General features: G+C 40.7%; 1 protein-coding gene across 1 annotated transcript; it reads right to left on the reverse strand.

Moving 5' to 3' along the window:
• Window positions 1-7,470: 7,470 nt before the first annotated feature.
• On the reverse strand, window positions 7,471-71,605 carry NOX3 (NADPH oxidase 3). The gene is made up of 13 exons (XM_073337730.1): window positions 71,561-71,605; window positions 70,862-70,957; window positions 70,549-70,659; window positions 69,662-69,746; window positions 54,686-54,831; window positions 47,610-47,791; window positions 45,815-45,944; window positions 40,874-40,966; window positions 35,173-35,426; window positions 32,226-32,388; window positions 23,517-23,663; window positions 18,207-18,331; window positions 7,471-7,597 (listed from the first exon to the last, which is right to left on the reverse strand). Exons 1-13 carry the CDS (start codon window positions 71,603-71,605, stop codon window positions 7,471-7,473), a joined length of 1,704 nt encoding a protein of 567 aa, XP_073193831.1.
• Window positions 71,606-144,179: the final 72,574 nt, after the last annotated feature.

Consider the following 144,179-nt stretch of genomic DNA (forward strand, 5'->3'; position numbering starts at 1 on the left):
CAGGACAAAAATCCGTGCTCAGGTGTTTGGATAATATTGCTTATTAAAGACTTTTTTAAAAGCCCTGTTCTTTCTTTTCCCATCTCAGTTGTTCATTTTTAACCCACTTCGTAATATTCTAAATCTATTAGTCTCTCATCTTATTAAACTCATAATCTCACTTAGAATTCAGCCCATTTTAACTATTAAATAGAGCTTGTTTGATGTCAATAAAAGTTCTGTGTATTTCTCTCAGTTACTTTACTGAAGAAATGTATTGTATGTTACAGCATCTACTTGGCATGTAGGCATTTTCTCATATATGTACATCTGTTGATTAGGAATCCAAAATATTTGCCATTAAAAACATCTTAGCCTCTGGGCTAAGAATAGATTAGGTGAATGGTAATATAGTTTCCAAAAACGGCTAAAATTGGTGAGATGTTTAAGGGGCAGATTCAGGCTGACTCTGCCTAGGTGCTCAGGCAGAGGAGGAGCGTCACAGACCCACCCTTACACCTCTGGAGAGCAGAGTCAGAAATAGAACCCAGATGTAGAGCTGAGCCAATGATGGATTTTTTGTTTTTTTTGGCAATTTAGAAAAGCAAAAATAATCATTTTGGGTCAAACAAAATGATTTGATTTGCCTAAATAGAAATGTTTTGTTTCAGTTTTGATCATTTTTTTAAATGGTTTTGAAATAAAATTAAAGGAAGGTTTGAAATGTAACATCATATCAAACCACAAGGGCAAAATGTTTCATTTAAAAAAATGTCAAAATTAAGCATTTCATTTTTTTTCTGATTTTGTTTTTTTTCTAATAGAAACAATTAGGCAAAATCCACATAATTTATGAAATATTTCAATGTCACTGAATTTTCATTTTTCACCCCCCCAAAAGTTTTATCTGAAAAACATTGCCCTGATTTACCCAGGAATCCTAACTCCCAGTGTCCTATTCTAACCACAGCAAAAGAGTCTCTTGTTTGTGCATCACTTTCTGTGAGCTACCTAGGGCAGTGATCTAGCATAGCACTTAGGCAGATGCTTAACTTTAAGCATGTGACTAGTCCCATTGAAGTCAAGAGGCCATACTGACCATTGAAGTCAAGGGGACTACTCAGATGCTTAAGTGCTTTGCTGGATCGGGGCCTAGAGCAGTAACTTTGAATTCTGTATGTTTTTGTGTCCTTCCCCAAAGAAACATCTCACTGCTTGTGGGCTGCATTATTAATTGTTACATGTAGGTATAGCAATAAGACAACCAGCATGTACCAAAGCACTAAAATATTCATTATAGACAAATTTGACCATTCCAGTCATTTAACCTGAATTCAACTTTTCTCTTATTAAAAAAGGTTAGTTAGTAGTAAAAAAGTTGTTTGATATTTGTAAAATATCATTTGTGCTCATGTTGATTAACGGTACCAAATTTTACTGTCCTCACTTGGACAAAACTCCAATTAAGTTCATTGACTAAGCTCTTATGCACTGATCCTGCATAATGCAGAGCGCCTTCAATTCCTTTGGACTTCCTGGACATTCCATTAGCTCAGCACCTCTCAGAATTAGACCATTTGTTCATAAACTGGTTTGGGTTCCTTGCGTGAAAAGTTATTCATAAGTAGAATGTGTTAAACTGTTATAATGTATTTACGGTAATATATATAGATGCCCTATTTTTATGTGATTACACTCCGCCAGCCACACCATGGATATGTCATCTTTTGTAATGATTATCATACCTACCATAAAAAATAGTAATAGTACAGTCCTTTAGAAGAAATGGCATACTGGATTGTGTAAACTTTCAAAGGCCAATCCAGACGGATCTAGTTATTTTGCACATAGTTTATGTTCAAAAGACTCCATGTGTTGACCAATAATATCACAGTGTATATTTTGCTTTGTTTCATCCTTTGCTAGTATGTTCAGAGTTGTCAAACAGTGCATCTTAACTATCATCCTCTTGTCTGCTGAGTAAGAAATCTTTAAAAAAGGATCTTAAAGGGCTAGCAGTGCATTCGTATACATTCTACATAGCCTTCTGAATTCTTCACTGCTACGTGAACTCAGAAAATTGTATGGCTAGTTTATTCAAATTAATGTGCAATGGTGGTTGTTCAGTGTAGACATTTTTACATAAATGTAACATAGTCTTATAGTAATGTATAATTAATGAGTGTTCCCTGTTGCAGGACTGATCAGGTGTCAATGACCTTTTTAATCTGAAATTTCTCTTTTTTTATCTTAACCAGTTTTTAAGATGCATGAGTAAGTATTGTGCTCATGCTAATGGGCATTGGCTTCAGTCAGACACAGTGCAGGCAGGGGTTTTGTGCAACTTCTCATACATGTTCAAGCCAAATGTACTTCAATTCTGATCCACAATTCTTTTGGGTTCCCCTTGAACTGGGAATGCCCACCATGCAACTCACATGGTGGTTTTGTGAGATGCTCAAAAAGGAACTAGTATGAGACCATTAAACTCATATTTGACTTGTCAACAAAGCCAGAATGTGTAAAAAAGTTTTTTTTTAAATAAGAATAAATATTTGTGAACAGATATTCACGTCAAAAACTAAATGGCTTTTTGGGATGTGTTGTAACTGCCATCACATACACCAATGATGGCTAAAAGATGTTTATTTATGTGATGACAGGGGAAAATGTACTGGATGTTGTATTTCCTTGATTCTTTTCTGTGCCACAGTCTACAAGGGTATTAGGCCAACATTTTCAAACTTAGGTGCCTAAGTTGAAGGTACTCAACCACCTCTGAAAATCAGATCACTTAAAGTATCTAAATATGGTTCTAGCTGTATAACTTTAGGCATCCAAGTTTTCTGATTTTGGCCTTTAATATTAAAGAATAAAATTCTAGAAAAGCAGTCATGAAGGACTAAAGATGGTCCTCTGATCTAATAAAAGTATAATTTGGATCAGAGTTCAGATCCCAACCGTGAGCCCTATCTCTACAGCAACCCCCTATGACTATAAGGATATGTCTAAACTTTGAGCTAGAGATGTGTGTTCCAGCCTGGGGAGACATATCTGTGTTAGATCTTGCCAGAATTCCTTCCCCACTCTGAACTCGGGTACAGATGTGGGGACCCACATGAAAGACCTCCTAAGCTTATTCTTACCAGCTTAGGTTAAAAACTTCCCCAAGGTACAAACTTTGCCTTGTCCTTGAATAGTATGCTGCCACCACCAAGCATGTTAAACAAAGAACAGGGAAAGAGACCACTTGGAGACGTCTTCCCCCCAAATCTCTCCCCTCTCCCCAAGCCCTACACACCCCCTTTCCTGGGGAGGCTTGAAAATAATATCCTAACCAATTTGTTACAAAATCATCAAAGACCCAAACCCCTGGATCTTGGAACAATGGAAAAATCAGTCAGGTTCTTAAAAGAAGGATTTTATTTAAAAAAAAAAAAGGAAGGTAAAAATCATCTCTGTAAAATAAGGATGGAAAATACTTTACAGGGTATTCAGATTCAAAACACAGAAGATCCCCCTCTGGGCAAAACCTTAAAGTTACAGAAAACAGGAATAAACCTCCCTCTTAACACAGGGAAAATTCACATAAAACAAAAGAAACTAATCCGCCTTGCCTGGCTTACCTATACTGGTTGCAATATTGGAGACTTGGATAAAATGGATTTCTGTCTGGCCTCTCTCAGTCCCAAGAGAGATCAACCACGTAAACAAAGAGCACAAACACAACCCTTCTCCCCCCTCACAAGATTTGAAAGTATCTTGTCTCCTTACTGGTCCTTTGGGTCAGGTGCCAGCCAGGTTAGCTGGCTTCTTAACCCTTTACAGGTAACAGGATGTTGCCTCTGGCCAGGAGGGATTTTATAGCACTGTATACAGAAAGGTGTATTTCCCTTCCCTTTATAACAGCTCTGCTCAAGCTAAAAAAGTAAGAGTATAGTTGCAGTTGCGTGAGCAGCGAGATGGGCTAGCCGTCAGAATATGTACCTATGTGAGATGCTAGGCACATACTCATGGTGGCTGGCACATACTCATGGTGGCTGGCCCCTCCCGCCACTCATGCTGTCAGAGCTACACTCTATTTTTAGCATGCTCTATTTTTAGTCATGCCTCCTTGCCCTTGGACCTGCTCCCAGTGGAAGGAGCATTCAAAAGGGAGAAGCTCAGCTCAGCCTGGGCTGACTGTGGACAAGAGTGGTTGTGTGTAAAAGCCTCCTTCCAGGAAGACGCTGGGACTCCAAGCTGTTGGGGCCTACCTGAGCCGCAGGAAGTCAGTTGATTACAGGAACCAAAGGGGATGACTTGCTGTTACCAGTGGAGGAGCTGCCAGAGACAGAGCAGAAGGAGCACAAGAGGGAACCCATGTGTAACTCTGGAGGGACGGGGATGAGGGTAGGAAGCGACCCAGGGAACGTGCTTGGGGGTATTTGGACTTGAACCCTGTGTCAGGACATCTGGTTTTGAAGGGCGCTGGCTCAGAACCTGGTGGAATAGAGTGGGCCTGGGTTCCTCTACCCTCACCACTCTTGCCACTGGGTGATATTGCCGTTAGGTGAAGCGGCCTCTTGGAGATACTGCCACTAGGCAAAGCGGCACCTGGAATCCCCACTGTTGGGCATTATATCCCAGAGCATCATTACTGGACAGCGCTGTTGTCTTGGTACCCCTAATCAGCACCCCCTCAACAGTATCAGATAGCATATTTATAAACCTTTTGAAGAGTTTGTCTTCACTAGGAAAACAATTGTATTTTCAAAACATGTCAACTAACCTGTGTTAGTTATCATGTATTAAAACCATAGCGTAGACAAGGCAATTTGCATTTTAACTTGTGTCAAAATACAGCTCTGGTTGGTTCTTACCAGTTAACTCATGTTAAAATACAAATTTCCTGCCTCTATTAGGGTTTTAATGTAAGTTAATTAACATGTTAGTTCACATATTTCGAAAACACCATTTTCCCTAATGTGGACACAGCCTTACTCATGGCGAACATTTCTCAGCCCCCCTGTTTTGACTCTGAAGATTCAGAACTGCAGAATTTCTAGAGCAGAGAAATGATAAGGGTCACCATAAGTGACAAATAGCAGTATCCAGCTGTTGTTCTTCCATTTGCCTCAATGGGCCTAAACTCATCTAATTTTCAAAACAAAGCAGGTTTAGATCTAATAAGTACTTGGCTGGGTGACAGTCTGAGAATGCTATGCTTTCTAGGCGTGTTGCTTTTTTGTGACAACATGCTGTAACCTCTTCAGATCTCATGAGCAAAGCAAGTTTGTGTATGGCCTGTATCTGGGTGAGATGCTTCCAAAGGGAGAATAAAAGTCGGTGGACTGCACACATCTGCTATGCACAAGAGTGCAGCTGCTAGTCCATCTCCTACAACACTGCTTTTGGCAGTTATGGTTTCACTTCTCTTCTCATCACTTTGTTTTTCATATTCACATTCAAGTAATTTCCCCTAACAAAACTCCAATGCACGGTTGAGAATAGCAACACAAATGTCAGGTAACAGTCATTTAAAACTATCCCCTTTCCAGGAGAGCTCTCTTTGTATAAACTTGGATAAATTCTCCTGCTAATCTGGACTATCCAAACCTTTTGAAAGTCCCATTCTTTTTTGTAGTTTACAATATTTGGTTTTGCCCAAATACAGCACTTTATCATACCAGAATGAAAGATGGAGGGGATCCCTTATAATTATACAGTATATATAATCTGATGGAATGCAGTAAATTTGGCAGACCCTGTTTCATCTTTTCATGTAAAACAGGGCAATTTTCACTAGACAGTTTCCATTGCACTTTTGGGGAAAAAATCCCAGAGCATGTAAAATCGTATGTTCTAAATTATACTTGTTGGCGAATACAAGTGTACAATTTAAATTCTTACAGTAAATCTGTTGGTAATGTTAATTTTATTGTAAAGTCCAAATAATTAATCTGTAGGTATGGGCATGTGATTAGTTGGTTGATTGTCACATTAGTACAGTATGAGATGAGGCTGTGCTGTTTTAACTATATTTTATTTACTAATATTTTTCTCTACAGTCGTGAACACTTCCCAGTGAAGAAGCTGAATGGACAAATTCATGAAGACATCTTTCATTTTCCCTGACAGCAGATGTTTTCATACATAAACACAATAATAGAATAATTACATGTACATTCACATTATCATAGCTGCTGTGTGCTCAGTGCTACTCAAAAACAAGGCACTAAGCCAAATCTTCCTTGTTTCCATTTTGATTTAAATTATATTAATAATAAAGGGATTTTCATTCAACCTAAATGCAGTTTCATTCAAGTCTAACAAACCTCCCCACTTATTGTTATTCTTTTCTTTTTATTCTAGGTCACTCAGCCCAGATATAAGTGAAATTCTCCTCTGGTGGTGATAACAGTGATGCTACTCAATGAACTACTGTATAACAAGGGCTCTAAATGCATCTCCTGTAGCATACCACAGTGATTTGCAAAAGTGGGAATAAATCTAAGCAGTGAAGAGATGCCGTGTTGAGCCAGAAGCTAAATGTTACATCTTGTTGCATGAGGTAAGGGAGAACAGATCCTGTTTTTCTGGCAGCACAATATCGTTGTGCTTGATACCTCAGATTCAGCCCCATTAAAACAATCATTCAGAATCTAAGGGAGATTGCCACCTCTTTCTTTCATGCAATGGCAGCTGGTATTGGTGCTTACACATATTCCTCATTCCCTTCAAGATTTTCAACACACAAAAAAGAAGCTTAATTTATATTTAAAAAATAAGTGTCAGCTTACCCTGAGGCTCATCACTGGCACCCGGGGGAAAAAGAAAAAAAAAAAAAGATAAATGCTTCTAGGTGAACTGGCAGAGATGCTAATTCTCCACTCACTTTACCGCTACACTATATGCACCACATTAATCATTTCACAGACATTTCAGAAAACTTGCACAATTTTCAAATAAAGATGCATCGTCTTCAACTCAATAATAATGGAACTATATCTTGTAGTGCCAGCTTAGTTCATACAAACTGCATCCCCAAACAGATTTATAAAATATTCCTATAGACCTCTGGGATGTAATTTTTATCCTTATGTGGTTGTTTGTCTATATAGTTTTGTCTTCTCCAGTGAATATTTTCCATGTGTTTGTACATACATAATATTGCCATTTGTCTTATTCAACTGCTAACACACTTGGGATGTTTTCTGCTTCACAGTTTTATTGTATGGATGGGTAAATGCATTATATGATCCTTATGAACTGTGTTTTACACCTCAGTACAGATCTAATATATTTTTGCTTTTGTTTTTTTAATATAGAGCAGAGCTGCATCTTCCACTAACTTATGTAAATTCTGTGGGGGTTTCATGTTTTTAGTTTTAAATTATAAAGACACTTGAGCCCAGATCCTCAACTATATTTAGACCCCTAACTTCCACTGATTTCATTGAAAAAGGATACAGTACAATGACATCAATTATAACATTTCAAAAATACGGTTTAAAAACTTTCCTTGTTATAGTGAAACTGAACACCCCTTGGATCAGCTGATGAGTACAAGTTGCACCTCTTTTGAAGGATCTTGGCAAGAGCTTTGGGTCCACAGAAGAATACACCGATGCTCTTGCTGCAGCAACAAAAAGATAACAGAACAAAACAAATAAACCACATATTTTGACAATCCTCAGTTTTGTTTAAATCTTTTAAAATGGCCTTTTGACAAATGCATTTTAAAAGTTTTGCCCGTGTTCATTTCACAAAGTATTATTTTATAACCATCTTTATTTTAAATTCTTCTTTAGTGTTTATTACATTTTATTACAGTGTTCAACTGGATTGCTATAACTGGGATTGCAAAAAACATTTTTTATGATAACTCTGTTTTCACACTATCATAGTTTTACAAAAAAATACCTACTCCATGGGCTAAAATTTTCCATTCTTTGTCTCTAAGTGGAAGTAATTTTAAAAAATGCAAAAAATCCCTACAGTTATTTTTGAGTTCTATGAAGATGAAAAAAAATACATATTTCTGCCCACAGACATAATTTAAAAGTGGCTGAATTTTGAAACTTGACATGTAAGAGGTCCTCATAGAAGAATAAGTCCATGCCCAAGTTTGCAAATATCTAGGCAATGATGTTACAAACAATAGAAAAATAGCTATTTTCTGCAGTCAAATATATCGTTTGAGGGTTTGCTTTTAAAAAGACACTGTGCACATATCCATTAAATATATAAAGTACACACTCATTAGCTGTGCACCTACTGGAGAAAATTTTCAGAATTTGTGCCATTAGAGCAGGAAGCTAAATCTGCAGCAATGAGGTGCAACTGATGTTTGCTCCCAATAAGCTTTGACAAAGGAAAGTGCAAAGGAGGTTCAAGTGAATTCTAACTACAAAAACAGTGTTGCAGAAGTGTTAATACCAAGAATATGTGCCCACCACTGAATTTCCAAAGCACACCTGTGCTTAAGTGGGAACTGGAGCTCCAAAATGTTTGCACCAGCAATTGTACCTATAAGAGCTTGGAATTGCTAAGAATCTGATTTGCTGCTGCGGTCCCAATCTCTAGCTGGACAGTTCTAGCTGTGTACTCTCCAGCAGGTGTGAATGGTGGATTCATGGTATAGTACAGCAGTTCTCAAACTGTGGGTCGGGACCTCAAAGTGGGTCGCAATCCCATTCGCCAGGGCTGACTTAGACTTGCTGGGGCCCAGGGCCAAAGCCTAAGCCCCACCACCCAAGGCTGAAGCCGGAGAGTTTCAGCCCTGCATGTTGCAACTCAGGTTACAGGCCCCCTGCCTAAGGCTGAAGCCCTTGAGCTTCAGCTTTGCCCCCCACCCCGTGCCTGAGTTAGTGATGCTCAGGCAGGCTCAGGCTTCGGTTCCCCGTCCTGGGGTCATGCAGTAGTTTTTATTGTCAGAAGAGGGTCATGGTACAATGAAGTTTGAGAACCCCTAGTGTAGTAGATACACCAAAGAGACGCTGTGCATTGCAGAGAAAGGACTTATACAAGGGATGTAGACCCTAGTCAGGAACAGCCCCAGTCATTTTGCTGCCCAGGGCAGAAAAATTTTTTGGCACCCAACGTCCCCTAACAGGTAAAGAAAACCTAAAACACAGTTGGCCAATCAGTTGGGAAGGGGGAGCCTAGCAGTCCAGTGTCCCCTGGAAGTTGTTATAGCGTCCCTGGAAGCTGGTGCCCAGGGCGATGGCCCTGTTTGCCTGCCCCTAGAATCCACCCTGAGTCTGGTTACGTCATGAAATCCAGCTGCCCCTTTACCCACACACAGCAAAACCATGCCAATTCCTCTGCATCCTGAACCATCTGCACGTGCAGAGGGCATGGAGGAGGGACAGTTTTTGCCCAATACAGTTCCAGTAAAATGTTTCTCTCATACACTTTTTCCTTTAAAGTGTTCACATTTGATCTTAAACGTATAAACTGAGGCTCACAAGCAAATTCATAGATTCATAGGGACCATTGTAATCATCTAGTCTGACCTCCTATATAGCACAAGCCATAGAACTTCCCCACAATAATTCCTTTTGAACTACAGCATATCTTTTACAAAGAGATCCAACCTTGATTTTAAAATTGCCAGCGATGGAGAATCCACCATGACAGCTTGGTAAATTGCTCCAATAGTTATTTACATTCACTTTTTAAAATGTACACCTTATTTCCAGTGTGAATTTGTCTAGCTCCAACTTCCAGCCACTGGATCATGTTATACTTTATCTGCTAGACTGAAGAGTCCATTATCAAATATTTGTTCCCCTGGTAGATACTTACAGACTATGATCAAGTCACCCCTTAACCTTCTCTTTGTTAAGCTAAATAGATTGAGCTCTGTGAATCTATCACCATAATGTACGTTTCCAAATCTTTAATCATTCCCATTTTCTCTGAACCTTCTCCAATTTATCAACATCCTCTGGAACTGCGGACACCAGAACTGGACAAAGTATACCAGCAGTGGTCATACTAGTGCCAAATGCGAAGTTAAAATATTTTTATTTATTCCTATCCAAGATTCCTCTCTTTATGCATGCAAGGATCACATTAGCCTTTTTGGCCACAGCGTTGCAATGGGAGCTCATGTTCAGCTGACCATCCACCATGACCCCGAAATATTTTTCGGAGTCACTACTTCCCAGGACAGAGTCCCCCATCATGTAAGTGTGGTCTACATTCATTTTTCCTACCTGTATATATTTACAGTTATTATTATTACATATTATTAGTTTGCTCCCAGCTTACCAACAAGCGATATTGCTCAGTATCCATGACCTGTCCTCAATTATTTACCATTCCCCCAATTTTATCATCCTCTGCATACTTATCAGGAATGATTTTATGTTTTCTTCCAGAACATTGATAAAAACGTTAAATAGCACAGGGACAAGAAATGATCCCTGCAAGACCCCACTAGAAACTCCTGCTTGATGATGATTCCCCATTTACAATTACATTTTGAGACCTATCAGTTAGCAAGCTTTCAATCCATTTAATGTGTGCCATTTTAATTTTAGATCATTCTAGTTTTTTAATCCAAATGTTGTGTGATAGCAAGTCAAATGCCTTATAGAAGTCTGTTACATCAACACTATTAACTTTCAAAGTAGCAGCCGTGTTAGTCTGTATTCGCAAAAAGAAAAGAAGTACTTGTGGCACCTTAGAGACTAACAAATTTATTTGAGCATAAGCTTTCGTGAGCTACGGCTCACTTCATCAGATGCATTCAGTGGAAAATACAGTGGGCAGATTTATATACATAGAGAACATGAAACAATGGGTGTTACCATACACACTGTAACGAGAGTGATCACTTAAGGTGAGATATTACCAGCAGGAGAGCGGGGGTGGGGGTGGGGAGGGAAATAAACCTTTTGTAATGATAATCAAGGTGGGCCATTTCCAGCAGTTGACAAGAACATCTGAGGAATGGTGGGAGGTGGAATAAACATGGGGAAACTTCTGCCGACATGCACGGTCTGAAATTGTGGGAAAGCAGCATCACTTGCCCCATAACCTCAGCCGTGCAGAACACAATGCCATCCACAGCCTCAGAAACAACTGACACCATAATCAAAAAGGCTGACAAAGGAGGTGCTGTCATCATCATGAATAGGTTGGAATATGAACAAGAGGCTGCTAGGCAGCTCTCCAATACCACTTTCTACAAGCCATTACCCTATGATCCCACTGAGGGTTACCAAAAGAAACTACAGCATTTGCTCAAGAAACTCCCTGAAAAAGCACAAGAACAAATCCGCACAGTCACACCCCTGGAACCCCGACCTGGGGTATTCTATTCTAAACCTGGAAATCCTGGACACCCCATCATCTCAGGCATTGGCACCCTGACAGCAGGATTGTCTGGCTATGTAGACTCCCTCCTCAGGCCCTACGCTACCAGCACTCCCAGCTATCTTCGAGACACCACTGGCTTCCTGAGGAAACTACAAGCCATCGGTGATCTTCCTGATAACACCATCCTGGCCACTGTGGACGTAGAAGCCCTCTACACCAACATTCCACACAAAGATGGACTACAAGCCATCAGGAACAGTATCCCCGATAATGTCATGGCAAACCTGGTGGCTGAACTTTGTGACTTTGTCCTCACACATAACTATTTCACATTTGGGGACAATGTATACCTTCAAATCAGCGGCACTACTATGGGTACCCGCATGGCCCCACAGTATGCCAACATTTTTATGGCTGACTTAGAACAACGCTTCCTCACCTCTCGTCTCCTAATGCCCCTACTCTACTTGCGCTACACTGATGACATCTTCATCATCTGGACCCATGGAAAAGAAGCCCTTGAGGAATTCCACCATGATTTCAACAATTTCTGTCCCACCATCAACCTCAGCCTGGACCAGTCCACAGAAGAGATCCACTTCCTGGACACTACGGTGCTAATAAGCGATGGTCACATAAACACCACCCTATACCGGAAACCTACTGACCGCTATTTCTACCTACATGCCTCCAGCTTTCATCCAGACCACACCACACGATCCATTGTCTACAGCCAAGCTGTACGATACAACCACATTTGCTCCAACCCCTCAGACAGAGACAAACACCTACAAGATCTCTATCAAGCATTCTTACAACTACAATACCCACCTGCTGAAGTGAAGAAACAGATTGACAGAGCCAGAAGAGTACCCAGAAGTCACCTACTACAGGACAGGCCCAACAAAGAAAATAACAGACCGCCACTAGCCATCACCTTCAGCCCCCAAGTAAAACCTCTCCAATGCATCATCAAGGATCTACAACCTATCCTGAAGGACAACCCATCAATGTCACAGATCTTGGGAGACAGGCCAGTCCTTGCTTACAGACAGCCCCCCAACCTGAAGCAAATACTCACCAGCAACCACACACCACACAACAGAACCAATAACCCAGGAACCTATCCTTGCAATAAAGCCCGTTGCCAACTGTGTCCACATAGCTATTCAGGGGACACCATCATAGGGCCTAATCATATCAGCCACACTATCAGAGGCTCATTCACCTACACATCCACCAATGTGATATATGCCATCATGTGTCAGCAATGCCCCTCCGCCATGTACATTGGCCAAACTGGACAGTCTCTACGTAAAAGAATAAATGGTCACAAATCAGATGTCAAGAATTATAACATTCAAAAACCAGTTATGATCTGTTTGGTCACTCGATTACAGACCTAAAAGTTGCAATTCTTCAACAAAAAAAACTTCAACATCAGACTCCAGCGAGAGACTGCTGAATTGGAATTAATTTGCAGACTGGATAGAATTAACTTAGGCTTGAATAGAGACTGGGAGTGGATGGTCATTACACAAAGTAAAACTATTTCCCCATGTTTATTCCACTCCCCACCGTTCCTCAGATGTTCTTGTCAACTGCTGGAAATGGCTCACCTTGATTATAACTACAAAAGGTTTCTCCTCCCACCCCCGCTCTCCTGCTGGTAATATCTCACCTTAAGTGAAAAGAAAAGGAGTACTTGTGGCACCTTAGAGACTAACCAATTTATTTGAGCATGAGCTTTCGTGAGCTACAGCTCACTTCATCGGATGCATACCGTGGAAACTGCAGCAGATATTATATACACACAGAGATCATGAAACAATACCTCCTCCCACCCCACGGTATGCATCCGATGAAGTGAGCTGTAGCTCACGAAAGCTCATGCTCAAATAAATTGGTTAGTCTCTAAGGTGCCACAAGTACTCCTTTTCTTTTTGCGAATACAGACTAACACGGCTGTTACTCTGAAACCTGTCATTATGCAAGGCACTGCATTTAGCCGTATGGAGTGGAAATCTATCAACTGCATGAAAAAACTTGTACAGATACAGACAGACATCATCTTCCTTTCCAAATGCAAACAGATGGACATCGTACCAAAAGGACTGAAGGTAAAAAATCCATTACAATCTACATACCACACAGACTATACTGACAGCTTGTGCCACACGCTCTCAAAGAAACTGCGGAATCACCTGATCAACACCCTCTACAGCAAACAGGGAAAGATTAAAAATGAGCTCTCAAAAATGGATACTCTCATAAAAAACCAACCTTCCACACAAACTTCCTTGTGGCTGGATTTTACTAAAACTAGACAAGCCATTTACAACGCACACTTTGCTTCTCTACAAAAGAAAAAGGACACTAAACTTTCTAAACTACTACATGCTACAAGGGGCCACAGCAATGGTTCCCTCAACCCACCTAGCAATATTGTTAACCTATCCAACTATACTCTCAGCCCAGCAGCTGCAGCTGTCCTATCTCGGGGTCTCTCCTTCTGCCCCTCCACCCCCACGAACATGATACAGTTCTGTGGTGACCTAGAATCCTATTTTCGACGTCTCCGACTCAAGGAATATTTCCAAAATACCTCTGAACAACATACTAATCCACAGAGGCCTCCCTACCAACACTACAAAAAGAAGGATTCTAGGTGGACTCCTCCTGAAGGTCAAAACAGCAGACTGGACTTCTACATAGAGTGCTTCCGCCGACGTGCACGGGCTGAAATTGTGGAAAAGCAGCATCACTTGCCCCATAACCTCAGCCATGCGGAACGCAATGCCATCCACAGCCTCAGAAACAACTCTGACATCATAATCAAAAAGGCTGACAAAGGAGGTGCTGTTGTCATCATGAATAGGTCAGAGTATAAACAAGAGGCTGCTCGGCAGCTCTCCAATACCACTTTCTACAAGCCATTACCCTATGATCCCAATGAGAGTTACCAAAAGCAACTGCAGCATTTGCTCAAGAAACTCCCTGAAAAAGCACAAGATCAAATCCGCACAGACACACCCCTGGAACCCCGACCTGGGATATTCTATCTATTACCCAAGATCCATAAACCTAGAAATCCTGGGTGCCCCATCATCTCAGGCATTGGCACCCTGACAGCAGGATTGTCTGGCTATGTAGACTCCCTCCTCAGGCCCTACGCTACCAGCACTCCCAGCTACCTTTGAGACACCACTGACTTCCTGAGGAACTTCAATCCATCGGTGATCTTCCTGATAACACCATCCTGGCCACTATGGATGTAGAAGCCCTCTACACCAACATTCCACACAAAGATGGACTACAAGCCGTCAAGAACACTATCCCCGATAATGTCACGGCTAACCTGGTGGCTGAACTTTGTGACTTTGTCCTTACCCATAACTATTTTACATTTGGGGACAATGTATACCTTCAGATCAGCGGCACTGCTATGGGTACCCGCATGGCCCCACAGTATGCCAACATTTTTATGGCTGATTTAGAACAACGCTTCCTCAGCTCTCGTCCCCTAAAGCCCCTACTCTACTTGCGCTATATTGATGACATCTTCATCATCTGGACCCATGGAAAAGAAGCCCTTGAGGAATTCCACCACGATTTCAACAACTTCCATCCCACCATCAACCTCAGCCTGGTCCAGTCCACACAAGAGATCCATTTCCTGGACACTACAGTGCTAATAAACAATGGTCACATAAACACCACCCTATACCGGAAACCTACTGACCGCTATTCCTACCTACATGCCTCCAGCTTTCACCCTGACCACACGATCCATCGTCTACAGCCAAGCTCTGCGATACAACCGCATTTGCTCCAACCCCTCAGACAGAGACAAACACCTACAAGATCTCTATCAAGCATTCTTACAACTACAATACCCACCTGCGGAAGTGAAGAAACAGATTGATAGAGCCAGAAGAGTTCCCAGAAGTTACCTACTACAGGCCTAACAAAGAAAATAACAGAACGCCACTAGCCGTCACCTTCAGCCCCCAACTAAAACCCCTCCAACGCATTATTAAGGATCTACAACCTATCCTGAAGGATGACCCAACACTCTCACAAATCTTGGGAGACAGGCCAGTCCTTGCCTACAGACAGCCCCCCAACCTGAAGCAAATACTCACCAACAACCACATACCACACAACAGAACCACTCACCCAGGAACTTATCCTTGCAACAAAGCCCGTTGCCAACTGTGCCCACATATCTATTCAGGGAACACCATCACAGGGCCTAATAACATCAGCCACACTATCAGAGGCTCGTTCACCTGCACATCCACCAATGTGATATATGCCATCATGTGCCAGCAATGCCCCTCTGCCATTTACATTGGTCAAACTGGACAGTCTCTACGTAAAAGAATAAATGGACACAAATCAGATGTCAAGAATTATAACATTCATAAACCAGTCGGAGAACACTTCAATCTCTCTGGTCACGCAATCACAGACATGAAGGTCGCTATCTTAAAACAAAAAAACTTCAAATCCAGACTCCAGCGAGAAACTGCTGAATTGGAATTCATTTGCAAATTGGACACTATTAATTTAGGCTTAAATAGAGACTGGTAGTGGCTAAGTCATTATGGAAGGTAGCCTATTTCCCCTTGTTTTTTCCTACCTCCCCCCAGACGTTCTGGTTAAACTTGGATTTAAACTTGGAGAGTGGTCAGTTTGGATGAGCTATTGCCAGCAGGAGAGTGAGTTTGTGTGTGTGTGTGTGTGTGTGTCCCGGGGGGGGGGAAGGGGGAGGGGTGAGAGAGCCTGGATTTGTGCTGGACATGGCCCACCTTGATTACCATGCACATTGTAGGGAGAGTGGTCACTTTGGATGAGCTATTACCAGCAGGAGAGTGAGTTTGTGTGTGTATGGGGGTGGGGGGGTGAGAAAACCTGGATTTGTGCTGGAAATGGCCCACCTTGATTATCATGCACATTGTAGGGAGAGTGGTCACTTTGGATGAGCTATTACCAGCAGGAGAGTGAGTTTGTGTGTGTGGTTTTTGGAGGGGGGTGAGGGGGTGAGAGAACCTGGATTTGTGCAGGAAATGGCCCCTCTTTATTATCATGCACATTGTGAAGAGAGTTGTCACTTTGGATGGGTTATTACCAGCAGGAGAGTGAGTTTGTGTGTAGGGGGGTGGAGGGTGAGAAAACCTGGATTTGTGCTGGAAATGGCCCAACTTGATGATCACTTTAGATAAGCTATTACCAGCAGGACAGTGGGGTGGGAGGAGGTATTGTTTCATGATCTCGGTGTGTATATAATATCTGCTGCAGTTTCCACGGTATGCATCCGATGAAGTGAGCTGTAGCTCACGAAAGCTCATGCTCAAATAAATTGGTTAGTCTCTAAGGTGCCACAAGTACTCCTTTTCTTTTTGCAAATACAGACTAACACGGCTGTTACTCTGAAACCTGTCACCTGAAGTGATCACTCTTGTTACAGTGTGTATGGTAACACCCATTGTTTCATGTTCTCTATGTATATAAATCTGCCCACTGTATTTTCCACTGAATGCATCTGATGAAGTGAGCTGTAGCTCACGAAAGCTTATGCTCAAATAAATTTGTTAGTCTCTAAGGTGCCACAAGTACTCCTTTTCTTTTTACTATTAACTTTGTCAACCAAACTTGCAATCTCATAAAAATATATATCAGGTTAGTTTGACCAAAAACCCATGTTTATTGGCATTAATTATATTACCCTCCTTTAATTCTTTATTAATTGTGTCCTGTATCAGCTACTTCATTATCTTGACTTGGATCAATGTCAGACTGACATACCTATTATGACCCAAATTCATGTTCCCAAAAGTTCAGTGCTGGATTCTTAAGGAAGCATCACAACATTCAGGACTTCTCACCATCACCTTCTACTCTGTGCATGAAAAGCAGCACAGAAAATGTCGTTCTTGAAGATTTTTCACTTCATAACTATATTTTGAAAATTGTCAAATAATAAAGCTTAGACTGCAAGTTGAATTTTACTGCAAGTCTAAATTTAAAAGATATGATTTTGTAGCAGCAATATTTCACAAATAATAAAAAGGAAAAATTATATTTTCAGCCCTTTGCCCATTTTTTAATCTTCCTTCTTATTTCCTGATTTGTATTCATTTTTACCTCTGTCAACTGGTTTCTCTATTACTGTTATTTTTTCAATTTTATGGTATTCTTGAAGCTTACTCTTTTCTCTCTTCCCCTTCCAGCATTTTAGTTTTTCATTTGTTAAAAAAATGTTTTTCCTTTTCCTTTCTCAACCCTTTCTCCTGAATGCAGGCCTTTAGCTTGCATTAACAGGTAAATATTTGGAAAGGGAAAAGAATCACAAAGATTCCTGAATTTTCTGGTGATGAGCACAAAAATATTTCAAATTCTTTCTTCAAAGGCTTCCAGGAACAAAGAAGCTTTTCTCAGACCACTAGCAAATCCACCAGGTTCAAATGAACTGTCTTTGCCAGCAGAGATGAACTAATGACAGAACAGAACAGTCTTACAACGGTAGCCAAATATGTTGAGAGAACAAACATATCCTTGACATCATAAGAAAAAAAATCACAATTTATCTCTTTAATAACCATCTTCAAGGGAAATTAATGTTACTTTGTCCTTTGTGCAGAACAGTAATTGGATTGTGTGTTTCAATTATATCTGGCAAAGGCCAGGGTATTGAAATACTTCTACATATTAGATTTTCTTATCCAAAAATTAGATTTTATTGGCATTCTACTTCTGAGATTTCTTCATTAAAAGCTTCATTAAACATAAATCTTCTTTCCACATAGCAAAAAGCTAAATTTTAAAAGGATCATTTTAAAAGATTTGCCCTCCCACTGTTTATGCTGAGAAAGAGTTACATAATAAGGCTAGAAGCTAACCTGTCTTACCTAGGATGATTTTCTGCTATTTGCCTGAACTCAGTGTCCCAGTTCGGCCTTCCATAGAAGGTCTTCTGTCTCAGACCAGTAATTACATCCATCTTTTCATCATCATGTAGAGCTATATGAGTAGCCTAAAGCAAAATTTACAGCAAGACAATAATTTTAGAATCGACAATGTATATGCTGAGTAAGAAGTAAAGTGATAATTCAGTCTCTGAATAAAAGGTGGAAATATACATTACTCAGGGGAAAAAAAACAACAAAACTTATAATCATCATCAGAGGCCAGCACTCTGGCCCCTAAAAAAAAAAAAGGTGGGCAGGGGAGGACAACATTTTCAAAAGTGCCTAAGTGGCTTAGAAGCCTAAATTCCATTTTCAAAAGTGACTTAGGTACATGGGCACCTAAGTCCTATTGACTTTCAATGAGACATGTTCCTAAGGCTCTGATTCTGAAAGGTATTTAGGTGCCTTTGAGGATCTGGGCCTAAGTCACTTTTGCAAACAGGACTTCGATTCCTAAGTTACTTAGCAGCTTTTGAACATTTCCCGGTAGTTAAGCAGGTGATAACCATTTTAATGTTGAAAAGAAATGATTTGGGAAAGGAAAAACATAAGTAGCCAAGTAATGGTGATTTTTAAATAAATAATAGAAATTATATGCAATATAGGAATTCTATGTGTATCCAGGATGTGTGTGCTTTGAATTTTCAGTTGATCACAGAGGAGCCGTCAAAGAGGGTATGCACAAGTGGTGCACAACATTCTACCACCACTTTCATTTTTGTATTTGCAGAGAAAAGAACCTGCTTAAAATATTCTGAAAAATATTCCACCTCACACTTTCATATGGCATATACATACCATCATTAGCGGTGGCCAATGCTTTACCAATAGCATACTTTATGATATCAGACAAGCAGCAATAACTTTCCTTTGTGAAGATGAAAAAGGAAATTTACTTGCAAGTAATTCTGCTTGCCATTTTCCATCCCCTTATTCCCCCAATATTCTCCTTTCAGAAAACATTATTGAATCACCTGTAAGCAAGGAGGCAAAGAACCAGAGTTGATATTGAGGATTATCCACACCCACTTTAACCTAAGTTGAGAAACTTCCAGAACAAAGGAAATAGACATATTTCTAAATTTGATATATAATAACTCATCTGTCCAATGCTCGGTGTACGCAGACTTAAGCTCCCCAAGGCAGGGACCATCTCTTCTTGTATGCTTGGAAAGTACTTAGCACATTGTAGGCACTATAGCAAACCAGTACATAAATACAAATAAATAATAAATCAATTAACAGGACCATGTTAATTGATATTGCCATACCAGCAGAAGAAACAAAAAAGAAACGAGAAGAGAAATGGAAAAGTATGAAGAACTCTGCCACGAAGTGGATTGATGATGGAAAACAGAACAAAGACGATTACAAGAGCACTTGGAGCAATCCCTCAGGGTATGAATGAGCAGCTCAGGAATATGGTAGATGTGCAAAACATCACGATTAATGATCTCCAGAAGCCAGTGCTCTTAGGCTTTGTGAGGCTATTAAGGAAAGTCAAAAGAGAACCAGTACATTTGAGCACCGAAAATGCAGAAGTTGTGTGGACAGTTTAACAAAACTTTTGACTACCCAAACCTACAGAGTCAGTTTGTGGTCAGGATTTATTGGTGACTCATGGGAATACATTTTTGATGGTAGCTTTCCCCTCTTTATGCTTAAAGATCTTGAATCTTGAAGGCTATATGGTAAAAAAAAAAATCCCTGTAATGTCATACTGAGGGATAATAATAATTATACTGTAATATAATTAATACTATTATAATTAATACATATTATTTGATCCAACATAGCAATGCGTATGTTCCTTTTTCTCCTAAATAATATACATGATTCCTATATGTAGACAGAAATAAGGCCTTGGGTTTTTTTTTCAAGTTACATGCACAGAAATACAGTTATGTGTATAATTTGCATGAAGATTTACTCTCTCTATAGGTTCTTATATAGCACCCATTACTGCATAGGTATTTAAAAATCAAACATACAATCTCTCTCCATTTTCCTCCCTCTGTAGGTAGGAGTAACATGTTTGTTTGTATTATAGGCTATCATTATTATCCTTGTCCAGAATTATTGAAGAAAAGCTAAGTCAAGAAATTTGTTTGGAATTTAGTTCCGAATGTGGTGTAATCTGAGGTCATTATCTTTTGCAGGAGTGGATTCCATAGTCTGGATCCATCCCTTATGAAAGTTCCCTCTCTTGTGCTCATGAGTGTCCCCTATTGCTTGACAGCTTCAGTCTTCGGGTGAGGCATAGCAGTCACAGGAGGTCATGGTGGCAAAGGGAGATGTGGTCTTCCTGCTAGCTTGGGCCAATCTCATGGAGGGCTTTGAATATCATGGCAAAGGACTTGAACTGGAGTCTGTTCAGTGGAGAGACAATGCAGGGACTGGATGATTTGCTCATGGCCAGCTGTGCTGCTCAGCAGATGGTGGCTGCATTCTGTACCAAGTGGACCTTTTTCAATATTTGTGAATTCAGTCCCAAGTATAATGAATTACAGTAATGAAGCCTAGATGTCTCAAATGCATTGCCAGAACTGGTTTTAATATCTTGAGACACAGTTTGCTGATCAGCCACAGATGGAAGAGGGCTTGTTTGCCACCATATCTCTATTTGGCCATCTGGTGGCAGTGAAGAATCTATAAGGACATCAAGACTGAACAAATTTAACAATCTGAAGCCATATGCCCTCAGAGGGGGAAGAAGTAAATTCTCCAAAGGGATTCTTGCTTTCTAATAACAGCACCTTCATTTTGCCTGGGTTTAGCTTCCGTCAACTGCTCTTCATCCAAATGTTGTTCTCGGCCAACTGCTGGGGGATAGCCTGGAGAGAATGCTGGTTTTGTTCTGTGTAAAGGAAATCTAAAGCTTGGTGTCATCTGAGTATTGCTGGTATTTAGGCTAAAGTTGTCACACAGTCTCCACTAGTGGTTTCCCAAAGATATCAAGTAAGATAGGGGAGAGGCTTAAGGCCTGTGGGATTCCACATGTGAGAGCTCTGGAGGTCGAGGAACTGTTACCAACTACAACCCTCTGTGTTTGGTCCGAGAAGAAGAAAGCCATTTCGCTGTACTTCTTTTCACCCCTGCAACCTTTTGGAGGTGGGATAACAGTATCACTGCTCAGTGGTGCTCAGTTGTATCACATGCCACAGAAAGGTCCAACATGAGGAGTACAGATATCCACCTCTGTCTATGAGCTGGAGGTCACTCACGAGAGCAAAAATTGTTTGTTTCTGTACCATGTTCTGGCATGAAGATTCAGGGTACTGGCAGCTTGCAGGTGATGGTGACCATGTGTTTTGTTAGCTTCTTGATTAGCTTGTTAGAAAATAGATGGTAGATAATAGATAGTCTGTGAGTTTGCTAACATTGAGGAATGGCTTGTTTAATATTGGTCAGACTGTTGCATGCTTCAGCATGGGTAGTAGATTTTTCTCTCCAAAAGAAGTTTTCACAGTCTTTGTTAGATAAATGGTATAAGAGCTTATCAATCTTTTGGGGCTCATGACCCATTTTTAAATGTTTGTGGCCTGTTGCAACGCAGTAAATAGTCTGGGGATAGAGGCCCTGGGATGGTTTCGGTCAGGTCCTGTCCTCTGGGGGAGTTTCAGGGTTCCCAGATTTCTACTGCATTATTGGCCCAAAGTGACTTAAAAACTAGCTCCAAAGTAGCCCAATCTGTTGTTTGAAACATTGTTTCAAACAAAGTAGGAGGGTGTAATTTGGGGGGGGGGGTGTTTGCTGGAGGGAGTACCTGTGGCCTCACACTCAAGGTTCGGGGGGGAAGTGTCACTCTCTCTGGCTCCCTGTCATGCTGGTAGCGTGGCTGGCGCAGGCCTGGGACTCAGCGCCAGCCCGTCAGTCAATGCCTCCCTGCAGGCCTTTCCCCCTCCCCAGGGTGGGGAGCTGGAGCCTGGTCCTGTCACTCTCCTGTCCAGGCTCCGAGGCCCTGAGGTGAGGAGGTAGCCCAGTTGAGAAGTACTTGCTGGCTCCGCTTACCTGGTAGGCTGGCCAGTTACCACAGAGTGGTGGCTCCTGCAGCTCCTGTGCTGTGGGGCTGGCTGGACTTGACTCTCAGCTCTGGGCACTGCAACCTGTGGGGTTGCAGCGCTGCCCAGGTTTGGCCCTGCCCTGCTGACTGGACCACATGACCCTTTGAAACATTCTAGCAACCCAGTTTTGGGTCCTGACCCACGGGTTGAGAAACTAATAAAAGAGTCTGTTTGGACTTTGTGTGTGTGAACAACTGTACACATACATTTTGAAAATCAATCCCAGAATGTTGAAAGCATCTCAAGTCATTACCTTTTTAAACAATCCCTGAGGGAAAGTGGAAAGGAACTAAGATGCGAGAAGATCAAGGCTACAAGACCAAGAATGATTTGTGGTATATTTTCTCTTTTTTAATTCTATACGAGTCCTTTTATTACATGGAAAAAAAATAAAAAACAGGAGGAGAGATTTTCCTTTCCTGCATCTAATGTGACTTGACTGACCAATTAATAAAGCAGAGAGAAAGGAAAGACCTGTTTGGGGCCAAATAAAAAGGGAAGAAGCTGAATGAGCCTCCTTACTCTAAGTGGTATGCAGATCTCAAAGTGGGATCTATCAATGAAATTTAAAGTTGGCAAATTTAAAACTGGAAGGCTGGGAAGGCTGGGAATCACCTGGGCTCAGAGCTGCTCCTTAACCCCTTCAGTTCCAGTATGGGGTTTATACAGCCCATCACAATGGATAACAAAAATATATTTTTTACATACAATAGTAAGGATTTAAACGCAACCAATAACCATGGAAGGCATTCCACAAACCATCATGCCAACATCTAACTTAGGGTTCAGAAGAAATTTTCCATGCTGGCAAGTTTTCTTCCACCTTACTCTACAGCAGATGGTACTCACGACCTCCAGAGATAGGATATTTGACTAGATGGACCACGGGTTTGATCCAATAAAGCAATTCCCAAGTTCCTATTTTCCTAAAGCTAAATTGGAAGTGGGATCTCTATTTACAGTTCTTTGTCTCCTTGCTTCCTGTTAATGGATTTAAAATGGTGTGGGTGTGGAAAAATATCACAAAAGATTTAAAAATGAAATTTTAGGAGAAAAGAAACCTGTTTATCAAATACTTCAAAAATTTATAATAATTACATTAATTCATCCATTTCCTTGTTCCTGTTTCATATGCTGCTATACTGGAAAAGTAAAGTACATTAACTCAAACCCATTTCATTAATACCTGACTTTCATCCCAGCCAGTAAGAAATATATGGTAACTTAGAAAATGGGTTTTCCCTTTCTCAGCCATTTGTGTTTCCAGCAAGAACAGGAGATCAGCAAACCACTCAAAGGCAGATGCATCTCGGCAAGTCCAATAGAAATAAACCTGTCAGGTAAAAGTAACAAGATTCAACAAGCCACAAGCTTTCAACAAGCTTTCTATAAAGCTCTTAAATTATTTATGTTGAGATAAGTGGTTAATCTTATAGCATGCTACTGTACTCCAGTGGAAATTTAAACACAATCCCATCTACATTTGACATTGTGTTTCTTTGTATGGTTTTAAACACCTTTTTCTTCTTAAAAAATGTGAGTGAATGTTAGTGAATTAAAATATTAATGCAGACAGGCAACATGCAAGACATCTAACTCTGTCAATGCATCTCAACACTGGCTTACAAAACCTAACTCTGCATTTTTCTTGAATAGAGACTGAAAAGCCTATGAAATTCTGCAGTGATTTCAAGATGTGATCAAACAGGGATTAAGATGAGACCACCACACTCAATTTCATTCATCCACTAAGAAAGGTATTCTATTTTGTTGAGATTTATACTATGCCCATCACTGTGGTATTGAACTCTGGTTCCAAAGATGAAAAACCTGTGAACTAGCCCACTCTGTCCTTTTAGTCTTAAGGTTGCCGATGCTGTGTTGAGTGCAGCATTAAACATCTATGCTCCTAAACAAAACTCTTAATTAAATTAATTATGGTTCTCCATTTATTATAGGTGGGGCTGGTAATGCCACCTACTATTAAGGTTGCCAGACATTCCAATTATAAGATTTTGTTTTCAGTTGCTTAGAACATTGCCAAACTTTAACCATTTGGGCTGAAATTTTCTTTGCTGTGTGTCTGCCCCAGGATGATTTTGGCGGGGGGCAAATTTCACCCAAAGCGATACAACTGTTTCCAAAACTGAGGCTAAGAGGAAAATATGTTGTTTTGCCCATGTTAAAAAAATTCTTGAGACCTATTCTTTGCAATGCTCTAGTGCCCTCAAGTTATAGAGAAGAGAATTGGAATTTGGTAAGGGGCGGGGGGAGGCTTTGTGTCAGGGAGGTGCCTTTTGTCGTCCTGTGACAATCCACTTAAATTTGTCCAAGTTATAAGCCTTTGAAAAAAAATCACAGTTTACAAATGTTCAATAGAACATTACTATAGCTTAACAGCTAAAAACCCTAAAGATTCCTTCCGCACGTGCATGCTCAAGTCTCTGACCTCTCCTACTGCTGAATGGACTGCGCATGCCCCATCCCTACAGAGTGACTGTGCATGTTCTAGCCCCTTACAGCAGCTACACATGACCAGGCTATGCATAGGCCACCCCCACAAGGCAACTGAGCATGCTCCAGACTCTGGAGCAATGATGGGCAACCTGTGACACCTCAGGCCGCACACAGCCCGTCAGGGTAATCCGCTGGTGGGCTGTGAGACAGTTTGTTTACATTGATCATCCGCAGGCACGGCCGCCCTCAGCTCCCATTGGCCAGGAATGGCAGACTGTGGCCACCGGGAGCTGCGAGCAGCCATGTCGGTGGATGGGCAATTTAAACAAACTGTCTCGCAGCCCACCAGCGAATTATCCTTATGGGCCACAGGTTGCCCACCACTGCTCCAGACCCTCACAGCTCTTCTGCGTGACAGGACTACACATGCGCTATTCTCACATATTCCATCCCCTCACAGTTTCTACATGTGAGTGGACTTTGCATGCACCATTCCCACAGAGCAACTGAGCATGTACCAGCCAAGGGCTACAGGGTTGAATCTGGAATTTCCCGGTAATTCCTGGAAGAATCCAATGCACCGCTACAGACTAGGGACCGAATGGCTAGGCAGCAGTTCTGCGGAAAAGGACCTAGGGGTGACAGTGGATGAGAAGCTGGATATGAGTCAGCGGTGTGCCCTTGTTGCCAAGAAGGCCAATGGCATTTTGGGATGTATAAGTAGGGGCATAGCGAGCAGATCGAGGGACGTGATCGTTCCCCTCTATTCGACATTGGTGAGGCCTCATCTGGAGTACTGTGTCCAGTTTTGGGCCCCACACTACAAGAAGGATGTGGATAAATTGGAGAGAGTCCAGTGAAGGGCAACAAAAATGATTAGGGGTCTGGAACACATGACTTATGAGGAGAGGCTGAGGGAGCTGGGATTGTTTAGTCTGCAGAAGAGAAGAATGAGGGGGGATTTGATAGCTGCTTTCAACTACCTGAAAGGGGGTTCCAAAGAGGATGGCTCTAGACTGTTCTCAATGGTAGCAGATGACAGAACGAGGAGTAATGGTCTCAAGTTGCAGTGGGGGAGGTTTAGATTGGATATTAGGAAAAACTTTTTCACTATGAGGGTGGTGAAACACGGGAATGTGTTACCTAGGGAGGTGGTAGAATCTCCTTCCTTAGAGGTTTTTAAGGTCAGGCTTGACAAAGCCCTGGCTGGGATGATTTAACTGGGAATTGGTCCTGCTTCGAGCAGGGGGTTGGACTAGATGACCTTCTGGGGTCCCTTCCAACCCTGATATTCTATGATTCTATGATTCTATGAATTGCTGCTCCAGGTTGGGCTAAGGCCAGGCACTAGAGCTGAGTGCTCTCACTTACCCTCTTGATAGCACCCAGGCAGCATGGAAGAGGAAGCTGTCTGATTCAAATGCAGAAGAAACAAAAGCCAGACCAGTAGGAGGGGAAATAGTTGATTGGGACACAAAGTGTGGTGAGACGAGAACTAGCTGGGCAAAGAGAGTGAGACTGGGCAGCAGGGAAGGGGAGACTGGGCCTGGGAGCTGGAGGGGAAGATGGGGTTGTCTGGGGAAGGAGACTGGGATTGGGAGCAAGTGAGGGAAATGTATGGGGCGGGGGGAACAGGTTGCAAACCAGCTGACTGGGGGGAGAATAGGGAAAATTGGATGAGGAGCTAAGAGGAAGTGGGATTCAGAGCCAGTGAGGGTGGGGGAACCGGAGATTGGCTGCCTTGCAACCTTAATATTTTTTTAATGTATTATTTGTATAATCCCCCAAAGTGTACTGGACAATTTACTAACCCATAAGAAGCCAGTTCCCTCTCTCTCAAAGAGTATACAATCTAAGAAGAAAAGAATGGGACAAGGGATGTTAGAAGGGATACAAAGCTATAAACAAAGTCAGAAAAGTGATCTTTGGCTCTTGTTTTGTTGTGTCCATGATTTTTATACTGTTTTGGTCTTTTTAAAAATCCTCTCTCTCCTTCTCCTCACCATGCCCCAGTGCCTTGACCTTTAAATATCAAAAGGAAGTCTGACAGGTCTGCCTAATGTGTTTTTGTCTCAAACACAGCACATTTTGAAAACATGTTAATTCCACCTTCAAATTCAGCAAAACAAACTCTTAATTCTAGTCTTGTAGCCCCACAGTTTGTCCACTTAACTGGGCTACTTCTTAAGTATTACTACTAACTAAGCTTTTCATATCCTTGAATAAATCACATTCTATATGTAATAAATTTGTGCTTTGGTGATTGCGATAATTTGGCATTTACAGCCCATGTGTGTAGAATGAATAGGGGTAAAGTTTTGTTTGAGACATGCTTATGGACGGTGAGGTTTTGAAGCTTTGTGTAGAGGACAAATGAGATAGACACAGTGGTCTTTTTAGTACATATATATGCAAGGTAGATGAAATAGACTGAGCTGTGTAGATTCTAGTGAAATGGTAGATGGTGGAAAGGGAATATGTTGTTTTGTATTATAAGGGATTACAACACAAGATATTGGTGTGTTTCACTCTGAAGTGTTGGGTGAATTAGAGGAGGGTCTACGGTTAATGTGAGGGGTTTCTTAGATCTGTACTGTAGGTGAGTGCTCAGGGTCTCTGTCTGAAATGCAGACAAGTTCTGGTGGTGGGAAATAGTGAGCTTTCTGGTGAATAAGTAAAGGATTAGTGTTTATATAGGGTCTGGATTAGGGTTGTTTGCAGAACCTTAACTCTAAATATCTGAGGCCTGGTTTTTTTATTATTACACTGTTTTTACATGAAAATAATCCCATTGCTTTCCATGGAGTTGCTATTGACTTACTGTCATAAATATAAAGGGAAGGGCAAACCCCTTTAAAATCCCTCCTGGCCAGAGGAAAAATCCTCTCACATGTAAAGGGTTAAGAAGCTAGGATAACCTTGCTGGCACCTGACCAAAATGACCAATGAGGAGACAAGATACTTTCAAAAGCTGGGGGGAGGGAAAAACAAAGAGTCTGTCTGTGTGATGCTTTTGCTGGGGACAGAACAGGAATGGAGTCTTAGAATTTAGTAAGTAATCTAGCTAGATATGCGTTAGATTATGATTTCTTTAAATGGCTGAGAAATTAAGCTGTGCTGAATAGAATGGATATTCCTGTCTGTGTGTCTTTTTGTAACTTAAGGTTTTGCCTAGAGGGATTCTCTATGTTTTGAATCTAATTACCCTGTAAGGTATTTACCATCCTGATTTTACAGGGGGGATTCTTTTTTACTTTTTTACTTCTATTAAAATCCTTCTTTTCAGAAACTGAATGCTTTTTCATTGTTCTTAAGATCCAAGGGTTTGGATCTGTCATCACCTATGCAAATTGGTGAGGATTTTTACCAAATCTTCCCCAGGAAGTGGGGTGCAAGGGTTGGGAGGATTTTGGGGGGAAAGACGTTTCCAGACAATGCTTTCCTAATAATAAATAAACCCAGATAAACGTTTGGTGGTGGCATTGGAAGTCCAAGGGCAAAGGGTAAAATAGTTTGTACTTTGGGGAAGTACTTACTGGTAAAAGTAAGCTTAGGAGGTTTTCATGCAGGTCCCCACATCTGTACCCTAGAGTTCAGAGTGGGGAAGGAACCTTGACACTTACATTGGTGTAAATATGAGGAAAATCAGGCCCATAGGCAGTAAAATGTTTCCTTTTGGTAACTAACAACAGTGTTGTTGTAAGTTAACTGCCACGTACAATATTTACAGGCTCATACCTCCCTTGACAAAGGTTTTGTCTGGGAATTTTGAAGTCAGCAGTTGCTACAAGCAGCTGGTACCTCTGAAAATCAGGCCACTGAAAAACATCACTATGTATTTTATCATGGCTATTGGTGACTTTCTCTGAGGAACTGTCCCCACAACCTCTATTTTACCAGCTAATTACTCACACCTTTTCAACAATTCATCTTACAATGTACGACTAGTGCAAATGGGTGGGGAAAGGAGGGGAGGGGACAATTTTCCAAACCCAGTATACTAAGCCAAATTCATCCCCACTAAAGCTGTGCCCATTGCATTTCTTAAAATTGTCATTTGTTATAAATGAGAAATATTTGTAATTAATTAACAGAATTTTTCCTCACAAAGAACATTTTTGCCACAAATAGAGTCCTGAAAAGGAAGGAGAGAGAAGCTGGTGAGGAAAGTTGGCTTATGGAAAAATGAAACTATGAAACACACAGACTCCTAGAAAAATAAAGGTAATAATGGTAAATATTATTTATAAAGAGCCTCCCTTTCTTTCCATCGAGATGCTCTGGGCACTCCACAGCATATTACAAATATGATTAAAATACAATAAAAACACAATAAAATTCACCTCATTAACACTGTAGAATAAAACCGTCCAGGAATGGTGTATTTCTATAAGTAAGCAAATATTCTGAATTTTGTATTTTATTGTAGGGCTCACAGTATTAACTGTCTGTGCTGTTATTTAGGCTCCTCAAACAAACAACAACCCTCATTAGATTTATGTTTCACTAATCCCCACCCACCCCACCTATTATATTCATCATCTTGATGGCTTGCACAAGTAAACTGCCTTAAATTTTCCAAGTGCTCTTTCTGCAAATTGAGTTAGATTCAGTATGACTATTAATCAGATCTGTAAGGCAGGATTTTGAGTAGTCTCTTATTTCAATAATGCACTTATACTCCATGCCCTCTTCATCCTCACATATTTATCATTCGTTTTCCTCCACCCTACACTTGGTATAGTAAGCAAGAGCAGAGAGTTCTGCTCTTTCACATAAGGTGCATGCATATACTTCATAAAGCTGCTTTCAGCACAGTGCAGATCATTAATAACTACTCCTTGATGAACATTCACTCCCCCTCCTCGCATCTGAGAGCACCGGGGAAGGGAATGGAGCAACAGATTCAGCTTGAACTCAGAAGACATAGCAAGAATGACTCAGGGGGAACAAGGGAAAAATATTCATCATCTGCTCTTACTGCTGCTCTTAAATGTGTAGTGTGTGGGCTACTCCACAGCTGCTTCTGGGTGGCTGTGGAGGTCCCACAACCTGAGTAACCACACCCCCTTTGGGGTACAGGGCATAGTCCAGCACACTGAAGTTATCTCTAGCCTCCTCCCTCAAAGGTGAGGGTCCTGCATGGGTGCACTAACAAGACTATCAAGAATTTAGCACTCAGCTTTATAGGCATAAAGGCTGTTTTCCAAAAGCAGCTTTAAACACAAAGTTACATTTGACAACATGAACTCTGCAGCCTTTTAGTATTTCCAAATTACTGTATTTTGCTGGAAAGTTTGTGGGATGGGGTGAATCTTAAAAAGAGAACAAGAGGATACAGCTGTTTGCCAGTGTTAGAATCTGAGTTAACCAGTACAGTTTCATAAATTCCAACTGCAAAATTTCAAAACTGAGGCTAGCTGGTGTGAGGAAGAAACCAGCCTGTGCATAACTAAACTGAGTGATAACACTCCAGTCAGGAGTACTGGAATGTCCATCCTAACCATCAAAAAAGCAATATGAAAACTACACTCTAAGGCTATTTAATTGTGAAAAATGAATTAGATAAATGTGTACTGCTTCTGATTTGCTGTGTTTTTTTAAATTATACAGCTGCTGACATTATGCAAGCTATGAGTATTTATATCTCAACTATATGTGGGCAACACTAGGAAATATTAATTTAATAACTGTAATGACAACTGTACTCCAATCAAAATGAAATTGTTTTTTAAAAAAGAAAATCCGCTTATTTATTTCCTTAATCAACATTTCTATGGTACTCATCACTATAGAAGGTGAGCACCACATACTTGGAAACAGATTAAATTATGTGTAATTATATCACAAGTGGAAGCTTTTAGACAATGGAAAAAAAACCAATTACTCTGAGATTAAGTCAATCTCACTTAAATGACTGATAAAAAAATTCTAATACTACTTTGGACTTCCATAGCACCTTCCATCGAGATCTCAAGATATCTTTCCAAAATTAATGATTTTAGCCTCACAACACCTATGAGAAATAAGTATCATTATTCCTATTACACTAATGAAGAAACTGTGAAACAGAAAAGTTACATGTAAAGTAGAAATAATAGTATTCCTGTTTCTCACAGAGGTCCTGTGGGACTTAATGCATTATAGCAAAAAGGCATGGCAAGGTGTAAAATAGCGGGTCACTGGGGCACACCTTAAGTACATTCAGCCTTGTGCCTTTATCCATCCCAGAAGGCAACCAATTCTTCTAGTGCATGCTCTGAAAAGTGACTTACTGCTATTAAAGTATGGGGTATTGTTAATTCATTTTCTCTCTCTCTCTCTCTCTCTCTCTCTCTCACTCACACACACACACACACACACACACTTACTTTCCCTAGTCTATTTGGACCCCTTCTCGCCTCCTGCATTCCCAGAAACCAAGCTGCTCTTTCAGCAGCAATGTGTCATCAAACCACCAGTTTTAACTCACTTTATTTTATAAAGATCAAGGCCTAGGACCTGCATTCAGGTCCCTGTGAGTGGACCCTTACACTGGTCTGCCCACAGACACAGTTGCAGGCTCTGGCCCTAAATCTGAAACCCTGAACAGCTCCCAGTTGAGTTTTTACATTAGAAAGTGAGTCAAAATGTCTGGAAGGGCCACAAGCTTGCCATTGTGGATGGGGAAGGGACAGTTTATACCTGCCACTTTCTTCTTAGTTTTCAGAGTAGCAGCCGTGTTAGTTTTTATTCGCAAAAAGAAAAGGAGTACTTGTGGCACCTTAGAGACTAACCAGTTTATTTGTTAGTGTTTCACTCTCTCGCTCTCTCCATTTCTGCCCCAGCTGTCTCTTCTTCACCCTATCCTCACAAGGCACTGCCATATTATTAAATATTATTATTACAAATGATAGTTCGGAGAATTAAGAATATGTTAACTTCAGTGATGCTGTCCAGGACCTGCAGCCTCAGGCACACTTTTATCAATTACATTATTAGAAATAATTCATGTTCGGAACCAGTGTATCTACTGGAGAGTTTAAAGAGCAGGGGTCGAGTACGCCCTGGGAGCTGAGTAAGTCAGCGCCTAAGCTTCTCCCTCACTTCTTTTTTTGTTATAGGTTACCTGGGTATCAAGGTGAATTGTAAGGAGATGCCACTGCACTAGTGGTTGAGGGCAGAAGTAACAAAAATGTTCAGTTAGGTCTTTAATATAGAGTGGGCTAGCAGCTAAAAAATACTTTATCTCAGAAAAGTTCTGAAAACTCATTGGGTCCACTGGATAACAGACAAATGAGAGAGTTCCTCCATCTCAACAGAAACTAAAGCAATTTCTACCCTCAACTTGAAGGAGCTGGTTATCTAACCTTGACAAGTATTAGTTTATTAAAATAATCCCAGAGGATGTGAGGGCAGTGTACTTTTTAAAGGAATTATAAACAAATTTCCACCCTACCTTCTCCAACGTCAGTTCTGTATTAGGATTACAGCACTTAAACCATATGGATTTTAGAATCGAAGCGAACGGAGTGACTCCTATTCCTGCTGCAATGCATACACTGACTCGATAGTGAAAAACATCTGTAGTTGCAGCTCCAAATGGTCCATCCACAGCCAGTCTGGAGTAACAAAGTATCATTTGTTAAAAGTCAGCAACATATCAATGGGACTTAAAATCCGAGAGATACTGGGCTACATTTTCAAAAATAGTGCTTCTGTTGCATATATTCAAAAATCACGTCTAAACTCTCACACAAATTGCCATCACACAAGGATTTAATTTTCAGTGGGTGGCATTTCATAGCAAAGCAACTATTTTGTGTGAAATGAGGGCACAAGAGCATCCATGTGAGTTAGGGGCCTGGCTATCTATTTAAGCATGCAGTTACAATTTTCAGGGTTTCAGAAATGCGAGCATCCTGTTTTCAGAGCTTTATTTTCCATATTGTACAAATCAAAGGACAGAGGAGCAGATTTATTAATCTTTTTGAAAAGTTTTCAGGATGTAGTCATATAATGAAAGAGAGAGAAAGATCATATGTAAGCAAAGAATTAGTTTCTGAAATCTTTCAGAGGAACAAGTATTTCAGAAATAAAATATACTTAATAAAACTATAAACTATACTTAGAATCAGAATTAAGAGAAATTTGTTCAGGTCTGAATTCTTCTATAATCAACAGTTCTCAATCAGCATCAGTCAATTTGGATAGGAATGATATAAATTAATTAGAGCTGAAAAAGAACTATTAAATCATCTAATCCATTCTTCTCGCAGCATGGGATGTAACCCTACAGTATATTTTTGACTGCTTTGTCCAGCCTAGTTTTAAATTACCCAAGTGATGGTGCTTCCATCACTTCCTCTGGAAGATTGTTTCACAATCTAACATCTTACTTTCAGGAAACGTAGGTTTCCCTTGTTCCTGATTTTCTGTTTACTTGCAGATGTCATTGTGTGACTCACAGTAAAATGAAGTTTAAATAGTATAAATGCACATGCAGATGTTGTAGGAAGAGTTAAGTACACTACTAAGAAAGGAAGACGTAATCATTGTGCAACAGTCCACAAAACACACTTACATTAATTATTTGAAAATCTATTATTTTGAATGTTGTGTTGCTGGCTTGTTTAAGGGTGTTGCCGCAACATGTCCCATTTTCAATTACTCTATTTCCCATTTTCAAGTTATTTGGTTTGCTTTTATTCAAGTATTTCCAATTGTTTGCGTGTGTAATTGCATGTGAAATAGCAACTAAACACATACTAAAAGATAATCTTTGACAATTTAGCCACAAACCTAAATATGTGGTTATATAACAGCTATTTTTCTCTCTACATCGGTCTTGATTTGTGCATGTTGTGCCCGATCCTGCATTTCTTGAGCACTCAAAACTCCCACTGAAGTCAGTGGGAATTTAGGGCATAAAAACATACATGATGAGGTTTGTCATCAGGTGTCTAGATAGCATGTGGTGGGTACACTACAATTATATAAGATGTATCATTCTCTGCATAAAGCATTTATGGAATATTTAGAAGTAATTTTCCGTATAGTGCAGTAATGATTTAGCAGCATGATTTCATTAATATCAGTAGATGTTGATGGCTAAATCCCTGTGCACTGTTTGAAAATTCATCCTTTACTATTAATATTTGAAACAGGCGATTTTTGTTTTGAAAATGAAGTTAAACAAAGGTTACTTACAAAGAACACGAAGTCTCTGAACATATTACTTTCTGCAGATCCTGTAGGAGTTGCATACCATGCCTAACAAGCCACAGAACCTTTTATAATAGTAAATGATTAGGGGACATACAAGCAGCTGCCATGAACCTAAACATTCAGCACCATACTTATAAGTCTCACTCACTTCTAAGAATCCTCAGTACCTCTTTGCCTTACTTAACTCTATACAAAGATACATTTGGGAATGGTTGGGAATGTTGGAGGAAGAAGCATGTTGGTTGCGACATTGGTTGGGAATGTTGGAGGAAGAAGCATGTAGGTGTTCACAGATCAGTAGAGGGAAGAAGCTGCAGGCAACAGATAGTTCCTTAGATCCAATGAAAGTGGGATCAGGACAGCTGGGAGAAGTAGGAATCTTTTGGAGGTAAGGAATGGAGGTAGAAAGAGGGATCCAGGTTGTGGAAGAGAGTTGTAGGACAGTGGTTCTCAACCTTTCCAGATGACTGTACCCCTTTCAGGACTCTGATTTGTCTTGTGTACCCCAAGTTTCACCTCACCTAAAAACTACTAGCTTACAAAATCAGACATAAAAATACAAAAAAGTGTCACAACATACTATAACTGAAAAGATTGCTTACATTCTCATTTTTACCATATAATTATAAAATAAATCAATTGGACTATAAATATTGTAGTTACATTTCAGCATATGGTATATAAAGCAGAATACACAAGTCATTGTCTGTATGAAATTTTAGTTTGTTCTGACGTCACTAGTGCTTTTTATGTAGCCTGTTGTAAAACTAGGCAAATATCTATGAGTTGATGTACCCCCTGGAAGATTTCTGTGTACCCCGGGTTGAGAACCACAGTTGTAGGGGAGCGCAACACAGGGATAGGGAGCAAGATACTATGATGATAGGTGCCATTATAAGAACCTAAATACATAACTTAATAGATAGGAAGCTAGCATATATAAATGGCTACTGTCATTTTAATCTGATTCATAAATATACAGGTACAGCTAAATGGCCATATTTATGTATAAGCTGATTCTGAATCAGGGATTTGTGACAGACCTTCTTGATAACTAAGAGCTCTATGTTCATTTTTCATATTCATTGTTCTTTAGCATAATGACATACTGAGATGATTCCAAGTTTATCATCTAGTACTGTACAAAAGGCAACACACACAAAAGTTAGTATTTAAACCTTGGTAGCGTCCAGGGCTCCTTAAAGACTTTTTCCTCTGCTCCATATGCCTTGAACAGGGCTCGTGTCCAATCCCCAACTACCCTTATGTGCACACTGAAGAATTCCTCCTCGGGAGCCGAGGTAAGCGTGAAAGGATGCCACTCCAGTTGTGATACAGAAGGGCACTGTAGAAATATATACTGGCCAGGCTCCATTTTAAAGCCACATTTCTTCATATGGAGCTCAAGGACTCCAGAGGAATGAGTCACCACCTAAACCAAAGTAAACCACAATAAAAGATCGATTTGTCCTGTTCTGCTGTGTTAATTTTGAATACATGTTCATTTATAGTAAGTTACAGAGCTTCCTCTAGTTCACTTCTACTTGCCTTCAATTAAAAGGAATTAGAAAGTGGGATACACATTAGTTTTTAAGTTGGCAGTGGACAATGTACTATACAGTATATCATAGTGCTACTGTTACTCAACATCAAATTAAGAATTTCCATTGCATTTATTATATGGTATTTTGCATTATGGGTTTGAGAAGTCAAGTGAAGCCTGTGTAAGAAACCATATTTTAGGCAACCTTTAGCTTGAGAGTCAGAGAGAACACAGAACCGTATCCCCAGACATATTGGGCCCAATGTTCCTTTCACAGCAATTTGACTCCAGTGTAACTCAGTTGACATGTATGATGTTATTCCTGATTTACACCAAGGTAAGTAAGAAGAACCAAGCCCATTGGCCTTTTCTACACTACGGGGTTAGGTCAAAGTTAGCCGCGTTAGGTCGATTTTAAAATGAATGCGTCCACACAACCAACCCTGTTCCGTCGACTTAAAGGGCTCTTAAAATTGACTTCTGTACTCCTCCCTGATGAGGGCAGTAGTGCCAAAATTGACCTTGCTGAGTTGAATTTGGGGTAGTGCGGACAGAAATCAACGGTATTGGCCCCCGGGAGCTATCGCAGAGTGCTCCAGTGTGTCTGCTCTGGACAGCACTTTGAACTCCGATGCACTAGCCAGGTACACAGAAAAAGCCCCGGGAACTTTTGAATTTCATTTCCTGTTTGGTCAGCCTGGCGAACTCAGCAGCACATGTGACCATGCGATCCCCCCAGAATCGCAAACGAGCTCCAGCATCGACTGAAAGGGAGACACTGGATCTGATTGCTGTATGGGGAGAAGCATCTGTGCAGGCAGAATTCCGATCAAAAAGAAGAAATGCAAATATATTTGCCAAAATCTCACAGAGCATGGTGGAGAGAGGCTGCAGCAGGGACACACAGCAGTGCTGCTTGAAAGTTAAGGAGCTGAGGGAAGCCTACCAAAAGACAAAGGACGCAAATGGTCGCTCTGGGTCAGAGCCTCATACATGCCGCTTCTATGATCAGCTGCATGCCATTCTAGGAAGGGACCCTACCACTACCCCACCACTGTACATGGACACCTGCAAGGGGGAAGTCTCATGCAACAGGGAGGAGGATTTTGTGGATGAGGAAGAGGAGGAGGAGAAGAATGCGCAGCAGGCAAGCAGTGAATCCGTTCTCCCCAGCAGCCAGGACCTTTTCATCACCCTGGAGCCAATACGATCCGAAGGCGGGATCCCCGACCCTGAAGCTGGAGAAGACACCTCTGGTGAGTGCATATTTGTAACTACAATATAGGATTTAAAAGCAATAGTGTTTAATGTTTGATTTGCCCTGAAGAATTGGAATGCATTCACAGCTGGTACAGCTACTGGAAAAGTTTGTCCACATGTCTGGGGATGGAGCGGGGATCCTCCAGGGACATCTCCATAAAGCTCTTATGGAGGTACTCAAAGTATTCTGGAATCATTGCAGCACAAAGCATGGCAGCCAATGGTCCTGGGTTTTGGTCGCATTCAAGCAATATTCGGTCTATATCTTTCTGTGTTAGCCTCAAGAGAGTAATATCATTCAAGGTCATCTGGTTGAAATAGGGGAATTTTTGTAAGGGAACAGTAAAAGGACCTCGTTCATGCTGGGTTGTTTGCTCTTGGCTAAAAGGGATCATCCCGGAGAATAGCCACGCGGTGGGGTGGGGGAGGTGTGTGCTGCACATCCACCTGAAAACCGCAGCCCTTCCTTTTAAATGTGAAACCCAACCCATTGCTTGCTATGGGAAAGGAGGGCGCTGCAGTTTGAAACCATTCCCACATGTTATGCGTAAGAAACCAACCCTGCATACCCTTTGCCTTACCATGGCTGCATGGAAACCGAATTCCGTTGCCCATGCATGTGTGATGTGTCACCATACCAGCAGGCACTCAATATAAAAGGCAAAATGCAACCTTGTACCTAAAGCACATGTGCTGTCTGCTGTGAATTGCTTGATTCACTGTGAAAGAGTCTCCCTTTTGTTCTCAGAAATGTATCATCTTAAATTTTACTCTCCCTTTTTATCTCCCCCCAGGTGCAAATGTTTCTAGGCTCCCCCTATCATCTCTGTCCCTGAGGTTATCACAGATCAGAAGGCACAAAAAAACAAAAACAAAACAAAAAACATAGGAAAGCATTAATTGAGCACAAAGGGCAGAGGCAGGAGGCAATGTGAAGGCTAATGGGGGAGCAAACTGACATGATGAAGCATCTGGTGCAGCTGCAGGAAAGCCAACAAGAGCGCAGACCCTCGCTGTATCCATTGTACAACCGCCTGACCTCCTCCCCAAGTTCCATATCCTCCTCACCCAGATGCCCAAGAATGCGGGAGGGCGGGGGGAGGCTCTGGGCACTCAGCCATTCCACTCCAGAGGATGGTCAAAGCAACAGAAGGCTGTCATTCAAACAGTTTGATTTGTAGCGTGGCTACAATAAGCAATGTGGCCTTGTCCTTCCCTCCTCCCCCACCCCACCCCACACGGGCTACCTTGTCAGTTATCTTCCTTTTTAAAAAAATTAATAAAGAATGCATGGTTTCAAAACAGTAGTTACTTTATTTCAAAGGGGGGAGGGTGGTTGGCTTACAGAGAATTAAAATCAACAAAGGGGACGGGTTTGCATCAAGGAGAACTCACAACTGTCACACTGAAGTGTGGCCGATCATGAAACAGGTTTTCAAAGCCTGTCTGATGCGCAGCATGCCTTGCTGTGCTCTTCTAATTGCCCTGGCATCTGGCTGCTCAAAATCGGACACACAGCGATTTGCCTCAACCTCACACCCCACCATAAATGTGTTCCTCTTACTCTCACAGATATTATGGAGCACACGGCAAGCGGCAATAACAATGGGAATGTTGGTTGCGCTGAGGTCTGACCTAGTCAGCAAATAGCACCAGCGAGCTTTTAAACATCCAAAGGCACATTCTACCACCATTCTGCACTTGCTCAGCCTATAGTTGAACTGCTCCTTGCTACTGTCCAGACTGCCTGTGTACGGCTTCATGAGCCATGGGAGCAACGGGTAGGCTAGGTCCCCAAGGATAACTATTGGCATTTCAACATCCCCAATGGTAATTTTCTGGTCTGGGAAGTAAGTCCCTTCTTGCAGCTGCTCGAACAGCCTGGAGTTCGTAAAGATGCAAGCTTCATGCACCTTTCCCAGCCATCTCACACTGATGTCGGTGAAATGTCCCTTGTGATCCACCAGTGCTTTCAGCACCATTGAGAAGTACCGCTTGCAGTTTACGTACTGGTTGGCAAGGTGCATTCTGTCTATTGCCCCACCACAGTTAGGGAAACCCATTGCAGCAAAGCCATCCACTATGACCTGCACATTTTCCAGAGTCACTACCCTTGATAACAGAACGTCAATGACTGCATTGGCTATTTGGATCACAATCGCCCCCACAGTAGATTTGCCCACTCCAAATTGATTCCCGACTGACCAGTAGCAGTCAGGCATAGCAAGCTTCCACAGTGCTATCGCCACTCAATTCTCAACTGTCAGGGCAGCCCTTATCTTGGTATTCCTGCACTTCAGGGTGCAGGAAAGCAGCTCACAGAGTTCCAGGAAAGTGGCCTTATGCATGTGAAAGTTTTGCAGCCACTATGAATCATCCCATACCTGCAACACTAAGTTGTCCCACCAGTCTGTGCTTGTTTGCCGGGCCCAGAATCGGCATTCCACTGTATCAACCAGCCCCACTGCCACCATGATGTCCCAATTGCCACAGCCCATGCTTTCAGGAATGTCTGTGTCCATTTCCTCATCAAAATCGTCCTCATGCTGGCGTCTCTTAGCCCGGTTCTGCATATACTCCAGGAGTTTACAATGCTCACAACAGCAGCGGTGAGCTAAATGGGCTCCATGCTTGCCATGGTATGGTGTCTGCAGGAGAGCAGAGTCGAAGTGGTGGTTGACGTCGGATGCCACGAGAAATAGATATTTATACAGAAAGACGAGAGGACCTGTGAGGTGGATTCATGGCACCAGGAGAACAGAGTTGCAGCAGAAGTGGTGGATGATGACAACATGGAGAAATTTTCTATTGAGACTGAGCTCATTTACAAGAGCAGGAGAGCAGAGTTACAGTGCAAGCGGTGGATGCTGATGGTTAGCAATCGTACTGCACCATCTACTGACAGCAGCACCCAAGACACAACAGCAGCTGTGACGGTGAGCTGAGCTGAGTGGGCTCCATGCTTGACATGGTATGGTGACTGCCGTTGCTTTCATGGAGGGAAGGGCGACTGACGACATGAACCCAAAACCACCCGCAACAATGTTTTTGCCACATCAGGCATTGGGAGATTAACCCAGAATTGCAATGGGTGGCAGAGACTGCGGGAACTGCGGGATAGCTACCCACAGTGCACCGCTTTGTTAGTTGATGCTAGCCACGGTAGTGAGGACGTACTCCGCCGACTTAATGCGCTTAATGTGGACATACGCAATCGACTGTATAAAATAGATTTCTAAAAATTGACTTCTATAAAATCGACCTAATTTCGTAGTGTAGACATACCCACTGAATACAATTCTAATTCACTTTCACTAAAAGCTCATCTCAGTTAAGCAACTGAGTTTTTAAATATCATGAATGGTTGTGTAACAGAAATTTCAGTCCACTGAAATTCTCATTTTAGTGACTTTACCATCAAGGCTTCATCTGCCACAATTACCCTTTTAGACAATGAGCTTGAGTCTGATCTCACTTAAGCTGGTTTCCCAGCTGTGTAACTCAGTTGCTTTCAGTGGAATTATTCCTGCTTTACTTACTAATGTAAGTGAGTTAAGCAGGCCTTGAACTTAAAGGCAGATCCTCAGCTGACATAAGTTGTCAAAACTCAACTGAGTTCAATGGAGCTATGACTATTTTTACCAATGAAGGATATGCCCCATAATCCCCTTCAGATCTCCAGGCTCCAAGGGTAGAATCCTGGATCCCCATTAAAGTTAGTATGAGTTTTGCTGCTGACTTCAATAAAGATCAGGATTTCACTCTATGGGCCTAAAGAGGGAGAGACATCACCTGATCACAGGTTGCCTCATCAGTCTGGTACATTGTGGATCAAGTTTGCTTACATGTAGAACTTATGGACTCACTATTGGAGCGGGAGCAAAAGCTAAAACCAAATTAAAAAGCAATACTTTGCAAAACTACATGGTAATACTGGAAGAGCTCACGAAGCCAGCAGTGAAGATGAGGTTACAGAGTGGTCATCAACAAAACTAGCAAATAAAACAACTTCTGTTGATAAAACCATTTCATTTGTACGTTGGTTTTTATTCAGACATTTAGACTATATTACATACCTTTGTAATGACAACTTTCTGCTGAAATCTCCAGAACCTAACCATTCTTTCACAGATGTATACTACCACAGGACCTAAAACCCATTTCCAAGCCTGTAGAAAGTTGCACAGAAAAAGACAACAAAACTTAAATCAGCAGTTAGCATAAAATGACATGATTTGGACCTTTCTTCTGTGGCTTTTGGTTGACCTAGGAAGAGAGCATATTTCTTGTACTGTCTACTAAGGGACAAATTCTTGCATTTGCCTGAAACAAATATAATGAATTCTTTAATGGGTACACTACAAAAGCTGTGTTAATGTACATCTGTATTCTGGCCAAGATCCTCCCTTTAAAAGCTTTTCCTACTAACAGACAAAAGGATTAACTACTTAGGAGTTGTATGTATATGTCATTGCTAGGTCATGGAGTATAAATGCATATATTTATGGAGAAAAATCCAGAGTCTAACTCCCTTGCTTTTGTCACAGAGACTCTGAGACATTTCAGAGTAGTCAGAATAGGGGTAACCAGCTTCTCCCCAGTGCTCTCATTGTTGGCTTTCCAGTATGCAAATAGGCTTTCCAGCACTATCCAGAATTAGATCCAAAATGTTCACTTATGCTTTAAGTATATATTCTCACATAATCAGTTAGTCTGTTCTGTATCAATAATTGGACTAAGCTGATTTATGGAACTAAACTGATCATACTGTAGGTATACATGATCATTGTACTTTGCTGATCATATATACTGATCAATATAATAATCAAAGATACATAGCTGATCATGTATTATTAGTTGATAATTGTACTCAGTTGGAGTATAATAGCTTTAGATAATTAGATATAATTGAATCTGCAAGATTACAAAAATGCAGACATTTGTCTGTACAGAGGACACCATCATATTTCCAGTTTCATAGATGGAAGAATGCACAAACAGATCATTTAAGCTAACCAAAGACCTGAAAAACATGTGCCTTTTCAAGCCACCTAAATCAATATTTGTTTGCTGAAACATTGACTTTGGTGTACAAGCTGGAATGATGCTAGGTTATAAAGCATCTTATGAGAAGGACATCATTCATATTATGTAATTTCTTTAGATGGTGCTAAGGGGATGGAGTTGCAATTTGCCTAGGATAAGTCTTGAAAATTAAATTAAAAATACCCATTTAAATAATGGTGAGAGGCTGACAAAAGTAAGAAGATTCTGAGTTAAAGCAGAAACTCAGCTCATTCATTGCCCTAAAGACTAGAAATGTCTTTGCACAGTCAGCAGTTTGATGTGTCCCTAAGTTAGCGTAGATCAAGTTACAACAATGATTAAACCGTTTTTCTCCTTTGTTTGTACTACTTGTAAATAAAAACATGTAACAGGAATTGTCCTTTGTAAGAGCTCAGCCAAAGCTTTGAAATGAGCCACTTTGATCATTAGCAAACAGCTTTTAAACTCTTTCGTTTGAACATGTCTTCTGGATGGTTAAGAATAACAGAGCATCCTCCAGGACTGGGTGGACTGGTAGGTGACAGATGTCCTTCCCTGGTAATCAGAAAATTTACATTCTTTCCCAGGTGGTGATTTCTCCTCATAATTAGAATGAAGTGAGATGGTGCTGGACTGACTCAAGATAGGGATTGATGATATAAAGTCTGACACAAGTTAATGGGAATTGTGTCACTGACTTCAGTAGGAGCCAGATCAAGCCCATATGGGTTGACAGATACAATACAAAGTATTACAGAAATGTCATCATGGCTTTTACCCTCTGGGTGGTTTTTTGAATGGAATTCAGAATTAGCTACCAGATATTATATCATTGCGTATTACACATCCAGAAAAGTAACATTCTTACAGATACCATATGGTATTATCACAATCCATTTAATATAATGTGACTTTAAGTTTATGGCTTTGGGTATGCAGGAAAGTCTGGCAAAGGAGATCTAACAGAGAAAAGGATAAGTTCACTAGTTAGCTTTATGATAGTTAATATTAGACCATGTTGTTGGAAGCAAGCTTCTGTCTGTATTCACAGAGCATAACAGTATATTGATTTTTATGGAAACACTGTAGCTGAAATTTTTAGAGAGGCATTCATTTCCTCATTAATTGTGGCTAACAATAGTTTAAGAAAAATCTATGGCAGCCATTAAAAGCATTACAAGATACTGAATGTTATTTTTTCCTCTATTTAAAAATTTTTGAATGGAGGTACAGAATCCTTTGGAAATCTTAGACATATTCTGCAGATCCCCAGGTGGACTTCAGGTTGAAAACCACTGCTTTAGATAGTAAGTTCTTAGGGGATGGAGTCTCTTTATTAGGACTGTCAAGTGACTAAAAAGATTAAACACAATTAATCGTGTGATTAAGAAAATCAATCATGCGATTAATTGCGCTGTTAAACAATAATAGAACAACATTTATTTAAATATTTTTGGATGTTTTCTACATTTTCAAATATATTGGTTTCAAGTACAACACAGAATACAAAGTGTACAATGCTCACTTTATATTTATTGTTGATTATAAATATTTGCACTGTAAAAACAAAAGAAATAGTATTTTTCAATTTACCTCATACAAGTACTGTAGTGCGATCTCTCTCATGAAAGCTGAACTTACAAATGTAAAATTATGTAAAAAGAAAAAACCAAAAACCAAACTGCATTCAAAAATAAAATAATGTAAAACTTTAGAGCCCACAAGTCTACTCAGTCCTACTTCTTTTTCAGCCAATCACTCAGACAAACAAGTTTGTTTACATTTTCAGGAGATAATGCTGCCTGCTTCTTATTTACAATGTCACTTGAAAGTGAGAACAGGCACTCTCATGGCACTGTTGTAGCCAGCTGTCAAATATAAAGGGAAGGGTAAATACCTTTAAATCCCTCCTGGCCAGAAGAAAAACCTTCTCACCTGTAAAGGGTTAAGAAGCTAAGACAACCTCGCTGGCACCTGACCAAAATGACCAATGAGGAGACAAGATACTTTCAAAGCTGGAGGGAGCAGAAACAAAGGGTTCTCTCTGTTTGTGTGTGGTGGTGGTTTTTTTTGTTTTTTTGTTTTTTTTTTTGCCAGGACCAGAGCAAAAATGCAGGTCAGAACTCCTGTAAAAAGTCAGTAAGCAATCTAGTTAGAGATGCGTTAGATTCTGTTTTGTTTAAATGGCTGATAAAATAAGTTGTGCTGAATGGAATGTATATTCCTGTTTGTGTCTTTTTGTAACTTAAGGTTTAGCCTAGAGGGATTCTCTATGTTTTGAATCTGATTACCCTGTAAGGTATTTACCATCCTGATTTTACAAAGGTGATTCTTTTACTTTTTCTTTAATTAAAATTCTTCTTTTAAGAACCTGATTGCTTTTTCATTGTTCTTAAGATCCAAGGGTTTGGGTCTGTGTTCACCTGTGCAAATTGGTGAGGATTTTTATCAAGCCTTCCCCAGGATAGGGGGTGTAGGGCTTGGGGGGGAAAGACGTTTCCAAGTGGGCTCTTTCCCTGCTATATTTGTTAGACACTTGGTGGTGGCAGCAATAAAGTCCAGGGACAAAAGGTAAAATAGTTTGTACTTTGGGGAAGTTTTAACCTAAGCTGGTAAAAATAGCTTCTTAACCCTTTACAGGTGAAAGGGTTTTTCCTCTGGCCAGGAGGGATTTAAAGGTGTTTACCCTTCCCTTTATATTTATGACACCAGCATTGCAAGATATTTAAGTGCTAGATGTACTAAAGATTCATATGTCTCTTCATGCTTCAACCATCATTCCAGAGGACAGGCTTGCATGCTGATGACGGGTTCTGTTCGATAGTGATCCAAAGCAGTGCGCACCGACGCATGTTCATTTTCATCGTCTGAATAAGATGCCACCAACAGAAGGTTGATTTTCTTTTTGGGTGGTTCAGGTTCTATAGTTTCCACATCAGAGTGTTTCTCTTAAGACTTCTGAAAGCATGCTCCACACCTCATCCCCCTCAGGTTTTGGACGGCACTTCAGATTCTTAAACCTTGGGTTGAGTGCTGTAGCTAGCCTTAGAAATCTCACATTGGTACCTTCTGTGTGTTTTGTCAAATCTGTAGTGAAAGTGTTCTTAAAATGAACAACATGTGCTGGGTCATCAAGACTGCTATAACATGAAATATATGGCAGGATGCGGGTAAAAGAGAGCAGGACACATACAATTCTCTCCGAAGGAGTTGAGTCACAAATTTAATTAATGCATTATTTTTTTAATGAGCATCAGCAGCATGGAAGCATGTCCTTGGAATGGTGGCCGAACATGAAGGGGCATGCAAATGTTTAGCATATCTGGCACGTAAATACTTGCAATATCTGCTACAAAAGTGCCATGCGAATGACTGTTCTCGCTTTTAGGTGACATTGTAAATAAGAAGTGGTCAGCATTCTCTCCTGTAAATATAAACAAGCTTGTTTGTCTTAGCGATTGGCTGAACAAGAAGTAGGATTTTTTTAAATCACAAATGGTTTTTTGAGTTAATTGCGTGAGTTAGTGGCGATTACACAACAGAGTACGGCTGTCTGTGTACACATCAAACATGTTGTTTATATTGAATAAACAAACAACAAAAATGCTGTAAATAATGGATTTATACACAGAAGGCTTGATTCTGAAATCCACAGTCTACACTGGGAGTTTGCCTGGTTAAAAAGGACTATACCAAAAACAGTTATTACGGAATAATGATACCTAGCATTTTTCATCTGTAGATATCAATGTGCTTTACAAAGGAGGTAAGGATCATTATCCTCATATTTTAGAGGGGGAGACCATGGCACAGAAAAGTGCACTTGCTTGTCTGAGGTCACCCTACAGGCCAGCAGCAGACTCAGGAATAGAACTCCAGCATCCTGAGTCCAGGTCACGGCTCTAGCCAATGCTATTCTGCTGCCTCAAGAAAGGGCATAAATATAAAGATGACATGAGCATCATTCTTACCACAGGTTCACTGCCAGAAAATAGTGGCAAAGGACATTGAGTGGCTTTCTCCCATTCTGAGTAGTGATCTTTACAATAAGTGACATTGTGCAGCAACAGACTCTGCGGCGTCTGACGTCGGACGAGCTGACTTAACACATAAAAAAAAAGATACACACAGCTGATATGGTCTCTTTTGTTGTTTTGCTATACTAGTATGTTAACGAATACTGTACTGAATGCAGAAATGGAAATATCTGAAAATATGGCAGCTGGTTTGTTGTCTTAATGTTGTTCTTTCAGGTTGTTTCAACCATACTTCTTCCACAAGGTTTTTAGGTTTTTCATTGTCAACCCACCAAATGCAGTGTGTATGCTATGCTATAAGTATGTAGCAACACCACTGCAGTTTGGAGAGTCAGTACGTGTAACATGGATCTCTCTCTCGTCTGTGGATTGAGTCAGAAGGTAAGCTCCTTGGACCAGAGACCTTATCCTCCTCTATATGTGAACAGCTGGCGTTGCTCAGAAAAATAAAATAGTCACTCTTTTCTTTGCAGCTTTAAGAAACGTATTTAAAGAGCACCAAATAATTGTGAAGAGCCTTAATGAGATGCATGTTTTTAACATATTTACATTCTAACTTCTTTACACTAGAGAATTTACAATGAAGTGAATTTCCTTGAACATACCTTCCTCAACTATTGAGTTTAAAAATGTACTACGGCTGGTGCTGGTTGTGGGTGAAGAAGAGGGGATAATGGAGCTAGGTCAAATTGTTGCTCTTCTTTTTCCCTTTCAGATTTATTTGGGGTCAGATCTTGGCCATCCTGTGCACTAGCGCAAGGGATTGGAGGGGATAAAAGGTACTTCCTGTACAAAGGGGGCTCCTGTATAGAGCCACTGCATCTCTCCCTCTCTTGGGTGAACAGGAAGAAGCAAGAGCGGGTGGGGAGTAGACAGAGCCTTGACTCTTGCCTCCCCTTACTCCCAAGTGTGTCCAGTTGAGTAACTAGGCTGCAGACGAGGAAGTGTACCTGTGACATTTGTTGCAGTTCACTCATGCCCAGGAGCAACAAGAAGAGTAGGAGGAAGACTGAACTCCCTGAGTCAGCCCCCTCCCAAATTTCCCCTATCTACGAGCTAGATCACAAACTGATGATTCAGTACTTTATTATTTTCTCAGGGGTCCTTTTTTGGATCACAGTGTGGCATTCTTAAGAATGCTGAAGAGCAGTTTACACTACGCGTATTTGAATAGGAGTGGAGTGAAGTCAGTGGGACTACTTGTGGAGTAATGTATTAACCCATTGCCTGTCATGCTAATCAATATTGTCTCATTGTTTTCTTGGGCTCCCCCACCAGTTTGTCTGTATCCATCTGTTGTTTCTTGTTTTGTAAGCTCTTTGGGGCAAGGACAGTCATTTCATAAAGAGTTTGTACAGCACCTAACATGATGGGGTCCTGGTCCATGACTAGCACTCCTAGGTGCCATGTTAATACAAATAAATAAAATGAAATAATAATATTAATAGTAATAATTAGTTTGAGTAATGGTATCACACTTTGTCCATGACGGATTAAGGGATCAGAAATAAGGAGGCTTCTAGACCAGTAGGGTGCTTAGGTGCCAAAGTCCTGTTTTTAAGCACCCGTGTGATCCACAAAACAGCTGCTTGGCTGCTGCATAAATCATATCAAATACCCCACTCACACTGACTATCATAGGTTTGAATCTTGTGTGATCCTAAAGTGTTGATATCATCATCATCATATATATATACACATATATATATATACACACACACACACTCACCCCATACCATGGATAACCAGACCGACAAAGAAAACCATGAACAGGTGATGGGTATACCAGAACACCTCATAGAATGATCTTCTGATGATCTCTGTGGATGAAGTTATGATCAGAATGAAAGCCACAGTGATTATGACACCAGTTACTCCAGCTATGGTAGTTAGTATCTGTGTTGTTGGGTTCTAAAATAAGAATAAATTATTATGTATAGAGACTAAATCAAAGATGCAGCTTCAGTATAAGAATGAATTTAAGCAACAAACCAGACAAGGCAAAAAGCTTAGAAGCTGCATGAAAAAAAGGTTATCTGTTCTGTTATCCATTTAGATTTATTCCGAACGTGAATGTAAATATTAACTGGAATTTGTCTGTTTCAGCAATTGATAGTAAGAAATTACATAATCCTGCTAGTACTTGCATCTATTTTTGTTGTACAAGAGTGCCTCAGGAGAGAGAGAGAGAGAGAGAATAAATTATTAGAGTTAAGAGTAGGTAAAAAAAGAGGTAATAACCGGTACAGCATTGAAAAAAATCATTTTGAGAGAGATAAATGTGGGGTGCTCAATGGCTGACAGACTGTAAGAAGCATGGATCTGCTTTGTTCTTATTTCACTTTAACTTACATAATTTCAGGCAGCAATAGATGCCCCTGACAGCCTTGAGTTCTGTTGCCAGTGCTGTCTCCATCAGGCATTCATTCTGACTGCAGGCTTCCGGAATTCCAAAAGAGCTGCAGACTACACTTGAAGATTTACCCTTTCAGGGCTCTAAGCTGTTCTCCTCCAGGATGGATGATGCTATCCACACACTGAAAGACTCGTGCAACACTTTGCTCACTGGGAGTCTACACTTCTGCTACTAAAATGAAGCAAATTTTTAAATCACAACCCTACCTGAGACCATTGTTCCATCAGAGGCCCCAGTACATAGAAGATTAAAGACCTTTTTGATGTTACCTGCCATCTTCCATGACAATGGGCCCTTCTCACCAGACATTTTCTACCTCAAAACAGTCATTTTGACTCTTTGATTGAGGACAGCACACCAATTATATCTCCTCCTTTCAGGATCACAACGATTGTATTGTACATGGCAGAAGATCATGTTCGACAAGTTGGTACTCAACCCACTGGATATGTAATCCAGTTCATCTCCCTCCCTTTCCCCAACCCACTCTCCCCATCCCTTTTCAGAGTCTTCTCATGAGAGCTATGGGTTGCACAATAGAGGATCCTGGAAGAATTTATTCCTGCTCCCTTCTAGTTCCAAAGAAGTCTGGTGGCCTCTGCCCCATCCTAGATCTAAGAAAGCTGAACAAATTCATCAAGAAAATCAAGTTCAGGATGGTCACCCTTGCTTATATTATCCCTTCCTTGAAGACTGGAATGCTGCCCTCAATTTACAAATGCATATGTCCATGTGGCGATACGTCCTTCCCACAGGAAGTACATTCAATTTCTGATAGCCATCAATGACTGCCTGTACACAGTGCTTCCTTTTGGCCTTCCGAGCATTTTCACCAAGTTCATGGTGGTGATAGAAGCCCACATTCATCATCTGGACATTCACATATTTCTTTACATGGATGATTGGTTGGATCAAGCAGCATCAAGGGATCATGTCCAAAACAGCGTCCTAGTCATCAGGCACGCGTTCTTCCATCTAGGTCTGAAAATAAGTTTGAACAAATCACAGCTACAACCAACTCAGCACATAAAACTTTTATAGGAGCAGACCTCAACACCATAACAAACATGGCTATCTTCCACAGGAAGTCTTCCAATCTATAGCCTTCTTTTCAGAAATCCTCAAGTTCAATCCAACAATGACAGCGCGAGTCTCAGCCACATGCCTCATTTACGTGATTAACTCTTCATGCCAGACTTCACCTCTGTTGACTGTAGTCTTGGCTTCATTTGTATATTGATCTTCCAGGCATCTGCTGGACATGCAGATTTGTGTTTCCGTGCAAGTGCTTCAGTCTCTGGATTGGTGAATGGATCAGCAGAACGTATGCAAGTGAGTTCCATTTCTGTCCCCAGAACTGATTATGTCTCTGGTTACAGATGCATCTGTCAAAGGCTAGGGGGCCCATTTTAGTCAACTTCAGGCTCAAGCTCACCTCAGGAAATTTTCCTCCATATAAACATGCTGGAGCTCAGGGCCGTACATTGGGCCGACAAAATATTTATGCTCATATTGAGAATTGGGTGATTCAAGTTCTCACTGACAATACGACTGCTATGTTTTACATGAACAAGCTGGGAGGGGCAAGGTCATCTCAGTTGTGTCAGGAGGCTATCCTCCTGCGGAATCTATGTATTCAACACAAAGTTTCTTTGAAGGCCTTCCATTTTCCAGGAATGAGAAACACTCTTCTTTCAGTAAGGTCTTCATACACTTAACATGAGTGGTTGATCAGGATGGATGTTATCTTTCAGGTTTTCCACCATTGGGGGTACCCACTAATAGAATTATTCACAACAAACCTCAACAACAAATGCATGAGATTTTGCCCAAAGGTGGATCGCAACCCCAGTTACATCATAGATGCTTTTCTTCTTCCCTGATTCAGTCATCTTCTATATGCATTCGCTTCTGATCATTTCATTCAGAGGGTCCTAAGGAAGCTAAAACAAGACAGAGCATCACCAATCCTCATTGCACTGGTGCGGCTAAGACAGTATTGGTTCATGGATCTATATCAGCTTTCCATCAGGTCACCGATAATTCTACCTCTGGGTCAGGGATCTTCTGTCGCAAAACTAGGGCAAGTCTCTACATGTGAACCTCAAATCTCTCCATCTTATGGCATGGATGATCTCTGGTTAAATATTCAAGAGAAAATGTGCTCCTGAGAGGTTTGGGTGATCTTAGTGAACAGACTCCACTAAAGTCACATACGCAGCAAAGAGTAAGAGATTTTCGATTTGGACATGTTCCCATCATTTCTTTCCCCAATCACACAGAAGTCACATATATTGGATTATCTTTTGCATCTCAAATCATCTGGCCTTTCAAATACTTCTATGAGAGTTCACCTGGCTTCTATTCCTACACTACATCTGCCAATAGACAATTTTCCCATTTTTTTTCCTCATAAAGTCATAGACTTTAAGGTCAGTAGGGGTCATCATGATCATCTAGTCTAACCTTCTGCACATTTCAGGCCACAGAATCCCACCCATCCACTCCCATAATAGATCCCTAACCTCTTGTTGGGTTACTGAAGTCCTCAGATCATAATTTAAAGACTTTCACTTGTTTCTCAGTTTTTGAAGGGCCTGGTCAAGATTTACTCTCTTGTGTCTGATCTTATAACCATTTGGTATTTGAATCTAGTGCTTTCCAAACTGATAGGACCTCCCTCCAATCTGTGGATATGACTTCATTATCTTTGTGTATGAAGATTGAGTTTTTGGTGGCAATTATTTCCATCAGTAGGGTTTCAGAGCTTCAACCTCTTTTAGCTTACCCTTCTTTTACTGTCTTTTATAAAGGACAAGGTATCCCTTCTGGGCCACATCCTAAATTTATACCCAAGGTACTATCATCTTTCTACCTATGTCAAACAATTAATCTTATGGTGTTTTTTCTCCAAACCCCGTGTATCTAAGTTGAGGAGGCTCTCCATAACTTGGAGTGTTCATTAAGCCATGGCTTTTTACTTGGGCTGCACTAGATCCTTCAGGACTGCATCCCAGCTCTTTGCAAGCTGTGCAGTGTCATCTCAGTGACTCTCACACTGGGTCTCTGACTATATCAAGCTCTGTTACAATCTTACTAAAGTCTCTCCTCCATTAATAATAACTGCTCCCTCTGCCAAGGCTCACTCCATTGCCTCAGAATGTGATGGGGTGTACCACCACCACACTGGGGCTAGACCAATCACTGTGGGCCCAAAGGCCCTCGCCCCTCATGCCTGCTATGCATGCTCCAGGTGGAGAAGACAGATAAAAGGAGGCAGCCCAGCTCAGTTGGGGCTGGCAGAAGGGGAGGAAGGACATGTACTGCAGGCTCCTGCAGAGTAGGGTGACCAGACAGCAAGTATGAAAAATCAGGATGGAAGGGGATAATAGGAGCCTATGTAAGAAAGACCCAAAAATCAGGACTGTCCCTATAAAATCAGGACATCTGGTCACCCTACTGCAGAGGAACCAGTGACGCTCCAGGCTGTTGGGACTGTGGACCCAGACTAAGCAGCGAACGACCAGTCAACCATGGAGTCTGACTGGGACACTGAGCTGCTGCCAGCCAAGGAGATACCGGAGATGGGCCTTATGTATTAGAAGCCAATGCTTAACAGGGAATTTTCTGGCTTCCTAGAGCCTGGGTCAAAACCCGCTGGAGTAGGGTGGGCCTGGGTTCCTCTGCTGTCCATCCCCTGTACTGCCACTAGGCGTGGCCACCAAGGGCCCTAGCTAGAGACTGAGTGTTTGCTCTGCCCCATCCCAGGCTACAGACTGTTTGCTTGGTCTGCCCTGCCCACAGAGTCAGCGCTCCCAACTACTATTGTTTGCCCTAGCCAGGAGGCTCAGGAGGCTAGAGACTGAGCGTTTGCTTCCCCCCCCTCCAGGGACTATGGACTTCTTAGTTACTTGGCCCTGCCAGGGGCCCAGAGTCCCCCCCATCACAATTGTTTGACCCAACAGAGAATCCCAATGATCGTGTGACCAACCCCACACTGGGCCAATAGGAGTGGCCCTGCTCAATACACCAGGCCGCCTTGTGACACAGTAGTCCTGAGTAATGTTCCTATAGGTCATATATGCAAGGCAGTAATGTGGTCTCTGCATACTTTATTTATTATGCTATCATTCAGACCTCTCGATGATGCCAGCTTTGGCAAGTTGGTGTTACAATCCCGCTTCAGATGATCCGAAGTCTCTCTCCCCACAAAGGAACTGCTGTGGAGTCACATATAGTGGAATGTATATATGCACAATCTCTCAAAGTTAAAAAAAAAAAAGGTTATTTACCTTGCAGTAATTGTTGTTCTTTGAGATGCGTTGTGCATATATATTTCACAACCCTCCCACCTTCCCTTTACTTTGGAATTTATTACAGCCGTGTGAAGGAATGGAGAGAGAAGTGGCAAAGATGCCCATTTTATGCCCTTGCCTGAAAGCACGAAGAGGGCAGGGGTGCATATGCTACCTAGTGGTACTGCTGGCATATCCGACTTGAGTGCACTGGCGTGCATGCACACCCACCTTCAGTGGAATGTGTATGTTCTTTGAGATGTGTTGTGAACAACAGATACTGCAAGATAAGTAACCATTTTTATACACTGTAATTGAAGGCCTAACTTGGCCTGCAGACCCTAGATTACTGTGGATGATGCACACGAACGCACAGCTTGACTTCCAGATCCCAAATTGACTTTGTAGGGTTAGAAGTTAGGAAAAAAACCCAAACATTTTACTTGCAAAGTGGACTTATTTAATATGGAAGTTCCATAGTGCCATTTTTAGAGTTGAACTACTCTCAGATGTTCACACTTGACTGCACAGAGTACATTTTCAAACTGGTGCCTGTGATGAATATGTTCAGATCCTATTGCCTGTTAACGGGATTGATCTAGGTGACATTTTTACCATTTACACTACATTGGCTAGTTTGAATGTTGAGATAAAACAATGAAAAATGTCAAAGATGCTTCATACACTGCTACTGCAGAGGCATAACTAAGCTGAAAAGAATACTTGAATTACTGCTTTCAGAACTTTCTTCTGTAAAGGTGGAAGAAATCCTTTGTTAGAATTTATTCAGAAAGGCAGACTTATTCAGAATGTAGAGACAGATGCAAGTGGGCAATAAAAGAAATGTAAAACTAATCATCAAAAGGTTAAAATATAGGCTACTTTGTGGACTGGCATTTAGTTACCATGTAATTGCCAGGCAAGTATATTATTATTAGAGAGGTTTGGAAAGGACATTAGGAAATTTACTTCCATGTGTTTGGAAGAGTAGGCTTACCTCAGAAAAATGGGAGTAAACCACCAAAGGGTGTTGGACCCTCTCTAAAACCTACAAACTCTTCCTCTTCAATCAGTAGTGAACACATCACATGTGCATCTGGTGACTGTGGATAGAGTGTCCCAGCAAGGGCTCTAAACTCTAGAATTTGCTTTCCCCGTGGGTCTGAGAGACCTACCCAATTTGCCAACTTTCAGGTCAAGGCCATGTATGTTCGGGGCTTTGATGCTAGTGGAGTAGTTTGCTTGATGTGTATGAGATTTGATTTTTTTTTAAGCAGATGAAATAGTCACTTTGTAAGTTGAAAAATTATTAATACAATGATATCATAACTTTACGCTTGCAAAACAATGCAAAGACACAGATTTATGCTTGCCCTTCCACCTTCTATCCAGATGCCTATTTTCCCATTACTGGCTCTCTACTTAGCACCTATAATTCTCATTATAGTTGAAGTATGAGACATTATACACAAGCAAAAAATACCACCACTGTGAACTATGGTCTAATGCAACAGCTATAAAAATAAAATCAACTAACTGCAGCCTGTACTCATTGAGGAAAAAAAAATCTACTCTTGTTTACACTGGGTGTAAAATCAAGAGTAAGTCCACCAGAGTCAATGAAGTTACTCCCGATGAACACCAATTTACAAAAAGTAGAATCTAGCCCCAACTTCAGGACATCTTGCAAAACCACGGTGAGAACCTATCACCCGCTGTGAAAGAAGTTTCATTATGTACTATTATTGGTTTTTTAAATTTAAGATATTGTTCTCTTTTTCTAGTCTGAGGTTGTCAGTCATATTTCATATATCAATAGCTTACAGGTTTAATAAATTTTCAACTAATCATAACACTCAGCCACACCCCACTTATCTCCTTCCTAAACTAATTAACATAGCAAACATTTCTCTGAGCTGGAAAATCTGAATATTGCATTTTTTAAGCTATTGTTTTCAGATGAAATTCAGGTTAATCTTTGACAGCATCTCCTAGCTCTGCTTAAAAAGGTATTGAAATAAAGTTTTATCAACAAAAGAACCTGCAGAGGACAATTTTTCAGATGAGGAAAGCAAGCACCTTGTGACAACTTACCACTTCATAGTTTCTAATTGGGTTCAAGTAGCTTTCATTTGGTGTTTTGCCAATGCCAGAAAGTTTATTCCGTAACCCCCCTGCTTCCTTCGATTGACTTATATGATATCGCTCTATGTTGAGCAGATGTGCAACAATGTGGATGACTGTTTGAAAGAGATAATTATGCAAACTGAAGTTAAAGTTGTACATTTACCCATGCCAGCATCAATATTATTAACTATGACATGAAACATTTAAAAAGTCTGTGTGGATTAAGATCTTTACACAGTAAACAACAACAAAAATAGACTTTTGTCAATGTGTAATGGCAACTGGTTATATTCAATGTATAAAATGGAATAGCAGCTTCAACATAATCTTCCCAATGATGCCATTTCTTGTGTTCCCAAATCTACTGCCCTTTAGCTTTTGGTGCCATGGAAAGGTGTGCTCAGACGTTCTTGTTAAACCCTGGATTTGTGCTGGAAATGGCCCACCTTGATTATCATACACATTGTAAGGAGAGTGGTCACTTTAGGTAAGCTATTACCAGCCGGAGAGTGGGTTTGTGTGTGTGGTGTGGTGGGGTGTGTGTGTGTGAGAAAACCTGGATTTGTGCTGGAAATGGCCCAACTTGATTATCATACACATTGTAAGGAGAGTGATCACTTTAGATAAGCTATTACCAGCAGGAGAGTGGGGTGGGAGGAGGTATTTTTTCATGCTTTGTGTGTATATAAAAAGAGATTCTACACTTTCCACAGTATGTATCCGATGAAGTGAGCTGTAGCTCACAAAAGCTTATGCTCAAATAAATTGGTTAGTCTCTAAGGTGCCACAAGTACTCCTTTTCTTTTTGAGAATACAGACTAACACGGCTGTTACTCTGAAACTCTTCAAAATAGGAATGATACACCATAAAATTGATTGGTTTCACTCAAAATTAGGCACCTTCTCTTGTTAAAAAGTTTATGGAGCCTTTCACCTCAACGGCACTTATGCAAATTTTAATGTCAATAGTGACACAATTGGTGCAACCTAATGGGTGGCCATGATAACAGGTTGTCAGAGGTCTTAATTCCTGTTGGACAAAAACTACCACATCACAAAACTACAACTAACGTAATGGGCAATCTCAAAGGGGAACCTCAGGATTGAATAGTCATAACCTTTTCCTGCCAATACGTGAGTCCTTCAGTGTCAGGTTCACTTAGGGCAGAGTGGGGAAAGCATACATTGCAGCTCCCACTGTTGTACCTCTTCTGTGAGAAAGCGAAGATCAAATTTCCACTGTAGTTTATCTAAGACATTTTGCTCTAATCATTGTAAAAATGTTATTTGGTAGCAGCAGCACATTATTCTTTTCTTCTACCATAATCAGAGTTCTATTCCCAATGCAAACACATCCTACTAGACTCATGTTTTGGGGGCCTTACAAAGAAATCTACTTAGACCTGGAATTTTCTTCCTTCTGATGGGTGACAATCACTCCAACTTGTACCTGACAGATACAACACAAGTCTTCTAGCGTGAGCCAGACTGTGCTGTCCTGAAAGTTATTTTGTGCAAGATGTTAACATATGAAATATAATCCTATACAGAAAAAAATATTAAAATTCAAACAAATGCATTCAGAATGTTGGTTTCTCTGGGTCTCCTATGATGTTAAGTACTGGCCTGAGTTTTATTAGACTTGTGCTTCTGATAGTTTCTTGTGGGCCACTAAAAGAAAAAATAATTCAATCTAAAAGTGAATTATAGCAGGCGAGCAAGAGTAATGCAAACATCTAATTCAATTTCAGTGTAGTTCCTTTAATGTACAATAGTTGTAGCAAACTAAAAAGTCTGGCACCAGATACCTTGTCATTAGCTAAAACATTTTATATCTCTATAGTGCATTTTGTGGAGTTTCCTTAGATCTACAGTGTGTGGAATTTGCTTAGTACTTTCAAAAGCCACTGTACAAATTCCTGAAACATATGAGCATTTTTCATTGCTCTCAATTTATTCATTATGGGTAAAGAGCTTAGAATGCTTCATCTATAATTTGTTTTTACCAGTACTTTCCCCACTGCTCATAAGTAAACATATACGATGGGTGAAATTCTGCATTCCTTACTCAAGCAAAATTTCCTATGACATCAGTGGGAGTTTTTCCTGAGCAAGGGCTGCAGGATTTAGCCCTTTTTATTAGTAAAATCTGGAACCTTAGAAATGGTATGCATGTGTAGTAATTTGTATGCTAGCTTTTACATTTTTCATTTAGTCCACCGAGTTCAAATTACATGCTTTTATTGGGGAGACAGAAAGGGAAGAGGGGCTGTCATAGAGAGCAGTGTCCACAGTACATCTTAAAAATAATTTTAAAAAAGAACAAAGAAATGTAATTTAATTACATTCTTGTAAGTCTGGTCAATTTAGTTAGTCTTATTCAGCCAATTCTGCTGTCAGTGAAGCATGCACACCTCTCATTGAATTAAATAGAAATTGCACATGCTTATCTGAGGGCATGTGCTTATCTCTCTTTTTCTGCATGCCTGCCTAGGATAATAATCATTTTGAAGTTAGTTGCTACTAATTAACCATCTTGGTATTCCCACTATTATAAAAATCAAAGGGTCAAAATCTTGTCCTTTTTAACCTCGCTAAGTGAGTGGTCTTGCATAAAAGTCTGAATGCTTCAGCAAACTGACCCTAAGTTTCGTAGCAGCATCACCTACTCTGCTTTCTGTTGTCACAGATTGGTTCCTTTTGAACTACAAGAAAAATCAAAATCATACCATTTAACATATTAAATTATGAATCTGTGTAATACAACAATGTATAAGCATACCGAGCCCAGCACATGATCTGATATTTTAATATTAAATTCCATACATTCTTAATTTGGTACTTTTTAATTTGTTTTATTAACTTCATTCCCAATTTAAAGTTTTGCTGGATAATAAAGGTGAGGGCTGGTGAGAGCTTTGCATGATATTGTCCTCAGAAAAACTTGGAATATAGAATCTTGTCTTCCCGGATTTTTCCTAGAGGACTAAATTAGGACTGGAGATGGAGCTATTTTAGCCACGATTGAGGGGAGGAGAAAGTGTTATTTTTGAATTTTTAAGAAAAAGATTCTCACAAGTCAGTCATGCATTTGAAAATAAATAGGGGACACACATACAAACAAAAAACTAAATTATTAACAACTGGTTGAAAATTAGGGCTTGTAGAAAGTTTTCCATCATTTTTTCCCCCCAAATGGAAAATTGGGTTTTCAACTAGACACACATTTTTATGGCAAGGGTCTGCTTTCCCTGAAAATTTTTGACATTTTGTTGGAAAACCAAATAACCAAAACCCAAAAATGTGTTGGAAAACTGATTTTTTTTTTTTGGTTTTTGGCTGAAATATTAGTTTTTGGCAAAAGCCCAAAATATTCTGCTTTTTTACCATATATTACAAAACTCATGACCCGTCATCTTTGGCCTCCCCTCATTTTCTGAACAAAATCAATTAAAAATTCTCTCAGTTGCACAAGTTTCTGTCTCTTGAGATATTATAATCCCAGTAGTTATGTAGCAATGCATCTATATAGATCTTTAGAAATTTTGGGGTAGGTTTTTAATATTAAACCCTTCCAGACTACCTTTATCTCACAATGAATAAAAGATTTTTCTCTTTTTCTTTTGCAGGTTATCTTTAAAGCCAGCACTAATATTATGACACTAGTTCCAAATTTTTTTTTTTTTAAAGTGGGGAAACTGTAGATTTGTAAATATATAAATTTACTTTCTTTTGAGGAAGAAACTTAATGTGAGAGACATCTGAAACATTATTTGCTCCTCTTTTATAAAGATCTTTAGGTTCAAGATATTTTTTGGATTGAAATATTCCATTTGAATTAGAACATCTTGAATGATCTGTGTGGATCAAGTTGAGAGAGCATGAACCTGTGATTTTATTCTACAGGTTTACAGGGAAGATTTATTAGAGGGTGAGTAACTCCTAGGCAGCTCTTATAGACAGTATGCAGAAAGCCACATTAAGCAGAATTCCCTTTACTGAATTTTCAGTGATGCCCTTTGATTATAGATAACATTGTTTCCTCTCTTTCTTTCAACTTACCTACTTCCACCAGGCTCTAATTACACCGGGCCAATTGAAGCCTACAGTTGAATTTGTATGAGATCTGATAAAAAATTAAAGATTGGTATGGAAACATAGCTACAAACTTTTCCCAAGGCCACAAAAACCTCTACCAAGCTAGTCTACCGTATGAGAAGAGAGAGAATATTAATATTGCTCTAATTATCTTTAGCTTGCTACTAAGTGAAAGTGTTAAAATAACTAAAAAGTAGAGACAAATACTTGTGGTTTTATTATTAAACAAAAAGTGATTTACAACTTCATATTGTGCAAATATCAAGCTCAGTGATTTCATCTGCAAATTAGTTTAGCTTCCTACTGCCATATTTGAAACCATAAGAGAAAATTTACTTGTTAGAACTGTGACGGGTTCAGTCACAGAGACCCCTTGGGACTGTCACCTGATGTGCTGAAACTACCTCTGAGCCCATTTTCTCTGATGGCTTGGGACTCCAGAACCCTGCCTTGTTGAGACAGACATGCTAACCAGCTGCAACACAGACTCAGGGACTGAACCCCGCAAAGCTGCAGACTTAACTGAAAACAGCTCAGCAAGTACTCCTGCCTCCAGTACCCAGACACTCTGCTCCCAATGGGATCCAAACCCCAAATAAATCTGTTTTACTCTGTATAAAGCGGATACAGAGTAAACTCATAAATTGTCGGCCTTGTATAAACACTGACCGAGATATGCACAGCTGTTTGCCCCCCCAGGTATTAAATCACTTACTCTGGGTTAATTAACAAACAAAAGTGGTATTATGTATAAAAAGTAGGATTTAAGTGGTTTCAAGTAATAACAGACAGAACAAAGTAAGTGACCAAGCTAAATAAAACAAAAACACACAAGTCTAAGCCTAATACATTAAGAAACTGAATACAGGTTAATCTCACCCTCAGAGATGCTCCAATAAAGCTTCTTTCACAGACTAGAATCCCTCCTAGTTTGGGCCCAATCCTTTCCCCTTGTACAGTCCTTGTTAGTTCCAGCTCAGATGGTAACTAGGGGTTTTCTCATGACTGTAGCCCCCTTGTTCTGTTCCACCCTCTTTTATAGCTTTGGCACAAGGTGGGAATCTTTTGTCTCTCTGGATCCCCATCCCTCCTTCTAAATGGAAAAGCACCAGGTTTAAGATGGATTCCAGTAACAGGTGACATGATCACATGTCACTGTAAGACCTCTTTCTCCATTCTTTCAGGGCTGGCGTACATGTACCCAGGAAGGTTGATGAGTAAACAGAAAAAGAAAGGGAGTACTTGTGGCTTAGAGACTTAGAGACTAACAAATTTATTTGAGCATAAGCTTTTGTGAGCTACAGCTCACTTCATCGGATGCATTCAGTTGAAAATACAGTGGGGAGATTTATATACATAGAGAACATGAAACAATGGGTGTTACCATACACACTGTAACGAGAGTGATCACTTAAGGTGAGATATTACCAGCAGGAGAGCTGGGGGGGAAAAACCTTCTGTAATGATAATCAAGGTGGGCCATTTTCAGTAGTTGAGAATAACGTCTGAGGAACAGTGGGGGATGGGGGGGGGAAATAAACATGGGGAAATCTTCTAGGTGTTTGTCTCTGTTTGAGGGGTTTAAAGAAACTCCCTGAAAAAGCACAAGAACAAATCCACAGATACACCCCTGGAACCCCGACCTGGGGTATTCTATTTACTACCCAAGATCCATAAACCTGGAAATCCTGGATGCCCCATCATCTCAGGTATTGGCACCCTGACAGCAGGATTGTCTGGCTATGTAGACTCCCTCCTCAGGCCCTACGCTACCAGCACTCCCAGCTATCTTCGAGACACCATTGACTTCCTGAGGAAACTGCAATCCATCGGTGATCTTCCTGAAAACACCATCCTGGCCACTATGGATGTAGAAGCCCTCTACACCAACATTCCACACAAAGATGGACTACAAGCCATCAGGAACAGTATCCCTGATAATGTCACAGCAAACCTGGTGGCTGAACTTTGTGACTTTGTCCTCAACCATAACTATTTCACATTTGGGGACAATGTATACCTTCAAATCAGTGGCACTGCTATGGGTACCCGCATGGCCCCACAGTATGCCAACATTTTTATGGCTGACTTAGAACAATGCTTCCTCCGCTCTCGTCCCCTAATGCCCCTACTCTACTTGCGCTACATTAATGACATCTTCATCATCTGGACCCATGGAAAAGAAGCCTTGAGGAATTCCACCATGATTTCAACAATTTCCATCCCACCATCAACCTCAGCCTGGACCAGTCCACAGAAGAGATCCACTTCCTGGACACTACGGTGCTAATAAGCGATGGTCACAAACACCACCCGATACCAGAAACCTACTGACCGCTATTCCTATCTACATGCCTCCAGCTTTCATCCAGCCCACACCACACGATCCATTGTCTACAGCCAAGCTCTACGATACAGCCGCATTTGCTCCAACCCCTCAGACAGAGGCAAACACGTACAAGATCTCTATCAAGCATTCTTACAACTACAATACCCACTTGCTGAAGTGAAGAAACAGATTGACAGAGCCAGAAGAGTACCCAGAAGTCACCTACTACAGAACAGGCCCAACAAAGAAAACAGAACGCCACTAGCCATCACCTTCAGCCCCCCCAACGCATCATCAAGTATCTGCAACCTATCCTGAAGGACAACCCATCACTCTCACAGATCTTGGGAGACAGGCCAGTCCTTGTTTACAGACAGCCCCCTAACCTGAAGCAAATACTCACCAGCAACCACACACCACACAAGAGAACCACTAACCCAGGAACCTATCCTTGCAACAAAGCCCATTACCAACTGTGTCCACATATCTATTCAGGGGACACCATCATAGGGCCTAATCACATCAGCCACGCTATCAGAGGCTCGTTCACCTGCAAATCCGTCAATGTGATATATGCCATCATGTGCCAGCAATGCCCCTCTGCCATGTACTTTGGTCAAACTGGACAGTCTCTACGTAAAAGAATAAATGGACACAAATCAGACATCAAGAATTATAACATTCAAAAACCAGTCGGAGAACACTTCAATCTCTTTGGTCACTTGATTACAGACCTAAAAGTTGCAATTCTTCAACAAAAAAAACTTCAAAAACAGATTCCAAGGAGAGACTGCTGAATTGGAATTAATTTGTAAACTGGATACAATTTACTTAGGTCTGAATATAGACTGGGAGTGGATGGGTCATTACACAAAGTAAAACTATTTCCCCATGTTTATCCCCCCCCTTCCACCCGCTACTGTTCCTCAGATGTTCTTGTCAACTGCTGGAAATGGCCCACCTTGATTATCACTACCAAAGGTTTTTCCCCCCAGCTCTCCTGCTGGTAATAGCTCACCTTAAGTGATCACTCTCATTACAGTTTTCAGAGTAGCAGCTGTGTTTTTCTTTTTGCAAATACAGACTAAGAGTACTTGTAACACCTTAGAGACTAACCAATTTATTTGAGCATAAGCTTTTGTGAGCGACACCCATTGTGTCATGTTCTCTATGTATATAAATCTCCCCACTGTATTTTCCACTGAATGCATCCTATGAAGTGAGCTGTAGCTCACGAAAGCTTATGCTCAAATAAATGTTAGTCTCTAAGGTGCCACAAGTACTCCTTTTCTTTTTGCAAATACAGACTAAGGGGGCTGCTACTCTGAAACCTGAGTAAACAGAGCCATTCACAACCAATTGTCCTAGTTAATGGAAGCCATCAAGATTCCAAGCCACCATTAATGGCCCATACTTTGCATAGTTACAATAGGACTTCAGAGTAATACTTCATATTTCTAGCTTCAGATACAAGAATGATACATTCATAAAAATAGGATGAACACACAGATTATAAGCTTTGTAATATCTTACAAGAGACCTTTTGTATGAAGCATATTCCAATCATATTCACACTTATAAACATATTTCCATAAAATATACGGAGTGCAACGTCACAAGAACAACTAGAAAATTTCTAACAGTTGTGTGGCACTTGATTGTTTATGCAGGTACTACCTATAATGCTTTTTAGCATACAAAAAAATTGACAATAGTGCCTGAAATATTTCACATTTTTCTCTGTACATCATCTTAACATTGCTAAATATTATAACAAGGAACTGAATATACTTATGGGTAGCAGCTTATAGTGCAAGCAGATAAATGTGATTTTCCACACAATGTACAGAGGTAGACTAAACGTTTAGTATCGGGAGTTTTCTGTAGCATTTAATTTTGTATTTTAAACAACTGAGTTTCTGGCCCTTCTTAACACAAAGGATATCATCATCAACTCAGTATTTCCCCAAACAAAATGTTTTTCTCACTTGTTTTTAAAAGGAAACTTGAGTTCATAAATTGTAATGTTTCACTAGTCAAATGTCCTTTTGTTTTGAGGTTCTTTTTTTCAATTTCATCATCAATTTCTCCCTATAGACAGTCAGGATTAAGTACTGGCGTTCTGGCACTTGACATCAGCTGCTGTGTAAATCTCTGGAATTACTGAAGTTATAAAGTAATCACTTTTCTGAGAAGCTTGCATTTCCAAAAATGTCCAGTTTAACACACTAGCAAACATTTTTACACTAATATAAAAAATAAAAATAAAACAGGCTTATTTGACTGTGCAGTTTTACTCCCATTTTGGAGTATGACAGAAATTATACACCAACTAGAAGTTGGCTGATTTACAGTCCTGCGTTGATATGTTAATTAAAAGAAAAAAAAAGTGTTGCATTCTCTAGCAATGTGTTCTATGCTGAAAATGAACTCTGATAAGTGAATGGACATGACAGATAAGCAAATCATCCTAATATACTGGAAGATACATATTCCACCTCCTCCCCCTTCCTGTCTAACTACTTTAACATTACATCCAAAAGGTAAAATTCAGCTCTTGGATCTTAATGGAGGATCCTGATTCCATATTCTGCTCTCTCTCCATGGAAAGGTTAATGTCAGATACATGCATGGGAAAGCAGAGCCCTCATATAGGGAGAGCAGAATATTAGAGTCAAGCTCAATTATGACATTGTGAGAGCAGAATTCTGACAGTAAAATTTGCTGTGGCTGTAGCAACCCTAATTAACCCCTTTGTTTCTCTTGCTTTAAGCCCCTCCCCCCCAAGATTTAAAAAATAAATATTTAAAAAAAACAAAAACAAAAAACAACCCATGTGAAACCCTGACCCCATTGAAGTGAATAGGAATTTTGTCATTGACTTCAATGTGTGTGCGGTTTTATATTCAGGTAATCCACTAGTTTTAATGATAATTCATTGCTAGTAACTTAACAACAGTCTTTATTTGATGCATAGTTAACATACACACAGAACATCTTAACTCGGGTCAGTCCATCAGTCTAACCTAAAACCAATGGTCTTCTCTGGCTGTCATCTCCCACACCCTGAAGATTCTATTCATTATCTTAAGTATAAATATCAATTGAGTTTATCCTGGCCACTATGGATGTAGAAGCCCTCTACACCAACATTCCACACAAAGATGGACTACAAGCCATCAGGAACAGTATCCCTGATAATGTCACAGCAAACCTGGTGGCTGAACTTTGTGACTTTGTCCTCAACCATAACTATTTCACATTTGGGGACAATGTATACCTTCAAATCAGTGGCACTGCTATGGGTACCCGCATGGCCCCACAGTATGCCAACATTTTTATGGCTGACTTAGAACAATGCTTCCTCCGCTCTCGTCCCCTAATGCCCCTACTCTACTTGCGCTACATTAATGACATCTTCATCATCTGGACCCATGGAAAAGAAGCCTTGAGGAATTCCACCATGATTTCAACAATTTCCATCCCACCATCAACCTCAGCCTGGACCAGTCCACAGAAGAGATCCACTTCCTGGACACTACGGTGCTAATAAGCGATGGTCACAAACACCACCCGATACCAGAAACCTACTGACCGCTATTCCTATCTACATGCCTCCAGCTTTCATCCAGCCCACACCACACGATCCATTGTCTACAGCCAAGCTCTACGATACAGCCGCATTTGCTCCAACCCCTCAGACAGAGGCAAACACGTACAAGATCTCTATCAAGCATTCTTACAACTACAATACCCACTTGCTGAAGTGAAGAAACAGATTGACAGAGCCAGAAGAGTACCCAGAAGTCACCTACTACAGAACAGGCCCAACAAAGAAAACAGAACGCCACTAGCCATCACCTTCAGCCCCCCCAACGCATCATCAAGTATCTGCAACCTATCCTGAAGGACAACCCATCACTCTCACAGATCTTGGGAGACAGGCCAGTCCTTGTTTACAGACAGCCCCCTAACCTGAAGCAAATACTCACCAGCAACCACACACCACACAAGAGAACCACTAACCCAGGAACCTATCCTTGCAACAAAGCCCATTACCAACTGTGTCCACATATCTATTCAGGGGACACCATCATAGGGCCTAATCACATCAGCCACGCTATCAGAGGCTCGTTCACCTGCAAATCCGTCAATGTGATATATGCCATCATGTGCCAGCAATGCCCCTCTGCCATGTACTTTGGTCAAACTGGACAGTCTCTACGTAAAAGAATAAATGGACACAAATCAGACATCAAGAATTATAACATTCAAAAACCAGTCGGAGAACACTTCAATCTCTTTGGTCACTTGATTACAGACCTAAAAGTTGCAATTCTTCAACAAAAAAAACTTCAAAAACAGATTCCAAGGAGAGACTGCTGAATTGGAATTAATTTGTAAACTGGATACAATTTACTTAGGTCTGAATATAGACTGGGAGTGGATGGGTCATTACACAAAGTAAAACTATTTCCCCATGTTTATCCCCCCCCTTCCACCCGCTACTGTTCCTCAGATGTTCTTGTCAACTGCTGGAAATGGCCCACCTTGATTATCACTACCAAAGGTTTTTCCCCCCAGCTCTCCTGCTGGTAATAGCTCACCTTAAGTGATCACTCTCATTACAGTTTTCAGAGTAGCAGCTGTGTTTTTCTTTTTGCAAATACAGACTAAGAGTACTTGTAACACCTTAGAGACTAACCAATTTATTTGAGCATAAGCTTTTGTGAGCGACACCCATTGTGTCATGTTCTCTATGTATATAAATCTCCCCACTGTATTTTCCACTGAATGCATCCTATGAAGTGAGCTGTAGCTCACGAAAGCTTATGCTCAAATAAATGTTAGTCTCTAAGGTGCCACAAGTACTCCTTTTCTTTTTGCAAATACAGACTAAGGGGGCTGCTACTCTGAAACCTGAGTAAACAGAGCCATTCACAACCAATTGTCCTAGTTAATGGAAGCCATCAAGATTCCAAGCCACCATTAATGGCCCATACTTTGCATAGTTACAATAGGACTTCAGAGTAATACTTCATATTTCTAGCTTCAGATACAAGAATGATACATTCATAAAAATAGGATGAACACACAGATTATAAGCTTTGTAATATCTTACAAGAGACCTTTTGTATGAAGCATATTCCAATCATATTCACACTTATAAACATATTTCCATAAAATATACGGAGTGCAACAACTAGAAAATTTCTAACAGTTGTGTGGCACTTGATTGTTTATGCAGGTACTACCTATAATGCTTTTTAGCATACAAAAAAATTGACAATAGTGCCTGAAATATTTCACATTTTTCTCTGTACATCATCTTAACATTGCTAAATATTATAACAAGGAACTGAATATACTTATGGGTAGCAGCTTATAGTGCAAGCAGATAAATGTGATTTTCCACACAATGTACAGAGGTAGACTAAACGTTTAGTATCGGGAGTTTTCTGTAGCATTTAATTTTGTATTTTAAACAACTGAGTTTCTGGCCCTTCTTAACACAAAGGATATCATCATCAACTCAGTATTTCCCCAAACAAAATGTTTTTCTCACTTGTTTTTAAAAGGAAACTTGAGTTCATAAATTGTAATGTTTCACTAGTCAAATGTCCTTTTGTTTTGAGGTTCTTTTTTTCAATTTCATCATCAATTTCTCCCTATAGACAGTCAGGATTAAGTACTGGCGTTCTGGCACTTGACATCAGCTGCTGTGTAAATCTCTGGAATTACTGAAGTTATAAAGTAATCACTTTTCTGAGAAGCTTGCATTTCCAAAAATGTCCAGTTTAACACACTAGCAAACATTTTTACACTAATATAAAAAATAAAAATAAAACAGGCTTATTTGACTGTGCAGTTTTACTCCCATTTTGGAGTATGACAGAAATTATACACCAACTAGAAGTTGGCTGATTTACAGTCCTGCGTTGATATGTTAATTAAAAGAAAAAAAAAGTGTTGCATTCTCTAGCAATGTGTTCTATGCTGAAAATGAACTCTGATAAGTGAATGGACATGACAGATAAGCAAATCATCCTAATATACTGGAAGATACATATTCCACCTCCTCCCCCTTCCTGTCTAACTACTTTAACATTACATCCAAAAGGTAAAATTCAGCTCTTGGATCTTAATGGAGGATCCTGATTCCATATTCTGCTCTCTCTCCATGGAAAGGTTAATGTCAGATACATGCATGGGAAAGCAGAGCCCTCATATAGGGAGAGCAGAATATTAGAGTCAAGCTCAATTATGACATTGTGAGAGCAGAATTCTGACAGTAAAATTTGCTGTGGCTGTAGCAACCCTAATTAACCCCTTCGTTTCTCTTGCTTTAAGCCCCTCCCCCCCAAGATTTAAAAAATAAATATTTAAAAAAAACAAAAACAAAAAACAACCCATGTGAAACCCTGACCCCATTGAAGTGAATAGGAATTTTGTCATTGACTTCAATGTGTGTGCGGTTTTATATTCAGGTAATCCACTAGTTTTAATGATAATTCATTGCTAGTAACTTAACAACAGTCTTTATTTGATGCATAGTTAACATACACACAGAACATCTTAACTCGGGTCAGTCCATCAGTCTAACCTAAAACCAATGGTCTTCTCTGGCTGTCATCTCCCACACCCTGAAGATTCTATTCATTATCTTAAGTATAAATATCAATTGAGTTTATATCTAAAGAACTATGGAGCACCCTTTGCAGGCCAGTGATCCACCACAGCTCTGGCCCCCATGTCCCTCACAGACCCCAGTACCCCTTTCTCTGGGATTCTGCCCCCTGGCAGTACCCCCACACTCTGCCTTTGGGTCTCCCCTTCCTGGGGAACCCCCAACCCACTATTCCCACCTTGCCTCAGTCTGGGCTACTGCCAGTCATCACCAAGCCCCCACTCCCTTGGGCAGACTGCAGTGTAAAGGCCTCTCATCATAGGCAAGGGGGTTTGGACCTGTTGCCTTCCTCTGCCTCTCAGTACTTCTCTGGACCTTGGACTAAGCCCTACAGCCTGGGGAGTTACCAGCCTAGAGCACCCCCACTCAGCCTACTCCATCCCCAGCACTGCACCACCCTCAGTACCCTGTCAGGCAGGCCCTGTTCTCTCCCAGCCTAGAGAGAGACTCCTTAGTCCACTGGCTCACAGCCTTTTTATACAGGCCAGCTGGGCCCTGATTGGGGCGTAGCCCAGCTATGGCTGCTTCCCCAATCAGCCATCCCCAGCCACAGTCCTCTACAGGGCTGCTTTTAACCCCTTCTATTTTAGGAGCAAGGTAGCTACCCTGCTACAGAGTGACTACAGAAAAACAGACTTTGTTAAGTTTCTGAGCATGTCCAGTCTGAGGTAGGTGTTTCTAGAAACCTGAGCAGAGTACTCACGCAATATAATGAAAATACTATGCCACCTCTCCAAATATCCTTTTGTACCACTGACAGGCCCCGGTTGCCAGGATTGAACCTGGGGCCCCGGGAGCTTAGTGCATGAGCCTCTACTGCATGAGCTAAATGCCTTACACCTGTAAGGTAAGGCTATAGAGTGGACTCATTAAGCTCTCTCTCTCTCTCAGTGGTTTCAGTGCCACTAGAGGGGACAGAACATCACACCCAGGAGGTGTGTGGGTTACACTTTCTCTCAAGGATTTGGTAAATGGTACTGAAATCAGGTCTTTACACTAGGCAGTAAGTTTCTAAAGCTTGATGGAGCTAATAGAAGGGTAACCTTTAGGCACTATTGCAGCTGAAATGTTATTAACTCTACCACAGCAAAAACTAGAATTTTGTGCAGACTATTGACCAGCAGGAAAGACTCCTGTCATATTTAAAGTTTGACTCACTAAATGGTCATACTAGAACAGTGAGTGTATCAGTGTTTTTTATACAGACACAGCAGCAAAATGAGGACAAACACATGCATGGAATTAAGCTGCAAGTTTTATTAGACTTTAACACAGCAGAGGACCGCTACTCTCTAATCACTTTTACTCCCCTATACTAGGCATTTAACTGGCTCTAGTGCAGGGGCTACAGAGCTCCTTACCATATAACCCATAACTCAGGATAGGCTGTCCTCAGCCTACCCCCCGCAGGCCTCGGCTCTCTCTGAGTTCTACCACTCTTCCTGCCCTCAAGAGGATTCCATGAGCCCAAGGCCCATCACCAAAATCCCAGGTCTTTTACCTCTAGGACCAATTCATTTTATTCTCTTAACTGCACTGGAAACCAGTTCTGAAGGATGCTCCATATGACCCCTGTGCCAGGTTAAATCCTGGGAGCTGGGGAATGCTAGGCAATCAATACTCTCTTCTCCTCAGCTGGCCAATGGGTGCCAGAAACTGCTAGCAGGAGGAGCTACCCAGTGTCCCGTAGTGGGTGTCTGACCCCATCAAGTTCCCCCCACCTGTTGAGGCAGGTGGGTGGCATACAGAGGTTATAATATTAGGTAGAATCACTATATCATTATTAAGCGACAATTGAAAGACAAACCAGGTAAAATAGAAAACTTACTTGCATTTACAGCTATTCCATAGGCAACTATCTTATGAAATGTGAGGTTTTTGTCAAGTTGTCTCCTCAGTGCTCCTCTACAACACTTGGCAAAAAAGCAAAACTCATTTTACAAGTTACATAGTTCACTCAATTTACTATTTCTAACTCACACATAGGGAAAGGGGGATCGTGAGTTCAACAGCTATTTTTAATTTTTTTAAAAATCAAGCAATTGCATGCTACATATTGACATGATTTATTCAAGTATTTCTCACAGGGATTCAGTACACTTGAGGGTTTAATGGCAGAAATTCAGTGGAAACCAATTACTGAATAAGGTCTTGATTGTGTAAGTTCTTATGTAGTGCACAAAGAGATGGCACATTTTTACAGTATTGCCAACTCCTGTGATTTTATTGCAAGTCTATAAATGTTTGGTTTTTTTCTTAAAGCCTTGCCTCCTGGAATCATGTCAGTATGTGAGAATCTCAACTTTCATTAGAAACATGAGGATCCACCTATGTGTTCCTCACTTTCACCTTCATCTTGCCACTAGACAGGAGTAACATGATGGATATACAGCAATGTTCTCCATTAATGCAAGTTGAATTCCCCTATACTCCTTGTCTACACCATCACATTTTACTTTGAGCTTATATGCACAACACTTCGCATCACCAGGATTATGCAGAACCTAGCCCTAAATAGTGTTGCCTCTAAAGCTACAAATGATTAGTCTCCTTTTAATTATGGGCATATAATAACAGTGTAAACAATAATAACTCAGAACTAAATGCACAGATTTTTCTAACAATTACATTCCTTTGCAATTTTTTATTTGGACAACATTGATGAGCTATAGAAATAAGAGAAAATAATACATGGATTTCAAAAACTGTACTTACAATGCTTGTTCCCCTTATGAATGAAATAAGATTTCTACAGACTGGTAGCAGGATTAACATGCAGTTAAAATTAAGGCATGTCGCAGAAGCTCTCGCCCAAGCCAGTGTTGACTGTACACATAATGGTATAAAAAATTATATTACAAATTTGGGGGGAGGTTAAAGAAGAAAGGAAACATATTAAAAAGCAAGTCTCTCATATGGAAAAATTACTCGGTATCAGCAAAAGTAGTGCAGTAGAGACGGATAATAAAATACGTATGTTGCAACATTCTCCTTTGAGAAGATGCTTAGCAGACTAACTCATACTTACACCCAGCATAACCCGTGTATAAAGGTAAGCATCATCTTCTTCATACCAGTGGTATGTGTCAATAAACAGATATAAATTCAATCCCAGCCACACCAGCTACAATAAAAAGTGGGGGTTGGGGGAGACAACTGATTAATGCCACCTTGGATATTTTACTGCATATTAAATCATTTGTGGTATTCTTTCAAAAGGACCTGGGAAATATTTCAATACCAGTTGGAAACACAGTTCTAGAAGATCACAGAAGTTAGAAATGGAAAATACCTATCAGACTGAGGCTATCTTTTGTCAAATGCAGGATATAGTCCCCCAGTAGAGGACATATCATTACATAGTAAATGTCAGATAGTACATTTGATTTAGCATGGAAGTAAGTGTATGTGTTTGCAAAAGGCAATAACAATGAAAACTAAAGACTTTCAGAAGTGAAAAGAGTTGGGAAGGTTGAGGGAACTCCCGCACGCAAAAAAATCAGAAAATAATTCAGAGCACAATTTCCAATACAATTATAAACCACTGTTCCCTTAATCTGAGAAGTAAAATGCTTAAAAAAATACAGTAAGACATTAAATTATTTTAAAGGCTATTTATAAAAGTTGAATATTTTATACAGGTTTTACATTTCACTTGTTCATTTACTGTAAGCAAACCATAAAAAACCTCTTAAACAAGTTTTTTTAATATTAAAGAGATACTTACTAATAACAAGACTGACAGACTTTCACTGAAAACCCAGCATCTCATCTTGATTGCCACTCTTTTATGTTAACAGCAATTCACTCTTGCCTCATAACATAACCTGAGTTCTCTGTACATTCCTCAAGCTTTTCTGCTAACTACTTTTTGTCTTTAGATCTTAATAAGCACCTACCCGAGCTGCAGCTCTCTCTAGGAATTTTCTAAGTAAGGACTTCCTGCTATGAGCAGATCACCAAACTGACATACCTTATGACCTGTGTAAATACAAAGCTGATCTGTGTCCAGTGATTCCTCTTTCAAAAGTTATTTTACAGAAAATGAGAGCTGGTTTCATTAAATTATCCTCATTTACCATTCTGGGTTGGCTTTCACCACAGGTTCAGCAGAAATTAACATAATTCTTCATGATGCAAGTTCTTAAAATACCAAACAGGATGGAGTATTCATTATGTATATATCTTAAACGCACAAAATTATTTTAAAAGAAGTTGATGATTGCAAAGTCAAGCACTCAAAAGTTAGGAAATGCCAGAATGAAAGTTGCCTATACAACCTTAATACAGACCCTTTGTGAGTATGTATTATGATACAGACCTTAATAACATGATCAGATACTATTTTTTCACACAAGACCCCTGCTTTATTCAGAGCACAGAATGGACAGTGTTCATTTAGTGAGACGCTATTCAATATTTTGTTTTATCCTCAGTGTGCAATATATGGTCCCATGCCCTATTCAGCCTCTGCTCTGAATACAAAATTAATTTCCTTATTGGTTTTTCTATGATGCTCATCAATATAGGATCTGACTGCTTCACAAACAAATTTATTTTCACAACACCCCTGTGAGATGAGGAGGAGCTGAGGCACAAAGAGATTAAAGTCAAAAGCATCCACTAATTTTCAGTGCCCAATCTGAGATACCTAAGGCTTGACCTGCAGTGTACTCAGTATTATATAGCATTTATACGTTCAAATTACAGCTCCCAATGATTTCAGTTGCAACTCTGAATGCTCAGCACTTCTGCAAACCAGACTCCAGTTTCTCAAGTCAGGCACCCAGAAAATTAGAATCATGTAATTAGTGGACACTTGTGTAAAGTTTGCTTTAAGTGATTTGCCCAACATCACACAGGGACTCTGGGCTAGATCCATAAAGGAGACTTAGGGCTTGTCTACACAGGGACACAAAAGATATTTTAATCTGAATTAACTAAAGGTGTGAATTTAAAGTGGATTAGTTAAACTGCATTAAACCTCTGTGTAGACACTCTCATTCAGAATGAAAGTGGTCTTAATTTGGTTTAACCTTTAGACTCAGTCTTGCAATGCCTAGCATTTAGATGCCCTGCCACCTACTGGAACACACACCCCTGAGCTAGGTGTGCAGGCTCCCTATGCAATGCAATGGGGAGAGTCACGGATCCACCAAATCCAACATGCTGAGTCACCTAAACTAGACAACAGAAGAAAATTCCAAGGAGAGGAGTTCATCCGAAGACCTGCCCCTCAAAGGCAATTAAACACATAAATCCAGGTTCAAGGGAGGTGCCTCCGTCAGCTCAGAATTCATAGCCGTGAATCCTCTCCTGGAATTAAATATCCATTTGGAACCAGGGGATTGTATGCTGGGTCTTCCCACGTTCCTTGTCAGTCCTGCAGTACAGTCATTTTCATACTCTCTCTGGCACAATGCATTATTTATACACTGTGGAACAGCTTCAACAGGAGAGACTGAAAGAGAATATGCTACAGTATTGTGGTTAAGGTACTCATCTGGGATGCAGAGAGCTCCTCCACAAGACCACATGCCTCTGCTTCATCACACTCCTGAACCAATACAGTTTTGTATATATATCCCTTCTCCCTTCTCCACAAACCCCGCCCCCAACAGATCATAGGAAGGGCTTGTGGCTTCTTTCTGGATTCTGGAGAGTGCGGTTTTTTGGCTACCCCTTTGACTCCTCAGCACATTTTTTTTCTGTGAAGGTTCTTCTGTCTATCCCCCTATTGTAGTCTGCAGTCATGACCATAATGGCCTCCAGTGCCTCAGCCTCTGTGTAATAGCCGAGGTCTCCTTCTTTCAATGGGCTACAGCAGTTATCCTCTCAAAACCGACCAGGTAAGCCTCTTGGTCATCTTCCAATCCAATCTTTGCAAAGGAAGGAATGGCGTTCACTGACGCTCTGGGCAGCCCACACAGATTAATAAGTCTCTGAAGCAGCTGTTCCAGGATCTGTGGCTGCTCTTGTTTTTTGTTGCTGTTTCTTCATAAATTGTAGAATGAGTTACTGCTCTTTCTGCTGTTCCATCATCCATTTTGTGACCACTTCCATATTTTCCTTTTATACCTCTTTTATGGTGGGGTGGGCAGGGTATACGGAGGAGGCAAAAAAAATCCCATGACTCCTACTGACACATTTGAATAAGTAACTCAGGCTATGTCTACGCTTAAAAAACAGTACAGCAGCACAGCTGTGCCACTGTAACACTTCAATGTAGACACTCACTACAGCGAGGGGAGATGTTCTCCCATCACTGAAGATAATATACCTTCCTGAAAGGCAATGGCCAGGTTGAAGGAAGAATTCTTCTGTCATCCTAGCATTGTCTACACCAGAGGTTAGGTCATCATAGCTACATGTCTCAGGGGTGCGAATTTTTCTCACCCCTTGAGAGATGCAGCTGTGCTGATGTACGTTTCCAGCGTAGGCCAGCCCTTACTCAGCCTCCTCCAAACACAGTCCATACACCCTGTATAGTCAAAGCTTACCCCTAGGATTTGGTTTATTTACAAAGAAATGCATGATTATCATATTTCCAGCCAAAGTCTTCTCCCCTGGTGTGGTTGTTCCCAGGAGTTCCTCCTGAGGAATGGTCAGCCTAGAACCTTATCTTCAAAGGGTTACTCCAAGTTGGAGTTAACAAGCCACCAGCAAAAATGAGTCAGCAGGATTCAGTATCTCTGAGCAGAATCAAGACCTAATCACAGGGTGGGTTCACAGGAGACTACTACCAGCCTGTTACAGGGTCCCTTTTAGGAATATTTATTTGAATATTATAACATTTAGCCAGTACCATAATTATAGTCAATGGAAAGAACCACTTTTCTGATTTTCTTTCACTAAGCATGAATAATCAATTAAGTTCATTTGCACTTGTCTAAGGAGAAATCCTCTCTTCTGCCCCTAGTCTGAATAATTCAACTGGTGGCCAGAGACCTGCATAGGGAAAGGGGGTACAATCCTCTCATGTAGGCTGTGGAATGGCAGTATAGCACCCAGTTCAGGAATGACTTAATCATATTTGTTATTAATCATGTTTATCACAGTAGTGCCTAAGGGACAACCAAGAATGGAGCCTTATTGTACTGGGCACTACAGAAGCACAGAGATGGTCCCTGCCCCACAGAGCTTACAATCTAAACAGACAAGACAAACAAAGGGTGGGGGAAGGAGTAGAATACACAAGCAGGTCCTAGAGAGAGTGCATGTGTGTGTCAGGCGGGGTTTCTCACTTATACAGTTTTGAGATCAGGGGTTGCTGGGAGGAAGGGGGGAGGATTCACATATTGACAGATTCCTTAGCCCCGTTCCCACCCTTGTCCACATAGGCCTTCTTACTCCCAACCTCTCCCTGCAAGAAGCTGTGTAGCCTCTGAAAATCCACCCCACTACCGCTCCCTGCTTGCCTTCCACAGCAGAATCGTTTCCAAAAGAGTTCTTCACATTCATGCCTTAAAGGCAAAATTTGCCCCTGACAAAATAGATATGTTTGTTAAAAATGAAATGTTGGAGGCAGTTTGTCCAAATGTGAGTAATTCATTTTAGTATTTCCAAAACATGAGAAGCAATGGATGACAATGGTGATGTTTAAAGAGCATCTGTCATGCTCAACAACTACTTTTTAAGTACTTAATATCAGTTTATGTTATGCTGTTTACATTATTGTTGATACTCAATACAACCATTATAATGAAACTGTTATGATGTGGGTTGTGAATGTTTATTATATATACTTGCAATTTAACTATATCTATTTTCAGGTTTATTGTTAATACATGGAAGGATAAAAAAATACTATGATTATTCACTAACAAGCCTCTATAACCTAACAGACATTGATTGACCGGTTCCATTATGCTGTTCAACAGACACTATACCTACAGTTAATTGTTCACTTCAGAAACCTTTTTAAGGTCAATAATTCACCGTCCTTATTGCTTCTGGACTATCACAATCACTAACAAGATAGTGGCTACAGCACTGTTTTTCAATGAAGCAAAAGGAAGAGGATACGAGGGAGAGGGGAAGAAAAAAGGTGCTGAGGGTAAAGAGAAATATTGGGAAGGTCAGATGCCAATTTTGACTGCTTTAAGAAAACCCAGCACCTGGATTAGCTGTACTTCAAAGCAGAATGCTGTGCTGAGATGTTCTGCTTTGAAGTTCAGCTGATCCAGACAGCAATTTTCTAAAATGAGTCAAAACTGGCATCTGAAACAGAATTTCTTTTAAAGTACAGCAGATTCATATGATGGTTTGGGCTCCAAAATTTGTCTGGATCTGCAGCTGCACTTCAAAGCAGCACATCTCAGTGCAGCATTCTGCTTTGAAGTACATCTGATCCAGATGCCAGGTTTCTTAAAGGAGCCCATACCATCATGTGACTCAACTGCACTCTAAATTTTTTCTTGTTTAATAGCAATGATTTTTCATATATACTCGCAATGATTTGTGATACTATATTGTATCTATCATAAACAATGATCAGGTTAGGTAAACTAAATATGACAACTGCTTATTATAATCGTATGTAATGGTCTCAAACCTCTAACATAGATCCACCCAGACAGGAATCAGGAGTGAACTCTGATTGACAGATGCTTTACTGACCCTGGAGCTAGCTGTTGCTTCATTTTGTGGGTGCTTTGCCATAATCTTGGGATGCAACTTCTCCCACCAGCACATAGAATGTGGAGAGAAGGAGAGTTTTCCTTTGGCAATCCAGTGCAAAAATCACCGATGGGACAACTGTGTTCGCATACTAAAGCAAAGCCACAGTGTGGTCCTTTCAAAGGAGCAGTCCTGCAGTGAGTGGGGACTGTGGGAGCACAGAACTGTCCCACACAAATGCCTAAAAAAGTGAATTAGTGTTGGTTTATGCAAATATTGCCATAGAACTCTAACATAACTGCCCACCTCCAAATAAAATGTTAGCTACCTGTAACACAAACCCTCAAATTTATTAGTAATCCTTTTAATATCTCTAATAAAAATGGGGTTATTTTTCTTTGCTGTTTAGATTCTGAGCTTTTAGGGTGCATTTGGGTTGTATTTTCTGCCTTTCTCAGCAACCATAAGGGCTAGAAATTTACTTAAAAAAAAAAAAAAAGAAAGCTGAGATTTTCAGGTAATTACCTGATTCCAGGAGCTGGAGCTTCAAGAAAAATGTAATAATTGAGAGACTCATGATAGAGTCATGAGATTTGGCAATACTACAATACTTACTGCAGGAACAGCTGCTTTTCTCCCTACCCCATATGTTGCCAGCTGCCTGGGGTAGAGTGAGAACACAAGAACTTCATTATTATTGATTTTTTGTTTGAAGGAGCAGGAACTTGTCATTTGAAAGCAAATGCTATGGCCATGATCTCCAGCCCTTGTTGATAATGCACAGATAGGGGTGAGGTGCTTCTATCACAAGACAGAAGAAAAAGGATGATTAGGATACCTGACTTTCTGTTCTGAGAATGTCACTTTGAAAAACTGAGCAAGATTGGTTAATAACAATAAAGCCTGATCAGGTTCTTATGCTACCTGAATGGTCCCATGCTCTCTCCCCTCTCAGCCCACCTTTTTAAAAACAAATTAATGAAATGTAAAACATTTAGAAATAATAATTCAAGCCACATTTTCATTGGGCCTCCAAAAATATGCCAACAGAAATCACACCATTTTGCACAAGTGAATAAGGCAGTGAGGTGCCCAGTGACCTGTTTTTCTTTGCTTCAGAGCAAATGAGAACTTGAGAATGCAGTTGAAAGGGATTTGCATCTGCAAAAAGCCAAGTAATTGCATGCCCAATTATTGATTTGTGTGTGCAAAATGCTGTTTTTCAGATCAATCATTTTCTATTTTTTTAAACTATCTGAAAAATGTACAGACAGGTATAATTGCAAATAATATGGGTGCATTTTCAGGAGGCCTGCTGAAAATTTAACAGGAAAGAGAAAGTTACAGATGCAAGGGGAATTACCTCCATTTGTGAGGTGTGAAATAAAGAGGAACAGGGATGGGTGGAAAGCAAGTGATGATAAGGTGTCCATGGTGTCATTCTTAGTGTCCCATAGCAGGTCGAGGGGAGCAAGAAGCCATTTTGCACCTTCACAGCAAGGAGAGTTTGGGAGAGAGGGAAAGAAGAATGGAGCAAAGGGGAGTAGATAGGGGTAATGGCAATGAGCAAGGGGGAAGAAAAGGGTAGGAAAAGAGAGGGAAAGGACAGAAAAGAAGGGCAAAGTAAGAAGTCAAAGGGGAAAGAGAGAGGAGAGGAGACAGCTGGTGAGAGGGTGGTGTGAGGAATGGGGAAGGGGTGTCGTTCAGTAGTTTCCTGGGTTGGGAGAGGCAGAGGCATTTGGGTTCCCCATGGCTCAGGCTGGGGCTACAGGGGAGTGGGAAGCTGAAGCCCCTATAGCTCCTGAGGCGGGGTAGGGTGGGGTCTCCAAGCTAATGTGTGGGAGGCTGTGGCGATGGCAGCCACTGAGGAGCAGGTTCAGGGAGGAGGGAGGAAGATATTCTTGAAAGTGAGAAGAGTATAAATAGGAGACAGTGACATCATCACTTCAGTTACCTCTCCCCCACCTCCACACAAGGAGGCAAGATTGTTGGGAAGACAAAGAAACTCCATTGAGGCTATGGGAGGGGCTAGTCCTAACTAGAAGGCATTCCAGTTGGCATGAACTGCTGTGAAGTTTTGGGTGAGAGAAATCCTTTTGCTTTTAGAATTATTAGCATTTTTAGAATTATTAGCATGGTAAAATTAAGGAATTAGCTTACAATTTTATATTTTATTTCCTTTTGTAACCAGCTCTGATCTTGCCAATCAGTACCACTTAATCACTTGAAATCTATTTTAATAAATCTGTTTCGTGTTTAATCTAAATCAATGTGTTTTTGGCTGAAGTGTCTGCGGAATCTACTCAGGTTAACAAGGGCTGGTGCATGATCAATTTCTTTGTCAATTTTCTAGGTAACTGAACAGTACAAGACGGTACACTTCTGGAGTGCAAGGCTGGAACCAGGGATATGTGGGTGTCGCCCTATATGTAATTCAAAAGTGGCTGGGAATAGCACTCTAGTATACGTCTGGGGGTAACTTGCATGTTAGAGGCTGGGGTGAGTGGCAGAGTGGCAACTCACACAGCAAAGCAGGGCATGGTGTGCACCAGACTGGATATTTAAGGAGGCACAACGATAAACAGCCCAATTATGCCCTGGGGGATGTCACCACATGACCATATCATCCCTCAAAACAATTTTGGTTAAGGTATTAACAGAGATCAGGGCTTCTTCATTCTTTTTTTTGGGACCAATGACAATAGTCATTTTTCCAGCAACAAAAGAAAACAACCAGAATAAATGGTGAAAAATAAAAATGTTTTAAAATATCCTGATGTTATTAATGTAAGAACATATTATCATCTTTATAGTGGGTGTGGGTGCACTGAATGGTGGAAAGAAAGAGGATGCAGAGATCCTCTTCTCCTACCAAGTGAATCTGACAATGGATAGCCATAATTTGATTTCATTGAACTAACAAGATATAGGAGGGGGAGGGGCTGCTATCTCTGGTCTGACTAGCAAAGATGGGGACCGATCAACTACTAAAGGTCAGTCTCAAAGTTCAATTCAGATTTTATGTACAGCATTACAGGTACGAAAGATCCTGAGCCAAATTCTGTTCTGTTTTACTCAGATTTGCACCAATGGAACAGATTGCAAAAATTGTCATTTTATTCATTTTTACATAAAATTTTATTGATGTTTTGCTCATAGGAGTGCAAAGTAATAGCATAAGAAAGATCATAATAGTGTAAGGGATGAAAAAAATTGCAGTCTCATGAGGTGTAGTTTAATTTTTTTGCCAACCATAATACAAACATCATTTACAAAATGAAGTCATTGTTCAATCACAACATTAGAAAGATCCTTGCCCTCTATTTATTTTACTAAAATAAAGTGGATTAAGCAGTATGAATATTTCTTAGCTAGATTATACTAATACTTATTTTTTTAATAATGTATTTTTTACACAGATGTTACTGGATTAAGAAGATCTCATTTCTGGCACTTATTCAAATTTTTGTGATCCCATTTGCAGTCATTTTTGAGTATGAAATGAAATTTCATTTTTGAATATGAAATGTTGTCAAGCGCTGACTGAAATACTTTTAGTGGAATATTCGATAGTATATTTTTTGTTGATATAATTTTAAATTTTTTCACTGGATACATCAGAGATCATGATAAGGTACAAGCTAAAATTACTTAAGTGAATTCACCTCTCTGTGAACTGTATGGCATTTAAAGTATGGATTAAAAGGGTTTAATTAAATGCATTTTGTTTTGTATATAGGTTTTTATATTTAAATATAATTATATTTAATGCTGTTTTCCCAAATTTTCTTTAAAAATATATAGTAGTGAGTTTAAACAGCATCATAGCAGAAATTCCTCATTTCCATAGCTGTAAAATTATCAGAGTTGATATAATTGTATGTTGTCTGGATTGTTTTCCGATATTGAATTATTTCCCATCATTTACTCTTTATACTTCCTACCAAATTCATTCTAAGATTATTATTAAATCTTAGTTCATGTTAAATTAAAGATGAATATGTTTTGGTCAGTACCGAAGTCTGAAGGAGCCATATCATTATGCACTTTGTAATATCAGCTACCGAGCATACACGTGCAAGCACAGTAGCAAAATTTACAACATATTGCACATGGCTGTTCATGACTGCACATAAAAATGTGGGTTACGCTCTAGAAGTTCACACAGTGGAAAGCTCTTTATGCCATACTCAAATTGGAAATTGTGTTTGAAAATGATTGCAGGCCATCTTTTTTAACACTGCAGTATGGTAATATATAAAAGTATAAGGTGCAAGTATTCTAGACCAGTGTTTCCCAAACTTGGGACGCTGCTTGTTCAGGGAAAGTCCCTGGAGGGCCGGGCCAGTTTGTTTACCTGCCTTGTCCTCAGGTTCGGCCAATCGCAGCTCCCACTGGCCGCGGTTTGCTGCTCCAGGCCAATGGGGGCTGAGGGAAGCAGTGCGGGCCGAGGGATGTACCTACCGCCACATCCCACAGCCCCCATTGGCCTGGAGCGACAAACCGCGACCAGTGGGAGGCGCGATCGGCCAAACCTGTGGACATGGCAGGTAAACAAACCGGCCCGGCCCACCAGGGGCTTTCCCTGCAGAAGCGGCATCCCAAGTTTGGGAAACACTGTTCTAGACTCATTTCTCTCCTGTAAAAATGTTGTTTTTTGTTTCTATTACTTTAGATTTAAATCAGCCAATGGTATGGTCTATAAAGTAGCTCTAATGATCAGGACATACAAGCAAATGAACAACAGATACAGGGGTAGATTTAAGTGGCAAGCTGCAACTTTATTAATTTATCACTGGGGAAAAGCAATATACATCTACCATCCACTTTCACAACTTGGCATTTCATTGGGTATCATTCAGGGTCCATATAACAAATAACTCAGGGTAGACCCTCCTTGGCCAACCCTTAGGACTCAGCTCACTTCTGAATTTCCTCTTCCTAGCTATGCATGGAGGTTGGGGGTACAGACTACCAAGGTGGGAGATCTGTTCAGGAAGACTTCAGTTCTCCCCTTCTCCTACAGGTGCAAAGTCCCCAGCAAATCCTGAATTTCATTTACCTCTGGGAGTTGGCCACAAGTTGCAATAAGCTAAACAGCCTCTCCATTCCTAATATTAAACTTTCAAGTCCTATTGGTTTCAACCCAACTCTGCTTCCATGAAACTTGTCAGGAAGCTGAAAAACCTACCAGTCCTCAGCCAGTTTGGCCCAAGAGGAAAAATTCTTTCTTGATCCCATTGAAAGCCATACCTTTTGGCCTACCAAGAGGGCAGGCCCTGCCTGCCATTGATTGTCTGCATATTGTTTGTAATTCTTCTTGGTGGCTTCCAGGTGAATTTTTAGGTCATCTTGGGTTTTATGTATCTGTTGTATCCAATCCAGGGCTGCTGGGATATGGGAAGTTGCAGGATGTTCCAGGCAGAACTCTAATAGAATCCATAGTTTTAAAAAAAAGGGCTTTGCCTCATAAAAATGTGTTCTGCATTATTGTACGTGAACTCTACCTTAGGTAGCAGCAAGGACCAGTCATTCAGGTGGAAGTTTATGTAGCATTGAAGATACTGCTCCAGAATCTGGTTGGTTCTCTTTTCTTGACCATTTGTTTGAGAGTAGTAGGGAGAAGAGAGGCAGGACTGAATGCCCAAAATCCAAAGAGTTCCTTGCCAGAAGCAGGAGATAAATTGTGCACCACAGTCAGAGATGATGTGCTCTGGGAGGCCATGGAGGTAGATGACTTGGTCTACCCAGAGCTGAGAGGTTTCCTGGGAGAAGAGTAGGCCAGTGCACGGGATGAAGTGTGCCATCTTTGTGAGGGCCCACTACTGTCAGAATGCTCATGAACCCATTGTACTCAGGTAGTTCTACTACAAAATCTAAGGTGGTGACTGTTCAGGGGCAAGTGGAATCTCAAGGGGTTGCAGGATTCTGAGGGGTCTATTGTGCAGCACCTTGGAGTGGGCACATACATTTCAAGAGGCCACATAGGCTTGCACTGTGGCTCACATGTGAAACCACCAGAAGACATGAAAGTCTAGGTGCTGAGTTTTAAAGCAGGCGAAATGTCCTTCCAGGGTGGAGTCATGACATATTGTAGGGTTGTAGTCCTCAGAGGCCCAGGAAGAACTTGTATATATGTAGGGAGTGAGGGATCCCATGGGCCAAGGCTGAGTGCATGAGGGTATGTAGATCTCAGGGAGGGGCCGTGTCCCGAAACTTATGAGGCATAAGGATGCAGGAGGTTTTAGGGTTCACGTCCTTCAGGTTACATAATATTCATGCATTGGCCTTGCTATTTTTGGTTCCTGAACAATAGGAAAATCAAAGCACAAAGAGAATAAGGCCCACTGAAGATGTTGTTGAGTGAGGGCCTTGGTCCTACACAGATATTCAAGGGTCTTATGATCAGTGTACACCTGATAGGGCACAGGCCCATTTTAGATCGTGGTGCCACTCTCTGAAGGCCGCCTTAATTGCCTGTAGTTCCTTCTCCAAAATTTCATACTTTTGCTCCACGGGTCTGAATAAAAGGTGCATAGATATAGAAATGGTGAAGACTGTGTCTTTGGGATAGCACTGCCACAATCACCAATTTGGAAGCATCTGTTTTGATTATGAAGACTTGTGTAGTGTTGGGGTGGACCAATATGGAAGCAGTGGTCAGTGCAAGTTAAAATTACTCAGAGGCCTTTTGGGCTTCAGAAGACCAGAGGAATCTGGTGTTTTTACAGAGCTGGGTAGTAAGAGGGGTGATCCACTCTGAGAACTTCGGGATGAACTGGCTCGCAAACCCCAGGAAATGTTGTAGTTTGCAAACATTCCTTCATGCTTTCCACTTGAGGACTGCCTTTATCTTGCATGGGTCCATTTCGATACTAATGGGAAATAGGATGAACCTTAGGAATTCTACGGAGGACTAGTCAAAAGCATATTTTACTAGCTTAGCATAAAGGCAAGGTTGGCATAGCCTCTTCAGGGTGGAACAGACATGCATAGTGGTGTTGTTCAGTATTGTCTGAAAAAATAATGGTATTCTACTATGTATTGTCCAGAATGTGCCAGAGTACATCATTAATAAAATGTTGGAATGTCACGGGTGCATTTGTCAACCAAAGAGCATTAAGAGATATTCCGTGTGATCATAATATATTCAAAAGTTCCATTTGTCCCCAACGCTAACACATACTAGATTGTGTGACCCCAGGAGGTCTAGCTTCGTGTATACCCAGGTGATGTTCACACAGTCCATTAGCTTGGAGATTAGTGGTAACAGGTATCAGTTTCTTATGGCAACCTGATTTAGGGCCCAATAGACCTCACATAGTTGTGGGGTTCCATCCTTAACCAAGAGCACTGTCACCCCAGCAGGCGAAGTGTCCTCATGAATAAAGCCCTTGGCTAGGTTCTGCTGAAGGTAGGTATGCAGCGCAGCTAGTTTGGGTTCAGACATGGCGTATATATGCCTGAAAGGAATGTTTGCTCCAAGTTGTAGTTCAATTGGGCAACTGTAGTCCCTGTGTGGGGGCAAGGTGTCTGGTTTTTGCATGGGTCCATGCAAAAGACATCTTTGTAGTCACTGTATTTGGATAGAAGTTGAGGATCAGAATCAGCAGGTGGCTCTGTCAGGCTAGCTACCTGCCACACAGCTGCTGGGGAACTACTGCATGCTACCTATTTCCTAGGGTCAAGAATTGCTGCTGTGATAATTCTGAGTAAAATTTGACTTTTAGTTCACTCCCGCTGATAAGAGGATTGTAGAGAGCCAGCCATGAAATACCCAGGATCAGAAGGAAGTGTGGGAATGGATAGCACTGAACTGTGAGGTCTCTCAATGCTCTTGGATAGTAATCTCAGAGGAACGGTTTCTGTGGCCACTGGCCCTGAGAATAAGAGAGGCCCATAAATTGTCTCTACTAGATCCAGAATGGGCTTGGGCTACAGGGGAATCTGTAGTGCCTGGGCTGCTTCTGCATCAATAAAGTTGTCTGCTGTGACTGAGTCAGTGAAGGCCTGCTGTAGAGGGAGTTGCTGCGGATGTCCAGGATTTGTAACTCAGCTGGTACTTGTATGTGTAGTGCTGGTCAGTGGGAGCCAGCACTCGTTCCCAATAGGATCTCAATTTGGGTTTCAGGGGGACACTGTCAAGATACCCAGGCTAGCCTCCTTCACCAAACCTGGGCTGGCTTGTTTACCACATTCCTTTGGACTGGGTTACTTGTGCTGTAACTGGAAATAGTGTGGTCAGGATTGCCACAGTAGCAATACAAGTTAAGGCATCACTGGTGCTTTCTCTCTTAATGGGTGAGTTGCTGAAGCATCAGGACTATCTGCATTGACTAAGCTGGTGGGGCAGAATTCAATAGCATGGGACGTGGTTGCAACACCCCTTTTCTTTCTTCTCATCACTCATGTAGATGATTTTTGTCAATATGGATAACAAGATCTATGAAGGCGTCTAGACCTGTTGGGGTCTTGACTTGGGCCAGTTCATTCTTAACCTCATCCTGCAAGTCCCATTGAAACTGAAATATCTGGGCCACATCACTACATTCCACATCACTACATTCCATGTCCAATATGAGAAGCAGAAGTGAGCTACATAAGAAGCAGGCATGCCACACCCTTGTTGGAGTTTCCTTAGGGCAGCTGCAGCAGAGCAAGCACAGTTGGGATCATCAAACATGGTTGATTTTGCCCTCTGAAAGGCATCCCAGTTGGACAGAACTGGACTGTTGGCTTTCAACAAGAGTGATGCCCAGTCCAATGTCTCCCCGTCAGGAGGCTGACTATGAGGCCTACCTTGGTCTGGTTGGACGCACATGTCTGCAGTTGAAGCAAGAACAAGAAGCGGCATTGATTCATAGAGCCTTGGCTCCATCAAAGTTCTTGCGGAGAGGGATAGCAGGTCCCAGCTCGGGTGACAATGAAGTTGAAAGGGTCTGGAGTACAGCATTGTCTGCATAGAGTTGATGGCTTCCTGGAAGATATGCTTCAGTCAAACACAAATTATGTTTTAACCAAACATAAGTCACTGTGGGATATACACTGTGATATACAGGAAGTCAGACAGACTAGATGATCTAGTGGTCTCCTTTGAGCTTAAAGTCTACAAATTGAAGTCCTTTTATCTCAGGTATTGGGATAACAGGCTAATGGGATTCTCACAGCTTGTAAGCGTGCTATCAATGTGTTTCAGGCAGCTGGTCTGCAATGTTTCATAACTTTTCCATATATTCAATAGAACAGTTGAATAATCTTTACATACCACATACATATTGAAGAGGGGCAGGATTGCACATTGCAAGATGTTACATAGGAGAGCTCTTTTTTACCTTTCATTCAGTAGTCTTTGCAACCCAAAAGAAAACCATCAGAAGGTTAAAGTAGATTGGGAGGGTGATTATAACTGCATCTCCCTGCTGGGCTGCTCCAAGGACATCTCAACAACATGCTGTGTTTTAGTGTGGGTTAGCACACTGACTATCTAGCCCTCAATAGGTTTCTCAAAATTATGTTTCATACCCTTTTTTAACCTTTACTTTATTTATTCTTTTTGCAGAGTAAAAATACCCCATTAGGAGTTTTCTGACAACATGATGACATTCTTTTCGAGATAATTTAAAGTAATCTGTAAACTAATCTTTCCCTTGTAACTTCTTGTGTAGATTATGGAGACTAAAGCTTTATGAAAGGAGTGTTTTTAAATAAATCCTAATTAATTTCTCATCCAGATAGACCGACTAAATTTAGATAGGCAGATTTCTAATATTTCACAGACATTGAAAATTGCATCTTTGGGGGGTTAATATAGTAATGTAGGTTGCTTGGTAACTAGGGCATGAGATTATATTTTTTTCCCAAGTTTTGCTGAGGTGAAAGTTACATGGTTTATGTGCTCGAGATTCCTAATGCCTATTTTTGTGGAGGCCATTAACTAAGAAATTACATGAAACCCTGACCTAAACATATTGACCCACATTAATTCACATAGAGCAATGCCTAGTATTCCACTAATTATCTGAATGCGGCAGTAGGCAAAGTAATATGCTGTAAATTACAAACTAGTAATTTGAATAGTAAACTTCTATAATATCGCTAAAAGGACACTTCTGTCATAAGCCCCTTCTTATAAGGCATTTATAACTTTTGAAGATTAGTTACCATTTGGGCGGAAATTTGTCATTCTACTACTCATTCCAGTTCATTTTTAAATAAACTTGCTAAAAATCCTTTTAGTTCTTTTTTTCATGTATTCAACTGGTGACTTTATCCTTATAGTCAAAGCCTTGTGTATTTTGCATTTCTCAGGGGGTGACTACAGAATTCACCCCCGCCACAGAATTGTGCTCCAGAATCACAGCTTTCATTTTTATAAAATTATTTATAGCCCTTATTGTTTTGAAGACAACCTTGAAAACATGAATCATGAATTTGAAGACAGGTGAAAATTGCTGAGGGGGGGTGAACAGCCCCATGCATCCTAATGGACTGTTAACATAAACCTAATGATGACTATCTGTGGCAAATTGAAAACTGAAAGAGCATGGACAGCATACAATAAATGTAATAGCAAATAATGCAGGTCAAACTGTACTGAACGTACCGTTTAATGTTACATTTAATTTGATAAAAACTCCATTTTAAAAATGTATTTTAAACACACACAGAATTTCTGCAGAATACTTGGGACCCTATTTTACTACAAATAAAAAGGCTTAAATTCAGCTCCAGGGTATGTGGGTATATCTCCCCTGGAAATCCCTGGACTAAATTCAGCAACAAATAACTTTGCAAAAGTAATGACATTTTCAGTGGTTTTTTCCCTATGCTTGTTTTCATTTAAAAAATATTTGTATGAAATTAAAGGAGTACTTGTGGCACCTTAGAGACTAACCAATTTATTTGAGCATAAGCTTTCGTGAGCTACAGCTCACTTCATCGGATGCATACTGTGGAAACTGCAGAAGACATTATATATACACAGAGACCATGAAACAATACCTTCTCCCACCCCACTCTCCTGCTGGTAATAGCTTATCTAAAGTGATCATCAAGTTGGGCCATTTCCAGCACAAATCCAGGTTTTCTCTCCCCCCACCCCCCTCCAGAAACCACACACAAACTCACTCTCCTGCAGGAAATGTGCTCGAAATGGCCCACCTTGATTATCATACACATTTTAAAGAGAGTGGTCACTTTGGATGGGCTATTACCAGCAGGAGAGTGAGTTTGTGGGGGGGGGGGGGGGGGCGGAGGGTGAGAAAACCTGGATTTGTGCTGGAAATGGCCCAACTTGATGATCACTTTAGATAAGCTATTACCAGCAGGAGAGTGGGGTGGGAGAAGGTATTGTTTCATGGTCTCTGTGTATATATAATGTCTTCTGCAGTTTCCACAGTATGCATCCGATGAAGTGAGCTGTAGCTCACGAAAGCTCATGCTCAAATAAATTGGTTAGTCTCTAAGGTGCCACAAGTACTCCTTTAATTTCATACAAATATTTTTTAAATGAAAACAAGCATAGGGAAAAAACCACTGAAAATGTCATTACTTTTGCAAAATAGTTTTTTACTGAAACATTTTTCAAAGGTTTCCATGCAGTAAACAAGCTGTTAATTCTGCCCCTCTAATTTGATTGCTACCAGTGCAGTTTAATCCTTTGCTTCTAAATTCCCTAATTCAAACTCTTTCCTACTTCTGAAGCTACTTTCAGGAGACAGTTCTGTAGAACTGCCCTGATTGAACATTTCATTCAGTAGTCTCCTCTTACTAAAGTCTACCCAGTATAAAAATCCAAAAAACTTGTCAAATTTCACAGCTATTCCATCTGATTTGACCAAGTGATGACAGTTTGTGCTAAGACCTTTTTATCTTCTAGCAAGTAACTCAAGAATTATAAATCTAGAGGGTACATAAATGAAGCTATAGTCTATGAATATTTATTCATCTTTACAATTAGCCTGTGATAGTGAAAGAAATCCATTAAGATTATATACTTTCAGATCCCTGTCAAGGTGGCCTCTAATCCTTAGTGCACTCATATCTTTATTTGTTCTTACTAGTGGCTACCACAATGTGAAGATCTTAACTAGCCAAAGGGTTCTACTCCCTTCTCCCAATCCTCTTATGGAAAGCTTTCCTCCCTCTCTTAACAATGTACTTCACATTCAAGTTCCCAAGAGTGTTTTCAGGACATTTACTCCCAATTTGTGGTCATCTTGAAGGAATGAGAAGCCACCAAGCCAGACAGAAATACAGGCTAAAGGTATTATCCCTCCTGAAAGGATCTAAATGAATCATGTGAAGTGGTTTTTATAAAACACTAAAGGCTTTGTTTACAAGCTTCTTGTTATCCGTTACTGGCTATAAAATACTTGGTTTAAAATGCTATTAGATTAAAAATACAAGTCTCGTTTATAAGACTTCATATATTTTGGATGAAATAATGACATTGAAGTACATATTGAAAACTGTAGCCGGGAAGACGTATATATTTAAAAGATCACAACAGAACTTATTTGATAACTCTTTGATGTTTTCACTGCAAAAATCCGATTTAGAGGTGCAGTCGTACTAATAAATAATAATAAATATTAAATACATTAAATCATTCTCTATATGTAGGCTTGGCAGAAAGCATTTTAAAAATTATTTTGACAGATAATATTGATATTTATTTTTAAGCTTTTTTATTTTTATCTGTTGAAATTTTTACAGTTGCAGGAAATTAAGGGGGGCATGAGACAATGTGGGGGGGAAGACAATAATTATTTAATAACAGTCAATATTTATATTCATCCCAGGGCATAGGACCTGCAAAAAATCCATTAATTGGTGCTAAAAGCCTTTTCTGGGGCCTTTGCCTTCAGGTGAATTTCATCCTTAGGGTGTAACACACAAGATTCTGTGGAGATATAGGAAAGACTCATATAATGTCCTGTGGACATTCTTTAGAGATGTAAATATATAATTAGATATTTATTTAAATCCACCACTTTTTCACTGGGGAATTTAAAAAACTACAGAAATAATATTTTGTTCTCATGAATGTATCTATATGATGCTATGATTCTGGTGAAGACATTACACACATAAGAGCATCAATTTTACTATCCATTATAATCATGGGAAAACATCTTAGCAAAATGGAAATGGTGAAATATGAGAAGAAATGTATTTGTTAAGCCTCTTAAATTGTTGCATTGCAAACATTTTCAAGAAAAAGTGCAACTATACTACAGTATAATAATTAAAAAGTCTTTGACAGTGTCTCTTTAATCTGATTAGAAAATAATTGAATTACTTCCTATTTCACAGAATAAATCTGCTGGACACAGGTATGCCTTTGCTTTATTTCGGACTGTGTGCCACATGATGTGTCTTGGCTATGGCCAATGTTCCAAAAGGTAAAATATCCTTAGATTAAACTATGTTTTGCTATGGAGAATGGAAATGGGGAGGAGAGGGAGGGAGCAAAGACTAGGGATTATAATAAAATCAAATTACTGAACTTCCTCTCCTAGCTGTCAAACACTTCCTTCAATGACTAAAGCCCCAACCTGAGACCATCCATTCCTAAATTGCCAAATCCTCTTCCACTAACAAGAGTCCTAGTCTCCCACCTCATTACAGTGGTCCAAAATGATGTTACCAGCCCTCATTCCCTTACCTTGAAACAAAAGCCCTGAATCCCCTCCCCAATGTAAACTGTCAAATCCTTCAGCTCCTCATTTCAGCACCCAAAACTTCTTCTGTAAGAACAAGAACCTTTACCGTCAACCGATCTCAGTTCCCAAACAAGCTAGCTTTTTCTTTCCTCTTCCTCTAGTAACAAAGTATTCCCCTTACTAGAACAAAACATTTCAAACAAGCACATTTCTAGAAAACATCAGAAACATATGTTTGGACACACCCATCAGCTGCCTCTGCTCTGTATAGTTCAAGTCAATTGAAATCAAAGTAATGATCATACACATTTTTGCCATGCAGTTCACATGCATCAATCAATGTAATATTAAACATTTAGTTCTACCCTAATCAATTTGCAGATAGTCAAATAATTACTTATGTGTATATTAAAATTACTATATAAAAATTAATGCACAGTATGAAAATATCTCAAAAGTAAATCTAACATTTGCAGTAAATGTCCATATGGCAATAAATGCAGATTGGATATGATAATCAGGTGGATGGTTTCTTTAACAATACTTTTTTAAAAAATTAGAAACTATTTGCTTTAAAAGACAAAACTTTTTAAAAAGTATTGAAAATAGATGAGCACAATTTATCAGATTCTTAGGCTTTTCACATTACGCCCCTTGCTAATCATAACCTCATTATGCATAAGACACTATTTTCCTACTTTCTTTCTTTGCGTTTACTATCGTGCAGGTTGTTAAACCAGTTTCTGACCTCAGACAAATGCATGTTCAACTCCTATTGATTTCAAAATTCATATGTATACATTTTGTTAAAGAACAGAAGGTAAAGGAAGTTTACTCATTACAAACCATGTACACAACAAGGTTGCGTGTTCAGTGGCTGAAGTGAAAGTTCTTACTAGAAACCTTAGTTGAAGATTACTGATCCAAAACATCAGTACTTGGAAGCTTATTTGGAAAAGTAGACGTGTCATCATTTGTGACTGAAGATCTTAAGCAGAAATAATCTAAATAATCTACTAAATTAGAATATTTTTTCCTTTGTAAATCACATAATTGTAGAAGTTAGAAAGAGAAATAACCTATTAGATCAACCGGTTTATCTTCTAGCCAATACAGGATTGTTCCTTACAGTACATTTTCTATTGTTTTGTCCCGTTGAAAAAGAGAAATTTTGTTCACTATCTTTAAATGTGGTTGAGTGATCTTGAAGCATCATAGTATGGCTGTGAGAGGCAGCCAGACTAAGCATTTCCTGCTTTAGTGGAAAAGTTCTAAAAAGTTACAGATTTTGTATGCTCCAAATCAGAAATATGTTATGCTGCCTTTCTCAGATATTTGGTAGTCTCATTAAATAAATGGGTGACAATAGCAGTCTCTTCAGAATCTCTACGCTTGGATTCTTAATATCTCAAACTGCATGAAACATTTGTTCTGATGCAGTTTGCAAGACAGGATCTGTTGCTTTCTCTGTATGAGGAAGCAATCATTTCTTTCTTTCTTCTCCTTGGTTTCTTCCTGCAATATTTTCTTTTATTTAAAGACTAAGGGACTAGGGCCATATCCTTAGGAGAGGCCATCGGTGCTCAGAGCAACCTGGGGCTATGTGCAAAGATGTGCTGTAGGACTCCTTTGCACAGACCAATACTTGAGCCAAAGGATTTGGCATGAAGTAAGACTTAAAGCAGCCTCACAGTGCTGCAAGTTGTGCCAGCTTCAGTGGCCCGCAGGGACTGCTCTGGTGAATGTAGGGTGACCAGATAGCAAGTGTGAAAATTTATTTTGGAAAGAGGGGATATGGTTGCCTATATAAGACAAAACTCCTAATATAGGGACCACCCCAATATTATCGGGATGTCTGGTCACCCTAGGTGACTGAGGATCCCAAAAGTGACAGGGCACTTCAGCCACATCTCCTATGGTAGGCATTGTGACAGAGACCATAATTCAACAAAGCATTTAAGCATGTGCTTAACTCTGAGCATATGACTAGTCCATTGAAACCACCTCATATACTTAAAGTTAAAGACATGGTTAAGTTCTAGGGCTGCCTGGAAAACAAGATTAAAATTGCACATCTTTCTGATTCCTGACATTTTACTACACATCTGATTTAACTTACATTTGCTTTACACTTATTTTGAATTAATACATTTGAAATAATAAAAACTAGTGATCTTTGAGTCAACAGAAAAGGTAAAAGATTTCTTTTGTATTTTCCCTGTTAAAAAAATCACTTGGAAGTGCTAACAATTATCACTAATTTTAACAACTATTACTGAGAAAGTATACCCTAAATAATTGCATTGGAAAATTTGTAATTTCTTTCCACTGAATAATTACTTTGCTAGCCTCTTTCAGCAATCAACATGTAAAATGTTTTAAGCTCTTTTTATAGTTATTGATTCCTAATTTCTTAATTTTTCTCCATTATTTCCATTTAGGAGTTTCTGATATTTGGTTATTTAGTATGCACATTGTGGCTGGGGCAGCTCTCTATGTTTTGATGCTAGCCAGAGTCACAGGACTAGTTGCTATCTCTAAAAGAAACTCTCTTATGTATAGAGTGAAGGTATAGTAATGTATCTAAAATTTATACATTATATTTATTGTTTTTGTATTTGTTTTATAGTAAAGAATTAACATGTCATTACACGTTTGTGTAAGACCCATTAGATGTGATAGTAAAGTAATTCAGTCCATCTCTGCAACCAATAATGAATTACAGTAATCTGCTCTATTATATAACAAGCTCCCCATTACAATGCCATTAAAAGCTGTTTGCAACTCCTTAAATTTATATGTTATGTCTATCCTTATAAGCCACCAGTTCTCCCTTTTCCAAGTCATCTACTAAGGAAACATCTGGGATTTGAATGACATCACATTAGGATCTCTATAGTATGTTGAAAGCCTGAGTGTCCTGTTTGGCAAATACAGGGGATGGTGCATGTAGGGTGGGATGTGTGGACAGGAGTTAGAGCTGGCTGTCCTTTTCTGAGTCCTGCAGAAGCCCTCACTACAGTAGGTTAACCACAAGCACTGGTCTCCAGAGGTTAGAAGGGGCAAAGTTGGGTGAGGGACTGCTTTCTCAGTAGTTTTCTTCCATCTCATCCCTTCAGGGATGAAGTAGTAGTATTAGCTTACACTTGTGGTCTTTTCTATGCATTGAGTAGCCCTTCCCCGCAAGAGGCAGTAGCAGATGAAGAGTCATGCAGGCATGCAGGCTGAGACAAGAACTAGGGAAAAGTATGGCCTAGTTTTGGCATGGATGGCTTTTGCCTACACATATCTTTAGTTATCCTAGAGCTTAGGGAGGCATATCCACTGCATTGTGCATATATGGGTGCAAACCTTTCCCACCTTAACGGAATGGTGATAAGGTATCTCCATGAGTCAAAGCGCGTATAATGCAGAACATTATCCTAAAGTTTATCTCTGGCAGTAAATTGAAACTTATGGAGTAGCCTCTTGACTGCAGGACTCAGCTACACCTCTTCTCCTCTCTCATTTGAATAGATCCAGGAAGTTTAGTTTCTAATAGAAAAGTATAAAAAATTTTAATAGAAAAATACAAAATTATTGTCTACTAAAACAATCTTGAAATATACCTAAGATATTAAAGAATCAGATATTAAGATTCTAGTTTCTAGGCATCAGTTAAATGGAGACAAAGGGTCACAGTATTTAAATATTTAGCAAGGGATCAAAGTGCAACCAGCAAAGCTACCAAATAAGGAAGATTTAAACAAATATTGTCCAAGAATAAATTCAGTATTAAGATAGAAACATTCTAACACCCAGGTCCCCAGTTAAAAGTTGACATAACTACTTAATACTTCCTGCTTTTCTTACCTGTTTAGATTGTAAGCTCTTTGGGACACAGACTGTCTCTTACTGTGAGTCTATACAGTACCTATCACAACACACCCATATCAGTTTGGGGTCTGTAGGCACTCTTGTAATACACACAATAGTAGTAATCACATTAAAGCAAAGAGATTTTGAAATGTTAATTTAGTTCTCAAAGTGTCATTTTACACACTCATAGTTGCAACATTCCCTTCAAGTTTTTACACCTTGTTTTATAGTTTAACTATTCACTCATATCTAGTATTCATAAGGGTCCAATATAGGTCCAGATTTGTTGGTTTGGCCTACCGTCATTCAGTATAGAATGGGGAGTGGGGCCACATGTGGCTTTACACTACCTTTTGCAGTTCCAGGATCCTGAGGCCAACCAGGGAACAGATTGCTCCCTGGTATAAATTAGAATAATCCAAGGTTGCTCTAATTTATCTCTGCTGCCCATGGCCCCAAAGACAATTCCAGCAGCTGATAATAGCTGGACTGGAGAGATGCCTAGTCACATGTTCTTTCTCCCAGGAACACCTCCTGCAGTAGAGGCTGGGAAGGGGGAGGCATAAAGTCATTATGTTGGCTCTCTGCCACCCATGGATCCCTGTTATGTAAGGGAAATCAACAGGTCAAGATGGCTTTTGAACTGCTTTGTGTCACTGGGGTAGGGCAAAACAGCTAGAACAAGTGCCAGAGTCTGACCCATAGTACTGACTCTTTGGCCCATAAATTAGACACTTAAAAATGGAAGGGGATTAAAACCATCTTTGTATCTGCCCATCTCTGTATCTGCACTCTTTTGCCACATCTGAGACCCTTCTTTATATAATTAATTATAGTAATCCAATCTGGAGATCACAAATACTTGGATACCTGTGTTAAAGTCCAAATCCAAGAGAATTTATTGCAATTGTTGAGATAAGAAAGGTGGCAGATGGCACGCTTGGCCACCCAAACAACCTTAAAATCCAGGAGCAATTTAAGTATCCAACAGGATTCCTAAATTGAGAACCTTTTCAACAAAAAGCACTGGCAAACAACTCAGAAGCACCATCCCCACCATTCTCTTTAGAGCCTCTTCCCAAACAACCAGCCTCATCTCAGATTTAACCAGTGGTGAGCTGGAGCTGGTTCGCACTGGTTCGCGCGAACCGCTTGTTAAATTTTGAAGCAGTTTTAGAACCGGTTGTTAACCTGCTTCCCTGCAGGGGGCGCTGAGGCTTTGATGGGCTCCGGCTGGGAAGTGATGTAATTCCTCCTCTGGCCACCGGAGGCGCTGCGCTGCAGAAGCCATGTGGGCTGCTGCCTGGCCCTGGGCACGAGCGCTGTTGCTGCTGCTGCTCCCCCGACCCCTGGCCCTGGGGCTCCCGCTACTGCCTGGTGGGTCCCCGGCTGCTCTGCTGGGCCTGGGCTGCGTCCTGCTGCTCGGGCTTCTCCGAGCCGCTCTCCCTGTGAGTTCCCACCACCCTGCCCGCAGCCAGCCCCTGCCTCCAGCCAACCCTGCACCCTCCTGTCTCCAGCCAGCGCCGCACCCCCTGCCCTGCCCACAGTCAGCCCCGCACCCCCTTGCCTCCAGCCAACCCCGCACCCTCCTGTCTCCAGCCAGCTCCGCACCCCCTGCCCTGCCCGCAGCCAGCCCTGCACCCCCTGCCTCCAGCTAGCCCTGTCCCATGCCCCTGTCTGCAGCTGGCCCCATGTCCACTGGTGCCCTGCAGTTCCCAGGGCAGTAACCCTGCACACCTGCTTCAATGAGGGGGGCAGGGAGCAGCTGAGACCCACACATGTGCACACCCTAGGGTGACCAGACAGCAAGTGTGAAAAATCAGGACGGGGTGGGGGTTAATAGGAGCATTTTTTAGAAAAAGACCCCAAAATCGGGACTGTCCCTATAAAATCGGGACATCTGGTCACCCTAGCACACTCCCAGGGAGTGGCGGGGACCCACACATGTGAAACGGAGCTCTAGTTCAGGACCATCTTTTTAAAAAAGAACTTTAGGCAGGGTTAACATACATCCGTATTTTCCCGGACAGGTCAGGCTTTTGGCTCTTAAATCGCCATCCGGGAGGAATTTTTAAATTTTAAAAATTCCTCCCGGGAAAATATGGACGTATGGTAACCCTGTTGGTACAAAAAATATATACTGGGCACATCCCTTAAATCAGAACTTTTTATAGGGAACCGGTTGTTAAGATTTTGGGAGCTCATCACTGGATTTAACTCTGTTGAGTGTTATCCAGCTCACTCTCATTTGTGTTCTAGTAGAGACATGCTGAGTAAATAAAATAAAATGTCTAATACATAATCTGTTGTTTTCCAGTAGTACCAAGACAGATAGTTTGTGCCCTGTGATATTCTTTCTAAACTACATTTTCTATTCATTTGAATTCTGAGTTTACACAGTATTTAATGACAGGTTTCAGAGTAACAGCCGTGTTAGTCTGTATTCGCAAAAAGAAAAGGAGTACTTGTGGCACCTTAGAGACTAACCAATTTATTTGAGCATGAGCTTTCGTGAGCTACAGCTCACTTCATCGGATGCATACCATGGAAACTGCAGCAGATATTATATACACACCGAGATCATGAAACAATACCTCCTCCCACCCCACTGTCCTGCTGGTAATAGCTTATCTAAAGTGATCATCAAGTTGGGCCATTTCCAGCACAAATCCAGGTTTTCTCACCCTCCACCCCCCTACACACAAACTCACTCTCCTGCTGGTAATAGCCCATCCAAAGTGACAACTCTCTTCACAATGTGCATGATAATCAAGGTGGGCCATTTCCTGCACAAATCCAGGTTCTCTCACCCCCTCACCCACCTCCAAAAACCACACACACAAACTCACTCTCCTGCTGGTAATAGCTCATCCAAAGTGACCACTCTCCCTACACTGTGCATGATAATCAAGGTGGGCCATTTCCAGCACAAATCCAGGTTTTCTCACCCCCCCCCCACCCCCATACACACACAAACTCACTCTCCTGCTGGTAATAGCTCATCCAAAGTGACCACTCTCCCTACAATGTGCATGGTAATCAAGGTGGGCCATGTCCAGCACAAATCCAGGCTCTCTCACCCCCCCTTCCCCCGCCCGGGACACACACACACACAAACTCACTCTCCTGCTGGCAATAGCTTATCCAAACTGACCACTCTCCAAGTTTAAATCCAAGTTTAACCAGAACGTCTTGGGGGGAGGTAGGAAAAAACAAGGGGAAATAGGCCACCTTGCATAATGACTTAGCCACTCCCAGTCTCTATTTAAGCCTAAATTAATAGTGTCCAATTTGCAAATGAATTCCAATTCAGCAGTTTCTCACTGGAGTCTGGATTTGAAGTTTTTTTGTTTTAAGATAGCGACCTTCATGTCTGTGATTACGTGACCAGAGAGATTGAAGTGTTCTCCGACTGGTTTATGAATGTTATAATTCTTGACATCTGATTTGTGTCCATTTATTCTTTTACGTAGAGACTGTCCAGTTTGACCAATGTAAATGGCAGAGGGGCATTGCTGGCACATGATGGCATATATCACATTGGTGGATGTGCAGGTGAACGAGCCTCTGATAGTGTGGCTGATGTTATTAGGCCCTGTGATGGTGTTCCCTGAATAGATATGTGGGCACAGTTGGCAACGGGCTTTGTTGCAAGGATAAGTTCCTGGGTTAGTGGTTCTGTTGTGTGGTATGTGGTTGTTGGTGAGTATTTGCTTCAGGTTGCGGGGCTGTCTGTAGGCAAGGACTGGCCTGTCTCCCAAGATTTGTGAGAGTGTTGGGTCATCCTTCAGGATAGGTTGTAGATCCTTAATAATGCGTTGGAGGGGTTTTAGTTGGGGGCTGAAGGTGACGGCTAGTGGCATTCTGTTATTTTCTTTGTTAGGCCTGTCCTGTAGTAGGTAACTTCTGGGAACTCTTCTGGCTCTATCAATCTGTTTCTTCACTTCCGCAGGTGGGTACTGTAGTTGTAAGAAAGCTTGACAGAGATCTTGTAAGTGTTTGTCTCTGTCTGAGGGGTTGGAGCAAATGCGGTTGTATCGCAGAGCTTGGCTGTAGATGATGGATCGTGTGGTGTGGTCAGGGTGAAAGCTGGAGGCATGTAGGTAGGAATAGCGGTCAGTAGGTTTCCGGTATAGGGTGGTGTTTATGTGACCATTGTTTATTAGCACTGTAGTGTCCAGGAAGTGGATCTCTTGTGTGGACTGGACCAGGCTGAGGTTGATGGTGGGATGGAAGTTGTTGAAATCATAGTGGAATTCCTCAAGGGCTTCTTTTCCATGGGTCCAGATGATGAAGATGTCATCAATATAGCGCAAGTAGAGTAGGGGCTTTAGGGGACGAGAGCTGAGGAAGCGTTGTTCTAAGTCAGCCATAAAAATGTTGGCATACTGTGGGGCCATGCGGGTACCCATAGCAGTGCTGCTGATCTGAAGGTATACATTGTCCCCAAATTTAAAATAGTTATGGGTAAGGACAAAGTCACAAAGTTCAGCCACCAGGTTAGCTGTGACATTATCGGGGATAGTGTTCTTGACGGCTTGTAGTCCATCTTTGTGTGGAATGTTGGTGTAGAGGGCTTCTACATCCATAGTGGCCAGGATGGTGTTATCAGGAAGATCACCGATGGATTGAAGTTTCCTCAGGAAGTCAGTGGTGTCTCGAAGGTAGCTGGGAGTGCTGGTAGCGTAGGGCCTGAGGAGGGAGTCTACATAGCCAGACAATCCTGCTGTCAGGGTGCCAATGCCTGAGATGATGGGTCGCCCAGGATTTCCAGGTTTATGGATCTTGGGTAATAGATAGAATATCCCAGGTCTGGGTTCCAGGGGTGTGTCTGTGCGGATTTGATCTTGTGCTTTTTCAGGAAGTTTCTTGAGCAAATGCTGTAGTTGCTTTTGGTAACTCTCATTGGGATCATAGGGTAATGGCTTGTAGAAAGTGGTGTTGGAGAGCTGCCGAGCAGCCTCTTGTTCATATTCCGACCTATTCATGATGACAACAGCACCTCCTTTGTCAGCCTTTTTGATTATGATGTCAGAGTTGTTTCTGAGGCTGTGGATGGCATTGCGTTCCGCATGGCTGAGGTTATGGGGCAAGTGATGCTGCTTTTCTACAATTTCAGCCCGTGCACATCGGCGGAAGCACTCTATGTAGAAGTCCAGTCTGCTGTTTCGACCTTCAGAAGGAGTCCACCTAGAATCCTTCTTTTTGTAGTGTTGGTAGGGAGACCTCTGTGGATTAGTATGTTGTTCAGAGGTATTTTGGAAATATTCCTTGAGTCGGAGACGTCGAAAATAGGATTCTAGGTCACCACAGAACTGTATCATGTTCGTGGGGGTGGAGGGGCAGAAGGAGAGGCCCCGAGATAGGACAGCTGCTTCTGCTGGGCTGAGAGTATAGTTGGATAGGTTAACAATATTGCTAGGTGGGTTGAGGGAACCATTGCTGTGGCCCCTTGTAGCATGTAGTAGTTTAGAAAGTTTAGTGTCCTTTTTCTTTTGTAGAGAAGCAAAGTGTGCGTTGTAAATGGCTTGTCTAGTTTTAGTAATTTAACAGTATTTAATAAGTCATACGATAATCAGAGGCTTAAACTTCACCAAGCAAATTAATTACAAAGCACCTCACTAAAATTATATTAAAAATCTGATATTAAACTCAGAGTCAAGATATTTAGAATTAAACCTGCTTAATACAGATTACTGGGCCCACTCCATTGTGCATAGCTGCTGCAACTCATAGAATCTTGTATTAGACTGCCTAAAAACGGTTGGCAAATCACAAACATGCTCACAGGTGACTTCCTAGTTTGCCTCCATGCTGGGTTTTTGTTTTTTGCATTCAAAAGGTATAAAAAGAAATCTGTTTATTTATGTGGTTGTAAAACAACTAATATGATTGTCCACTTTTGAAACAGTCCATTTTTCAGATGGGTTGAATCCTACACTACAGCTACGAAGTGTGTGTGAGAGAGAAATTATAACCCTGCTCCTCGGCAGCTGGAAGACTCCAGTCATCTATGTCCGTGGCTTCCTGGAATCAGGAAGGCAACAGGAGTTTCTTTGTGAAACTTAATTCTAATTGGCACAGATTTCTGTCCTCATGAGGTGGGAGCTAGGCAGAGGATAAGCAGGAATATAATTGTAACTATTACTATATAAACTAAAAGCTAGAAACATGAGACAAAGGCTGGAGGGGTGTATTACAGAGGTTGGTAAGTCACTCCCTAATTGATTTTCAATTTCGGCTGATGGAAACCCTATGTGATTCATTGAAATTGTATCTAAAACAATCCTTAAGTATCTTTTTTATACGTTGGCTGAAGCAAACCTCATTTTTTTCTGAGGACAAGACAACCACCTATTACTGTGTTTAAATGCTGTTGTGCAAGTTTCCTTTCTTTTGGTCTATTGACTGGGCCATCCTAATGTCTATTTGCAAAGCATAAGCTAGGTTTTGTATGAAAAGAACAGTAACTGCAGATGGCACTTCAGACCTGTATCACCGCCAGTTGTCATTTGTGGCCACGTTAGCAAAAGGTGACAATTTCTGACTTAGGCAGTGTAAGAATCTAATGTACAAAGTGTAATCCAGTTTCTTTACTATTAGTCTAATTATCATTAACTTTGTTTATTAATTATTATACAAAATATTTAACGTTACACATAAAAGGACTTACTGATTTTGAACTGGCATTGAAAAACGCTCTACACAGCTTACAATGTCTCACCTTGTTGTACATAGTATAGTTGAAGCTGGGTCAGTCCCAGAATATTAAAGAAACAAGTTGGGTGAGGTAATATCTTTTATTGGACCAACTTCTGTTGGCGAGAGAGACAAGCTTTCAAGCCACACAGAGCTTTCCCAAACTACGAGCACTGTGTCGCTTGAAAGCTTGTCTCTCTCAACAATTGGTGCAATAAAAAATACCTCACCTGTATCATTGCCCTTTTTCAACCTGAATGGGTAGTCAAAGTTCAGGGCCCTGGGGATGTTCCAGCTGGAAGCAGAAATGGATGAAGTCTGTTGTTTTCTTAGATGTGATCTTGCTTGTTTGCAAGGAATGTACACAGTACAGTATCTCTGAACACAAAAGGAACCACAAACAAAAAATCCCCGGTTTCTTAGTTTATAGCGTCTAAGTTTCTTTCGCCAACATCAGACCCCAAAGCTCTTTCTCTAGCTTCTTCCAGTGTCACCCTGTGCTTACAGGCTCCTGCTCAGATTTCTTGCCTCTCCCTTGCTCTCATTTTCTGTGTGATCTCTTTTCCTCACACACCCATACCCAAAATAATAGTCAGTCACAAACTCCTGGGTCGGTTCACACTCATCTTTGTATATGCTTACAGTTATGTTAACTGAAAGGTGAGTTCATACCTGTCTATCTCAATGACGTTTTAACTCAACCCGTAACAAGGTTTCACCTAGCTCAGAACACACCCCCCCCCCACACACACATCTGAGCTTTATTCATCATCCTAATGAGGCCTAAAATGGTGACACCTAATAACCCATCCCAAGCAGAAAGAAAAGAAATAATTTAACAAATTATAAATGATGCAAGCTTAATTAGTTACATATACAGTGTATTTTTATGACTAAAGAAATCAATTTATGTAATGCTTAAAAATATTAAATTATAAACTATTAAACTAATACAGGTTTCAGAGTGGTAGCTGTGTTAGTCTATATCAGCAAAAAAAATTGAGGAGTACTTGTGGCACCTTCGAGACTAACAAATTTATTTGGGCATAAGCTTTCGTGGGCTAAAACCCACTTCATTGGATGCATGCTGTCATAAATATAAAGGGAAGGGTAAACCCCTTTAAAATCTCTCCTGGCCAGAGGAAAACTCCTCTCACCTGTAAAGGGTTAAGAAGCTAAAGGTAACCTCGCTGGCATCTGACGAAAATGACCAATGAGGAGACAAGATACTTTCAAAAGCTGGGAGGAGGGAGAGAAACAAAGGGTCTCTGTCTGTCTATATGCTGCTTTTGCCGGGGATAGACCAGGAATGGAGTCTTAGAACTTTTAGTAAGTAATCTAGCTAGGTATGTGTTAGATTATGATTTCTTTAAATGGCTGAGAAAAGAATTGTGCTGAATAGAATAACTATTTCTGTCTGTGTATCTTTTTTGTAACTTAAGGTTTTGCCTAGAGGGATTCTCTATGTTTTGAATCTAATTACCCTGTAAGGTATCTACCATCCTGATTTTACAGAGGGGATTTCTTTACTTCTATTTACTCCTATTTCTATTAAAAGTCTTCTTGTAAGAAAACTGAATGCTTTTTCATTGTTCTCAGATCCAAGGGTTTGGGTCTGTGGTCACCTATGCAACTTGGTGAGGCTTTTTACCAAACCTCGTCCAGGAAGTGGGGTGCAAGGCTTTGGGAAGTATTTTGGGGGGAAAGACGTTTCCAAACAGCTCTTCCCCAGTAACCAGTATTTGTTTGGTGGTGGTAGCGGCCAATCAAGGACAAAGGGTGGAATATTTTGTACCTTGGGGAAGTTTTTGACCTAAGCTGGTAAAGATAAGCTTAGGAGGTTTTCATGCAGGTCCCCACATCTGTACCCTAGCGTTCAGAGTGGGGGAGGAACCTTGATACATGCAGTAGAAAATACAGTAGGAAGATACATCTACACAGAAAACATGAAACAATGGGTGGTGCCATACCAACTGTAAAGAGACCAATCAATTAAGGTGGGCTATTATCAGCAGGAGAAAAAAACTTTTGTAGTGATAATCAGGATGGCCCATTTCCAACAGTTGACAAGAAAGTGTGAGTAACAGTAGGGGAAAAAATTAGCATGGGGAAATAGTTTTACTTTGTATAATGACCCACCCACTCCCAGTCTTTATTCAAGCCTAATTTAATGGTGTCCAGTTTGCAAATTAATTCCAAATCTGCAGTTTCTCATTGGAGTCTGTTTTTGAAGTTTTTTTGTTGGAGAATTGCAACTTTTAGGTCTGAAATTGAGTGACCAGGGAGGTTGAAGTGGACACTGGGCTTGATGGACCTTTGGTCTGACCCAGTATGTCCGTTCTTATGTTTTTATGTTCTTATGTAAAAAAGTGCACAAAAGCATCACAGATATGCCCAAAGTGCTCAAATCAAATGCCTCAATTATTTAGCTTAACCATACCAGACCTGGCAGATAGGTGGAGTAATAGAGGGTAAAGGATACTCAGTAAGCCTTGCTGGATTCCTGAAAAGAATTTGAGCAATGGTAGAAGTGCAGTTTTCTGCAGAGAGCTCCTTCACCTAATGCTGCCATGGAGAAAGTGACTGGAACATTCAGAGGACAATGTTGATACCCATCACAGGGTGGTATATAATAATATTAGGGGGCCCAAGGATGTAGGCAGAAGGTAGAATACTGCAGAAGGAAAACAGAATAATTAAATTATTCAGCAATAAAAGAATCAGATGTAGTAATGTATATATAGATACACACAAAAACTATGTTAAAAGAATATTAAGGCTACGAAGTCAAGCACTCAAGAGCTAACGGTCTTTTAACATGGGTTTTTGTGTATATAAAAAGTACGTATATGGTGTGTGTTTGCATTTGTTATATATCTATGGAGCCACCTAAGGATGGAGACCACTCACGGAACCAGGTTATCATGCTTTCATTTCCGTGTAGTTTATTTCTTTTAAAACATACTTCATCTGTGAGGTTTATAAACTAGACCTTTCACCTCTAAGAAATATAGAAGAAAAAGAATCTAATGCATAAAATATACAAGAAGTGCTAAATACAACTGAATCACTTGTTTTTTGTTGCATCCCATACTTCATCTATATTGCTTATTTAGTTTGTTAAGTTATTTAGGGGGGCCCTTGCCTCTGTATTTGTCTGTAAAATGTATTTGGTGCTATATAAATAATATATGCATGCCATAGACATATAAAAACACTGACTATTAGATGCTGACAATTTGCATATACTCATATAGATCTTCATCTATTAGCTTGGAGGTGCTTTTGGGCAAGTACCAGCCATCAAATGCAGTGATAATTCTGCTGGGCATTACTTTTTCTGACACTAAGTTCTCTATTAGAAATAGTTGGGGGCTTCAAAACAACTTAGTTTTGCATGGCAGTTTGATCTTCACTCCCAGGTTGGGTAGGAAATATCTCTATATAAAATATATTGGTGGTGTTTGGTTAGTGGGAACTGGTTTCCCGTTACTGCCCTTCCTCTCGTTGATAGACTCAACTCAGAACCTGCCCATCACCATATAAAATCACAAGAATGGTCATACTGGGTCAGACCAATGGTCCATCTAGCTCAGTATTCTGCCTTCCAACAGTAGCCAGTGCCAGATAATTCAGAGGGAATGAACAGAATAAGGTAATTATTGAATGATCCATTCCCTGATGTCCAGTCCCAGCTTCTGGCAGTCATAGTCTTAGGAACACCCAGAGCATAGGGTTGTGTCCCTGACCATTTTGGATAATAGCCACTGATGTGCTGTTGAACTTGTCTAATACTTTTTTGAACCCAGTTATATTTTTGGCCTTCACAACATCCCCTGGCAAAAAGTTCCACGGGTTGACTGTGAGTTGTGTGACAAAGTACTTACTTATGTTTGTTTTAAACCTGCTGCCTTTTTATTTTATTTTATTAGGTGATCCCTGGTTCTTGTGTTATGTGAAGCAATAAATAACACTTCCTTATTCACTTTCTCTACACCAGTCATGATTTTATAGGCCTCTATCATATCCCCGACGAGTCATCTCTTTTTGAAAAGTCCCGATCTTATTAATCTCTCCTCGTATGGAAGCTGTTCCATACCCCTAATCATTTTGTTGCCCTTCTCTGTACTTTTTCCAATTCTAATATATCTTTTTGAGTGGGTGACCACAACTGTATGAAGTATTCAAGGTGTGGGCATAACATGAATTTATATAGTGGCATTATGATATTTTCTGTCTTATTATCTATCCCTTTCCTGATGGTTCCTAACATTCCTTTTTTGACTGCCGCTGCATATTGAATGGGTGTTTTCAGAGAACTATACATGATGATTCCAAGATCTCCTTCTTGAGTGGTTAGAGCTAATTTAGACCCCTATAGTTGGAATTATATTTACCATTGTACGTTACTTTGAATTTATCAACATTGAATTTCATCTGCCATTTTCTTTCCCAGTCACCCAGTTTTGTGAAATCTCTTTATATCTCTTCATAGTCAGCTTTGAACTTAACTATCTGAAGTACTTTTGTATCATCTGCAAACTTTGCAATCTCACTGTTTACCCCTTTTTCCAGATCATTTATGAATATGTTGAACAGAACTGGTCCCAGTAGAGATCATTGAAGGACCCTCTATTTAACTCTTTCTGAGTTAAAACTGGCCATTTATTCCTACACTTTGTTTCCTACCTTTTAAACAGTTACTGATCCATGAGAGGACCTTTCCTCTTATCCCACAACTGCTTAATTTGCATAAGAGTCTTGGTGAGGAACCTTGTCAAAGGCTTTTTGAAAGTCCAAGTACACTATATCCACTGGATCACACTTGTCCATGTTTGTTGAAACCTTCAAAGAATTCTAACAGAATTCTAGTAGTACCAGATACCACTGCCAGTATAATGATGCCCTTCCTGCTGCATGACATGACAAACACTACCTGCATATGCAGCCTTTACAGCAATTTTTTCCCAGCACAGGTTTTCACCAGGTTGCTCCAATGAGTCTGCCTCTTTATCTCTCCCAACATGAGCAGTAATGGGCAACTAGCAACCTAGCACTTTCTACCTGCCCATTGAGTGAAGTCAACAAATGTGGAGAGCCAGTGAAAGGTAACGAAACTTTATGCACAACTGATCTAATGTCTCATTCTTGAATAAAATTCCTAGTGCAAGCAATTAGATCTAAATGCAAAGATTCCACATAAAATATGCACAAAACCCATTGAAGGGCTTTAAAATTTCTCTGTTCAATAACATTTGTGACATAATGAGATTTAGCTTATGCTTACGAGCTTCTGAGACAAATATTTCAACATCCCACCTGGTACAGCCTCCCCTTAATGGTCATAAGCAGTTTGAAAAAGCCATGGAAAGGCCATTAAAACATCAGTGGATGCACAATTTTCATATTAAATTTGTCTGTACCAGTACCTTTAATACTTTTGTACAGTATATAGATAAGACAGGATGGTTCAGGGTCATGAGTTATGTTGAGTGATCTAGGACAGTAGTTTTCAAATATTTTTGTGCAGTTTTAAACAAGGCCATCTAACTTAAAATGGAAAAAAGATCACAAAGTTTCTGTTTTTAGTTCAGTGCTATTGTAAATCAAATGAATTATGGAAAATTAAAATTGTAACACTGCCATCCCCGTAATTTAATCACTGGTTAATTTAATTTTTGTTTTATTTAATCAAAACCACTGGAATCAGCTCATTTGTATTGTAAATCACACAACTTCTGTCCTTTATTTCATATACTGTTGATCACTTATGGCAGGTGTGATTAGATAATTAAATCACTGGCCATATGAAATTGCCATTTAATCAATAGGCAAGGTCAACATTTCAAAATATGATACAAAAAGATGCAGGACATTAAAAACTGACTAAAATTGTAATGTTTTAGACATTGTTATTGACTATATGGTCATTAACACTGTAATAAACTGTCTAGTGCTTTTGTGTTCTGTTGCTATTTATTGGTTGTATGATCAAACTTGCTGCAGTATTTATTGATTATGTCTAGCAGTGATTTAATGGAATTGGACCTTTAGGTCAGTTACTAGGTGGTGGTCTGATTGTTTTTGAGTCAAAAGCCTGTGGTGCATATATGCAGTTACCTGATAACTGTGGAGCTATATTTATAGAAGATGATAATGTAGAGTTGCTCCCTAATAAGGGACAGTATTATGAACGTAAGAATTTGGAGATGTGCCCTGATGGCGGGGGTTGAGTACACCGCATGGCTGTGTGCAGCAGTTCAACAGAGATACACCCTGGTTCGTTTTATGGAAGTTTTATTCCTTTCTCATTCACTGGCTTGTTATTTAATGAACACCAAGGTAGTTACATGGTGTCAGAAGTGAGAAAAAACGAGAAGGAAACTGCAGCCATTTTGAAGTTAACTCCTGTGTTTGCAATTGAAAATGGAGACAAAGGGAGGCACCTGAGAAGCATGTGGAGCACCAGGCATCGAGGCTTTTGCATGTATTTGGTGAGCACAATAGTAGCTTGACTAGCTTAAGAAGGGAGAACAGAGCCAAAAATGGACATGTTGCAACCTCCATCCAGTCTGCAATTGTCAGGCACTGTTGCAAAGAACTGGAAAAATTCAGACAGAAGTTTGATTTGTATTTAGCAGCCATCATGGCAGAGGAGAAAAATAATAACATGAAATCATAAAACTTTTTGCATGTTGTTGGAAGAGGAATCATTGGATATTTATAACAAGTTTAAGTTTGAAGAAGATGAAAGCGTGAAGTTAAGTAAAATATTGAATACATTTGAGGAACATTGCCAAAAAGGACTGAGACCTTTGAGAAACACAAAACTTTACATACATGCAAAAAACTGATGGCACCCTAGAGCAAAATGTCGCAGAATTAAGGAAACTCAGTAGAACCTGTGACTTTGGTGAGCAGACGTCTCTAGTCAGAGATAGAATCTTTTGTACCATTAAAGACAATGTGTTAAGAGAGAGTCTGCTTCGTGAAGGAAACTTAACTTTAGAAAAAGCTCTCCAAATATGCAGGGCAGCAGAAACTGTAAAAGCACAAGCCAAAGAGCTGAATTTTCCAGAAGGGGTAATCCATAAACAAGGTAAAAAAGAATATAGCCAGAATAGGTCAAATCAAAGAGTGAAAAACACTGCAAAAAGAGGAAGACTGGGTACAGACGGTCATGTGGAAGGTGTGGATCACAGCATGGTCCTGAACAGTGTGTTGCCTTTGAGAAACTCTGTCATAAATGTGGGGAAAATAATCATTTTGCAAAATGCTGCAGAACCCAAATGCAGAAATGTCAAGTGAATTCAATTAAAGACAATCTGGTTGAGGCGCTTTTCATAGATACACTAGGTGCTACCAAGCCTGATGAGAGGAACTGGATACTGCATAGGACAGTGAATGGAACAATTATGCCATTGAAATTAGACACAGGAGCTCAGATAAACAACCAGTTCCCTCCACTTATCCATCCATGTAAAAAGGTGCCATTTGCACTCTGTGATAAACTCAAGGCCGAGCTTGCAAGGATGGAAGCAATGCAAGTAATATAAAAAATTGAGGAGCCAACAGAACGGGTGAACTCCCTAGTCATTGTGGAGAAAAATAATGGCAAGCTATGCATATGTTTAGCTCCCAGAGACCTCTACAAGGCTATAAAAAGAGAACATTTCAAACTATCAACCACAGAAGAGATTATGGCTCAATTTCCAAATGTTCAGTATTTCAGCCAATTAGATGCTTCCTCAGGTTTTTGGCAGCTAAAATTAACTGAAGAAATCTCAAAGCTATGCACATTTAACACCCCATTTGGAAGATACAGATTCTTACGATTACCCTTTGGCAAAGTTCAGCACCAGAAGAGTACCACAAAACTATACATATGATCTTTGAACATATTCATAGTGTTGACACCTCAATGGATGATATCATTATCAGGTTCAATGAAAGAGGAGCATAATCGTGGACTTCAGGAAGTCCTGGATGCAACTAGAGCTGCAAAACTCAAAATAAATAGGGAGAAATGGGTTACAGAATTGACTTTTGTTGGAGACATTATTTCCAACAAAGGTGTAAAACCCGATAAGAGGAAGTTTTCAGCTATTGAAGTGATGCCACATCCCTAGTAAAAGAAAGATGTCCAATGTTTCCTGGGAATGGTTAATTATCTTGGAAAATCCATTAGTAATCTAAATACCAAAGCAGCAGCTTTGAAAAAACTCCTAGAGAATAAAAATGAATGGTATTGGGGTGCAGAACAGGAGGAATCATGGGAAGGTTTAAAACAACTGATACAAAAACCAGTGTTAAAATTCTATGCATCAGGAAGGCCTATTAAAATCTCAGCAGATACTTCACAGTCTGAGTTAGGTGCAGTGATTTTCAGAAGCATGAGGATTGTTGGCAACCAGTAGCATACAAATCACTGACTGAGGCATAAACCAGATATGTACAGATTGAAAAGGTGCTTTTAGAAATATTGTTTGCCTATGAAAGTTTCAGTCAGTATATTTATGGACAGACAGTGGAAGTTGAAATGGACCACAAGTCCCTGATAGTGTTATTTAGGAAACAACTAAATGACTGTACCTTAAGGATTCAAAGAATGATGATAAAGCTGGAAAAGTATGATTTGGTTGTAACCTGCATGCCCGGTAAATTCATGTTCACTGCAGATGCACTTTCCAGAGCAGTGGCTCCCACGAAACCAGAGAAGACTTTAGAGACAGAGATGTAAGCCTATAGAGATCTGATTCTAAAGTCAATTCCCATAGCTAACAGGAAACTACAACAAATAACAGAGGAAACTGAGAAAGATGAATCATTGGGAATCCTTAAAGAAGTGATAATTAAAGAGCAGCCTGAAGAATAAGCAGTTGCTGTCCAAGTATAAGAGACTATTGGGACCACAGACATGAACTTACTGTGATAGATGGGGTGATTTTCTGGGCAGTAAGGCTGTAATTCCAATAAGCCCCCAAAAAGAAATGCTACAGAAGATCCATGAGGATCATTTAGGAATTGAGAAGAGCAAACAATGACCACAAGAGGTGCGGATCAATCACAACATCACTAATTACCCCCAATCAGATGGACTTGTGGAAAGGTCTAAACAGACCGTAAAGAACCTTATGAAAAAGACTTTTGATGGGAGTGGTTGTGTGTGATTTGTATAAAGTGTCACTGATTTACTGAAGTATACCCCTGGAGAATGACTTTTCTCCAGCTCAGCAGTTAATGGGAAGAAGGATCAGATCTAATTTACCAATTACTGATAACTTGCTGAAATCTCATAACAATGAAACCGTACAGAAGATGAAAGAAAATCAGAAGTGGAAGCAGAAATATTATTTTGACAAAATGGCCTGTGATCACCCATCTCTTAATCCAGGTGATAGAGTGTGCCTCTGATGCTTGGGACCAAAGGGGTATCATTAAAAAACAGCTGTATCCAAGGTTTTATGTAGTTGAGACAGGAGGACACATTTTGACATAAATCGATAGGATTTACGAGTAATCCCAAAAAGTTCCAACACATTCACAGTAGATGTGGACTCCAGCATTTCCCACCTGACTGATTCTTTATCAATGCAAAGGAGACACTGTCAAGGAACAAGAGAACTACTGAGCCTCTAATGAAAGGCTGATACCAAGAAGATCAGATCGGGAGATTAAACATCCTGAAAGACTCATTGAGACTTGCTATCCTGCCTGGAGAAGGGGTATTTGAGGAAAGTGAGTGGTAAAGACTCACTTGCAAGTGATGTGCTGGTATTTTCTCCTCTCAAGGTAGTTGACACAGTTGGTTTATGGAAATGTACTACATGGGATGAGAATTTAATGCGTGTGTTATTAGATAGTTGTTAGCTGTATATAGATATAGATAATGAGTTAATTTTTTTCTTTAAGAGGGAAGATGTAGAGATATGTTTGTAAAAGATTATAATTTAGAGATGTTCCCTCATAAGGGACAGTATTATGAACATAGGAATTTAGAAATGTGCCTTGGAGGCAGGAATTGGGAACACTGCATGGCTGTGTCAACTGTTCATCAGGGATGCTCTCCAGTTTGTTTTATTAAAGTTTTATTCCTCTCTCATTCACTAGTTTGTTATTTAATAAACCCCAAGATTATAACAATAACTGTGGTTTCAGTTTTATTCAGCCACAGAAAATCACACTGTGAATGAAATGCAAGCTGTCTTTTTGTTCTTTTTTTATTGATTGTTCTGAATTGTCATTCATTTTTGTTATTTGTTGCTACATGGATTACAACTAGTGGGAATTCTCTAGAATATGCTCAGCTCTTCTGTAACATCACAAGACTTGTCACCCTGGAGATAGCACACCATCTTGACATGGTGTTTTTTTGAAGTCACAGATGTCTCAGGCCAGGGTCTTGTCTCTGGAGCTAACAATCAGCATTACTTGCCTTTCTTTTGGGTTGTCTTTCTCAGCTAGCCCTTTCATGACTGATCATCTTAATGTCATCTTACACTGTCCAGTCAGATCCTCCATCTTGTCAAATGTTGAAAATCATAGAAGTATCTTGTTTAATTACATTCTGTTCTTTTTATTAGTTCCAGTCTTTCTTGACGGTGCAGTCTTTCATCTCCCAAATATATCCATATTTAAGAACATAAATATTGTGTGTTTGTGTATATGTCCTGATGCTGCTTCCTGATCTTCTATGCTCTGAGATGGCTTCCCTAATTTCTCTCAGGCATTCATTTCAACTGTTTTTATAGCTCTCTCACCATCTCCTCCATAATGGAAAGCAATTTGTACTTCGTAGGCTAGAACTTCAACAGCAGCACAAAAAGTATTTAGATCTGCCTTAAAGTAGTACCCAAGGATTCACTTGTTGTATGGGAATCCCTGATCCCTCTCCTATAAACATAAAGGGTGATCTCAGAAGATGTATGTTATATGTAAGAAGTATGTTGAGTGTAGGGCCAGCATGCTGTGCATTCCAGTGATCCTATGCAGCAGCTGGCAATCCCCAGAATTGTGGGGAGTGTAGTGGGGCAATTGCCCCACTCCTGGAGAAAAGGGTTAAAAGCAGCCCGGGAGAGGGCTGCTGCTGGGGAAAAGCTGATTGGCCAAGCAGCCTCAGCTGTGGCCACACCCCAATTAGGGCCCAGCTGGCCCTTATAAGAGTGCAGTGGGCCAGGAGCAAGCCTGGCTGCTGGGGAGCGTACCAAGACTGGAGTAGGGCTGGGGGAAAGCCAGAAGAGCTGGGAAGCTCTGTCCTGGAAACCCCCCAGGCTGCAGGCCTTGTTAAAAGCCAAGAAGGGTATGGGGTTGCAGAGGGCGGCACAGGGGTAGGCAAAGGCAGCAGGATCAAACTCCCTTGCTGGTGATGAGTGGCACTGCAGTCTGCCCCAGGGAATGGGGGCTAGTTGATGACTGGCAGTGGTCATAGACTGAGGTGAGGTGGGGATAGAGGGTGGGGGTTCCCTGGGGAGGGGAGACCCAGATCTATGGGGGTTCCCTGGGGAGGGGAGACCCAGATCTATGGGGGTACTGTGAGGGGGCAGCACCCCATCCTGAAAGGGGCACCAGGGTTCAGGAGGGACTTGAGGCCCAGCAGCAAGCAGGACACCAGCCTGCAGAGGACACTCTGGAGGCTGGAAATGCTAATTCCCTGGATGACCAGCAGGAGGTGCTGCAGGGGTGAGTCCCGCTCTGTGACAGGGAGATAGAAAGCTGAGAATCCAGCCCCATATATTTAATCCTTCTCTTCATTTATAAACAGGAAAATTGTACACATTCCACATGGACTAGTTCAGATCTTTTAGTAGCTATCTATGTTCCATTTGTTGCTTTTCACTTTAGGGATGTCTTTTCACCTATAGGAAACGAAATGTGAACTGTGGTGAAATGTGAACTGTTACCTAAGAATATCAGTATTTGCTATCTTTGAGCTCAAAAACAATTACAGGGTAATGTTCAGTTTCCCTTCCAAAATCATCATTCTGTAAATATTGTTAAATAGAAATATTTAACCACTGACTTCCAACTTAGAGCTGGTTTGGCATTTTTCAACAAAGTTTGTTTGTTTTTTGGGGTTTTTTTTTGCTACAAAATGCAATTGCTGAAATAGGAACTTTTCACAGAAACATACCACTTTTAATTAAATTTCATGAGAAAAGGGTTCTCAGGCCCAGGATGGAATTTTGAAAGAGAGACTGACCCCTATCCTTTCCAGAAAAGCCAATATCCTGCTGGTTAGGCCGCTTGCTGAAGATACGGGAGGCCCAGATTCGAGTCCTGGCTTTGCCTGAGTCAGACAAGGTGAATTGCTTTATCACCAGTTTATTGGCTATTCTCAGGTAAGCCTCTCAATCTTTCCTATTGGAGCTGTTCCACTTTGTATAACTAATTATCTATATCTTGCAACAGAAACTTGACCTTGTCTTCCACATCCCACCGAGTGCCCTAATCACTGGGAAACAGAGTCAGTCTTTCTCTCTGGCCCAGCAAATGTTCATACAAAGCGGAACAGCTCCTACAGGGGGGAGAGGTGGGCAGTGTGAGACTGACACTATAGCAGTGGTGGGCAACCTGCGGCTTGTGGGCCGCATGTGGCCCATCAGGGTAATCCGCTGGTGGGCCACCAGTTTGTTTACATTTGCACAGCTGCCTGTAGCTCCCAGTGGCCGTGGTTCACCGTTCCCAGCCAATGGGAGCTGTGTGAAGTGGCAGCCAGCATGTCCCTGAGGACCGCTCTGCTTCCCACAACTCCCATTGTCTGGGAACGGCGAACCATGGCCACTGGGAGCTGAGGGAAGCAGTGCAAATGTAAAGAAACTGTCCGGTGGCTCAGCAGCGGATTACCCTGACGGCTCACTTGCGACCTGCAGGTTGCCCACCACTGCTTTATAGCATGGTGGTTAGGGCACTCATTTGGGATGTTGGAGACCCAGATTCAACTGCCTGATCTACCTGGGTGCCCTGAACACTGAGCTATAGCTATCCTAAGATGGGGTGTCTCTGGTTTTCACTGATTTTTTTCCTTGGGTTTGCCATGATGTGAAATAGGAAAATTTTTGAAATCTCAAATTTTCATGGGATGGGAAAACCATTCCTTGCCAGCTCCACTCTAATTCATATCACATTTCTTTTGTTTTCACTTTGAACCAAATCCAGGTCACATTGAAGCCAAGGGTAAAATAACCTTTGACTTAAATGGGACCAGGATTTGGCCCTTTGTTGCTGTTTCTCCTGAAACTGGTTTCTTGTGGCTTTTTGGAACAGTGTTTCTAGAATACATGGCCAGCCAAAAAGGGAGCAAATCTTTAGTTCCTTGTTAAAACACCTTTTAGTACTCAGAGTTATTATTAAAATCACTTAGTTAAAAGTCAGAAAATGTTTTAGTTGTAATTTACTTTGTTTTGATTTGTTTTGTCAATGTAACTGTAAAATTGTTTTATAAACAATCTCATGAACTCTGCACTCTTTTCAACTAATCAAAAATATAGTGAGAAAAACTAACATTGTATAAGGATTATAGTAAGTAAATTAGAATGAATTTTAGTAGGAGAAGCTAAAAAGAGGCAACTTGTCAAACCCAACCGGCAAACCTCTCAAAGTTAACAAGACAGTAAACTTGACATTGCATAGTATTTGACATACAGCGGTATTTTTAATATTTACATTTTATCCCAAAACATTTACCTGAGAAAAGGTCATGGTGTTAAATTTGGAGACATTTACAGCAATTGCCAAATGTTTACTATCTACATGAATGTCATGTTTCTTAGTCAAAAGAAGGTTGATGTGCTAAATGTCAATTATTTCAACTTGTTTGATAGCAGCACAGATTGCCAAGGAACATAAAAAGAGGTTTAATAAATATAATATACACTGGTACCCATTAATCTTGCCTAGCAGAGGTTGGAGTTTCATGTATAGAGGATTTATGACAAGTAACAGCACAGGGTATTAAAACTCAATTATTGCTATGCTGGATGAAGGCATTATCATTAACTGGTGGAGGCAGTACCTTGTTTGTTCTGGTACTGCTGTCAAACTCGGGAAAGCATCAGGGACAATGAAATTATTTTAGGAAATTGTATCCTGATTTTTTTTCCATGTACTATTCTGCCTCTCCTAGAATTTGCACAAGAGGAATACCTAGAATTATATTTACAAAAGTCTACCTGTTCTTACTATTCATGATAATGATGGGAACTATGAATAACTACATTTTGCTAGAGCTCTGAGTATTTAGAACTAATCCAAATGTTACACTTTTATAAGGAAACGGAATTAAATGAAAGTGTTAGTATGTTACATCTATAGAACTCTTTTCATGCTGAAAGATCCCAAATCTCTTTATAAACACAGAGGACCACTAAAACACAGCTATTCCAGGGCACATAGTGGAAGCCAATCATTACACATCACGGACATTTTGGTCAAGTCACCAATGCAAACCACCTGAAAAGTGTTGAGACCTCTAAAGTCTGTGCAGATCAATCAAGGAATCTGTTTTTAAGGATCTTTCCAAATACTGTACACAGAATAAACTGCATTGTGCTTCATTTATGTTCCTCAGAAGCTGGAAGGTCTGAGCTATCCTTATTAGGGTTTGAACCAGTTGTTCCATGAACTCTAGGCACAGTATTTCAAACATAAAATATAGTTCACTAAGCTATCCCTTCTGGCAAACAATGGTTTCAAGGTAATATCATTATGATAAATTCAGTGTTTATATTTTCATTTTAATGAACTATGTATTAAATTTACTACACTTAAAAAGATGTGATATACCTTCCTGTAAAACTCAACACCATTTGATTGGTCAATCAGATTTTGTACAGATTTAAAAGAAACCTAAACACTGTAACAAATGAAAACCTGATGAACATCAATATACTATATGTGAATACTAAGAAAAGAAAAAGTTCCAGTAAAACAGCTTCTTAGAGAAATACAGTATCATAAAACCATGAGACCTTTGTATAATGTTTCCCCAGTGTATCTGTGTAAAAATGAGTTACATTTTTCTAGAAGTGAAAATGAATCATTAGTAAGTACAGCTATAAGTTTCTTCATCTTGAAAATACTTATCCGCTTAGAAGAACAAAGCTTTTAGAGGGTGGAAACTTCCAATAGTAAGAAGGGAAAGCAAAACCAGCTGAGTGAAACTTATTTCCATCATTCCACAAATGGTTGTGTTTTCTCCCAAAAGAAACAGAGTAGAGGATTTCTCCCATCTCAAACTGGTCATTAGTTATATTCTGGTTTATGATAGTCATGATAGCCACATAGATAAGATTGAAAGGATTAGATTTTCATCAGTAAGTGTAGATGAACATAGGTTTCATGCTACACACACAAACCAACAAAAATATCCCATTGATAATTGAAATTTACAGATACGTAAAGTAATAAAAATGCTGCTTGATAACATAGTTTGATTTAAGGATATTTACTTTGATTTTGACATGTGATGACATTTTGTGTTTTAATGGTTATAAAAATATTTATCTACTTTCATTAAATAACTATGATCTGACCTCCACCCCTACACACAATTTCCCTCAACAGTGAAAATGCAGTGAAAAAACAAAAAACCTGCTTAAAACAAATAATTTTGTACAACTGTGAAAATGTAATTAGATGAAACTAAAAAGTGCTTAAAAACAAACATCAATAGTTTTTTTGAGCTTTTATATATAAATTGAATTCTGTCAAACTTCTGTATAGAGTAGGTATTGAGACAAGACATCTTCTAGCAAATTAGACAGAAATTGGAGAAAATATTGTCCTAAATCTCTATTTTGCCCATGCTACAGAGGAAAACATTATGACCAAACCATTATGTATAAATACCAAGGAGAGAGGGTGCAAAGGAGACTTTTATTCAACTGGTATAAATTGTTCCACACACCTCACTTTCTCAGGGTTTTTTTTTTAATTTGTGCTTCAAGCCTTTGCCTTTGTTTCCCATTTCTTTCCTCCCAATTCCCAATCCAAGGTGAAGAAACACAAGATCATAAAAAAGAGATGATGGAAAGAAAGTCCTCCTAACTAAAATAATCGTGCAGACTATGGATCGGCCACAGTGGACAGTGTGATCCTATCCAACTCACTTCATTTATGGACCCCTTGCTCAGGATCCCAGCAGGCAGGTCCTTTGAAGGGAGGAGGTGCTGTAGTTCTACTGCAGGCCAGCATGCATCTTCCACCTGTATCCAACCTTTTAACCGCCTACACCTCAGCTGTGGCGTGTGCAGCATAAGGGCTCACCTTGGAATGTCAGTCCTCGGGCTTGGTTTCCAGGGGTATCCGACTTCCTCCAGACATTCTCCAAAATTCCTTTTGGGAAATTGGGGCTCTGTAGCAAGCTTGTTGGAAATGCTACCTCTGATTCTGAGAGCTGGCTACAACAGCTTCCAGAGCACCACGTGCAAGCAACTAGACAAATAAATAAGATATCAGGAAAGGGCACAAAAATGTCCAGACTACTCAGACCTGGTTGTTCTGCAAGCCACCATGCCCAATGACCAGCAGCTGGGCTACCACATCCCCACTTCACTTGGGAGCCAACAGTTTTCCCATACTCCCATAAGCAGCTGGCCATGGAGGAATGAGTGGGAGAGCAGTCCAGACATGTAGCCTCTTGACAACTATTTACTTCAGTTTCTGCTGCGCCCTTAATAAAAAGTGTGGATCAGCCCTTATGTAAATAGTTGTTGCTCCTAGAAAGACGAAATGGCTGTTGGGGTGCCTGATTATATAACCTTGCCTCTTTCTCTACGGGATTAAGTAAGACAAACTGGCTCCTCCAGAAGAAGGCCCTTCCCTTTACTATGGGTCTAGGGACCATCTATAAAGTGGGAACCCACTTAAGAATCAACTCACCAACTCAGAGAAGCGAACTCTTTTAAATGTTCCACTTTATTTCTATGGCACAGCAACGGTGGTTTCTCCCTTAATATTCCCTCATAAGAAATATTTCATTATATCACAAAATGGAGACCACTGTCCCTCTATCCCAAATTAATGAAGGACCCTGCAGACTGGTCAAGTATTTTCCAGTTGAACAACTTTCATCACAGAAAATGCAGTTTCTGCAATCAAAATTTTCCGCAAGAAAATCTCAGTTTTGCTGAAAGTTTTCCACTTTCATAAGGAAAATCAACATGAAAGACTGTGTTTTATGTTCATTTGGTCCAAATCAGAATATTTTGTTTTGTTGACCTGACCCAAAACATCTAATTTCAAATCAGTTCAATGAAACGTTCATTAGCATTTCCCTATCTGCGCATTACTTTATAGAAGTTGTGGTTCAGGGACGCATTCTCTCCTACAGGCCAGCAGCTGGTCCAACAGGTGGAACCATGGGCCAATAAGGCCTATAGGAAAATTTCTTCAGGCCCCTGAACATGTCTGCACTACAGTAGACGTGCTCTACAAAATATTGTTCTCTGCACAGCATGACCTCACTCACACCGTATGTATGAAGTTATGCTGCACAGAGGATGCCATACCTCTGCACAGCATGACCTTGCACACACGGAGCATGAAAAGTCATACCACCTGGAGAAAACCATTTTGTTTCTGTGTGTGGCCTACAGAGATGCTGCACATCTATGCATGCTGCCTGCATCACTGAAAATGTTGGACTGTCTAGTTATTTTGCAGATTTCTCTCTGATTGAGCTCTGTGCATCTTGGGAGATATGATCCAGATTCCCTGGAAGACTATGAAGGAGAATGGGGGGCATCAGGCCTCCAAATTACAATGCTCTAATGGGAAAATACAGTGTTATGTTCAAATGACTCAAAACGAGGCATTTTTTGTCATTTCAAAAAACCAAAACATTTAATAGATTCATAGATTCCAAGGCCAGAAGGAACCATTGTGATCATCCAGTCTAACTTCTTGTTTCATAGGCCATAGAAGAACTTCCCCAAAATAATTCCTAGAGCATATCTTTTAGGAAAAACATCCAAATCTTGACTGAAAAGTTGTCAGTGATGGAGAATCTACTACGACCCTTGATAAGCTGTTCCAATGATTAATTACTTTCACTGTTACTTATTTCCAGTCAGTATAAGGAATGTTGAAATGTTTAGAATGAAATCTAATTTTTTTAGAATTTCTGTTCTGTGAAAAATATTGAAATTTCAACTTTTCATCCCAATTTGGGACAAAAACAAGGTTGACATGTTGGATTTCCCACAGGAAATCACAAATTTTGTTCAGCTGTACTATAGATTCTGACCACAGAAGTTACTCTTTCATGGAGGAAATTGCTAAAGTTCTGGTTTCCAGTAAACTAAAGAATAAGAAGTGTGAGGACCCTTTTCCTTCTTCCCAACCTCTTTTAGTTCTTCTCTAGTTGTTCACAACACACAATTTCCAAGCATAAGGACATGAAAAGTCACAGTAAAAGGTCCAAGAAACACAGAGAGGCTTCCTCAGATCCTCTTCCTTGGAGAAGAGAGAGCTTTTGGACTTGAAGGAGGAACCTCAGACTAAGCTTTTTGAGTAGGAGTATGTTGAAACCATTCTGAAGAATGGTGATAAATTCTTTCCTTTAAAATAAGCTCCTGAAAGAGGTAAACCAGAGGATGTGGTAAGAAAGGGCAGTGAGACCAATCACAATTAAGTCTGACCTGGTTATATTCTCAAAATCGGATGCAACACTCGGATTTTGGTTAATGACATGGCAATTTTAAAAGCCAACTCAGCAGTCTTTCATGCTTCTGTTGCCTTTTCATCTTGTTTTAGAGTCAGGCTGGCATGTCTGGAGTAGAGTTGGGTGCATTTTTTTATTTTTAGCAATAGTAAATTCACTGAAAAACATTTTTCAGGGCACAGAAAATATTTGCAAAATGCAGGTTAACTGCAGCAAATAGTTTTAGTCTGGAAAAAAAAGAAATGTCAAACAGTTCATTGTGATCACTTGGAAACTAAATGTTTTGACTTTTCAAAAAAATCAAATGTTTTGGTTTGAAATTTAGCTATATTTGTTCAAAAACAAACAAAATAAAAAAACAATCATTTTGGCTCAAATGAAATATTTTGTTTTGTTTTTCATTTCAGTAAGAAAAATGGAAACATTTCAATTTTCATTCAAATGTAACCCATTTTCCCCTCGATTTTTTCATTTCTGCCTCTGAACCGAAAAAATCAATTTTTTACTCAGTTCTAATCCAGACTCCCTACTGGACAATCTCCCTGTTCAAGTTTAGAAAGTCATTTTATGGCACACACTGGACAGCCCGAGATTTAAATCAAGAGTAAAGGGTTATAATTCAGCATCACAATGCCACCTCTGGCTAAAGCCACAGAAATCGGATTCCCAAGCATACCATATACTGATCACCATAAAATATAGTGGCGACAAGGAAATCTAGAGCCTACTGTGGATTTCAACACCCCTTCTGGTGAGCTACAATTGCAGGAGGGCTATCAAACCAGGAAAGGGTAAATTGAATCGAACAAAATGCATGAGAGACATGGATACCACAGGAAAATACTCAGCTCCCTTCAAACAAGCAAGACAATTGTCTGATGTGATTCCACATATAGGGGGCATACAGCAGGATAGTACTGTCAAAGTGTTGCCAGACAAATGGGTCTCAGATATATCCACCCCGGTTTACACCCTAGAATTGAATGCAACTCCATATTCAAGGTTAAATGACATCTCTTATTTCCTCCAACCCTTTGAAACACCAGAGTATGAAGAAAGAAAAGGAGTACTTGTGGCACCTTAGAGAGTAACAAATTTATTTGAGCATAAGCTTTCGTGAGCTACAGCTCACTTCATTGGATGCATGCAGTGGAAAATACAGTGGGGAGACTTTATATACACAGAGAACATGAAACAATGAGTGTTACCATACACACTGTAATGAGAGTGATCAGGTAAGGTGAGCTATTACCAGCGCGGGGGCGGTGGGGGAACAAAACAAAACAAAAACCTTTTGTAGTGATAATCAAGGTAGGCCATTTCCAGCAGTTGACAAGAACGTCTGAGGAACAGTGGGGGGGGGGGGGGAGGACGGGCAATAAACATGGGGAAATAGTTTTACTTTGTGTAATGACCCATCCACTCCCAGTTTTTATTCAAGCCTAAGTGTCCAGTTTGCAAATTAATTCCAATTCAGCAGTCTCTCATTGGAGTCTGTTTTTGAAGCTTTTTTTGTTGAAGAATTGCCACTTTAGGTCTGTAATCGAGTGACCAGAGAGATTGAAGTGTTCTCTGACTGGTTTTTGAATGTTATGATTCTTGACGTCTGATTTGTGTCCATTTATTCTTTACGTAGAGACTGTCCAGTTTGGCCAATTTACATGGCAGAGGGGCATTGCTGGCACATGATGGCATATATCACATTGGTAGATGTGCAGGTGAACGAGCCTCTGATAGTGTGGCTGATGTGATTAGGCCCTATGATGGTGTCCCCTGAATAGATATGCAGACACAGTTGGCAACGGGCTTTGTTGCAAGGATAGGTTCTTGGGTTAGTGTTTTTGTTGTGTGGTTGCTGGTGAGTATTTGCTTCAGGTTGTGGGGCTGTCTGTAAGCAAGGACTGGCCTGTCTCCCAAGATCTGTGAGAGTGATGGGTCGTCCTTCAGGATAGGTTGTAGATCCTTGATGATGCGTTGGAGAGGTTTTACTTGGGGGCTGAAGGTGATGGCTAGTGGCGTTCTATTATTTTCTTTGTTGGGCCTGTCCTGTAGTAGGTAACTTCTGGGTACTCTTCTGGCTCTGTCAATCTGTTTCTTCACTTCACCAACTGGGTATTATAGTTGTAAGAACGCTTGATAGAGATCTTGTAGGTGTTTGTCTCTGTCTAAAGGGTTGGAGCAAATGCGGTTGTATTGTAGAGCTTGGCTGTAGACAATGGATCGTGTGGTATGGTCTGGACTGGACACCATTAACTTAGGCTTGAATAAAGACTGGGAGTGGATGTGTCATTAAACAAAGTAAAACTATTTCCCCATGTTTATTCCCCGCCCCCTTCCTCACACATTCTTGTCAACTGCTGGAAATGGCCTACCTTGATTATCACTACAAAAGGTTTTCGGGTTCTTTTTCCTCTCTCTCCTGCTGGTAATAGCTCATGTTACCTGATCACTCTCGTTACAGTGTGTATGGTAACACCCATTATTTCATGTTCTTTGTGTATATAAATCTCCCCACTGTATTTTCCACTGCATGCATCTGATGAAGTGAGCTGTCACTCATGAAAGCTTATGCTCAAATAAATTGGTTAGTCTCTAAGGTGCCACAAGTAGTCCTTTTCTTTTTGCGGATACAGACTAACATGGCTGCTACTCTGAAACAGAGTATGAAGAGTCTCTCTGTGCTTCCTAGTTCCAGTGGTAAAAGGAGTATCTCTTTGTTTTGGTAGCTAGAAGAAAGTACGTACTCTGAGGGCCACAGAATGTCAGAACTGGAGTGGATTGGCAGTGATAATTCATGTCCGCTTCAGGAGCTCATTCAGGGAACAATTTCCATTACTAAATGGGAAGCATAGAATTATCAATAATGATGCAGAAAAGACAGAAGTGTTCAGTAAATATTTCTGTGCTGTATGTGGAAAAAAACGAATAATATAGCATCATGTGGTGGTAACACTTTTTTTCATTCTACTAGCATCTCTGGAGGATGTTAAACAGAAGCTAGTAAAGTTAGACATTTTTAAATCAGCAGGTCCAGATAACTTGCATCCAAAAGTTTTTAAAAAGATGGCTGAGGGCCTTCCTGGAACAATAATGCTGATTTTTAATAAGTCTTGGAACCCTGGGGCAGTTCCAGAATACTAGAAGAATGCTAATATTGTGACAATTTTTAAAAAGAGTAAATGAGATTACCTGGGTAATCATAGGCCTGTTAGCCTGACATCAATCCCGGGCAAAATAATGGATTGGCTGGTATGGGTCTCAATTAATAAAGAATTAAAGGAGGGCAGTGTAACTAATGCAAATCAACATGAGTTTATGGAAAATAGATCCTGCCAAACTAACCTGAGATTTCTTTTTGATGGGATTACAAGTTTGGTTTATAAAGTTAATAGTGTTGACATAATAGACTTCTGTAAGGCTCTTTGTACTCTGACGTTTTGAATAAAAAATGAATATAAAATTAACATGGCACATGTTCAGTGGATTAAAAATTGGCTAACAGGTCTCAAAATGTAATTGTAAACGGGCAATCATCATTGAGCAGGTGTGTTTCCAGTGGGTCTCACAGGGATTGGTTCTTGGGCCTACCCTATTTAACATTTTTTATCATTGAGCACTGTAAGAAAACATAAAATCATCACTGATAAAGTTTGCAAATGACACAAAAATTGGAGGACTGGTAAATAACAAAGCAGACAGGTCGCTAATTCAGAGCAATTTGGATGGCTTGATAATTGGGCACAAACATTATGCGTTTTAATATGGCTAAATGTAAATGTGACATTACCCAGCGTACAGTCTGGACTGATGAACAGCTGTGTCCCCTCATTCTCCAGTCTGGGGTGCCTTTTACACTGGTTTGCTGTCAGAGCAACCACTCCTGGGCTGCTCTCACACAGCCTCCAGCATGTAAACTACTCCCAGCTATTGTATAAGAGGGCTAGAGTCAGCCATGCTTGAATTATACTGCAGAGTGACACCAGCAAATTCACAGTCCCAGACTTCCCCCAGAAATGTGTATCTTGTATTGCCCAGCACCCTCCTGGACAATACAAGCTCATATAAAGTCTGTCATTTCATTAACAGAAAATGATATGCACAAATCTTGTTATCACAAATGAAGCATCCCAAACACTTCAGTCCAAACACACTGGTCTAGATAAAACAAGTTTATTAATTAAAGAAAGATAGATTTTAAGTGGTTACATGTCAGAATTGACTACAAGAAAATAAAAGTAAATTGCAACTAATGCCTTAACAAGCATTAACAATGCATTAACAAACTGGAGTAAATTCAAAGCACAGATCCTAACCCCAAATATTTTAGCAACCTTCCTGGCTGAATCTTTCAGTCAGGATCCCTCCTCAGTCCAAAGCTGTTTGCTTTGTTCTTTAGGTGTTGTGAATAGTGTGAGTAGAGGGAAAAGGAAGAAATGTTTGGGGCATCTCCTCTCTCCTTCTATAGTCCTTTCTCTTCTTTGAGAATTATCTCCAGCTGAGGTTCAGGAGACAAAGTCTGTGTGGATGGGGACCCACAGCTGTTTCAGTAAATTATGCATTTTCAAATACCTCACAAAGCATAGTTTGTACAAAATTTATCATCGTTTTGTAAAAGGGGTGAACATAGGGGTATATGCTGTCACAGTATATATCTAGGAACATATTTATGGGATGAGGGACTCTATCCTGGAAAGCAGTGATTCTGGGGGAAAAACTGGGGGTCATAGTAGATAATCAACTGAACATGAGCTGCCAAAGTGATGCTTTGGCCAAAAATGCTAATATGATCCTGGGATGTATAAACAGGGTAATCTTGAGTAGGAGTAGAGAGGTTATTATACCTCTTTACTTGGTACTGGTGCTACCATCATTGGAATACTGTGTCCACTGCTGGTGCCCACAATTCAGGAAGGATGATGATAAATTGGAGAGGAGTCAGGGAAGAGCCATGAGAATAAATAAAGGCTTAGAAAACATACACTATAGTGATAGACTGAAGAGGCCATTATTAAATATTTGTTCCCCATGTAGGTATTTATAGACCGTAATCTAGTCAACCCTTAACCTTCTCTTTGTTAAGCTAAATACATTGAGCTATTTGAGTCTAACAGAGACAGATATAACACAATCTAATGGCTGGAAATTGAAGTTAGACAAATTCAGATTGGAAATAAGGCATACATTTAATGGTGAGGGACGTAAACCATTGAAACAGTTTACCTAGGGTCATGGTGGATTCTCCATCACTGACAATTTTTAAATCAAGATTGGCTGTTTTTCTAAAGAATATGCTATAGGAATTATTCTGGGAAAGTTCTATGGCTTGTGTTACACCAAAGGTCAGACTGGATGATCACAGTGGCCCATTCTGGCCTTGGAATCTACGACTCTCATCCCAGGATAACTGACCGAACTCCAACACAGTATCAATTGGCTCACGGTCAGAGCAATCAGATATACATACATTGTCCCAACTCCAATCCCAATAAATCAAAATGAATTGGCAATGTCAGACAATGGTTCAGCAGTAGTTTACATTAAAAAGAAAGGAAATATCAGGTTCTCAGCTCTGCTACAGATTAGGCAGTCTTCTCTGTTCCTGAATAGAAAAGGCACTGCTTTCCTTTCAACTCCTACACACGAAAGGGAAACTAAATATCAAAGCAGACTGACAAAGTATAGATCCAGGAAAGTGGAATATGCATTCCAAAGTCTTTGAATAGAGAGTTAGGTCTCTAGAATAGCTATCAACGGGCCAATTTTTGTCCAGGATAAAACAGAAATACCAAAATTTTATTCCACATAAAAAGATCAACAGTCAGTAGTCATAGTTCCGCAGTTTCATCCATTGCCAAAAGCAGAAATTGTACATAGTTCTCAGATCCCATTCAGATGATAACCACCAGTCTGAAAGGAGCTGCTCTCAAAGGACCACTTCTGCTATCCAGCCCAGAGAAATTGATTTAGCAACATGGGTCTAGTCAAAGCAAGAGTGAAACATATTTTGGAGCACTTACAACAAGATCTAATTATGCACCTAACCCCCCAAACTTGAAAATTCCAAGTGGCATACTTTTCCAGCATACTTAGAAAGCACTGTAGTGCAATATTTCATCTCATCTGGACATTGGAAGATTTCACAGAACTGCTTCACATGTCAACTCTACACTAGCACAGAGAACTTCCTTGGGAGACTGAAATCTTGTATTAAACACCCTGACTAAGCATTTCTTTGATCACTTATCAGAAGTGCTCTTATAGTCTCTCTCTTTAAAGATTGCCTTCCTGGTTGCAATCACTTTGGCAAGATGATTTTCTTATCAATAAAATAGCAGTATTGCAACTCTCACAAGGGCATAGTTGTGCTAAGAACTAACACAGCATTTATCACTAAAACATCTCAATGCTCCACAGATCACAAGAGTTCATTCTTCCATCTTTTTGCCCATATAAAAAACGTGTTCTGAAAAAACCCTCTGGCATATTTTTCATTGTGCTAAGGTCCCATAATCATTACAATGGATACTTCAGCTTGCTGCATTCATCCTGGTTCAGACAAAACCAGACCTTTCATTCACTGGCAGCAGGGAATGTCCTGTCCCCTGAAATTCTCCCCAGTGTTATCTGTCAAGCAGTCAACCAGATCTACCTGCTGCAGAGAGCTTTTATGAGGAAAATTCCAGACTTTATTTCAAGTTTCTACTAATGTTTTGGCTCACTAGTGTGAGTCTGTCTAATTCCCAAGCTGGACTTGCTTTTTGAGGATAGTGCCTCTTCAGCTCTGCTTCCCTCTCTCAGGTATTTTCAGTGAATGGTGCCCCTGCAGGCTTCAGGAAGTGTACTAGCCCAAGAAAAGCCAGAGGCAAAAGAAAGGGTCTGTGTCTCCCACATGTCTCATTGAGGAGTTTGGCCAGCTCTGTGGGCAGAGTACACTTCCGCATTCTGCCCAGATGGGCAGGGTTGCCTCACCCACCCGGCCTGGGCAGGAAAGGAGCCAGACAAGATCTGAAAAAGTGGCTCCAAGGTCAAGTAGCTCCTCTCTCATTTTCATGAGAAGAGTGATGGCAGATGGAAGATAGTGCCTGAGTCCCTACAGCCTGAACCTGCAGCCATGCTCTTGACTGGGAAGCTTAACAGTTTTTGACTGTGGACTCCTCCCAGGCCATGAATGGAGGACACTGGACACAATGTGGGTACTGCCAACGCCAGAGAGTGAAGAGATGCCTTCAGGCCCAGCTCCCTCCCCTTACTACCACCTCTATAATCAGACCTTTCAGAGGCCACCAACTGATATCCCAACTGGATCCTTCAAGGGAAATACAGATCCATCTTACCCCTGGGGATCACATAGGGATTATCATCCCGGATCAGACATATGGTCTATATAGTGTGGTATCCTCTCTCTGATTCTGGGTAGTACCAGATGCTTCAAAGGAAGGTATAAGTATCCCATAGTAGGTGGAAATAGGATAATCTTCCCCCCCCCCCCGCCCCATATTAGCTATCAGCCTGGTCTCCAATAGTAAGACATTAGTTCAAGCCCTGAAGCACAAAGTTTAATATCTCTTCCAAAATTTCTGTTGTAATTAAGTGTATGTCTGGATATTCATGATATCCATAATAATGTCCAGTCCCTTGTTTTTAAATCTTGTTAAGTTTCTTGGCTTCAACACATTTCTGTAGCATTGAGTTCCACAGTTCAATCACACACAGTGTAAAAAAGCATTTATTTTTTATCAGTTTTTAATTTCCTACATCTCCCCTTGTTCTTGTGTTAAGAGATTGAAAGAACAGAAGTTCCCAATCTGTTTTCTCTCTACTATTCATTATTTTACTTACTTTTATTCTGTCCTGTCTTATTTGTTTTCTTTCTAAAGTAAACTATCCCAGCCTTGTCAATCTCTCTTCATATGAGAATTTTCCCAGGCAGTTGATCGTTCTTCTCTGAACATCCTGTTTTTGAGGCTACACCATTGATTTATAAAAAGGCATTATAATATTTTCTGTAGTATTCTCCTTTCCATTCCTTATGCAACCTAACATCGCTTTAGCTTTTTTGATTGCAGCTATGCACTGACCAAATGTTTTCACTAAGCTGTGTACGATGACACCAGGTCCCTTTTTGGAGTTGATACAGTTAGTTTAAAACCTATAAGGTTTAAGTACTTTAAATTTTCCCCTCCAATGTACATTACTTTGTATTTGCCAGCACCGAATTTCATTTGACATTGTGTTGCCTATTCACCTAGCTTGTTAGGTCTCTCTGAAATTCATGACAGTTCTCTCTGGTCCTGATTAACCTACGTAACTGCGTCATCTGCAGATTTTGCTGCCTCACTATTCACACCCATTTCCAAATCATGAATAAATACATCAAACAACCTGGAACCTAGTGCAGACCTTGAGGCACTCTACTGTTAACCTCTTTCGATAATTCAAATAGACTAATCCTGTTCTTTCCTTTCTGTTTCCTAGCAAGGGATCTACAATCAATATAGATGGCTACCATATCAGTCATAAATAGCCATATTGAGGATTGTGAGAGAGTCACATCCTTAGAAGCCAATCTTGCCAGGTCTTGAACAGTCAACTCCCAATTACATTAGTTTTTGTTTTCTAATATACATTTTACAAAAAGAATTTTCTTGAAGAGGTGTTAACTTTGAATCAGAGAAACAGATCCTTAGTTAATACACATGGAGAGCGTCTACCTTTGCAGGTCATCAACTTAACATGTGTCACCAAACATGCACTGTAGATATTATTTCCCAAATCACATATTGCATATTGAGTCCAGCCTTCAGTCTGAAATTCCTATCTTGCCATTCCCATGCTTTGACTAGAAATCTCATCCCTCTGGTAATTAGATAATCAGTTATTATCTCAATTTCACAAAAGCCTAAATAGAACATCCAGCCCCAGTGTTTAGGCATGACAAAGAGTTCTCTTTATCAGAAAAATATTTGGCTCCATACATCCAAAGGACTCAAAAAGGACTTTTCATAATTTAAGTGAAGCCTGGAGCAAAAAATATTTTGCTGCAAGATATGAATGGTAATCTACAGACCTACAGCTCCCACTGAAATCAGTGAGAGCTGCAGGAGTTTAGCACCTCTGACAATCAAGCCTCTAGTCTGTCAAAACACGGGATAACCATCTGACGATAGTCTTGATTTCTTCCCTGTCACAGGTAGTAAAGCTGCAACTGATCTTAGTTCCACAGCTAAACAAAATTCAGGATAGTCATGTTTATTTTATCTAAAAAATTATACTCTCTCTTTTACCCTTGAATAATTGAGTAGATATCAAAAGTTTCAATTATTCATTAAGTTATTTCATTTACTAGAAAAATGGCTGTAGGCAAACAAGCGTCATTTGTACTAGAAACTGTGAATGTCTTCATGAAGTTTGCTAATCAGGTCTTCGTTTCTTAGACAATAGAGAGTCTTTATTTAAGTATGAAAACACAATAAAATCCCTCAATAATGGCTGCAGTAACAGTCTGATAATGGGGGAGCTTTTCCCTTCTTTCAGGAACTCTTTTTCCTTTTTTATCTTTTCTGGTAGATCAGCCCAAAACACTGAGAGTTGATCTTTGGTGTATGTAAATGTGAGAGACAAGGTGGGTGAGGTAATATTGTTTTTGGGGCCAAATTTTGTTGGCCTAGCTATTCTGGGGCCCTACACAGTCATCCCCCCCCCACGGGGGAGTGGGAGAAGGTCTTGCATGGGGGGTACAGGGAACCCACCCCGCAGCACTTACCAGCGGCACAGCTTGGGCCGGGTTGCTGCACTTCCCATCGCCAGTGAGTGCAGGTCCGGCCCTGCTGCAATCCTCAGGGGAGTGGGGGCGGGGCTGGGGTGGAGCAGGGGTGGGAAGGGGTGGGGCTGAGGCGGAACAGGGTGGGGTCCATAGGGAAGAGGCGAAGCAAGGGCTGGAGAAGCACCCAGGGCACTAGGAAGTGTGGTGCTCCAAATTTCCTGGTGCCCTATGCAGCTGTGTACTTTGTGTATGGGTAGGGACAGCCCTGGGTGAGAGAGACAACAGAGAGCTACGTAGAGTTCTTCTTCAGGTCTGGGAAAAGAACTCCCAGTATCACAGCAAAATGCCAAGTGGAACAGATCGTTTAGCATAAATCATTTGCACATATTCTAAAGGGACCATTTAAGATAGTGTGGCCCATTAACACCTCTGCCGTCATAGGACAAAAAGAGGGAGTTAGTGGGTTACAGGCAGTTGTAATAAACCATAAATCCAGTGTCACTATTCAATCAGACTGGGAGCTTAAATACATTACTTTGCTAGACACCAAAAATCATGGACAGATGGGAGGGTTTTTTGGGGGGGTATTAGAAGTTATATAAAGGGTGTACTTCTATATTTGGGGTAAGAAAGGAAGATGGTGTCCCTGGTATATAAGAGGATTTGATATTAGTATTAGGTGCTGCTATATCATTGCCACCAATCAAGGACTTTAACTAGTATGTTTCTTTACAAACAAGTGATAGAGAGTTTCACATCATGTAGCCATTTACATCTGAACAACACTAAGTGCAAAATAAATGGAGAATTCTGATTTGGTTGCATTTTCCACAGGTTTAAATGACTATGCAAGGTGCAAGGCAGTGGAGAATCAGATCCTTTATCTCTTTTGGCTTTATATAATGGCCTACTACTTGGGGGACCCAAGAGATTCATCAGGATCCACTCCACAGGCAGGGGAGCTAAGGAACAGCTTGAGAATTTTCTCCATAGACATTCATTTCAAATTTCCTATGCTCCTAAGGTGTCTGTGCATTCTGGTGTAACATACTAAAGTGACATACATAGGTTGTTTTCTACTCATGACATACTGTATGGATTTAAAGGAAAAACAGTTCTCTTATTACTCATACAAAAATGTATAGGCCAAAAATATCAAATTTGGGTGCCTACAGGTGGGTATCTAAATAAAAATGACCTGATTTTCTGAGCTTAAGGGCACCCACAACTCCCATTGCTTCAAATCTGGCCACTTTTATTCTAATATATGTTGTATGTCCCATTTTTGATGCATTTTTGCAGCCTTCTCTAACAAAGCTGTACAACAGTGTACTGCTGAGGACACTAACTTGTTACTAATTATTACTTGTTATTTCTTGGTCCACCATATTTATGTGATCTTAAGCACTTTATATAGGAAATTGTTTTCTTATTAGTTGCAGTTTTTGTTTACACAATCAGTAGACTCCAAACACTAGAGATTAAAGCATCTTGCAGTTAAGTTTGTAGCAACAAGATAGTATTGCCCACCTCTATGTGCTAAATTCCTTGCAAAGCCAGTGTTAAGAATTCCATCCTAAATAAAGCAATTGATCAATATTCCTTCTCTGCTTACACTCCCATCTTCAGAACTGCTGGTTACTCTAGCTAGATGGATTTACTTAGAATAGTGAAAGACATTTCGAAAGTCCATCCAATTTCTTGATTTATTTGCTATTGATGCATAAAAGAAGCTTGTCTGCAAAATAGCCATGTTGAAATTGCTGTTCTCATGCATTTTTCATTGTTTTTGTTCAGCTAGACTGATTCCTGAGGGTCAGATTAAAATTCATTCATCCAAAGCTACAGTAGTGACAGTAGATAGCCTAAAAATTGGTCCTTCCAATTAAGATCTGTACCCATATTTATAAAACCATTTAGATAGAAAATGTTCTGACTGGACAAAAAAAAATTTAGACAGAAGTTCTTTTACCCATGTGATTAACACAATTTAGAAAATACTATTCAGTATTCTAGACATTTAATTCAGTTTATTCCAGCACAGCATTGTTGTCTTCACAAAGTTATTTATTGCTAATGATGATGAGGAACCATTATTTGTTAGATAACCACATCTCTTGTCTACAATATTAGACATACCCATTTAATGCAATTATAAAGCTTAACACTTATGTAGTGCTTTTCTTCATGCTGCTTTATAAACATCATGTAAATAAATTCTCAACATTTCTTGAAAGTATGTTAACCCCATTTTACAGATGGAAATACTGAGACACAGAGGCATGCAGGCAAATTTTCAAACATGATCTCTAATTTTGGGTGACTCATTTTAGATTGTCTAATTTGAGACCCCTTGGGCCGTATTTTCAAAGGTACTGAGCACTTGCAGCTACCCATTGACTTAAATTAGAATTTCAGGTGCTGAGCAGTTCAGAGAAATTAGGCCCAAGGTAGGCATCCAAAAGCTAAGGGACTCAAAATTAGTAGCTACTTTCAAAATATTGATGTAAGTGACTTGCTACAGGCCACAATGGGAATCAGTTTCAAATAGTCAGGATTAGAACTCAGCTCTTGATTCCTATTCCTGAGCTGAGATCATGAAGACTCACTCCTCTCTCATTTGGGGCTGGATTCTGCAGTTCATATTTCAACAAAATGCCCACTGACTTTAAGCTTCCATGAATAAGCATTTCAGGGCTGGTGTAGAATTGTGAGTCTCTCTGATAATCACATTGTATTGTAATTTGTTACATAAATTATAAGCAACTTAAGTCAGAGACCTTGACTTAACTTTATATATCACTGAACATACTGACAGTACTCAAGATAATAAATATAGAAACTTACAAAAAAAAATCAAAATGAACTGTTTTTCATAGAAGACATTACATTTATATGGTAAATGTTTGATTATTGACATTGGCTAATTTTGGCAAGATGTTGAATACAAATTTATGTAGCTCTTTTAAGAATGACAAAAAGTACCTTATAAATGAAAAAATATAATTTTGCTCAAAAATGAAAATAAATGTAGCTATCAAAATATTCATATTTTTGAGTTTGATAAGTTTTCCATTGAATTCACTGGGAGTAGCATTAGGTACTTTATTTGCTCACTGCATTAAAAAACTGCACAACAAAATTTTCCTATATTTTGCCACATTTTACCAAACATCAGACAATTTGTTGATGCTCGTGCAAAACTGAAATTCCCTTGAGCAAATACCAGATCATTCATTGTTCCACTTTTCCCCAATCAAACTATTTTTCTGTTTACCTACCTATCAAGTGCTGGTCAATACCTGCATCCATTTTGCTATAGAAAAAATAGTTTATAAAACAAATATTAAGATATGCTAGGCAAATGTTCATTTAATAGTTAAAATATCTCACCTAAATTTTCTTATGACATTCTAATCTCTTAATATTTTAGAAAATTACTGGTTTGTGATAAATTGAATATATTTTTGAAAACTTATATTATTTCCCTGACAGGGTATGGATATTGTTCTTATGCCTATCTGTAAATATACATTATTTAGTTATAATGATCACTTTGGAAAGCCACATCTGAATATTGTTGGTGATGTATATTACCAAAGCAGATTTTACAAAAATATTTTGTCTTGTGACTTAAAAGCATAAAATATTATATGAGAAAGCCCTATTTTGCACAAAACCCACAAAACTATTAGTGTTACAAAACAGGTTTCAGAGTAACTGCCATGTTAGTCTGTATTCGCAAAAAGAAAATGAGTACTTGTGGCACCTTAGAGACTAACCAATTTAGAAGTGAGCTGTAGCTCACGAAAGCTTATGCTCAAATAAATTGGTTAGTCTCTAAGGTGCCACAAGTACTCCTTTTCTTATTACAAAACAAAAACCCACTTTTTCTGGGGGATTTTAAATTAAAATATTCTAGAAGGAAACAATATTTTGAAATACAGAGCTCATTTTAAAGTAAGACCTCGATTAAACTCCAAAGAAAACAACTTGAAAATCATCATCTCTTCCAACGCATCTGTGCTCTCTCTCCCACTCTCTCATTTCCTCTATCTCACTCACACACACATATTTAAGTCATTATTAACCTTTGTTTCATTGAATTCAATGAAAAAAACTTGTTGATTTTAGTGAGACCAGAATCAGGCCCTGAATATGCTGCTACTTCTACATAGGGTGCCCTATTCTGCCCTATGGTCCACCCATAACAGGCTGCCTCATGGATAGGACAATTACTTCTAAACTGGGATACTAAACTGGGAGGAGTGGTAGATACGCTGGAGGGGAGGGATAGGATACAGAAGGACCTAGACAAATTGGAGGATTGGGCCAAAAGAAATCTGATGAGGTTCAATAAGGATAAGTGCAGGGTCCTGCACTTAGGACGGAAGAATCCAATGCACAGCTACAGACTAGGGACCGAATGGCTAGGCAGCAGTTCTGCGGAAAAGGACCTAGGGGTGACAGTGGACGAGAAGCTGGATATGAGTCAGCAGTGTGCCCTTGTTGCCAAGAAGGCCAATGGCATTTTGGGATGTATAAGTAGGGGCATAGCGAGCAGATCGAGGGACGTGATCGTTCCCCTCTATTCGACATTGGTGAGGCCTCATCTGGAGTACTGTGTCCAGTTTTGGGCCCCACACTACAAGAAGGATGTGGATAAATTGGAGAGAGTCCAGCGAAGGGCAACAAAAATGATTAGGGGTCTGGAACACATGAGTTATGAGGAGAGGCTGAGGGAGCTGGGATTGTTTAGCCTGCAGAAGAGAAGAATGAGGGGGGATTTGATAGCTGCTTTCAACTACCTGAAAGGGGGTTCCAAAGAGGATGGCTCTAGACTGTTCTCAGTGGTAGCAGATGACAGAACGAGGAGTAATGGTCTCAAGTTGCAGTGGGGGAGGTTTAGATTGGATATTAGGAAAAACTTTTTCACTAAGAGGGTGGTGAAACACTGGAATGCGTTACCTAGGGAGGTGGTAGAATCTCCTTCCTTAGAGGTTTTTAAGGTCAGGCTTGACAAAGCCCTGGCTGGGATGATTTAACTGGGAATTGGTCCTGCTTCGAGCAGGGGGTTGGACTAGATGACCTTCTGGGGTCCCTTCCAACCCTGATATTCTATGATTCTATGATTCTTATGCTTGTTTTATAAAATTACTTACCAAAATAAGTCAAAATCCCTTTATGACTTCAAACATTTCTATAACAGATATACACCCTTTTAAAATGTTAAACACAAACAGAAAGAACTTTATATTATTGAAAATTATTTAATCTTTAAGAGATTTGAAAAAATATGGATGATCAATAAGAAAAAAATGATTGTCTAACTTTTTGTATCGCTAGGCACATTGAACAAAGTTTTAGCAGTAAGTCATAATCATGTAACCCTCCTCCTCTAACCATCCATATGCCTGGTGATTCCATCCTCTCTTGCCTCATGACCTCTCTTGCCCCGCTCTCACCCCCTCAGGATGCTTCCCCTCACAAGAGAAGCATGCTATGTTCTCTTTCATTCGAAGACAACCAACCTTTATCCTGATCTGTTTCTTCAGCAACTGGCCTATCCCTGTACAAAAGAATAAGCATATGCTTATTGGTGTAGGGATCGTCTAGATGATACTTAGTCCTGCCTTGAGTGCAGGGGACTGCACTAGATGACATCTTGAGGTCCCTTCCAGTTCTATGATTCTATGCTTACATGATGTCCTGAACAAAGATTTCAGAGTAGCAGCCGTGTTAGTCTGTATTCGCAAAAAGAAAAGGAGTACTTGTGGCACCTTAGAGACTAACATTTATTTGAGCATAAGCTTTTGTGAGCTACAGCTCACTTCATCAGATGCATTCAGTGGAAAATACAGTGGGGAGATTTATATACATAGAGAACATGAAACAATGGGTATTACCATACACACTGTAACTAGAGTGATCACTTAAGGTGAGCTATTACCAGCAGGAGAGCGGGGGGGAAAAAATCTTTTTGTGGTGATAATCAAGGTGGGCCATTTCCAGCGGTTGACAAGAACATCTGAGGAACAGTGGGGAGTGGGGGGGGGGAATAAACATGGGGAAATAGTTTGACTTTGTGTAATGACCCATCCACACCCAGTCTCTATTCAATCCTAAGTTGGAGAGTTTTACTTGGGGGCTGAAGGTGATGGCTAGTGGCGGTCTGTTATTTTCTTTGTTGGGCCAGTCCTGTAGTGACTTCTGGGTACTCTTCATGCTCTGTCAATCTGTTTCTTCACTTCAGCAGGTAGGCATTGTAGTTGTAAGAATGCTTGATAGAGATCTTGTAGGTGTTTGTCTCCGGACGTGTTTGAGGGGTTGGAGCAAATGCGGTTGTATCGTTGAGCTTGGCTATAGACAATGGATCGTGTGGTGTGGTCTGGATGAAAGCTGGAGGCATGTAGGTAGGAATAGCGTTCAGTAGATTTCTGGTATAGGGTGGTGTTTATGTGACCATTGCTTGTTAGCACCATAGAGTCCAGGAAGTGGATCTCTTGTGTGGACTGGTCCAGGCTGAGGTTGATGGTGGGATGGAAATTGTTGAAATCATGGTGGAATTCCTCAAGGGCTTCTTTTCCATGGGTACCCAGAAGTCACCTACTACAGGACAGGTCCAACAAAGAAAATAACAGACCGCCACTAGCCATCACCTTCAGCCCCCAAGTAAAACTCTCCAATGCATCATCAAGGATCTACAACCTATCCTGAAGGACGACCCATCACTCTCACAGATCTTGGCAGACAGGCCAGTCCTTGCTTACAGACAGCCCCCAAACCTGAAGCAAATACTCACCAGCAACCACATACCACACAACAGAACCACTAACCCAGGAACCTATCCTTGCAACAAAGCCTGTTGCCAACTGTGTCCACATATCTATTCAGGGGACACCGTCATAGGGCCTAATCACATCAGCCACACCATCAGAGACTCGTTCACCTGCATATCTACCAATGTGATATGTGCCATCATGTGCCAGCAATGCCCCTCTGCCTTGTACATTGGTCAAACCGGACAGTCTCTACGTAAAAGAATAAATGGACACTAATAAGACATCAAGAATTAGAACATTCAAAAACCAGTCGGAGAACATGTCAATCTCTCTGGTCACTCGATTACACACCTAAAAGTGGCAATACTTCAACAAAACAACTTCAGAAACAGACTCCAAGGAGAGACTGCTGAATTAGAATTAATTTGCAAACTGGATACAATTAACTTAGACTTGAATAGAAACTGGGAGTGAATGGGTCATTACACAAAGTCAAACTATTTCCCCATGTTTATCCCCACCCCCACCTCCCACTGTTCCTCAGACATTCTTGTCAACTGCTGGAAATGACCCACCTTGATTATCACCACAAAAAGTTTTTTTTCCCCCTGCTCTCCTGCTGGTAATAGCTCACCTTAAGTGATCACTCTGGTTACAGTGTGTACGGTAACACCCATTTTTTCATGTTCTCTATGTATATAAATCTCCCCACTGTATTTTCCACTGAATGCATCCGATGAAGTGAGCTGTAGCTCACAAAAGCTTATGCTCAAATAAATGTTAGTCTCTAAGGTGCCACAAGTACTCCTTTTCTTTTTGTCCTGAACAAAGTTGCTTTCCTGAATCAAGACCCTAGCAATTTGTACAACGGGTCCTCTTCTTTTTCACTTTGGGCAGGGGTCCTTTAGGGCCCATCTTTGGCCTATTATTGTATTCAGCATACTATCTCTCAGTATCTTATCCACTCTAATATTCTCACAGATCTACATTTCCACTCCTAGTCTGTCTCTCTCTGCCCAGTATATGTAGGGTCATCCTGTCTCTGACATCTTCTTGAGGATGTCTCTGTCAATTTAAACATATAATGGCCAAAAGTGAACTCTTAGTCTTCTTTCTCAAGCTCTCCTTTCTTCCCCTCTGTCTTTCATCATTGACAGCACTGCCATCCTCCTAGTCACTCAGCATGTCTGTTCTCCACTCAGCAGTCACTGGGTACTGCACTTAAGTTCTTATTAAACAGCAACATTTTAACAATTAAAATATATTTTTTTAAATAGAAAATACTATGTTTTATTTTCATACTTTCTAAATACTGCAGTTCCCAACTGTGCTAAGCGCATTACAGGCAAATCATAATAAAAAATCCCTGCCCTAAAATCTTATCAAAATAGAAATATAGCAAAAGTGAATAAAAAAAAAAATAGATCAGGGACTAAGCGGGAATGGGTGGAGGCCAAAAGTTACAGTTACAAGGTCATGAGTTTGCTTTGGTGGTTCTAAGTACATCTTGTTGACTTATATTTTGTTATGCATGTTTTTATTTTATTCTTATTTTTTTAATCTTGGGGGAGTAGGAATGGATCAGGAGTAATGATGGTGAAGAAACGAAATGGCAGGACCAAGGGCCTGATCCAAATCCCACTGAAGTTAATGGGAGATTTTTTCCACTGACTTCAGTGGGCTTTGGATCAACAGTGTGGTAATTGGAGTGGGGTGGGAAGGCCTAACCAGCCAACTAGTCAGCCAGCCAGTAAGTGTAAAGAATGTAAGTTCTGAAAATGAGGGGTTCTAGTGATACGATAAAGCTGCTGGGGGCCTGAGGGCACATAATTCTTGTTGGTGCTGAATGAAGAGTTGTGGGAGGGAGGGTCTAGGGTCTTGTATACACTACCTGAAGCTCCTCCCACTAGTGTCAGCCATTTGTATTTGCCTGGCACTTTGTATTGTTCCCATTTAGTTTGGAAGAAAATGTGGGTTGGGGTACTGGAGCTAATAGGCTTGGACTACCCGGTGCTGGTGATAAGTAAGCAGCTTGGATGGTGTTGGCGCTTTTTATAAGTCATCTCAAAGCTGCTGCCACTGATACTTAGCTTGGCACCGTGGATACTTCTCATTTGGTTTGAGAGAGGACATCAGTCAGAGGATAGGAGGATTATCAGGCCTAGACTCACCCTGTTCCCTGCTGGAGTCAAGATTAGTGACAGTATTTCTAAAAGTACATAATTAACTTAAAAGACGCTCTTAGGGGTGAAAACCCTACTCTTTCTAAAAGAAGCCTTAGTCAAAGTTAGAAAATAATCTAAGCTCTAACAATAATAAAAAGTAAACACCATTGCCACCTTGTGGCTTAAAGATGCTTTAACAGATTCATACTAGATGGTCATATGCTGCTCCCTCTGATATTCTGTAAACATAACACATTTTCAATTAAATAGGAGAATCAGAGTGGCACAACAAAGAAACAATGTTCAGACTTACATATCAGATTCAATTATAGAAATGGAGAAACAATCCTATTTGTCTAGAAGGACTGATCACATGGCCAGTCATCAGAAATTAATGTGCGCAGGTTTTCATTGCATGAAATAGTAGTAGACATATTTTGTTACATTGTCATAACAACAACTCCTGACAGAAAAAAACTTCCAAATAACTTTACACAAATTGAAAGAAAAATTATACATAAAATAAATATCGTTTGAGTCCATCCTGCTACCATTTCAGTCAATGCAAGTTTTGCCATTGACTTCAGTGGGGAAAAATGGGCCTGCTTTGAATAAAAGTATATATTTAATATCATTACACCCACAGACACAAACTACCTCTATCTGTATGTAGCAATTTGGATTTTGGTTTGGGGTGTTTTGTTTTGTTTGTTTGTTTGGTGGTGGGTTTTTTTGTATTTTATATCTATGCATGAAGGATCTGGTACTCTGACCTCTGTAACAGGCAGCAGAATACAAGATTAAATGGACCATTGGTCTGAGCCAGAACAACATTTCTTATGTGTTTTACACATGAGATTTATTGGAGGCCTAATACCGAATATGATTGTCTTAGAAAACAATTTAAGTTTTGTAAATGATTGAACTGAAGAATTTTGGCAACACCAGAAATGTCTAATTTAATTTCTCCCTATACTTAGTGGGCCATAACAAATGAGTGTAGCATATTTCAAGATTGTAGTATTAACAGCACATGAACACTTTAAAACTGTTAAGAAAGACTGATGACCTCTGATTGAAATTTCAAAGTTCAAGTCTGAGATGATTTTTCCTGTATCTTGAAGTCCATAATGAATGAGTGGGTCACTGAGTAAAGAAAAAACTAATATTTGAACCATATTTCAAGATTCTAGCTCAAGGAGAAAATGGATATTAAGACCCCGTATTCAAAAGAGCACTGAACCACATGCTTGACTTTAAGCATATGCTTAAGTCAGAAGTCAGTGGGACTTAAGCACTTGTTTAAAGGTAAAGACGTGATTCAGTGTTACCTTGAAGAAGGAAGGAAGCAAGCAGCTTCTTAAGTGTTATCTTGAATTGGGTCCTATGTGATTTAGGCAAAAGGATGTAGGTGTCTAACTCCCACTTTAGGCACCAAAGTCCAGAATTTAAGTGCCACTCAGATACTCAAAACCCCTGCTTAGTTGCTGCGTAGCTCTGGAAGTGCCTAAAATCCCTCCACACCTATATTTTTTCCATAGGTGCCTAAGTTTCTGCCTCTAAGCACACGTACTGCTGCCTCTTTCTAGATATGCACTGTCGCCTCTGTCAGTCCCACCTATCTTGCCTACAGAGCCTGATCTGGTAGGCATTCTCAAAGCATGCCTTCTTTTTTTGAATGCCTCACAAGTTGATATCTCGATAGTACAGTGATCTAACTGCTTCATCCTCAAGGGCAGCAAGGTACTGCAGTCTACCCACCAATCTTCTAATTGTGGACTCCTCCACATTTTATCTTCTGCAACACTCCCCGCAGGCACATTGTGAAGACTGGGCTAAGAAATTCATTGTGGCAGTCACATTGGCCATTCCAGTTAGCAGCCTGTTAAGTCCAGTCCAGGATCTGCATCCCAGGCTCCAAACAAGTGGTTAAAAATTAGAACTTCTGAAATTCATCAGCATGCCCTGTCTCTCTATCCCAGAGTTCCTGTCACTCTGTGATGACATAGCTGTTGGCCCAGATATGCCATTGTTCATTCAAGATTGGCACTGGGCCAGCAGCACTGGACATGAGTGCATGCATAGCTGCCGCAAAAGGATGTCTTGAAGTCAGTTGTGGCAAGTCAGCAGGAACTACAGGCGTGGTGTTTTCTTCTGGAGGTGGGCAGATCTTATGCATATGCTGACTTCTGCCCCAAACTGCTGCACAATATTCCACTGGAGCAAATATCAGCACCAGGAGTGAGGTAGGACATGTCTCCTGCATTCTTTAGTGTCCCCCCTGAATAGTATAAAGTAAAACAAAAGCAGACAAAATGCAGAACACAGACATATGTTTTTCAATGCATGCCTAACTCTACACAACACAGCCAGGGGAGGAGGTGGCCTCCCTTATCATCTTTAGGCCGGTGGTTAGATCTCTCACTCATTCAGAATATAGGAATCTCCAGTTCTGCCTGATAAGAAGGGACTTAAAGATGGATCTCCCACCTCTGAGGTGAGTGCTTGAACCACTGGACTATGGGATATTCTGAGATGGATTGCTCTCAGTCTCTCCTGTTGAAGCTGTTCTACTACACATATATAATTAACTATGCAATAGGCCAAAGAAAGAGTGTGGGTAACTCTTTAGCCCAGTGGTTAGAACACTCATTGGAGAGTTAGGCATTCAAATCCCTTCTCCTCATCAGGCAGAGGCAAGAATTGAACTGGGGTCTTCAACACCCTAGCTGAGTATCCTAACCAGTAGGCCAACAGCTATAAGGTAGAGTGTGTCTTCCTCTGCCCCTGGTTTTTTCGTGTGGACCTAGGTGTGTGCAGTTGTTTTTATTGCAAGAACAGTTTAAGCCTGACTCCAGGAAGGGTTCCATGACTGTGGCTCACAAATGAAGATAGACATCTAAATCTGGGCTACCTCCCTGAGAGGGGCTGAGCTTAGGACACACCCCTCTCCTCAGCATATGCTATTGGCTATCTTAGGCAGCTTCCTGCCTAGAGGGTTGGTTTTTGTGGATCCCATTTTTTGGTGCCTATCTCTTCCCATACATTGTGTAGGAAGCTTAGGTGCCTAACTCCAGGTTTGTTGATTCCACTGGGTGGCTAGGTGCCTAAAAGTTAGGCACCGCAGCACTGAGCATTGCAGTATCTAAGTGTCTCCATGGATCTGGACCTTAGTCACCTCTGTTACAAACATTGACATTGTATAGGAGAGATATAGTATAAAATCTAAGCAGCTTAGTTTGAGTCGACTGTAGCAAACATTTTAAAAGCAAAGAAATATATAGGATTCAACATATTTCTTTTAGCAAATAGTTGAATCACTAAGGCCACAGTTTAGGAAATCACTTAAGCACATGTTTAATTCCATCCTATTCAAGAAAACAGTCACATGCATATGCTTAAATCTCATTGATTTCTTTCCTAAATAGGGACACTTCCTTAAGAGTCAGATGCATCAAGATGCTGAGCTTCAACTTTTGACACTCGTTGGAATTGGGAAGACTACACCTCTAGAAAGATGCTTAGCTTCTCATAAGGATTGGACCATTTAGTAGCAACTTCAGCACACTGCAGTACACTTTTTTTTTAGATATTTATACAAATAATAAAAATATCAATTGTAATTACACTAGCTGGGATGAAAAGTTATAAAGATATTAGCCCATATACTTCAGGACATAAGCCAATCAGTGACTGCCTGGAGTTAGAAAATTTTCTTGTTGACATGTTATTGCCTAATTGTCCATTATTAGGGTGAGATTTGTGGTTTGTTTGTTTATGCTTGCCTGTGAAGGATGTAGGACTGTGACCAGCATTATAGGCAAGAAAGATGCCAGACTAAACAGACCAATGGTCTGATCCAGATAGTATTTCATGTGCTTACTTAGAAGCTGAATACATAGATAAGACAACATATACATCTTATTGAAATTTCAGTTCTTGGTGTCTGTAACAAAGTTCCTCCTCTACTTTGGTGGGTCTTGCGCTTATTGGCGGATTTGCTCGCCTTGGAGCTTCACAGCAGCCCTCAGTTTGGCCATTTTCGTGAACCCACAGTCCAGGCCAACTCCTCCTGTGTCTGACCAGGAGTTGGGAGGTTTGGGGGGAACCCCGGGCCCACCCTCTACTCCGAGTTCCAGCTGCATTCCACAGGGCCCTGAGCTGTCTAGAGTGCCTCCTGGAACAGCTGTGCGACAGCTCCCAAATCCCTGGGCTACTTCCCCATGGCCTCCTCCCAACACCTTCTTTGTCCTCACCATAGGACTTTTCTCCTGATAATGCTTGTACTCCTCAGTCCTCCAACAGTACACATTCTCACTCTCAGCTCCTAGCACCTCTTGCTCCCAGCTCTTTACACACACACCACAAACTGAAGTGAGCTCCTTTTTAAACCCAGGTGCCCTGATTAGCCTGCCTTAATTGATTCTAGCAGCTTCTTGATCGGCTGCAGGTGTTCTAATCAGCCTGTCTGTCTTAATTGTCTCCAGAAGGTTTTGAATTGTTCTGGAACCTTCCCTGTTGGGAAACGGAACGTCTCTCGCTTGCTCCTCAGCTATCTGCTTTCTATTCTTTCCTAAAGCACCCTGGCCTGGATTTTTCTTACTTTTTGAGCCTGCCTTAGTCCCCCACCCCGACCGGGCCAGACGCTTTTTTGTTTTGGTTTGTTTTTTTTTTGCCATTTTTCTCTGCTGCCGTTGAGTGCTGGTCGGCTGCCAACTTGCCGCCAGCACCCCCCCACGCCTGCTCCCGGGCGCAGCTATTTGCCTCAGCTGAAACCCCCGGAGGAGGGGGGGAAGATTGCCGACCCGCTATCCGGAGGGGAGAGTGGAAGCCCCCAGACCCAACCGTTTTGCTGTCAGCCTATCTCTGTAACATTCTCGGCCTGCCAGAAGCCTTGGAACACAGCCAACACAGCTGGAGAAGAAAACAGAAGACAGACAAATCACCCAGGGAAGCTATAAATCATCGTGGAGGGGGCCATAAGACTGAGTAACTTTCTGAATTATACTCTCGTGGGGGGGAGTTTGACTGTGGTTTAATTGCATTTGTGGTGGCACAGGGGGTGTGGCACGGAGCTGCCCCCGATCCATCGGTGCCCCCCCCAACATTATTACAACTGTCACGGCCCCCCCCGCCATCCGTCCCTGCTGGCAACCTGCCATCTGCCTCGGATCCAGCTGTTTGCTTTGAACTTTGCCTTTCGGACCGGACATAACAGCCGACCAAACGAGACTCTTTGGACAAACGTGCGTGGGTCCACACACACACACACACACCCCTCCGGACTGTTTATCCCACAGCTTGCCCCTATCACCGGACCTCGATTCCTGTTTTTCCCCCCTTCCAGTCCAACCCATTTGGTACCCCCCCCGCCTGCAGCCCAGCAGGGAGGAGCGGTTAATCTGCTTCCCCCTCCCCCCTCCTCCTTCTGGTGTCTCCCCGTCTCTCCCTGCTCACAATGGCGGGGAATGAGAGGGGCAAGGCCCCTCTACCAATATCAGTTGTTCCTCCCCCACCTCCCCCCCCAACCCCCGAGCCCCCCGCACCACCACTGTCAAAATACCTGCCACCGCGCCCGCTGGGGCACCGGCAGCAGGAGGCACCGGGGCAATTACTGCCACTGCTACGTCCACCGCCCCCCCAGATTCTAGGAACCCCCCCCAGTTGGCTGGAAAGGCCAGAGCGGGAAGAAAGGAAAGGGCCCTGCTAAAACCACTAGGCCCTCCATGGCAGGGGCTACCCCCACCGCTGTGGCCTCGTCATCGACCATGGCATCCCTCCCTGCTGTTATCTCCACCAGCTCTGAGAACATCTTTCCCCCGGCCCCCAGGACGTATGCCCGGGCGGTGGCAGGCTCCCCCCTGCCTGCCGCCTCGTCATCTCGCCCACCCACTGCCTCCACTACCATCACCAGCGGCCGGGGCCCCTTCCCTACCTTGACCAGGAGGCACGGTGTCCGTTGCCTCCTGGTGCCCGCCTCGTCCCACGTGGAGACATACGTGCAGGCGTTGGCGAAGGTGGTAGGACCCACGGCTATTGTGGCGGCCTCCAAAATGTATGGGAAGGTCGTTTTTTTCTTAGCTTCGGAGGCTGCCGCCTCCGAAGGGCCTGGTGGTGGGGAGAAGGGCCTGG

Source organism: Lepidochelys kempii, chromosome 3, assembly GCF_965140285.1.
Source record: "Lepidochelys kempii isolate rLepKem1 chromosome 3, rLepKem1.hap1, whole genome shotgun sequence".
Classification (NCBI taxonomy): Eukaryota; Metazoa; Chordata; order Testudines; family Cheloniidae; genus Lepidochelys; species Lepidochelys kempii.

Excerpts from the sequence above, each read along its gene's own strand:
- NOX3 (XM_073337730.1), bottom strand. The coding sequence starts at position 71,605 with ATGAGATGCTGGGTTTTCAGTGAAAGTCTGTCAGTCTTGTTATTA. Across the intron at positions 54,832-69,661 it reads TGGAATAGCTGTAAATGCAA|TCATCCACATTGTTGCACAT; the intron begins GTAAGTTTTCTA and ends TCTTTCAAACAG. Across the intron at positions 23,664-32,225 it reads CAGAACTGACGTTGGAGAAG|GTTTATTTCTATTGGACTTG; the intron begins GTAGGGTGGAAA and ends TTTACCTGACAG.